Genomic DNA, 144,179 nt, shown 5'->3' with positions numbered 1-144,179 from the left:
AATATCCAGCTTTTATGGCAATGTTAAACACATCAGTACTTCAGCTAAGGTAAATCTGGAGTTTGTGGCAAACCTTCCATTTCTGTGCATGTAGCCCAGTGCATCTGAAATGGTGTATCGTTCCTGACCGCTGGTGGGCAACAACACCTACCTCTCCCACTAACATTTTCACTCTTCACTCAGAAGAATAAGTGAATCTCCTGTGCAAACACCATCTTTGAAAGATGTAAGGAAATCCTCTTTCACGTAACCTGTCCCTTTTCCCTCTGCTCTCTCTGTTCCTCTGGGCAAATTACAGACCTCTTTTGAGAGACTGTGAGCTACCAAAAGTGCCTGTGGGTCTATGGTTCTGGCAGGAAGACAAAACCTGAGCTGTGCCCCTGCCTGGGTGGATGTGCCATTGCATCAGAAGTGACAGAGATCACACCAAAATCTCTCTCATCTGGACAGAAGATGCCAAACAATAGGAGCTCCCCACTCCTCATCCTGGAACACCACCTCAAATGTCCTGTCCTTCCTCCTAGTAAGGGAACTTTTTAATGGGATTTGATGAGCTTTTGATCAGGTTCATTTCAGTTTCTGGGCCTACCTAGTCTCAGAAATGCTAAATACTGGGCTCACTTACAAAAGTCAAGATGCCTTTTCCCTGGGAGCTGGACTAAAATCTTCAGCTATTTCACATAGGGAAGTGAACTGACCATCAAGAAGAAATGCTGGAATTACTGCCACCAGAGACTTAAATTAAGACTGCCAATACCATAAAAAACCCAAGGTGTTGTCTGGTCCCTCCAAGTGAAATAATAGCAGAAGCTGTAAGAAAACATGCATTATAAACAAGGGAGAAAACACCATTAAGTACATGGGAACAAACAGGCCCAATCCTCCATCTTACTTCTCTCAGGACACTCACATCCTGATTCAGGAGAAGACCTCTTACCCTCTGGTTTATTGGAATAGCCACTAAGAAAGTATTCCTACCACTCACTCTCAAAACCCTGCCTTTCTTTGTCACCCAGAAAGAGACCGCATTATTGGTTTTTAATCTTTATGGGAATAATTATTTTTTGAAAGGGAATCCAGTGTTCAAGTACAGAAACAAATTAAGGTCAGAAAGAAGCACCTAGCTTCATGTAAGTGTTTAGTCTCTCCTTGTGAAGTGGCTGGTTCTGCATGAATTACCATTAATAATAAAATGTGTGTAAGATACTGACATTCAGTGCGCATGTTCTTAGTTCCCCATTAAGCTGTGTTCCCTAAAAAGGTTTCCAGGTTTATTTAAACATGCAGGAAAGACTTTAATATTAAACAGAAATAAGATGTAATAGAATTATGTCAAAACACCTGAGGGAATTTTGGGTACCTTTAAGGAATGAGCTCTGAAGTGATTCATAGCTAGGGCAAGTGATAATTTAGCTGCTATACAGAGAAGAAGGAAAAAAAAAGGGGGGGGGGGAATGAGTTAATTCTTCCACAGCTATGAAATCCACAGTTATGAAATGCTGTAGTCCATAGACTCATCAGGAGTCTTGCCTCAGTATGGGCGTTATTTTACTTTCTGATGCTGAAAATTAGTGTGGTGATCTTGCTAGCACTTTTGCATGTGCTTAGTGTAAGCACATGACTAGCTCCCTGGGGTCTGGTGGGACTGCTGATGTGGGGGAGTTAACACATAATGTAAGTAATCAGAGGCTTGGATGCTGTTCTACAAATCTTGGAGACAAATGTTTGATTTACTCATAGCCTAAATTACAGATCTCCTTACATCATCTTTGAGCATTTTAGTTTGCAGAATTGCATCAGATCCTGTAATGGGGTAAAAACTTTACCCCTTATAATTTCTGGAAGTTTGAACACAAAACAGACATTCTGATTAGTACCAAAAGGGCCAAAGCATAAGGCACAGAAGTTTGACTGATTTGCATCATAATGCAGCTATAGACTTTATGTAAGATAGTCCTATTTAAATTAATATTTTCTGTGTCAGTTCAGCAGTATCAGCACACTGCTAATGATCTCCATATCCATTAAGATCAGTTCAAATGCACCTCAGTGTAGCTACCTTACTGTATACCCCTGGTGGTATTTTTTTAATCTGATCTGTAGCTTATTATTTTTATTATTCACAAATGTCACAGGCTTTTTCTCTCCCTTTTGGGATTGTTCTTCTCCTATTTTAGGTCTTTCCCTTTCTTTTAATGTTGCTTTGGAAAAGCTCTTGGGATATATAAAGCAAAAAAGACAGATGCCTTCACCTACCAGATTGTTGTGAATAATAATAATCACCTCTTATATATCCCTTTTCATTTTCAAAGCACTTTGCAGCAATTAACTAATTTGTCTTTACAACAACCTCTGATAAATAGGTAGAGGCATTTGCATAGTGGCAATTTATTTATTTATTTATTTGTGTATACATTGTAGTGTTTGTATTTTTGTGTTTGTATACATTGTTTGTTTTTTGTATTTTTTTCCTTCGTATTTTTTTTATTTCTTCTTTTGCTGGGTATTTTTTTTGCCCTTCTTTTTTTCTCAAAGGCAAATTTCTATGGGATTGTTATGCCCATTAGCACTCCTAATCACTGAACCTAATTAGATTCTCATAGAAATGAAAGCGCACAACAGCAACAGATGAACCCAAACCACATTTCTCTGGCAGTCAGGTGTGGCTGGAGAACTGGAAGACTTACCCAAACTACGTTTAAGACATCTGGTTCAGATACCAGCAAGAGAGGTGATGCTGGTGCAATCTATTCCTACTCAAACCACTTGCATGGTCCAACTTGCTGAAGGCATTGACCTACAGAAAATATGAAGTAAGAAATGTGAAAGTCTGCACTTATGGACTAAAATCCCAGAAATGTCAGAAAATATGATGCTGAAACCCCAATCTATGATGGAATTGCAAGCCTATTTGGGTCTGTTGAAAGGTGTACTCAAGCACCGGGTCTTGGTGATTTCTACAGCCCAGTTCACCAAAGAGAAAACTGTTAAATAAGCAGAGTAGGCCAGAAAATTTGATCTCTCTTGTCCCACGTTTTCAGCCTACTGCACACTACATTAAGTCCATAGCTAAAAACATGACACTGTATTTTAGTCTGAAATGTGGATTGCCACAACCTAAGGGTACTGGTGTGTCTGAGGGTGACAGCGGTCTCCTACAGCCTCTCCTCCACAGCCCATCCCTGTGCCACTGCTTCATCCCCTTTTCTTTGCCTCTTCCCATCTCTGAATGACTCTTTTCCACCTTATCTTTTGTTCTCCAGAATGGGGCAGGGGATTGGTACGAATACTAACACCAGACACAGTCGTTGCAGAAAATACCTTCAATGTGTCTTTTACACCTAGCAATGCTAATGGCTTTTGTAGTAACAAAGCTGCAGTGAAGGTTTTACTAGCAAATCCTGACTTACATGAAAAAGAACAAGGAAACCTGCACTGTACTATCTTCATAAAGTGTTAATGCAACAGGGATCCCCCATACTTTGAGATAATTGAACCATAAAATAGTTCAGCTTTATCTATAAACTCTCTAGCGCGATGCTTCGAGTGTGTAACCATTTATATTATTCCCAGAAAATTAGGTCAGCTTTTCACAGAGAAAATGTCAAAATAAAAAAAAAAAAAAAGGAAAGGGAAGGCAGGAGGGGGGGGAAGAAAAAAAGAAAAAAGAAAAGGACTTCCTCTTAAAGAACTTTTCCACCCCAGATAGGAAAATGTCACCATGTCCTCCCAACAGCATCAGCCCTGCTTGCGAGCCAGGAGGGAGCAGGGGCCGAGGAACAGTGGGCAGCATCCGCGCTCGGCTCCTTTGAGCTGGAACACAGCTGTGTTATGGCTGTGTCATCACTGCGAGCGAATTAAAAGAAATGGAAACATTAACTCTGTGGAATCTTTTCAGAAGCTGGTGGTGACTAAACTGGGAGGCGCTAACAAAGGAAAGCTTTCAGCAAGTGTTTGGCATTTGGAGTGCAGCACGCTCTTTCCATTAGGCTGTTGTGAGGGTTAAAATTAATCCACATTGTAAGGGGAGAAGGCCATACAATGGATGTTTATTGTGGAGTAAGGCACCTGCAGATGTGTTGTGTTGTCAGAAGACTTAAATAGTTTGATTCCAAAATTTCACAGCCTATTAAAAGAACTGCAAGACTCTGGCAGGGAATATCCCTGAGATTCTGAGCATCTCTGCAAACCAACTGAAAACACTTGGAAGACAGTGGTAGCCCTGCCAGCAGACTCACAAACGCAGTCACAGGTTTGGTCCAGTATGCAGAAATGCAACTCCTGAACCCCCAGCAGATGCAAGCAGATTGCACCCACAAGCTAGGGAGTGTGAATTCAGCTGGTGATCTGCTCCTTACTGCAGAGGAGCATCACCTAGTTTGGGCTTGAACCCCTGAGCACCTCCCCATTAGAGGGAGAAAGCATAGTCCCAGAGGGAAAGATGTCAGGAATGCAGGATGCTGCAACATTTGGCTACTCAAGACACCACTTCCAATTCCCAAAGCATGGAAAATGTGAGAGATGATGAAAAGGGCAGGAACAAATTTGGAGGGATGCACAGTATGCATTACCTGTATGTGGGACACACACTGTTCCTGTGCATTGCCCGGCTCTTGGCGCTGGGAACAGGCCTTGTAGGGTGGATGGGAAAAGACCACACATAGAGGCAACTTGGGCTATTAGGAACTAGCTGCAAAGTTTTTGTCAACAAAGTTTTTGTGCAAAGGCTGGCCATGCACTCCGGGTTGCAGAGCAAGTATCTGTTCTGATCCTGCATTCCCTGGCTTCTCAAACGTTTTTTTTTCCTCAGGTACTAGGTTGCATTTATGGTTTGTTTTTGCATGACATTCAGACTAGTCTGACTGTCTCTCCTTCCCCCCTGCCAGCACCTCGAAACAGTGGTTGCTGTACAGGCACAACCATCACCTCAGCTCTCAGAGGGAGCGTGCAGCTCCCACCCACAGTTTGCTATGACTGAGCTGAGGCTTTCCGCCTGGCAGCCAACGTGCTCCTGCCTTCTTCCCAGCAGGTCCCTCTTGCTATTTAGTAGCTCTGACAGAACTGGGTATGGTAGCCATGGGATCACCAATGGCTTTGCTGTGCTGGAAAGGAGCTGGCGGTGGACAGAGGCATCGCGTTCAGGCGGCTATCACTGCGAGTTGCTATGGGCACTGATGCAGAGGCAAAATGCAGGCTGAGCCATCGCTTGATTTTCTATTCAAGCAACTCTTGAGTACTAAAGGAATGGCCATCTGCCAGTGTTTATAATAGAAGGTCAGTATACACTGACATTCAGCAAATTGGTATTATATGCATTAGATCTGTGCTTTATGAGGTTTTGCTCCATTTTGGAAACGTGCAAATTGACTGAAATCACGACTAAAAATTTTTGAGTTGCCAATCTACAGCTGCAAGCGCACTGACAGTGCCCCAAATACCCAGGCAAGCAGCAGGGCCAGCTATTTAAAAGACACAGAAAAATTTGAAAATAAGTAAGCATGTCTGCTGCGAAGCTGACACCAGCACCAAACCCGCTGCTCCAGCTCACTACTGTCCCCAGGTGGGGCCCTTCCCTTGGGCAGGAGGTCACACAGTGGGGCTGGGCAGTGTCCCCGACTCAGATGATTGCAACTGTTGCATGATGGCAGCAGGAAGAGAGAACTCCACATGGGGCTCTCTGGAGGGTCCTATGTGAGCTTACCAGGTGTCACATGGAGAGCATGAGGTGTCCACGGCCTCCCATGGTCCCCCAGCCCAGACAGCATGGCAGAGGCTGGCACTGTGGGGCTGTACTTGGGACCTTGTCCTCAGAGGTCTCTCCATGCCCAAAGCATACTGGCCCATTGAGATGTCTGAGCCAGACCAGAAACAGGTATGAAGTCTAAGGTTTTGGAGTAGGTCTGCTTGCTGGAAGTTTTTGACAGCAAATATGCTAAATAAGTTCTTAAAGCCAACATTCTTTTTTTCTTTAAGCAAGTTATTTCCCTCTGCTGTTTCCCCTTGGCTTTGAGTATTTGATGGCTGACTGGAGTGCAGCCGCTGCCCCACCCTGCCTCCAGATCTGCATTGACATTAGTTTAAGGGAAAATAAGTATCCCAAGGCTGGAATAGCAAAGGCTGCTCCTCCAGGACCCCCATGCACGATGTAGTGGTAGTGCCAGCCTCAGACCAAGTCACAGTCCCTCCAGTATCCTATACTTTCCCAGTGCTGTGCAGACCATGGGAAGACAGGAGAAGGAGCTTTCACCTGTTGGCAGAGACAGAAAGTCCACAGTGGCCAACAAAGAGTGAGTTTTTTTCGCAGGCAAGCCGGGCTGAGGCAATGTGGTCCCAGCACAGCAGTTGATGTGATCCCAGCACAGCAGGTGGTTTCCCTGCATCCCATCATCCCTTCCCAGGCAGTGCAGCGGTCTGTGCTGGACACACAGCTTGTGGTACGCATTGTCCCCAGCATGTGGAACAGTGGCTTAGCAATTCAGCTCCAATATTACGCTCGATTAACTTAAAGTCGGGCATGATTACTGATTATCTTTCCTTATTTTGTCTGCATGTGCAAAGTGAGCAGTAAGAAGCAGAGAGGATTCCCTGTTTGCAGCCCGAGTGGGCTTTTGGGACATGACTCTTTCATGGCATGAAAGGGAGCTGGTCAGTGGCACAGAGAATACGGTTCTTTCCTGAAAGCTGCTGCAAAGACAAGAAAGGCACTGAGTGACAGGAGTCAAAAGTTATGTTTGTCTGTCTTTCTCTTTACACACTATGATGAATTGCATATTATTTCCTTCATTAGCTTTAGGCTTCAACCACTTTGCAGCACAGACATGAATAAAAATACCCGAGTGGTTTCAGTCTGGTGATGATTTTATTCATTGGTGCTACATGTCAGAAAGTAGTTGTACTCCACTTCCTCGCTCTGTGAGCTTTTCAAATATTTCACAGGCTGAGTCTTCCATTAGTTATCCTTATACAAAGTCCTCTGTCTCTTCCTCAGAAAAGCAATTGTTTAAGTGGATTAGTAGCTTTTCCTGGAGATATGTAGGGACTGACATAAAAGAGCAACACGGCTGTGACATTCTCATTCTGACCTTAGGTTGCTAAGATCATAGGCTGCTCCAATTATTGTCAAGGGAAATTAATATAGCATTTTATTGCAGCCAACACTCATTGGTCAGTCCGGGGAAAACACTGTGATACAGAATATTCCTCCAAAAACAGAGAAACAAACCCTGATGAAAATGTTACATCTTAGTGGGTTTACTCTGCCAAGTCTTCTATTCTCTATAGAAATAATTTTGTGTGCTGTTTCATATCATTGTGACTTCATATTAATTAAGTGCCCTGCTTCACTCTGGGTCTCTGAAAGAAAAGTGTAATAGAAGACGACGCAGCCCCTCTCTCAAAGAGCTTGCATCTGTAATAGGGCAAACACATTTAGCAGACAAACTAAAAAATAAAATATGAGCATTCAAAGGTGAGAGAAGATAAAGATATTGGCTTGGACGCTCTTCAGCTTCTCTGTGCTGCTTGTAGTGGCATCAGTAACATTTTTACATCCTCTTTAATACATCCTTCAGCTTCAAGACAAAAGATGGACTAAAGACTGAGGCTGCTGGTTAGTAATGGAAAGGTAAAGACCAGTTGTTATTCCCAAATCTGATGTTTCGCTCTGCAGTCATTCCGAAGGTTGTATGGGATTGTTAAAAACATGTCAGGGATTTTAACTCCCCTTTTCCCTCATTGCTAGTGAGATGTCATCCAGGGAAGAGCTTGTGCAGACACCAGCACCTCTGCAGTATTTGGTGCTTTATGCTGGGTGGAAATAATGGTGCTGCAGAAGGAGTGGCTGTGGGGGAGGTGGCTGGGGCTGAACTGTGAAAACACCAGCAGGGAATCAGACAAACAAGCAATGTCTGTGGAAGTTGATATCGTAGGCATTGCGATGAGTAGCCTCAGTACATATTTGTAAAGATTTCACGTGTCGCACAAATGTTTGATATTCCTGATATATTTCAATTTAGAAATTTAATTTAAGAAGTCATTAGTATTTATTAAAAATTCATAGGGTGGCTACTTCTCATTGCTAATGTTGGACATTTAACATCTAGTATTAAAGTAGTGACATGAAAATATCTCTCCATTTGGATTTTGAATGTAAGGCATGTATTCACTCTTATCTCCTTTGCTGCATTTATTTCTGGTATGGCCCAGCCCTCACCATGCACAGATGTTCCTTAACCCAGGGCCCATTTGCGTTTCAGCAGGATCTTCAGAGATCAGCAGATTGCATTTCATTTTCTCATGATTTCCCCCCCCTTCTGCTCTTCTTCCTGCATCTGTGTGTCACTGTTTGCTTCCTGCTGCCCTTTCAGCTCATGCCTCTGTCCTGCAGCTGAGATTTGAGCACAGCAGTGCTGACTGTGCCATGTCTCAGGGCACAGGGTAATATTTGCAAGGACCCTAGTTCACATGGAACATCTCACTGCTTTTCTCCTCTTTGTGTAGCCATAATTTGAAAACAAAACAACAGAGCCCAAACAAACAAACAAAACCCAACAACAAAATAACCCCACCTATTTGTAGGTGAAAACACAATCTCTCCCCAGGGCCAAGGGGAAAGAATAACTGGTTCATGGTCAGCCTCAGCAGATGCTTGTGTCCTATAGATAAAACCACAACAATTTGCAGCCAGCAACAAAGGACAACCTGAGGATCCTGAGCATACATATGTGCCCTCTGTCAAGGTGCAGCAAAGGAAAAAGGGTGCTTTGAGTTAAACAGACTAGTTTCCCAGGCTCTTGATCAAGGTTTGCACCTGTGATGAAGCAGTAGCCCTCCCTTTTCCGTGCTCCTTATTGGGCTAAGTGCACAGAATTGCTGGTGAGGCTCCTGTCATGCCGGTCTCTTATTTTGAATGTTTTCTCTCCTAACATCACGCCTGGCATGCTCAGCCAGCTCTGGGGACCTTGAGCCCTCCTGGGGCCACTGCCTAATGTGCTGCATTTAAGAGAGGTTGCAGAGGTGAAGCAGAACTGTGAAAATAAGCAACCATCACTCTGCTTGATGGAAACTCTGATGTCCCCTTTGTTTCCCTAGTAGCTTGGTTCGCGATGTGCTTGTACACGGTGTGACCCGTGCTCTCCTGGGGGTTCCATGTGCCATTTTACTCCAGTGGTCACCTTGCTGCTGTGCCAAAACCCTCCCTGTTACCTACTGCACTCATGTTCCTCCTAATGGTTTGGATATGTCCCTTAGACTTTTGTGGTGCTTTTTTGAGTAGAATGGGCTGTGCTGGGGTTTCATCCACATGAAAGTCATAGAAAAGTCTGAGTTGGAAGGGACCTTCAAAGATCATCTAGTCCAATCCCCCTGCAATGAACAGGGACATCTACAACTAGATCAGGTCACTCAGAGCCTGCCCAGCCTGGCCTTGAAAGTTTCCAGAGATGGGGCATCTACCACCTCTCTGGGCAACCACCCTCATTGAAAAGCATTTCTTCCTCATGTCTAGCCTAAGAGACACGTAACTTCCCCATACATCTCGGGATGGATCCAAGTGTGTGTTGAAGTATATATTCAGATGCATGGAGCTGGCACTCTCTTTTATCACAATTAATTGCATTAGTGATGCCAGACTCTGAATCTGTGGGGATTAAAATGGCATTAATATTGCAGGGGCTTCATTGTGTCCTTGGTTTTTAAGCAGAACTTCCCATTTATTGCAATAGGGACTTTTATGGGTGGCACCACACTGCCCATGGAAATTAATCTTGTATTCTTTTAAGTTTCCTGGACTGCAAGGGGAGGATGGAGTGTCACCTCTCCTGGTTGTTTGTGACACATGATTGCGTCCCTCACACAGGCATTGGCAGGTTGCGTGGTACCGAAAGCAGGGAAGCCTAGCAGGATCTGCATAGCTCAGTGCTTATCAGGAATATACACTGGCAGCCATACTGTAGGGCAGCAGCAGAAAAACAAAGCAACAATCAAGGGAGCCCTTTGTGATGGATTAAAAGGGTTTAGAAATGTCTGAGCCATGCAGTTTTCCAGCATTGACACTGCCAATGACTTCTTGACTGAAAACTAGAAAATGTGCTTACTGAGTGCACAGCCTGAGTTTTGCTTGTTTTCCCAAAGCCTGCCTTTTGTTAACAGCCTTTTATCTGAACAAAGTTTAGACACAGTCACTTCATAAAGTGACCCTTTCTTGAAATAAATCAGGTTAATAATATTAGAGCACCACTGCCTGTGAACTGAGTGAAAGGCCTGCATGTTTCTCTATTATTGGGGCATAATTTTCTTTTACAATCCACACTACAGCTCTTTTATCCTCTCTGTGGCTCTTCTTTGTGTGCCCTGCACTGACTCTGCAGGCTTTGCTCCCTGGCATGGAGGAGTGATGGGGGAGACAAGGGACCCGGAGCAGCGACAGTCATCCAGGGGGACCCCCTGTTCCCACCACTTCTTCTTTCGATTGCTGGAAAAACTCATGCATTTGGTCAGTGTTGAGGGCTTAAAACCACCCTCGTCATCATCCTGAAATTTTCTTCAGCCTGAGCTGACATCACCGAGGTATCTTTAGCATCTTAGGAGGGGTGACTCTTAGGAGCATCTTACGAGCAGCATGACTCACCACTGATACGACATGGTTCTCCCCTATCCTTCCCTGAGGGGGACATCAATCAAGACACTCTTCCCCACATCTCCCCTGGCTGACACAGCAGGGAAAGGGGGCCCAAGGGTGCGTGTTCAGGGCTTGGACCTCAAAGAAACAGCTCTCAGTGGCTGTCACTTGGGGGAATGCAGCCAGCGACAGTGTCCCTGCAAAGAGAGAGGTCCTTGAGCCCCAGGCCACCAACGACCCTTAACAGGATCCAGGACCATATTCAGAAGCCCTCTACAGTGTCTCTATATGCATTCAGATTTTGCAGTTCCTGTGGTGTTTCATTTCAAGAGACCTATGGGTGACCCAGGGTATCTGTTCCTCAGGATTTTCTGCAAAATTAAGGGACATAAATGGTTGTGACACTTGTGATGAATGGTCTGAATATGGTCTGTGCCCTTAAACTTGACTCAGCATTTAGTTAGGAGCTAGAGGAATGAATAGAGAAACAGGCGGTTTGTGCTTGCAGTGACCCGTGCTGCTGAGCTGGTCAGCTGCTGTGCTACAGACGTATTTTTGGCTTTTCCAGGGAAGCTCTTTTGTTATCACATCAAACTCTTCACTCAGCTGGCAGAAGGCATTTGAGCAGCTGTGAGTCTGGAAGAATCCAGCATCCAAGAGATGACTGCAAATTTGCTGTTTTTCTATATTTTCTTCCCGTTCTTGAAAGATATGTACGTTTTTTAAAGCATATATTTAATATGCATTTCTAAAATACGTCAATTAGATAGTGTTAACAAGAATACTGGCTATAAACTGACAAAATCATAAATCCTCCCAGCAGAGATTCTAATTCATATAGCAGAACTTCTTCTAAGAGAGAGACATTTCATTGCAACAGGAAAAAAAAAAAAAGCTGGGGCTCCAGGTGGCATAGTTGGAAGCAAAACCAGGTAAAGTAAATTTTCTCCTTTTACTGTAAGCCTTGCAAAATAGAACTTGCATTCAGAACAACCTGGTTAGGCAAGTTATATTCTAGTTGGTTAGGCATGCAAAGTGGAGTCTATATATAAACAGATTGCCTTGATTATTTTCAATTTCAATTTCTATCAGAGTTGCTATGGTGTTCTTGGATAATGTGGACAAAATAATGGTTCATTTCCTTGGGAGCCTAAAGCACCAAGAGTGAAGAAGACATGACTTCATTTACCTCTGAGATGGGCAGAGCTGGCTTGTTTAACTTACTGCCTTGGGAGCAATAGCTAGGTGGAATAGAAAGAAATGGGTCTGTCATTGGAAATTAATAGAAGGGTGATAAGTTCATATTAATCCCTATATGTTTTCTTCCAGGGTTTGACCCAGAACAGTTTCAAAATAAAAAAGAATCCTTCAATTATGCTTGTGTAAATCTTCCATAACACCACCTAAATCAGTGGGGATTGATCTGCAGCAATGCTTGTGCACCTCAAATCAGATGCCAGATGTCAGTGAAAGCTACCTTGCATGTCTTGAGGGCACTTGGGAATAAGTTACACTTACATAAACCTTGATCCCCTCTTTCCAAATCCTTAAGCCTTCTGACTTGGGGTTTGAAATGCTGGGAGAGAAAACAAATGGCTGTGTCCCAGCTTTTAATGAATCAGTTCTTCCAAGGACAAGCTGTAAACTGAGAGTTCAATGCATGAATTAATAATTCTCCATACCTTGCATCCCAGTCCCATTGAATGGCTAGGAGACACCGGTGTCCAGAGGAATTGTCTGGAAGCTGCAGAGATACGTGCAATAAGGCCTTTAGCCTATATATTGCCCCCAGACACCTTTGTCCACCATGTGGTAAGCACAGATTCCTAGACGGTATTACACCCATGGTTACCTCAATGTGCATTGACAAAAATTATCTGATGGGAGGATAGATACAGCAGAGTAAAAAGAGATAGGAATGTAACGTAATGCTCTCTATACAAATGTCTCTTCTTGTATTTTGGATTCAATGAGGATGTTCTATTTGCAATATCACATTATTATTCCAACATCCACCCTTATGGGTTTAGAACAAGGTTGTTTCCTGGTGTCTGGAAAACAGTATTGTTCCACAAATCTGCACCTATTCCCAGCTAACATTCCCTTGCTGAACTATAAAACACAAAGACACAATATTGGTTACTGGATTACAAGCTTTTCCAGATTCCTAATGGGAATAAAAGAAATTTTCTGTTCTCTGTCTTACAATCAAAAGGCAATAAGGTAAAGTGTATCCTGGACATGGAGATGTTGTCTGTGAAGATGGCAGGTTTCGGGTTATCCCTGAAGTCCTGAGGTCTGACCATCACAGCTGAGAAGCTGCCTGTACAGGTTCTGTGCAAGTCAGATGGGTTAACAGGAGATTCATTTGACTTTTCTTGTCAAAGGGTGATGCTTCAGTGGAGTAAAGCTGCTGGAGGCCTTAGGAGCAGCCACAGGTTAGTACCTGAGGGACATGGCTTGTGATCTCTCATGGTACCAGGGTGGTGGATGTGGTCTGTGCTGGGGGGCGCAGGTGGGCAGAGCTGTGAGCCAGGCTGGGGAGCTGCCAGCAGTGATGGAGAGACAGTGCTTCTGCTGCCCTGAGGTTTCCTTCCCACTGGAAGCAAGCATCACCAATGAGAGATAACATCTCATTGCACCAGGGAAGATTCAGATTGGCTATTAGGAAAAATTGATTCATGGAAAGGGATGTAAAGCATTGGAACAAGCTGCTCAGGGAAGTGGTTGAGTCACCATCCCTGGAGGTGTTTAAAGGATGCGCAGATGAGGTTCTCAGGGACATGGTTTAATGCTAGAGTTAGGTTATGGTTGAACTCAATGATCCTGAGGATCTCTTCCAATGTAAATGATTCTATGATTCTATGATTCCCAGACTGGAGATCTGGGAAATGCTCCTGGATCCCAGAGTGCTGTGGGATTCAGCTTAATCATGGCTGTGAGGGACTGAATTCAATGACCTGACTGATGCCTTCTGCTCCTGTGTCCCTCCATGTACTTCGATCTTTTTTCAAAGGTCAAAGAGATTCCTGATGTTTTATCTGGCTTAAGGCTTGCCCAGGATTCTTGCAGCCAAATCTTTCTCTCAGTTGGGTACATCTAAGTGAAAAAGTATTTCGTAAGACTTAAAACGTAGATCTTTGTGGCAAAAGGTATTGTGAACTGCAAGTCACCCACACAGTTATGAAAGTGTGGGTCTCGCTACTGTCCTGTTGCCCCTGCTGTCACACCCAGTTAATACAACTTGTGATCTTTTTACTTTAATGAAGGGTCCTCCCTCACCCATGAGGAAACAAAACAAAACAAAACAATATGGAAAAAGAAGATTTCGCTTCCACACCTAGGTAGAGGTGCATTCATACACACATATTTATGGAAACATACTATTTTCTTACCCTCTTTTGCAGCAGCTATGCAGGAGCTATGCACTTATCTTTGCCCAGAAGTGGTTTTGAAACCAAACCAGGCTCACGGTTTAAGACAGCAATCAGCACTAAGTCAAAGTATGTAATGTGAGATTCAAGCAAGTCAAATCCCCCCATGTAGGTCCCTTGGCTTTACCATTAAGTAGCTGTTTCCCATACCACTGAACTCATCATCTTCTAGGTACTCAGGCTACTACCAATATATGTTCTTACATGAATGAGCAAATCATTGCACAATCACATGCAAACTTTATATATGCCTATCTCTTCCATTGAATAATGAGGGGAAAGGCATCCACTGCTGTTGGGCATAACAGATTGGTTTTAGGTGTTTAAACACATGATGAGCATTTGAAAGCTTATTCTTAATGATTAGATAATTCCAGTGTTTTCAATCACTGTTCCAGTCTTCATCTCAGCCCCAAACTCTTAAGAACCTTGCCCTTGTCCAGGGACATCTGGGGAATGTCAGCCTAAAATATGAACGCAGGTGCAATGTAGAAACAGCTGAAAGGACATCACTTATTGCAATAACTGCATGTACAAGAGCCTGGGAAGAAAAAACACTACGTATGATTACTTCTTTAAGCCAGATCAAATCTTAAGTGTGCAAGAGTAATGTCTGTAATTGCTATCAACTTTTGGGAAATCTTCCTAGGAATCAGTTGTTGGGGAAAAATTCTGGATTTTTTTTCCTGGGATACTTATTCCTATTCATTTTGACAGTTTCAAAAATCACAGTATGCTTATTTGGATGACATTAGGTGGGACACTTAAGGAAGTTTCCCTTCTTACTGCCCCTGGGACTACCAAAAAAGTTTATAAACTCAGGGACTCATGACATTTCCAAGAGGTAAGGATGTATTTAAGATTCTGAGACTGTCTGTGTGGATGTGTGGTTTTTTAATAGCTTTGTAGTGCACTTTGTAGTACAATTCCTTTGGCAATATTCCCCACAGGGCCTTCAAAACAAGGTCCCCACCTGCTCTTCATGCTGTCACTGGTCTGTATGTGTTTCTAGATAGTGCAGCTTCTGCATTTTTGTTATATGATCCAGAAAAAAATCTGCATTATTGAATGCCAAGATAAGGGCACATATATACATACATACTGGAGGCTCTTTTTTTCTGTCCCATATCTGAGTTTGCACCTTGAAACCCTTGAGTAAGCCCTACACAACCTAAAAGGAGAGAACAGTGGGGTCTGAGGAATTCAGCTCCTGTGTGACAGGTGAAGTGGCTTTATAGAGACTGTAAAAATTAGTTCACTTCTTTCTATTTCTGTCTAATCTTTTATCACCCATCCACACAAATTAATAGAGAGGGGACACAGGCGTACACAAATATCTAAGCACCTGTTGGCAGAGACAGTCCTACTTCCACTGACATCTCCTATTAATGTCCTTATCAACTGAAGTGGGCATAAATGCATGAAATCACCTGCAGTAACTAACTGAAAAGCAACAGAAAATTTTAAAATATCCAAATTCCTTCAGGTCCTCTTGGATGCAAAATCTGGCAAAGGAATAGAATAGAAGCCCATGTCTGTTTTTCTTTCCTGACGTGCGCTCATAGGCTTCAGCTAAGTGAGAACTGTTTAAAGGTATTGGTTCAGGGAGCAAGGCATTCCCTGGACATCAGAAGACGTATGCTCCACTCGGGAGGACTATGCTCTTTGCTGGACATAACACATGAGGGAATGTTACTTTTTCGGACGAAGAAAGCAAACCAGCCGCTTTGGAAGAGCAGAGCCACGTTGCTCTGCTGCAGGATGGCTTCTGCTGACACAACTCAGTCTGAATGCAGCGGTCCCCATTTAACGCACTTGTATTAACCCTTGCACAGGCACTACTGTCACTGCCTGCAAAGGCACCTGTGCTGCTTTCCTTTACTTCACACAGGGGCTGAGGATAACCTAAGCACAGATTACACATGTGAGGAGCTAATTTTGCTGCCTCTCTCTGGTTTATTTCACCACATGGCAGCTGCAGAAATGAGGGTGGGTATCTGAAGTGCAGTGGTGCTCAGCGTTAAGTTCTCACTCCTGTGTGGATCTGCAATCAGCGCAGAGAGCCCAGCTCAGTAATCTGCTTGTAAAGGCTGCCTCTCCACCTTCCCTTTCCCAATCCAGGAGCCTATTAAATTAATGAGACAGAAGTCAGCGCAACAGCAGTCAACATGTTATTGGTGTACAGCACTGGTGCTGTTACAATGTGCCTGTTTTTTCTCCTGGGACGTTTAATTTCCGCTTCTCAAATGAGCTGCAAAGCTGTGAAGCCTGGCAGTGTTCTTTCTAGACACTCTGTGATGCAGATAATGAGGGTACTGATAGGTGCCTAGGAGACTGTGATGGCTCTAAGCACAGCTCTGGTCTGATAATGCTTTATGCCAGTAGTGTCACAGCGGAACCACTATCATCCCTCAAGGAATGGTTCATCTTTATGTGTAATACAGCAGCTGTCACCTAAATGGCTAATGGGGAAGCAAAGTAGAACCTTAGTGCTAGTAATCTTTGTCACTTAATAATTTTAAAGGTATCAGACTTCAGTAGCTCCTGCAAGTTCCAATAAAAAGTGTGCTTGCTGTTTTTTATTTATTTTGTTTGCCGTGGATTAAATGTAAATTGAGAAATCCGTGATGCAGCTCCGTGTAGATCTAATTTAGTATAATTTGAATAGCCAAGTAATTAAAATGTATTATAGGTATAAGATGCTGGGATGGTGAAGTGTCTGCATTTAAGAGGAAGATTTATTGGGCTCACTGCATCCACAGTGAACCTTCTACAACTGCATTAGCCAACATCTGTCAGAAAATGTCGAGATGTGGGGCATAAGACATCCTCACGGAGTGTATGTTTGCATGTATTTGAACAACAGGCTAAGAATATAGAGCAACATTTCCAAAATAAGCTGCTCATGAAAAAGGCACATACCTCTGTGTGCCATATTTGGTTAAATTAGTAGGTTGCACTAAGTGTACGTGTGTGTACAAAATACACACATGTCTACAAGCACATGTGCAAGGTATCGTAGGTGAACAGGCAAAATTTGTGCTGTACATGCATGCAGGGAGAGAAGGGAAACATGCAAATATGCATATGCACTTCTGTAGGCTTTTTCCCAATTAATGCTGGTTTCCCACAGTGCTTGAACTGCAGTTGTGTTCAATTTATGAAGGCAGGTAATGATAATAATTAGTAGGGCAGTTGACACACATGATGTGAGTATTGACATTGTGCTATTAGTGTATCCTGGAAGATTATTTTGTTTGTTTTTGCTTAAGTGCTCAAGATTAGAGCCAGTGATTTAGTAGGCTAGGGCACTGGCTTCTCAAGAGGAGCCAAGCTCATTTCAATCACACCTTCAGACAGACTGATAATCTTTGGGGAGTTAACACACTTAGGCTGGCGAAGGTTAAGAGGAGAGCAATGCTGGGATGTGTATGTCCAGTAATTGTCCGGGAGATGAGTTACAGATCCAGACAGCCCACAATTCAATCTGCCCTGGTGCTCCAAAGGCTGAGAGGATAAATCAAAGGGCATTTCTCTGAATTTGAGAAAGGGAAAAGGGGCTACAGATCCATTTTCTCAGCACCAGTGAAGTAGCTACAGTAACGTCAGGAAAAGTGAGTGATTGCAGAGGGATCATTACAACACAGATTGCTGTGACCTAAGCTGAATAGTTAAGGGGATGTTGCAGGCAGAAAACATCAGCAATTTGGGGAACTGTGGCAAGTGGTGAGCTGAATTTCCTTCCTGCCAGGCCACTCGCCTGCATTTGTCTGACATAGAGGGCCCATGGATCAGGTACTGGCAGCCACCAGCCTGCTCTGAACTGCCCCTTTTGCATGGGCTGGGCACGGGGTGACACCGGCCACATGGATGTGGCTGAGGAACACGAGCATGCAAGGCAGGGGTTGGCTTCTTGCTGCTTGTTCATACAGTGTTGGCAGCAAGGAGGACCTTGGACCATGGCTGGTCTCTCAGGAATGTTCTAGGACATGCAGGCATCCAGAGCAGTGGTGATGCAGAACACAGCAAGTGAGAAATTACTGGCTACCATCTAGATGAGGGAGATGGTGGGCAATTTCAGAGAGGACAGGGGAAACAGGCAGTTCAGTGGCACACAAAATCCAGTTTTAACAAATGCAAAACAATATACTTTAAAGGAAATATTCGAACTACTCGTGTGCATTGCTGGGTTTTAAATTAACTTTGATAAGCAAGGAAAAATATCTGACTGCTGTTTTGGGGAGAGTCTGAGGAATGGGGGCAATGCAAATCTGTGCTCAAGGTGTAAAGCACAAAAGACAGAAAGAAACAGTCATTCAGACCTTACAATATAACTGTGGTTTTTTTGGACTCCCCTGATTACTGCCACCTTTCCTCCAGACTAGGAGATGTTTAAAATTGCAATATTGTATGGTAAAATTATTGAAGATATGTAATCGAAATATGTAATTAAAATATTTAATTAAAAGTAAAAAGTGCACCTAGAGTTTTCAAGAGAAAGATGATTGCCATGGTTATGATTATTACCTTATAGAGAAAATGAGCACAAGAAGAGGGCATGTTCACAGAACAAAGCAGCTGAAAAAAGTGCTGTTGTTAACACTTCTCCATAAATTACAAACATGAGTATGCTTGGTATTGTAAAAAGACCCTATGATTACAAAAGATAGAGATAAGGCCTTTTCTTTTCCCACAATGTAACAAGTTCTTCAAGTTCTCTTCCCCAGGACCTCTCTGAAGGAAGGATGTACGAGACCTGAGTGAGTGGGTGGAAATTGAGAACATCCATGGGGTTCCCATCTAAGGTAGAAGGATATTCCTGAGGGACATCTGCACTTGTGCTTTGAGTGACACTACTTCAGTAGTGCTCAGAAAGACATTTCAGCAGTAGATCCTGCAGCTGTCCACTACAGTGCTTCACACAGCTTCCAGTAAAACTGCAAGTGCTGTTGGGAAGGAAACGTGGCCTGGAGGTGCCAGGGCCATTATTCAATATAATGATGATTTTTCTTCACTTTTGTCACAGTTATGAGGGACCTTGCCGAGGCTCATCACCTCCCAGACCATGAGCTTCAAAGCCCTCCTTGCAGCCCAGTGCAGGACACATGCCTTTTTACATGTCCTTGACATTGGTGTTGGGACGTCTCTTCATATCTCTCTTAACAAAGATAGATGTCCTGGCAAACAGAGAAACTTGGAAGACAGCAGTGTGCCTGGCAGAGGTGACCTCTAGACAGAGCTTTCTAAAATGGGGGTGACACTGGTGTCATTAATGGATCACATCCTCCTTAGATGAGAAATATCCCACCCAGCTTGTAAATCCAGCTGGAGATCACCTTATGGCATCCCTCCTCAGATGGACCACCTGATCCATATGCTATAAAGGGCTACTGGCCACATGTCATCTCTCCATACACTGCGGCTGGGTGGTTCAGGGATTTTTGTGCCATATCTGTTCTCCCAGGCCTGCTATTCCCCTCCTCTATTGCTTCTTTCTTGAAAAGAGTGAGTTTGCAGCCTCTGGGGAGTTGCCAGACCTATTTCTCACATTTGGCAGATAGGAGGATGCTTAAATCGGATACCGCAGTATGCGTTTGTATTTCTTATTACACTGGAGATATGAATTTATATTTCCAAAACCACAGGGTAACTATGTGCCTGGGGTGTATCTTCAGAAATGTGAATCATCACGGTCCTCGCTCTTGGATGTTTTTGTCTTCCCGTTGCAGGCAGCAGAGGAAGCTGGGCTTTTCCCAGCTGGACAGCCAGCACATCTGGGTTTCAGCCCAGTCCATCCCAGCTTCTCTTTTTCAGCATCTTTGAAGCAGAGATGATAAGACTTTCTGCCCTTCTAAAATACATGGATAATAACAGATTTGAAAGGAAAATGAGTGTTTTTTATTAGTTTGACTGATTTAACTGGAAAGAGTTTCATGCACAGAGCCTTTCTTCAGGCTGGATGTGGAAAGCCATTTGCAGCCTCTGCTTCAAACTTGAGGAAAAGATTGTGCTCCTGAAGTCTTGTTCACTTTTTCCAACTGCATCGGCTGCCCTAATAAGAGATACTGTCCCTCTCAATGAACATTGCCTCACTTATATCCTTTGTCTATCGTAGCTACACCAGCACTTCTGCAACAGGAATTAGTGGAGATCTATCAGAGTTAAGAGCTATCGATGGAATAGTGGAGAAATGCACATGCAAAGCTCTCAATTAAGAACAGCGGAAAAATAATTCAAAGGAATACATTTCCCTCTCCTCTGTTTCTCTGCATGTAAATCCTGGGTATTCACTGGAACATCATTAATCATGCTGAATTGTTGTGGTATGCATACATATGTAAAGCATAAACTTCTGACGAGTTCTCCTGTAATTTAGCATTAATTAACGTCCACTTAGTATAAAATGTGACATCATATTTTTGGTCAGCACTTCATTTTTAATGTAAACTATAAACATAGTGCACAGAAAAAAATGGAGGATATGATTTTTCTGCAGTATCTCTTTGACATGTTTACATAAAATATAAAGCTAATATATCATTGGGCATCAATGTTTTTTTTCAACTGTGTGTGCTGTGCAATGCATACAGATCTGTAATACTTGTAGATCTTCTATTTCCATAGCAGAGTAAACTTTGTGAGAAATTGTTACCTGCATTTCAATAAAGTATATTTAAAATGCTTTCATTGCACCAGATATCAGCTGGTGCACCTCTTATTAGTATAAATGGCATAGATTAGTGTCAGGCATTTTCAACAGTGAAAAAATTACAGAAGCCTGCATGGCTCATTAGGCTCTTGTTGCATGTTAAAGAGGGCCAGACCTTATTAATAAGAAGAAAAGGGGGGAAAAAAGAGAGTATAATTGGAAAAGTATAAAATAGCTTTAAAAAAAAGAAAGCTTTCTGGTTTGGAGAAAAATAAAAGCATCCATTAACCACTTCCAGTCTCTGAGCACTTTCTAAAGTTGCCTCAGTTTTGTTTCTATAGGACATATATATTACATATAAATATTTTGAGCAGAGAAAAACCACCCACAATCACACTGCACCAGCAAGGAGGATTTTTTTATTATTATATATGTTACAATGTTTATGTGGGACACATCCTGCTTCAGGATAGCATCACTGTTTAAGTTAGGACATGCACCCATATTTGAGTTGAAGCTCTTGCTTATATCCCACTGAACACAATTTAACCATTTATTCCCAGTTAAGCACCTGGTGTAAGCACATCCCGAGGAGAAGAATAGATTTAAAATTCATTTGAGAGCTGAAGGTAATTGGGGCCTCAATCACACAGGTCCTGTACCTGCAGAGACTGACACATCAGCACTGTGCACACTGTTGGTCTTATCAGCTTCTTGTGGGCTGTGTGTGAGGAAAATACAGGTGTGTGCAGAAAGGCATCATCGTGGGGCAGATGCTGTAGTGCTTGCTGGCAGTGGGCAAGGGGCAGCTCTTGCTCACATTTATACTTTCTTTGCCTGTGATTTGCTTGAGTGCCAAAGATGGTCTTGCTGCTGGTGTTGGTGTTCAGGAAGGGGTGAAGGGGATAATGGAATTGTTCCTCACAGAAACAGTAGTCAAAAGCTTGCTCTCCTTGAGGCAGCAAAGGACACCTTGCCTCCTCTCCGATGCAACAAAATTCAGTCTTGCTCTTGATGCTGAGAGGCCTTGAGCATGTTGTACTTCTTCTTATGTTGTAAGCAGTTGGCATTGCAGGACCAACATGGCAGGGTCCAGTCACCTGCTGGTGTTGCATGAGCAGAGAGAGATTTTCTGTTTCTTTAGGTTTGTATATCTGTGTTTGATTTGTTTTTCCAAGCCAGTTTGCTATTTATTGTCATGGCTGCCAGAACACACATACTTATGTCAGGTTTGTCCTAAGGAGGGAGTATGTGGCAGCCACCATTTTGGCAGAAAGTAGATAAAGATAAATGAGTCTGAAAATAATAGTTCTAAGCAAATTAAGCTAAATATGCAATTTCTCTGATCTTTCTTCTCCGGGACTCACATGGTCCATGATGCGAGCACAAAGGGGAATATGTGCACTTTGGCCAAAGAGCTCCAGGTTTCCAGACACTGCATTAGTGGGGTGGTGCTGCTTCCAATTTGAATCTTAAATCAGTGCTAAGTTAGTGAGCTGCTTCCAATGCCAAGCACCACAGATCAGCGTATTGAGTTTTTTGCAATTTTTCCCCTGTGTGATTAGCATTTTACTTGAGTCTGAGACATTAATCAATAAAAGCAATACCCTGTAAACAGAGTAAAATGAAAAAGCAAGTGCTGCATTTTAATAATATAAATAGAAGACTGTGTGGTATGAGGGGCCAAGGCAGAGCCTGCAAACTGAATATTATCAAAGGTAAAAGAATTGAAGGCAAAGGAAATTTTCAAGGCTGATTGCACACAGATGAAAAAAAAAGAGAGATAAAATATTGAATGCTGGTTACTGTGGGGGATGTGTCTGAAATATTTTATTTCACTGTGTTTTAAACATTTTGTCCTTGCTGCTGCCAATTTTAAGTGCAGAGAAGAAAAGAGAGGGGAGGCGGAGCCCAATCCCTGGACTCAAGTAGAACAACACAGAAAAAACATTTCAAACATTGCTGTTAAAGCAGACCAAGTTATTAGTAACAAGTCCACTTCACAGTTTTTGTTCTTTAAAGAACACTGCCACAGTGATTACTTTAAAAAAATAATTTAAAGTTTATCTCATTGTAATAGCCAGCTGCTGTTCAGTGCTCGTCATCTACAGAACTCAGATGCTCTGGAAAACTGGCAAGTCTTGTCTTTCAGACAGAAAGGGCCAAGACCACATCCCGACACCAGGAGGTCAGGGAGGTAGCCAGGATGAAAGCTGCCATCACCCGCTGGCTCCTTTCGCACTGCGTCCAACAGGCCACACTGCCACCAGGCAAAGCCATTCCATGTATTTCCTGACAGAGAACCCAAAAATCAGTGGCAGACCATCGACATAGCATGGGTGGGTGGCTCAGCTGCCAGGCCCCAAGCTGATGGAGCATGGGGAGGCTGCGCTGGCTCTCAGGATGGCTTGTGGATCCCCAGATGGTCTCCTGGCAAGCAGGGATCTGCCCCATGGTGGGACACCCCCTCAGAGTAGCATCCTTAAACATTTAAAATCACGATACCATGTGGTAGTACAATTGCACCGCCCATAGCCAAGGCATATGGCTTCACCAAGGAGTTTTATTTTTCTTCTCAGTGGCTGCTGACTTGAGGCACAGCATTTCTCACTGAGCAGAAGTTAGCATTAACCTCGTTGTTTACTCCCTTATTTTTGTCCTCTTGCCTTCTTTTCCTCCTGCTCCCACATCCTTCATATTCTCAGTGATGTTGCCACAAATTGGGGAACAGCTTTTGCTCATGAACTGCTTTATTAACTAGCTGCTTCTGGAGCTGCAGCAATTAACAGGGTGAGTACCAAACATTTGTCTTCCGTAGGAACTACACAAAGACTCACCAGTCAGTTATGCTTTTTCATTGCAGCAAAAGACTGGGTTTTGATTTAAGATGAGATTTAGAATAAAAAAGGCAAGAGCAGAAAATCCTGAACTGCAGAAAGGCCCTAAGAGTCCTCTCTTAAAAGGAAAAGGTGCCTGAATTTGCCTCTGCTGCAGCCTCTGGAAGGTCCTGCCCCAATGTTGCTGAAGGCGGTTGCTACCTACCTTGCTTCTCTTCTCCTTGCATGGAGTTTGGGATCATAATCCTTTCCATCACAGGTTTAGAAGTGCTTGTTTCCATATGAGATAACCTAAACAGTTTTTAACTGTTTCTAATCTGTAGATTAGTAAAATTTTTCTAGTGGAGCTCAGGTCTCTTCTACAGAAAACTAAAGTTCCCAAGCAGCAGTTTGTCTACTTTTGTGGACCTTTCAGGAGCAACATGTGAACCCCAAGAAGTTTGCAGAAGATGATGTAAAAAAACCACCAAGCTTCAGATATAGCAATGGAAAAAGCTGGTTTCTGAAAAGCTCCTGGGTTACTCTGTGGTTTACTAAATGGAAAAGTATGACTGCCTGTTGATTCCTCTCTTGGAAACATGAGGAAGCAACCACGGGACTTGAGATGACTTGCTGATGGGCTTCCTTCCTCCTCCTTGCTCTATGTTTTGCCTCAAGTTTTGTCAGTGCTTTATAAAATGTTTGTGCTGCTTATTACTTAAGCATGACCAAAATATTTGCTACTATACAAAAATATTAATAAAATTATATTGTAGGCAATGCCTTGCCTACAAAAAAAGACAAGCCATTAGTTTGACCCTACAATGCGGGTGTAAGGATGCAGCTGCAATGTTCAGGCTGTGGGACTGAGGTAAGAAATAATAGCAGAACAGATGTGTTTCCCTGCACAGCGAGGAATAAAAAGAAACATCTGGCCCTTGGCCCCTAAAGGGTATTTCTCACAGAGAAGAGTAAATTAAGGGTGCATTGAAGATGCAGGGACTCAGCTAAAGGGAACTGCTGCCTTAGTAACCACCTCTAACCTAGCTTTTGGCTTCTGGTGCGTAATGCCATTTAAAATATAGGGCAAAAATAACTCTTATACGATACATGCAACCACATACAGACATCAAAGTATCCACAAAATATATGTTGCTATTTTGTCCAAACAAATAAGTAAACAAACAAAGAAAATATTTTTAAACGCTGAACATACACCAGTTATATTGCTACAGGATAAAACATGGGCTTTTTAAAAAAATCTATTGAGTCATAAATCTCTGTATTTCCCTTTGTGTTTGATCTCATATATTACATGGAGTTTCTAAAATGATAACAAGGCATACATTAAAAATATTTCTCTTATTGTTACATTTCAAGCACGTTTACTGTTAGCTGCTTAGCTTCATTATGTATCATAGTCTGAATCTACAAATCAAGTATAATTAGACTTAGAGAACTGATTGGATTTCTAATTAAGCTACATTGGAAACAACAATGCACAATCAGTAAATATTCTGACTAGGTACATTTTAAAGAGCAACTCTTGGGCTTTTTGCTGATGACTAGACACCAGTGTCATTAAATTTGTTGGTGGCAAGCAAATTTTAAAGCTAAAATAGAGGCAATTAGTAAAGATCTTGAAATATTTAATCACGTTTGTCCAATTAGTGTGCAATTAGGCAATGGTGTGGCGTGGGACAAACATTCTGCTTCAGTGTTTGGTAGAGAAGGATCCCTTTGAAATTTTGCTATTTAGTTTATTGATATATAAAAAGGAAGTTATGGTTGTAATTTCCAATTTAAAAAAATACTGTGCAGATGGTCTGACTATATATTTAACAATGTTAAACAAAACTAAACAAGGGAAGCATGTTACCTGAAATTACACAGCTGTGATCAGTGAATAAGCTCCAGATATTAGATTACAGCTGTGGGCATCTTGATCACAGAAAGTGCCAGGTAGTTATGCTGGTAAAATCGAAGCTATGTATAAGATGGCCTGTCACATCTCGAGATGACACGATTATTTTGTCCTTGACTGAAAATACACCTATTCTTCAAGCTTCGCCTGGTTGTTTTGCATTCCTTTCATGAAGACTTACGTTGGCAAGATCACTGTGGAAAGTCAAGTGGTAGCGTTTCATGAAAAAGCCACTTAAGTATTATCTTGACTTCTCTTCAACTTGGGGATCTGACTCCCTTTTTGGCAAATATTAGGCTCTCTTTTAAAAATTATCATGATAGTTATTAGTTGATTTGCAAAACTTCAATGTTTTGGCCAGCATGTTGGAAGTGTCTGCCGCCACGTATTTGAACGTGCAACACTGCACTGAAAGTGTCATCATATTGGTATTTTATTGAAACAGTTTGCTCTATGTGACCAGGTGCACATAGTCAAGGAAACAGAGCCAGGGAACATCCCCAGGTGCTGGAGCTCAATTTTCTGGATTGTTAAATTGTTAGAGTGGTCTCTGCCATGGTTTTGGCTTGGGTCAAGTACGAGTTGACCCAGCCATCCCTGGATACAGTGCAGGTGTGTTAACTCTGGCCAGGGACTATTCCCAACAGGCATTTTGGGAGGGAAGGAGGATTAGGAGAACGGATGTGGGCCATCTTGTGCCAGCTGGCCTCCATGTCAAAGCACATTTAACCTTCTACTGTCAATAGTGTCCATGGGTTCCCAAGGAGTGAATCCAAGGGAAGGTGTCCAGCAGGGCTAGCTAGGGATGACATGGACACTAGCCTGAACCTCTGACTTCTCCACTGCAGGGACCACTTCTTGTTCAATATGGACTAAGAAACAAGAAGAGACTCTTCCCTCAGTGATCATAAAAGAAAGAGATTTGGCTTAGCTGTTTTTTGGATTTCATTTCCAGAGAATTATTTTTTTTTCAGAGAGAAGAATGATAGGTGATCAAATTTTAAAATGTCTAATGCTAAAATGCTATCATTTCTACAATGCTGTTGAGCTATTGTGGGTTTAAACGTTGTCAGCTTTACTTTCATGTCTCAGAAATTTTTGTTCATTTTCAGTATTGAAAAAAAGCTGAAAAAAGCAAATGATGCTTCCTAACAATGTTACGTTGGTTGGTTGTTGGTTTTCTTCGATAGGTACAAACTTGGAAATTCTAAGTAGAGAGTTTTGGTTTGCAATCAGGTTGGTATCTGTAAGAATTTTATGAACGTGGTTGCATTCCTTTCTTGAGCAACATTAAATCAAAACAAAATATTTTTGAACTGAAAAGATAAATTATGCTGAGAGGAATATTGTATGGGGGGGGGAAGTGAGACAGGTAAAAATGCAGATAATAGATAATCACACAAACATTAATTTATTCCTTGACCATAGGCAAAATTCACCTGGATTGAAGGGTAGATTTTGACCCCTTGGTATTCAAAGGTTAAAAGCAAAGTTTTTCAGGTTCACTATTTTCCACATCTCAGGAAGAGTTGGCATCAAGTTTTCCTGAGTGGTTTCTCTTGGGCAGAAGAGAAGCCAGGTCCCTCCTGGGAGGCTGGGACTCCACCAACCCTCCCAAGCAACACAGGCATTGCTTTAAACCCCCTGCAAACCTGACTGCGGGGGAGAGATTTTGAGCCGTGTTGTGAAGAGAACCTTGCATTACACGAACCACTCAAGCTTTTAATTATGATTATGTTGCAAATAAGAATAATTGATAATAATAACAACATTTGTTGCTGTTGTTTTTACAAATACGTACATGATGTCCTTCATAGCATTTTTTTGTTACACTCGTGTTTATAGATATGCTCTGATTCACATAAGAGTCAAATTTCTGTGGGTGTAAAAAATCAGAGCTGCAGGTCTTCAATACCTTAGCAAATTGGCTGCCAAATCCTGTATGGAAACAAGATGTGAAAGCAGTATTTCATGGCCTCTGCCTCACCACATCTTTGTTCAAATAAGAGATCAGGAAACCAAATCAATAGGCTGAATGCCAGAAGATTGAATAGCCAGCTGCAGAGGCAGAGAAGATGTACCTCTTACAGGTAATGCCTTGTGAAAATCACACGGGCCCCTGTAGGGGTTAATCAAACATTTACTGCTCTGACTTATAATGTTCTTTAGTCCCCAGAAGAAAACAGTACCTTTCAGTACTTTTAATCATCTACGAAAAAAGAAAGAACCTGCATGTCTGGTTGCAGAAAGTTAGCAAGCCTAGATTTAAGTTGCACTTCAGTGTGAGTGCTTGTGTGTTTATATCCTGGATTGTGTGCTGAACCTTTACAAACTGGGACGTCAACCCTTAGGCATATATGGTCATATACATATATTTGTACACATATACATGAGTATCCATATAGATGTATACATACATTGTACATGTATAGGAATTGTAGGCTTCAAAAAGAAAAGGAATGTTTGGGAAATTCAGAAAAAGAAACTCCTGTATATTTGATAATGGAAACAAAATCAGCACTTCAATACCTATTCATACACCGCTGTCTGGGTGGATGTGCAGACCTGCAGGTTCTCTGTAGTTGCTGAATTCCTCCCAGTGTTGTCTTTATCAAAGAGGTAAATGTAGATTTGAAAAAATTGCTTTGATGTGCTAGACATCACAGAACAGCAGCTTCATTCATTGCAGAGAGAGTCCATTATTTAAGTCTCTCAGGCAACTGTACAGATTCCCCATAAAGGGAAAAATAATGGGACTGTGAAAATAAAACTCCCAACAATGTGCATTCTGCTGGTTTCTGGAGTCTTTCCCTCCAGTTTTCATGTGTGAAACGATATTAGGCTTGGGCTCATGGACCAACAGTCTCAGACAGGGAGTCACTTGTGACCAAACCAACATGTGTGTTCCTGCCAGAATCTTCTGTCCCTGGCGAGGGCGAAGGGAGGCATCAGTGAGAAGCACAGAAGGCTCATAATTTGCCTTTTGTGCTTGAGACATCTCCTTGGCTCACCTTAGCTTTTGCTCCAGCGCTTGCCGCACGTCTCAGGGCTGGTGGGGTGGGCCACAGACCCGCTGCATCCCAGAGGAATGGGGCAGCTCTGACATAATGCTACAGGGGCACGGTGGGCTGAGCTGGGCTCCTCCCCAGGGCAACATCCCCCATGGAGACATTCATGTATGGGGATGGGAAAGGCAGGCAGGAGCTGGGGGATAAGGGAAGGGGAAATTGAGCCCCATCACCCCAGGAAGTGACAGGACTACCTGCAGACCGGCCAGGTCATGCACCATCCCAGCACTTTCCTATGACAGCAGAGAGGACACAGTTTCCCCACCTCCCCTGCGTACCGTCGTACACAATGTGAATGTGTAGAAAGGGTCTGTGAAATTAATTATACTGTGAGTGCTTGGTAACCAAATGAATTGTAAATTGTACGTTATTAAAACAGCATCAGAGCACCGACTGATCTATTATTCTTTAGGGAAATGTATGAAGATAAGAGCTTTATATGCTTTAGGGGTCTTTTCAGACACCACACAGCCAGCTTTGTAAGAAAAAATGTGGCAATATTTTGTTACAGTCTGAGTAGCAACTGACAGAATACTGTATTGTCTATTTTTATTACATTGTCTTGTTTTAATATATATGAGACAGTATACACTACCAGTGACATAGGTATACCAAGTCACCTTGTGTTTATCCCATTTTCAGATGATATTTGGGATTAATCACCCTCTTTTCTGTGTCCAAAAAATCTGTAGGTGAAGAAAATTAGATAAATTTTAAGAAGCACGCCCTTTTGCATAAATCACATAACTAGCAAAGATGCACAGCTATTGTTCACCAAATCATTTTGCCTGCATATTGCTCCTTGCTGCCTGCCTGTGTTTTAGCTTTGGACAAGTGTAAGAGGTCTTTCTGGGGAGCTGTAGGTTCAAAAAAAGCCTGATAAATAATAGCTGGGAAGAAAAAGACTGTGGTTTTATGCATGCATACATGTTTTTCTCTCTTTTTTCCACAATACGGGCCCTGTTTCACATCCCTCCCATGCAGCATCTGATATCCAGGAGACCTGGTTCTCATATGTGCACTGGCACCTTCTGGGATGCTACAGTCCAAAACCACATGCCCTCCCTCCTAAGGATGTTAGTTTTCTGTATGATTTCTCATAGACAGTGCCCTCAACACATGATGTGATGTTCCTTTTCACCTCTTGCCTCCAGCAGAAAGATGTGTTAAGCAGCAGTGTATATGGGAGAAAGGAAGACTGTTTTTTAAAATGTGCCTATTGAAGAAATGGATGTGGTGGCTACTCCAGTGTAGGTTTTCCCAGAAGGTCTCCTTTATTTTCCCTTCTTGAAGAAAGATACACGAGAATCTGTCCTATCCGTGCATTTGCTTGCCAGTGAAGAGGAGAAAAAGCTGGAGAAACATCCTCCTTCCTCTGGCTGGAGACACATCTCCTGACTAAACTGCTTGAGGTAGAGGCACACACTGGTTTCTACAGCCACCACATCAGAGGTCCCATACCAATGGGCAAACTTCGGAAGTTATTATACAATAGCATAACCCCAAGTGTTTATTTTCTGGTGCAGAGGACCAGCAGCAGCCAGTTGCATCCTCTTCCCTTCAGAGAAGGCTTATCAGAAAAAAAAGTTTTCCTGCAACTGCAAGACCTAGATTGGCATTCAGCAAAATTCACAACTCAAGTAGCCAAAGAAATTATTGCAATTTGAGTGAAAACTCACTCAAAGTAGTTTAAAAGCATTTCAGGACTTGGTCTCCCCTCTATTCAGGAGCTGGAGACAATGAAATTTCCCTGGCTAAGATATTTCCATAACAAAGTAGGGCACCTTTTCTTGCTTTCCAATTTTTCAAAATTAAGAGGATATTATTTATATTTTAGAGAATCTGCCATATTCAGAACAACTCTCGTAACTCTGTTTAATAGTATAAAATACGGTGCTGCCTTTCTCGTCGTTCATCAACCCTGCAGAAGTCACTAGCATCTTACAGATGCTGGGCAGCCCTTTGCCAGGAGGTGCACCGCGTCCTGCAATTCAAAAGAGGGCAGCATATTACTTAGGCTGCTTGAAAAGAAGGAGACCGACTCCAAGAGCGTGGAAGAATGTCAGCAAGTGAAAATCACTAGTCACAAAACAGACGCATCGTGTTCTGAAAGATTACATTTAATGGAAGAAATGCTATGTTCCTAGAACTTGTTGTTTACCAAAAATAAAATTTAAAAGGTCTTAACTGATTGACAATATTCATGAACACACCCCACCTATGTTCAAGAAATTCTTCGCACAGGCTATCGTGCAAACAGTGTTGCCTCTGCAGCACATTGCAATGACTTTGCCACCAACTTTTGAACCGTGAGAGCCAACTAATAATAGACTGAGGCATTGTGGATAAATACCATCTATGAATAAAGTGTTAAACTGTGTCTGAAGTAATCAAAGAACTCACTGCTCTCTTATCAAAGTTCTGATTCAACAAAATTCTTCAAAATGTGCCTAAAATGCTACCAGGCTCTTTGTTGGGGTTTTTTTGTTCGTTTGTTTGTTTTTTTGTTTTGTTTTGTTTTGTTTTGTTTTGTTTTAATTAGTTAAGTATCTGGCAAAGCTCATCTAAAGCAAAGAGTTAAGAGTTTTGTGATGTGACCCTAAAAGATGCGTCTTCCCGTGTAAAATAATCAAGCGTGCAAAGAAAGATCAAAATGCGACTGCTCCTTCTAAACCAGAAGCCTAGGCCTTTGTGACCATGAGTAGGCTCCTTTCTGCTGACCATGACTTACCTTCTGTTTGTGAAGAGCCTATCCAATCTTTGCACTGCTTGGACAGCAGCACAGCATTGACTTTCATGGGGAAATTCTGAGGAACAAGATATGCATAAAGTGCACACTGGATCATACAAAAATTAGAGGGCACCCAGGGGTAATACAATACTTTTTAGTTTAGCCACTACTCAACGTTTGGTGCAATGTTACCCTCTTGAAATAAGCATACTGTCAGCACTGTCTCTGGCGTGTTCAGCCAGGTTGCATGAGTCACTGAGGAGCCTAGGACAGGGCAAATACCCATTTTCATTTGCTGTTTGCATCTAACAAATAACAGATGTTGCAGTACCAAAGACGCACACCTGATGTGACTAACAAGGGCTTTCTAAAATATTTGTCCTCAGATGACAACCACCCTGCTATTAAGCATTTACTTAATGAAATCTGTACACAGGGAAATGCTGAAGTTGTGGCAATTCTGCTTAAGAAGGGGCAAGCTGCTTGAAATAAAGGTTTCTTCTGTGATCTTGGGTTAAATCTGCATACCTTGAAGGATGCAGCCCCAAGGATACTTGAGGATATTTGCTTCCCACCCACCTTAAATACCCACTAGAGGATCCCTGAAGGAGCCTGTTGAACCCATGACATGGTGACACTGTCCCCACAGCCCCTGCTACGTGGGTGTCCCTGCAGTTCCTGAGATGCGACAGCTGAACCCTTTCGCATCGGCTAGTGGGAATCTGGCACGGCATCTCCAAGCGAACCTGCCAGGAAGCAGGGTCAGCCCTTTGTAAATAAACCCTACCTGATCTGAGTAACATAAATGGACGCCTGGAAGATTAATTCAGCCCCTGTAATAATGCAACTACTGTTTGCACATACCGGTGGCATGCAATAGTTTCTTATTAAAATACTCAGGATACACATTAAGACCTCACTAAACAAAGTAGGGCTTAAGGACAGGAGGAGAGAGAGAGTGCAAAATTTCCTTGCTTACAATTTGCACTCTCTCATCAGATTTGATATAAAGCTACGAGCAACATTATAAATGGACCAACGAGTTGTCTAATTGTCTAGAACATCCTCATGTAATTAATATTGTCTCTTAATTTCTGTTTTGTAACCTCCATAGCTGTCTTCAGTGAATCATAGCATATATCACTACTCGGAGAGCATATCAGGGTGTGATTTTTCCCTTTGTTTCCCACTTTCCCACAATGGAAACAGGCAAATTTCAGCAAGGTATGTACCTACTGCATTAATCCTTTCTAATGTGATTCCAGTCAGCCCTTTAAAAGCAGAATCCAGAAGATTATTTTTACTGTTTCCATTCTCTGTTGTGGCATATAGTTTTCTTGCTGAAAGGATATCCATCTAATGCTATACACACACAGATGAATATATGTTCAAATTACAGATACATATCAATATAACACACATCACAGACTGGAAATACATTATTAAAATCAACTGCATTACAGAGAACAGATGCATAGACAAAACTGCTGACGTACTTGACTCTCCCTATCCCAAGGTGCCTTAACATTCACCAAAAGCCTACTATCACTTCATAATGCAGTCCTAAGATACCCAGTCTGATTTCTCTCTTTGACTGATGGAAATCAACAGCGAAGTTGTCTGTAGAGGAGTGGAGGCTGGGAGATAATTGTGACGCAGTGGGTTATTTATCTGGAGATGTGTATCTGCTCACCAAATTTTTAGGATATGTATTTTCTGGAGCTCTTTTCTAGTAGAGACTTAGAAAGTGAGAAACAACAAAACTGGTTTAAAGCACCAGGTAAATCATACCAGCTCATTGTGAAACCTATCACCGCACATGATTGTTATGATAATAAACACGGGTGAGCTCTGGTTATTACATGCACAGCCCTGTACTAACTGCTCCCTACCGCTCGCCTGTTCTCTCACTTTAGCAACACCCCACACACCTGTTCAAATAATATTACTATTACCTTGTGTTGACACCACATCCACCCTTTCCTTTCATATAATAAGAGCTCCTGGTGAACTGTAAATGGAAAGCTTGCGGTAGCAGAAGCCAATTGTTTACCTGTCTCCAGTTTGTTGCCACAGATACTTGGTCGGGAGAAGGAAACAAAGATCAGTTTGACATCCTTGTTAAGCAGGATTTGCCCCCCACCTTACCCACAAAAGGTTACGAGTTGCTATTCAAGACTGAGCTCCACAGGTGTGCCATCACACCTGTCTGAAAGAAAACAAAATACAGTTTGTTTCAATATGGCTCAGCAAAATAAAGAAGACCTTGCCCTGCAACACGGACACTACCATTTGTTTTAATATTTCAATGAATCCAAGCAAATACAGACTGATATCTCTGTTTACATTTACCATTCAAGCTAAACACGATGAATCACCCCTGGGAATCAATGTCAGTGAGCATCCGACCCTGCCATGCCTGCTAAACTCATGGCCAAACACATGGCAAAACTCAGCTCAAAGACCACCTTGTGAAAGGAAAGAGTATTTTATAACTTTCTGCATGTTTACGCCAGACCTTAGTCCCAAAAACACTGAGAAGAACAGGAGACTGAGTCCAAAGCCAGCTGGGGACAGGTTTGGCCTCACGATTTATTTCCTTCACTGTTTAGCCCTGCCAGAGCCATGGCTGCTACGGAGTCACAAGTAACTCTTTGCATAGAAAATTGTAATGGATTTAGAATAGGGGAAAGGTAGAAGCCATGAGCCCTGGCACCTCTATTTGACACCATTCTGTTTGGTCACAGGCTGTGCCCAGCCTCTTGAGCTGGTGACATCAGGTGTGGAGTAAGTTAAAAACCTAGATTGCAACTGAAGTCTGGATGAACCAGAACAGATTCTATCTGTGCAGAGCAGGATTTTGTCTCTACAGAGCAGAGCAATACAGAGCCCTAAATGTATCCATTCTTTCATATGAATTTGCCATTTGACATGTGCTGAAGGTGATGGAAAGACTTTGGTGGGCATTTGATCAAGAGCTGAGTCACTGGAATTTCCAGTGCTTTAGATAGATGCATTTTTCACCAAAAAAAAAAAGGCTAACAAGAACGATTTGCTCATTTTCGAGCTATAGCAGTGCTCTATTTCTATTGCTTTATATTCTTATTGAAAGCCTGATCCATAGCTGCCTCCATTATGGTTTAAACAGCATTGTTTGTAGTCAGCAGTAAGAAGGCATCCCTGCATTTAGAATAGGAAGTGTGGTAGATGCACAGCACCAGCTGGTTTGGAAAGAGTTTGTATACTGGGCTGCAACTTATGCAAAGAAATGTCCTTGAGGCAAGGAGCATATTTTATTTATTGTTTTATTTATTGCCTATGTCAAGTAAATGGAGTCCCAAATTATGAAGATGCAAAACACAGTGTGGGTATTTATCAGCACTGAATGTTTTTATGTGCTCCAAAACAACCTGGAGTTTCCCAGCTGACTGTGAGCAGCTTGTTGGTTTTGAAGATCCAGCACCTTTGGAACTGAAGGGACATGCTGAATTTTAAGCAGTTGGAAAGAGAATTAATTGCATGGACAGCAACATTCCGCCCCCCCCCCCCCCTTTTTTTTTTTTGTATGCTCATCAATAGCAAATGATGAAGCCTCTGGGGGATATTAACACAGGTAAACTAAACACAGGAGTGGGACTGTTTGAACAAGGTGAGACAAAAGCCTTCACACTACAAGCAAATTACTTTGATAGCAATTTTTGTTATGTTTCCACCTCTATTGTTGCAAATGTCTGCATTTAAATAAGAACTTTATCTTTCTCATTCCAGGTTCCTCTCCTTCATTAGCCCAAACTCAGGTCACAGGCCCTCTTATCTCGTGGGCTGCTCCTGCAAGGGCCTGGATGCTCACTGGGTTCCCCTTGCAGCTTTCTGCCAATGTGAGGATATAACTTTTGCTTGCTCCCCTGCCCTTTGAGAATAGAAAAGGATTCGTCCTGGCTAATAGCTGCAGAAGCATGAAGTCATCTGTGTGCATGTCTTCACTTCCACATGCCCTGCACCGTCCCATCTGCCCCTGGCTGCCCTCTCTGCCTGGAATGGAGCCTGCATAGTCTAAACTCTGAAAATACCCTGCTGGCACTTGAAGCCCTAGGGCAGCTCGCAAACCTGTGCTTGTATATTAGGTCCTGCTTACCTGGTGAGCCTGTCCTGTACACGACCAAGAAACTGCTTCCTCCTTAAAGCCAGAGAAGGCAATGCCGTTTTGTACCATTGCTCCCCCAACACTGCGATGTTCCTGCAGGGATCCCCCATGCTCTGGACGTACACAGCAAAAGTCAGAGGAAAATGCTTGGCCCACGGCGCCCTGTCCTCCTGCCCCTCTGAGGCCAGGCGCTGCTGCTCTCTCAGACCCTCCCGAGGAGTCATTACATGTGCTGCAGCCCACACATACCCCCAATTCTGGCCCTATATGTTTTCAGGGCTGATGGAGAAGGCAGAGGGGTGCAGAGGAAGAAATCCTGAAAATCTGATCCAAAATGGATGTATGTGTTTCAGTCTCATTCATTTGAGCTGTTCTTTCCCGTTTCCACATTTTCCTGGGGATCTTTACAACCTGCTGAAAAGGCTGAGCAATATTAATTTTGCAATATTCCAAACAAGATATAGATGATACTAGACTGCTACAAATATAGACACCAGCATCTCTGAATGAGGAGATACACTGTTGAATAAATAATACATATTAAAAAATGTCTGAATAGGAACTTACAGGATAAACTGTAACAGCTTCAAAGGAGCCATTGATCTATGGAGTACATAATATGCATGTTAAAATTGGTTGGAATATTTATTTACAAGACACACAGCTCAGAAGAAGCCATTATGGTCCTTAAGTAAATTATACATGTTGCAAAAAATCGTCAAAGTGCTCCTTTTACCAGAAATGAGTGTATCCTGTCAGTTGATATACACATTATCTTGGGGGGAGGAGGGGGGTGGAAGGCAAACAAACCCAAGCCTAAAAGAAGGTTAAAACAGAAAAGAAAAAAAAAAAAAGAAAGAAAATAAAAAACAAAACAAGCCTTGTACCACGTGAAAGCGTGTTCCATGCCCATCAAAGGAAGAAAAGCCCAAGCTGCCCTGCCCCGCGTCTCGCTCTGCACTGCCATCACACTTGAGGCGGGGAGGGCTGCACACCCATGGCTCTTGCAGAGTCTGCGTCCCAACGTCCTGGGCACCAGCTCTTCTCCCTACAGGCCAAGAAATGACAAGTGGGGACTAATTCATTCTGGTCATCACCGTGTCCTCTACTTTGAAATAAGCTGCCAGAAGAGTGCTCTGCTTTCCCTGCCTGTGTCTCTCTGATTCTCTCTAATTCCAGGGACAGACACAATATCGCAGCCCACTGACACTCTCTTCACCTTGGTGTACAGGGAGCTGCTTTTTCTGGTCCTCAACTGTGTCAGTGCAGCCAAGCAGAGGCTACAAATGGCCATGCCTTCCCTCACATACTTTCAAGGGGGCAAAAGTGGGGAGAAGCTTTTCCTTGCAATAGTTAGTGTGCCCAGCAGCCAGGTCCATCGCTCACCAGCACCTCTCTGATGACTTCAGCTTTGTGTCTGTGCCCAAACATGGTGCTTGGCAGGGTTTGCACCGCTCCTTCCCCAATGCTCTGTGGGTGACACGGCTCTTCTCCGGCAGATGTTTTGCTCAGGAGGGGGTGTGCAAACTTACAAAAATCCCCCTCTTGTCCACGTTGCTGTGATCACTATACCATAGCCTGGCCCCTACAAATTTTTTTTCCAGGCCATGAAAGGGGAAAAGGGTTTTTGTCAAGGAGGCATGGCCAGGACATAGCGGTTGAGACCAGCCCTGGCCCGTGAAATGCCGTCACTTGACTGGCAGCTGCCCACAGCAAGCTCTAAGTGCTGTGCAGCCCTGGGATGCCTGGTCCCCAGCTCAGTTCAGATGCGCTCCAAGGGCTGGTGTGTGCATGCCTGCTTTGGGCATTTGGGAAAGCAGGCTCTCCTGGTAGGCACAGCAGGCAAGTTCTCTCATACAGTAAAGGATGGATTTTCTAATGCAAGAGAGCAAGCAGTTGTACAGGGGGAATATATTTAGCCTGTGTTTTCAGATCACATGTTCTAGGACTGAAGAGCAAAACATTTTCAATACTGTTTTAGAAGCACACTATTTAGTATTTCAAGGCTTACTATTGGAAAAGCCAGTAAACTGCATTGCATCTGAAACAATTACTTGAATGGCTTGTACCATGGTTTCTTCTTTTCACTGCAAAGGTTTTACAGAAATGTGACTTCTCCAGCTACAAAAGCACTGAAAATACAAATAACAGTAAAGTGCTGCTCTGCATTTGCATAAACCTGTTTATCCTATACATGGTTTATTCATTAACTTGCAGAACAACCTGCAGGACAGCTATGGTGTTCCTTATGACTGCTTCGCTTGTGGCTGAAAATGCAACAACTGCTTAAAAGCAACACTACATGGTTTAGAAAGTGAAAATACATATTCCTGTGTGAAACTGCAGGAAAAATGTAGCTATCACGGCAAGAGCTGGAATTTGGCTTTTACATGGAATGAACATCTCCCATCATTTGGAAATTTCAGAGGTGAGTCTCAGCATCTGCAAGGACCAGGACCACTGCACCACAGCTCAGCAAAATGCACATGCAGCATTAGAAGTATCCATTGCTGTTCTCTGCAGACAGCATTCGAGTTAGAGACGGAGAAGACCTAAGTCCCTCCTCTATTCTTTCTTGAGACCATTTTCTAGTTCTTTGCAATTCAGTGTCCCAAGAGATTCCTTGTAGCCTCTACTAACAATCTATTTCCCGATCAGGTCCTCCTTAGGCAGGCTTTCACTCCGGCTTTCCCTATGTTTCCTTGCTGGCCCAAAACTTAGACTCAATAAAATGAAGTAAAAAACAAATGCATTTTGCCTGTTTCACACCCCTGCTTCTATAAAGATGAGTACCTGTTGCTACCAGTACATAACAAGTGGACATCTGGAAGCTTGTTTGACAGCTGGTGACTTGCTCAAGGTCACAAAAGAACCTCAGTAGCAGAGCTGGGAACAGAATTTGGTATCCTAATTCCTAATCTGGCAGCCTCACCACAACTCTCATCACGCAATCAAATAGCTCCTTTTAAGGAATGCTTTTGTGACTAAGAGAAAATCCAAGGCATTAGAAGAGAGTCCCTTTAATTTGCCTTTGTTCAAACATTTACGCCTTTTGCTATATGGAGAACATGATTTAAACAAGATATGAGATTAAAGTATGATGAAAGACTCCTAAAATCTTTGAAAACCAAAAATAAATACAGCTGTATTTAGGACTGTACTAATTCCAGCCATTAGGAAGCCAGCGATTAGATATTCCTTGCTTACAGCTTCATACAGCATAAGGAATAAATCAAGACCAGCATCTACTATGTTCTGATAGAGCCTTTTTGAGTATTATATGCAGGCTTCCACATTTGTCAAGAATACTATATAACAGGAAAATATTTCATAGCTCTTTAATGAGACTTCGTTTCCTAAAGGTTCTAACTTGTTGCAGTGTAACAATTTTTTAGAAAGCAAAACCAAATCCTCAGGCCACTAAACTCAAGAGGAGATCACCCCAGTCTGAAACAATCCAGGTACGCTCTCCCTTAGAGTAGTTCAGCAATTTATCAGTTCTCCCAGGATATATCAGCTTTGATATGGAACCCTACAAGCAGTTTCATATTTTAGGACTGCACCTTTTGCTTGGTGTTCTGAGTAACAGAATACCGCAATTTGGTGAGAGTGGATAGAAACAAATGAGGGTATTGAGAACTAATGTTACTGAAAAACTGTGTACAAAATAAACTTAGCTGGACAAGCTAAAGTAAGCAGGAGACTACAAATATTAATAGGATAAACAAAGAAAATCAATGTAAATTTAAACCATTTCTTTGGAGAAATGCTTTGCTTTTTTTAAGCACAATGTAAGAATTTCCGTACTGCAGCAAAAATATCCTATTGATAGCATTCTTACTGTTACTGAGTTAGTTTGAGACACACGATGAGAGATTCACGACTTAATTTTACAAGAACTTGTATTTTGCTCATTAAACTACTATTATATCATCCAAGCAGGGGGGAAACACAGAGACCCACATCCCATCCCTTGAGTGAAGGTTCAGCCTGAGAAATGCCCCTGCCTTCAATGCAGCTGCAGTGACGGGAGGCCTTATGTTTGCAGATGTGTTAGCCACTTTTTGATTTGATGTTTACACAATTATTTTGATTAAGAAAATGTTCATCTTGTTGACACTACCACTGTAGTCAATATCTAATGACCCCAGTACTCAATTTCTTTATAAATATTTAACTTAACAGTAGCTGTCCCTTGGGTTATAGTACTTCTGACACTTGCATAGTCTGAAACAAACCCTCTTTTTTTCAGTCAAACAGACCCATGTTACACACACAGTTGGCTAACTATTTACAAAGCACCCAATTAAATCCTACTTAATTCTCCCACATCGAAAATCCTGTTTCACTAGCATGCAGGCTACTGATCCTACAAAATAAGCATCTTTCACTGAGCCTGGACATGAGTTTACAGTCTACAAGACTTCACTGGAGAAATGCCTGCTGTAAAACAAATTCACCCATCAAATGGTATGTACAAAAAAAAAAAGTGAAGAGAATGTGCAAATTCAGAGGATTGAAGAAATAAGCTGAAGAATCACAGTTAAAGACAGGTAAATCTAGTTTAATGTTCACATGTAGTAGTTACACATCACAGAGATTAAACAGGATTTTAACTGTTAACATAGCTGCAGCAAAATGAAAGTCATTTTGTACTAGAAAAATAATCCTGATGCAGTTATCCGATTTTTGGTCTACTTAAGTTCATTTAAAGATTAATTTACATCACTGATCATAATGACTTTGCCCATGTGCCTTTCCGCACTTCTGGATTAATACTCTTTGGATGAAGGAAACAGCAACTGGTTTTGTTAATGATTTACCCTTTGGTTGCAAGCAGAGAACTGTTTTCACTTTTTAAGCGATTAATAGGCTGTAGAAATACAAGTTTTTAATAAACCCTTTTAGTGCTAAATGAAGTTCTAGAACAAATTTCCTGATCTGATGCAACAGCAGATTTTTTTAAAAAGCCGATTAAAGATCTACAGCATTGCCCCCCTAACGCAAAAACTAGATAGAATTTTTCTATTATTGATAAAAAAACACTACATCTTACTGCTAGTTTATAGAATGCACTAAAAACCCCTGTGCCTAAATGACAAAAGTGTAGTCTCAAAATGTATAATACACTTACAAACATTTTAAGTCTAGATTGGGGAAAACACATTTGTATGGACTCCAAACAAGTTTAATTGCAATTAGACATCTCATGCAATCATGCAGGACCACTAGTTATAGTCATAAGTTCCGTGTCTAAAGAACATTTGGGGACAAAAAAGCCCTAAACATTAAAGATATTTCCATATTAGCAGCTCCATACTTGAGCCGTGGTTTTCTAAAGTGATATTCTCACAGATTTAAAAAAAACCATACACACCTTTATAATATTTACAAAAAATATTTAATTAAAAATATTTTATCATTACAGTAGTCTATTAAAGCATATACTTTTCTCACACTTATAGAACATCTCTATATATACACAGTATGAAATGTCACTCATTTATCTATACAATATGTAACACTCCTGCAGGGAGAAGAAAGTTCCCTGGGCCCCAATAAAATCCATCTATTTTAAACAATAGATGTCAAATATATCTACAAATGCTCTGGGAGATTAGTAAAGCTTCAAGATTCAGCTGCTCGGTCCCTTAAGAGTTACAACAATGCTTCTAAAGTCTGATTTAGGCTCGGTTATCTCTATCCCGGGGAAGAGTCGCAACTTTTCTTGCTCGAATCCGACAACCTCCTGCCACCGCGGGAGACACCACTCGCCTCTGGTCGGAAACGAAGAGAAGAGACGGGGAGAGCGGGGTGGGGGGGGGCTGCGGCTACGAACGTGCAAAACGGTGAAAAGTCTTGCTCTGCCGGGATGAAGCATGGGAACTGCTTGGGGGGGGGCATGGATGGCTCCTTCCTCCGGTGCGGCGGGGCCGGGCCGGGCCCCCCCCGCCGCCGCCCGCCCCCCGCGGTGCCTCTGCGCGGCGCCGCCGCACACCTGTGGGAGAGGAATGAATAGAGGGGGTGTGTGAACCGCTCCGCTCCAGACCGACTGGCGCCACCAACACAACACAAGACATGCTTGATCAACAACCCAAAACAAACCAGGTCAAACAACAACCGCAGCTCCCAGGCTGGGCCAGGCGGAGGGATGCGCAGCTGCACGCCGCAGCCAGAAGCGCTTCGAGGGGAGGGAGGGGGGGGCTATATTAAAACAAAACAAAACCAACCCGGTAATTAAAAAAAAAAAAAATAAATAAAACTACCACCCGGTAATTAAAAATAAAACCCAAAAGCCTCCTGAAAATATTTCTCGCCGAGCTCAGGTCCTCTTTCGGCAGGCTTCCCTGCGGAAGGTGGTGCGGCCCCGTCGGTCCCGGGCGCCGCGCCCCTCTGCCCCCCGCCCGCAGATGCCCGGCACTCACCTGGGGAGCGGCAGTCAGCGGCAGAGGATGCTGTCCCCCGGCTTGTTAACAGAGCCAGCCTGCACAGCAAAGAAACGCGACAAGTTAGAGGTGGGGGTTTAAAAAAAAAAAAGAGATCTCACCCCTCTCCCCGAATCTCCCCTCCGCATAGAGGGCACTGCCACAGCCCTGCCGGGGAGCGCTCACGGAGCCCCCCGCTGCAGCCAGTGCGTAAAGCCCGGGACGGCAGAGCAGAAGGGGCCGTGGCAACGCTCCCGGCGGGTGGGCACCCAGCGCCGGGCCCGGCACGCCCGGGGGGCTGCTGGGGCATGCCGCTCCTCTCGCCTCGCCTGCAAGCGCCGCCGAGCTGCCACGGACGGTCCCGCGCAGGGAAGTCGCTCCTTATTCTCCCCCGCAAAACGGCTCCGCCGAGGGCATTAAACGTGTACAGCTCCCAAACCCGCTCATACTCGCTACACTCCGCGGAAGGCCGGGAAGCGCAGGAGCACCGCGTCTGCTCCAGTGTGTGCAAACACACTGATTACAGCTACTCCCTCGAGAGACTGTAATTACACGGTGAACACCATGCCGGTCCCTGCGTGCACCGAGGGGATGCAGGCACTCACCGCGCACTGCCGGGGCCTTTCTGTGCCCGTCCACCCCGTCCCCTCCGGAGGCTGCTGCCTCTCGGCAAAGCCACGGGGCTGGCAACGGTGAAGCATCACCGGGGCGCGCTCCCACGGCGGCCGGCGGTGACCGCTGGGTCATGCCGGTACCGTGCTCCCCGCTCCGCACCCCGAACTGCGGGCTGGCGTGGAACGCACCTCTTACCGGGTCGGTGTTGAGGGCTGTCAGCGGGGTCCTGGGGGTTCCCGCGGGACAGCTGCCCGGGTGCAGGGCGGGCGGCTGCTGCTGCTGCCGGAGCAGCGCCGGGTGCGTCTCCAGAGCCAGCTGCAGGTCGAGGATGTAGTCGATTACATGCTGCAGGATCTCCACTTTGCTCACCCTCTTGTTGGGCGGGATGGTAGGCACCAGCTTCCTCAGCCGGCTGTAACAGTCATTCATATCGCACTGCAAGCACAGCGCCGCCGGCTCCTCGCCCGACGGCAGGCCCCCCTTGCAGCCGCTGTGCTCGGCCAGGCACCGTAGGGCCGGGTGTCCCCCGCCGCCACCCGCCACGCCGGGCTGCGCCTTGCGGCTGGGGTGCCGGACGGGACTCACGGCTTTCATAGTGTCGCAGGGAGGGAGGCAGACCTCCCTCTCCACCACTGCTGCCGCCTCCTGCGACCTCGGGCAGCCGGGAAGGGCCGCAGCCTCCCTGCCGTTGCCGGTGAAGGTGCTCGCAGGGCCGCGCGACACCAGCAGCGGCGCCGCCAAAAAAAAAAATAAATAAACCTCCCTCTCCTCCCGGCTAACAGCTCTAACCGCGGCCGCCCACAAGCGCTGCTGCCCGCACCGCCCGCTATATAGCGCGGGGTGCGGGCGGGGCGCGGCGGGCGGTGCCGGGGGGAGGCGGGGGCGCCGCCGCGGCGGGGCAAGGCGAGAGCGGCGCGGGGAGCAGGGGGGGCGCCGCGGTGGTGCGTCGCAGCCAATCAGAACGCCGCATCCCCCCATGGAACGCGGTGCCGGCCAATGGCATCGGGGCAGGGGGGGTGGGGTGGTGGCGCTTCTGGAGGGGGCGGGCGGCTGGTGCTGACCCCCGGGGTAGGAGGCGCTGGCGGCGGCGGAGGAGGAAGAGGGGGAAGACGTCCGGGGGAGAAAGGACTGCGGGAATGCGGGAGGGACACGCTGCCCGGCGGCTCCCGGCGGCGCCCCGGCGGTCCGGCGCGTAGCTCCACGGGGGCGAGCGCAGCCCCGAGCGACCGGCGCCGCTCCCCGCCGCCCGCCCGGAGGATGGCGGCTGCCCCCTCCGCCCCGGCAGGGCTGGCGTCTCCTAGGGTCCTGAAACGCGTTTTTATCTTGTCGGTGTCGGAGACCCAGCGCGGCTTTACACATATCTTGAGGGACTTCGGGACGCCGGTTTAAAGGCAGGGAAAATCCCAAGCAAAACTTGAGGGGGAGGGAGGGAGAGAGAGGGGAAGAAAGGGAAGGAGGCGGGTTTAGGGACTTCAAGCAAAGCAATGCCTGGGAACATTAAATTAGAGCACATAACTATTAAAAATGCATGGAGATGGAGTATTTAAAATTCCTCCATGACATATAATATTAATCTGTTTTATGTAAAATTCATACCTGTAACTTAATTTGGTCCATTAATGCACCAGATCACGTATTAGTAGATGTACCATGTTTTAAATATGATGCTGGAAATGTCCAGAGTTATGTACTTTGAGACAGAGCATTAAAATTAACAGACACATACTCCTGAGTCCTGCTTAAGTCATCTTGTAGCAGACTGTAACCTTTTAATTTAATAATGCAGTGTTCAAACTTTGTTAATTCCTGCTAAGGATTAAGAGCCACTGCTTACTTGAATGGGATGCTGGTGCAAGAAACTGAGCGCCTGATCCTACAGATGCCGCAGAGTTTTGAGCTCTCTGTGAGTGAAGTAGAGCTGACTGCTTGGGTGAAGGGCTGCAGAAAGGAGTAAAGGCTGCAGGATCTGCCCCAAAGCTTGTAAGTCAAACCCAACATAAGGGAAGAAATCCATAATGGTGATTAATAATTGCATGTCCCCTCAATGCTTAGTCAGAACGGGTGATATATAAAAGGTACAGTGGGAAGCTGTCAAACCCAGAACTTGAATGAGCGGTGAGACTGGATCATCCGAAGTGTATAATGAAGTACGCTTTCATTCTTTCTCACCCTTTAAAAACATACATTTTGAGGCTCTGCTTACAAATACAGTTTTTGTTTTCCTTATTTTGTCCCACATTACCAATGTCATCCATGGCAGTTGGGCTCCTTCAACACAAAATCTAAGTGTGTGGTGTAAATCATTGTCTGACTGAGGTCTAGATTCGTATGCTATATCATGATGATGTGATTGGAAGATGTATTTCCATTAGCTATGGGCTGGATGATCTCTGTTCTGCTGCAGTCATTGCTTTTATTCTGTGAAGCTCTGCTCCCTGCAGACTCTGAGTCTCATGAGGTAGAAATATATATGGGCCTTGAAGCATACATTATGGTTACACTTTGTTTCCCAGAGTCCTGGCAGTATGGACAGACTTGATGTGCTATCTAAAAAAAAAAGATATTTGTAAATTATGGTGAGAATTCAGGCTCAAATCTTGCTGGTCCCATTTAATTAAAATCTGCTTGAAATTAGATACAGTGTAATATTTGGTTGTTCTATTTGTACTAAATCCCCTCTGGGAGATTGTCTGATCTCACTGGAAATCTCTGGGAAACCCTAGTATGTAACTGGTTCCCCTTTAGCTCTCCCAAAGCTAATTTGGACAGATTATTTCTGTACACACACACACACGCGCGCACACACACTGTGACAGCACTATACCAAGTCCACAGAGACCACATTGGCTCTTGAAGATGACTCAGTATTTCTGGAAACCTGTGAAGCACCACGATATGCTGCAGACCTCTTTTTTCCATTGGGCTCCTTCCACAGCAGAGGGTACAAAGGGAAATCCAAGGGTCTGTAAGGGTTGTTGAAGTTGCAAGAGGACTGTGTGAGTTCACATAGCCAACATATCACAGTGGAGATATGTGGGAGATGGAAAAACAGCCCTCCCCTCCAATTATCACATAAATATTCAGGGGATTTCCTCTAGTAATTCCCTTTGATACTCATGAAGTTGATACATGCTAGTCTGACATGCTCGGCTGAACAATAGGCACCAATTCCCTGTTAACAACTGGTCTGGTTTTGCTCTCCTTAAAGTCAATGGGAGTTTTGTCATTGACTTTAAGTGGGAGCAGGTTGGGTTGGCTGCTTTTTCAAAATTTAGATTGGATGTGCACCAGATGCTAAGTAAATTGCTCTAGAAACGCCTTGGAAACCCCAGAATGTTAGCAGTGGAGGTAGGCATAGTGAAACTCTTCATCCCTGAAGATGTACACGAGGGACAGTGGCTACTGTTCATGCTTTTGTCCTATTAACACTGATGTTTTTCATTACATGAGTCTATAGGGATTAATGCTCCTGTTTTTCTCCAGACTGAGTTTGGATTTTTAGAATAAATTCTGTACATCTTTAAACATGTGGTCCCTTCCTGGCTGGCTGAAGGAGTTCATCTGTCTTGGCTGGTTTTTTCTGTGCTCTCTTGCCACATCCAGAGGCAAGATTCATTGCCATTGTAACCAACTCTTGCAATATTATCACAGGATCCTTGATAATGCTTGAATGGACCAGTTTGGTCCATTAAAAGAGAATTGATGAGTTCAGATCACATCATAGGTGTCCTCTGGAGCTTAAAAAAGTTTCTTTTTGTTCAAAACCAAAGTAAAGCAAGTTAGAAATGAAAACATAATGACTGGTCTTGTATCACTTTTGTCATGAGGATAATCCAATTGAATTTACTGAGAATGAGTAATGTAGGCCGAATTTGTCAGTACAGGTCTGAGTATATGAATATGCCATTTATGACAGCTGAAAAAAAAACCACCTGAGACATTGACACTGTCTCTGGGTCATGGCACCAGGGAAGGGGGACAGTCCTTCCAAGTGCAGAACATGGGACATTTCCTCCGAGAGCACTGTGGATCCACAGATGTTTGTGCATGATACGATGCCGTTGAACGAACTGGTGCATTGGATAGTACTACATTACCTAAAATAGTCTCAGGACAGATAAAATTTGAAGGGAACACATTTACATATGCAGAGCGAAGCAAGTGATCAACGTGGTTTCTTGCACAAGGTTACTTGCTATACCTACCTTAAGAGGGCATGAAATCCACACAAATGCACAATGCATTTTTGTTCTTAAGCAGGTTATGAAACAGTGGTTGAGTCAAGTGTCCCTGTTTTGGGGCTTCGGGCACACTGTATCAGAGCAGTGCAGTAAAATCCCAAGCTTCCCTTTGCTTGAGGCTGATAACTGGTGTGACAAGTTTCATCCCGGTGGGCACACAGATATGTGATACTGAGATCCCCCTACTCACCATTCCTGTTGACTTCAGCAGGCAGCCAGAAGACTCAGGATCTCAGAGGAGCTGCTCAACACCTAGAAGGGCTGATCATTAAAAAAGCATTATAAATCTCTGAATGGTTTATGGTTTATGAGGGAAATAGCAATTGATTCCTCAGTGGTGCCATTACTCTCCACTATTGCTATCATTCAAATGGCAATAATGTTGGTTATTTACCTTCAATTAAAATATCTAGTTAGTTGTGATGTCATTTAAAATAGCACTATAATGTGTTCAGTGCTCCCTTATCAAACACCATAGATAAACTCCTCTTGGCAACAGGGAATAGTGATATGAAATGAAAAATTGGGTGGGGGAGTGAGACTGAGGAAAGAATATCTAAGTGTTTTACTGGATTATTATTCCTGTGTGCTTATGTCCCCTTGGACACCAGGCTGGAGGTGAGACTGGAGGTTCCTTTGCAGTGACACCCCGTGGGTCCTCAGAATGGCTCAGGGAAGATTCATCAGGCATTTGGGGAGCACAGAGAAGTCAACTCACTCTGCAGACTACCAACAGACAGAAATCCGTTGGTCTTCTGGTACCCCTCCTCACCAAGGACAATTAATCATCAGAGCTCTTCCAAACTCTTCTTAACAAACCTTTTCCCCAAATAGCACAAGTCATCTTCAGTACTGTTCTCCCAAATTTCCTCAAATCCAAAATCTAACTAGACCTCACTTCACTTAAGGTGGTAGGTTGTTTTTTTTTCTCATTTTCTGGTTGTGGTCATGACAGAATTTTCTGTTTAATGAGAAAACCTAAAAGATTCTCAAGACTTTCGCCCCCCACCCCCATTGTCCCCTGTGCATGAAGTTTAATATAAAATAAAAATGTTTGTTGATCGCTCACAACAGCTCTTCACAGACAAAAGGTTGGGTTTTTTTTGCATGTTCGCATAGTTGTCCATGTTAAAGCATCCTTCTAATGATGGGAGCATACTCCTCCTCATTTCTTTACACTTTCCTTCAGCTTTGTATGCTACAAAAAGTCACGTGACAATAATCATTTTGGAGAGATGAGAAACAGATTTAAAAAAACCCTTCTCCATGGCTTCATGCCTATGAAAGCTCTTTTTTTACACAAACATGGAAATAAATACATAAAGAAATATTTTACCTCAATTAGTGGAGAGAAACTAAAAACCACTGTAATGAGGTTAGTATCGGGAAGAGCTTTTCTTGCTGCGCTGCCTCCAGCGTGGCTGTGTTGTAGAAATTTGTGCAAACCCACCTCCTCCCTTTGAGGAGCTGCAGCAGCAAGCAACATCGGTATGTCACTGACAGATGCCCTGGCATTTTGCTCATGGTTGTATGTCGGCTGAAGGGTAATGTCATTTAAGAAGGTTGATTTGTTCAGGTGACCAGAAACACGGGATTTGGTGGGTAATGTGGGTTTTCTGCATTGACTAAAGCGAGCTTGGGGCAAGAAAGATAACTCATGTTGACAACCTTCTGCAGTGTGGTCCAAATATAAGCAATCAAGATGCTTTATTCTGGGGAAGGGGAAAATAATTTAGGAGTCTTCGGTGCAGCTTCCTGAGGAACACTACATTAAACTGAGTTACATAGTAACAGATTGAATTTGGAGTCTTAACTTTAACTTTAATTTTATTTTGTGTAGATTTAGATCAGATTTATGTGCAATGTCATGCCCTTTGTTTGTAGACAGAAATCCTCAGCTAATCTGCCTGAAAACTGATGGCATGATATAGTCTCAAATTATTTTCATGTTTGTTATGAGTTTGCATTAAGAGCTCTGTAATCACACAAATAATACAGCCTACAGGGACAATGAGCAAATCGACCTAAATTAAATAAGTATCTGGATGCGTACATGCTCATCTGCATATGTTATCATTATACCAATGATACTGGTATTTATTTTCAGGGGACCCAAAGAGCTTAATCAGCAAAAGCGGTCTAAGTTCATGCCACAAAAAAACCCCTGCAGAAACAACAGCAATACTTCACACTAATACAGAATTTTAAATTTTGAAAGCTAATATTAACACAGTTGTTATTTGTTCTCCACTAATGTTTTAAGGAATTCTTCAAAATATTTGGGGTTTATATTATCTTTTTTTTTCTTTAATTAAAAGGAGAAATCACCTCCCTTTCCCTGACTGTGACGACAGCCTTTGCCACAGCAGAAGGACATCCCAGGTAGGCAGAGAGACCTTTGCTTTCTCTGTGTTGATGCAAATGCACTGATGTTTTCTGTGACTGCAGTCAATGGGTTGTCAAAGTACTTTTACCGGTCAGTGCCACTTTCAGGTATCACCCGCTTGCCAAATATTCATTTACAATTCTGCATTTTGCTTCATGCTAGTTACAACCTGACCAATATATAAAGCACTACAGAAAATGCTCTTGGTTGATTTGGTTCAAGTCCCATTGGTGTCATCTCTGGGAAGAGAAGTTAGAAAGAACTTGAAATTCAAGTCTGGTGGTTGCGAGGCGGGGGGAAAGCTTTTCAATGTATCTTCAAATCCCCTGACCGCAGTTGTTTATGGGCCACGCCACGTGCTTCCAATGCACGCCAAATTCTTTGTAACCTCATTATTATCTATTTATTTACCTGTTATAGAGTTCCTGTTGCCATAACATGTGAGGACCTACCAAGCATTTAGTAACAGAAGCAAAAGGCTCTTCCTCGTTCTTCTCTTCCATCCTGCAGAAAAAACAGTAGAAAAGTAGGAGATTATTTATAGGATCATAGCTCTGTTTTAATTTGCTTAAGTACTTGTGTGTGTTTGAAAAAGTATTCTGCTAAAAAGATGAGTTTGTATTAATTTGTGGTAGGATGCTTTCTGTGATCATTCTTTATAGCCTGCCTCGCTTTTGAGAAAGTTGTCACTTAGGAAAACAAGAGCCCTTGGCTTTTGTTGACATAAATCAGCTCTTGCAGGATTTCATGTTTAGAGAGCAAGAAAAAAGCAAAGACAGGTAATGTCTCCCTTAGGCAGATAGGGTCACACACGGGTTTTAATTGCAGCAATAGTATATACTAAAATGATCTTATGTATTTGTTAGAACAACAGGAATGTCTGATGAAAACCACTGTGTAGCACTGTGAATTTAAATCAAGATATACATTGCAGAGTGCAAATGGCTGGAGATGCAGAAAAAAAGAAAGATGGATGTAAGGAGAATATTGGACAATGATCCATGAACTGCAATTCTTCACAGTTAAATATATTCTGTGACTTACTAGTTTTCCCTTATAAGAAATGGGAATGGATGTTATTTTCCATTTTAGACTAATTGTATAGCAATTACTCATGTTTTTGCTTCTTGTGCAGGGGGCAAACTATGCAAAATTATTTTAAAGATATATTCAAAATTGCTGTTAAAAATGCTTCAACGTGCAAATTTTCTTACAGTTTTGACTTTGTTTTCTTAAAGCTAAATGATGTGCATATATAAGAATATTTTGGGTAATCACACAGCTTATGCTAAGTAACTATTTCAAGTTGTCTTCAATACCAATATGTTTCCACGTACTTACCTTGAAGTGTTAATGACATTTATTTTGGTCTTTTTTTTTCATTTTACTAACATGCTCTTTCAACAGTTTAAAGCACTGATGTATTTTACTCAAGCAAATCTCTTAATTTACCTCAATGGAGAAATTGACTTGAAAAGCAGCACAAATCCTTGCTTATGTAGAAAGTTTGTCTTGAAGTTAATGAGCTTATTTGCCCAAGTCAGGATGTGGGTATAAGGACTGCTCAAGTGAGCAGAAGTTTCACAACTTGATGCGAAGTCATTGGCTTATTTCAGACCAGCCTCTTGAAACAGTTACTCTACATCAAACTCCTGACAATTGATTCTTTTTTTTAATGTGAAAATGCAAATGCAAATGAGTAAGAAAAATTGAAGAGTTTAATTAAAAGACATTGTGGTTAGTGGTGATGGTTATCCAAAGTAAATTTTTGGTTCCCACTGGTCTGTATCCAGTGTCCATTGCAGTCTTCTTACACTGGGAGTAAGAGGCTCCTTGTAGACAAAAAGAGCTTTCTTTTGCCTCCAGGAACTCCTTAACACAGTGGATCAATCTTCCTTGCAGTATGATTATTATAAATACATCAATAGCATATTATGTATTTGTGATCTTAGCATGAGGTATGATTTATTTACAACCTTGCATCTCAGCTGCTTTTTTTCCTTTCCTCTCTGTCCTCTCTGTATCTTCTGAATGGTTTTACACCTGAAGCATCAGGATTCTCCATGGTGTTTAATGTTTTAGTAAGGTGGCTGTCTCTCCTTTCACTCTTTGGGCTACTGTTTCATCCTGATGTGCTGAGAGAAGCATGCTTTTACTTCTGCACCTGACAAAAGGTTCTCCATGAAGCGTGTGAGCAAGCAAGCAGGGATGAGTGTGTGTGTGCGTGTCATCCCTCTTCTGTTGCTGGAAGTCCTGGTTGCTTCAGACAGGAACTAAGGTATTTACAGTCCATTAAAAGCTATGCCAGATGAAACTTAAATTGGCATTGCATAAACAGAACACACAATGGGCAGGCACTGGATAAAACATTTATTTTCAGTTGTTATTGATGACCTTTCAGAAGCTGCTCGTGGCTCTACTTTGGCCTGTCACTTGTGAGCTAAAGGGTCATCAATAACTTATGGAAATAAATGTCTTATTGATAGTCTGGCTACTGCAAGCCCAGTATATTGTCTCACATATAGACATGCATGCACATAAAATACAAATCACAGAGAAACCACTTTTGATCTTAGCCCTTGTCCTTTTATTTTTAGAAAAATGGGGCTTTCTAGATTTTCTGTTTCCTTTATCTTCCTTCCTCCCTCCTTCCCCCTTCCCTTCCCTTCCCTTCCCTTCCCTTCCCTTCCCTTCCCTTCCCTCTTCTTTCTCTTCTTTCTCTCTCTCTATCTCACTTCATTCCTTTCTCTTTCTTTCTCCTTTCCTTTCCTTTCCTTTCCTTTCCTTTCCTTTCCTTTCCTTTCCTTTCCTTTCCTTTCCTTTCCTTTCCTTTCCTTTCCTTTCTCTTTTTCTTTTATCTTCCTTTTCTTTCTCTTATTTCATAAAGATATATCTCTAATTTATTTATAAGGGTAAGTCTCTAGAACAAGGTAGCATTACTGAGCCGGTTTACCAGTTCCTCTATACACATGAGTACATTCATAATTGATGAAATGGTCTATAGTGTTGTGGTTAGAATAAACTTAAGGTCAGATCTCTGGGAGAGCAAATCTCACCATTATTCCTGATGAGAAATAAATACGTGCAGGAACTAAAAAGTGCAGGACTGAAAGGGAATAAAACTGAATGTATAAGGGCATTTTGAACAATTCATTCCACAGTGAAAGTGCTTTTTCTTAGTTTTTCTTCATTGCCTTGATCTTCCTAAAACTATTGTTGGGGCAGGTTAATGACTGACCTTTGAGGGAACCACATACCAGTCTTTGTTCCCTAGCAGTCAGGATCTTGCAGAGGCTTGAAACCTTTGAGGGAGAGAATAGGATTAAACTGCTGTATGAAGTCCAGTGCAGGTGATGATCAATGGGAGCCGAGGAGCAAGTTTCTCAGGATGCTCTCTCCCATCCCCCACCAGCTGGAATTTGTTTCCTTCACTGCAAAGTTACCTGATAGAGACAACTGACTCTCATTGATTGTTCTCAGATTAATTTCCCTTAAGCAGTCATCAAAAGCATGCAGCGTTAAAATCCCGGTAAGATTTTAAAGGTTGCAAGTCATTAGATTTGAAGATCATATTGAACAGTTAAAATCAGAAAGACTTAACTGGAACCTCACACTAAAATCTTAATTACATAAAGTCAGTTTACTTGCCATCTTCGAATTTCTAAAGTGTCCAGCAAATTACAGAAAGATGAGTGTTTGATCCTGCAACTGTCTGTGTACTGGCTGACCTCAGATAACTCGGTGTTTGCAGAGTGCCTGTCCCAATGCCTAGCTGGGTGCCTGTGAATGATCCTAACCTGTTACACAGACTGCAAGATCCCTTTGCATGCAGACTTTTGTGGGGCGGGGGGGGGGGGGGGGGGGGTAGCTTTCACCTTCCCACAAACTGAACCTACATTGCTTCAACTGATTTAAAAATCCACCCTCAGTGCTAGAGTTGAGCCGCCAGTGGGATGTGTGGGTCCCCTTCCCGTTCTCCCTCCTCCCCAGCCCTCTGACCCATGGCTGGCCCAGAGAAGCCTGCACCCTGTCCTGTCCTGTCCTCGCAGGGGGCTTTGCCCACCCCAGCCCTGCATCGAGGCGCTGCCACCCCCCACGAGCCTCTTCTTACCCTGCCGTTCTTTCTGCTTCAGTTGGCTGAGTCTTGGCTGTGACAAGGTTCAGATAAAGGGTTCGCAAGCTCACAGGTGACATTTCAGCAACAGTTTCTGCTGCCTTTGAAAGCTTCTGTATGACTGAAAACAGTTGTAATTATTCCTAAAGGTTTGGGACCCAACCTCCTTTTCTTCCCTGAGAACTTATGCACCAAACCAGGAGAATTAAAGTAAGCATAATTATAATGAGAACCATTGGAAGCGTCTCACCTGCCTGGCCACAGCTACTCAGCAAATGCCCCGTGAAGTAAAACACAAAACTGTGTAATTAACGTAAGTTGTTCGAAGATTTTACTGATAGGGGAACCTAATGTGGCATCTCCTCCTCAGCCTGGAAGAGCTCCCATGCATGCAGGCTCTGAGGCCCACAGCTAGAGGTGCTGTGTGACGAAGATGAAATAAAATATAGAGGAGCTGTAGTTTCTGACTGACAGACGAGAGGCCATTTCATCCACTGCAAAAAAGCCTACATTCTGCAAAAGTTTACTGTCATTAGCGAGAGAAGTTTCTGTTTAAACCCAACCTGCATCTCCTGCTGGGTCACAAAACAGGTACACAGGCTTTTGCTGAGTGGCCTTTGTCCTGAACCCACTGAAATCAATGTAAAGAGTGCATCTGTGTAAATAACAACCTACATTAAGGAACAATCTGATTTTCCCATTCTGAGCCCAAGTGACTGAATTAGGTGTGTACTCTCTCATGTAGAACTGCAGTAAGAAAGCAATGAATAATTTCATATGTGAAGTAAACTGTTCATTGCAAGCTTGAGAGAATATTTTACTGGGATCGGCTAAACACATATAATCAGGTATTCTGCAGTGTGGGAATCCTGTTGCTGAAAGCAGTGGGAAACTTTGTGGCTGAATGAGGAAAGTTGGGGAGCCTTGGCAGGGATTGTAAACCTCACTTGGATGCAGTGAAAAGCCCCTCGTTCCTCCAGGAAAGAACTTTTTTTTTTTTTTCTAAAGTGCCTGCGAATGAATTGAGGATGGAAACACAGACATCTCCATCCGAACAATGGGGAGCTGGCACAGCCCGAGCGACCTACCGGGCCCCCCATGCTTAGCGGGGGCCAAGCGGCGGGGGCCGTGCTGGCACCCCCGGCGGAAGCGCCATTTTCCCGCCACCACCGCCAGTCGCAGCGGCAACAACGCGCTCGGGCGAACACTCTCCCGGCTGCGAGCAGCTTGTGTCCCACCGTCCCACCCCCGCGCCCACGCGTGGCAGTGGGGTGCGCACGACTGCTCACGGGCTCCCACCCCCTTCCTCTCCCGCCTTTCGTTCTCCCAGCTGATGCCTTTGGCCCGGGCGGCCCAGACTGGCCGGCGCCGGGCGCGTGACATCACCCATTCACACTGCGGCCCCAGCTGGCGCCGCCGGGGCGGTCGCCGTGGCAACGCGGACGCCAATCTCCGGGCAATGACTTCCAGCTGCCCGCCCGCGAGAGCGCGCGCGCGCCCTCGCCCGTTCCCCTCACCCGCGTTCCCGCCGCCCTCGCCCGCGTTCCCGCCGCCCTCGCCCGCGTTCCCGCCGCCCTTGCCCGCGGGGGCCGTTTCTCGGCACGGGGGCAGCCCCCGCGTGCCGCTGTGGTGACCACAGAATCACAGAATGTTAGGGATTGGAAGGGACCTCGAAAGATCATCTAGTCCAATCCCCCTGCCGGAGCAGGAACACCTAGACACCTAGATGAGGTTGCACAGGAAGGTGTCGAGGCAGGTCTTGAACGTCTCCAGAGCAGGAGACTCCATAACCCCCCTGGGCAGCCTGTTCCAGTGTTCTGTCACCCTTCCTGAGAAGAAGTTTCTTCTCATATTCAAGTGGAACTTCCTGTGCTTCAGTTTGGACCTGTTGCTCCTTGTCTTATCATTGGTTTTCACCGAGAAGAGCCTGGCTCCATCCTTCTGACACTCACCCTTTATATATTTATAAAAATTAATGAGGTCACCCCTCAGTCTCCTCGAAGCTAAAGAGACTCAGTTCCCTCAGCCTTTCCTCATAAGGGAGATGCTCCACTCCCTTAATCATCTTTGTTGGCCTGCGTTGGACTGTCTCAAGCCGTTCCCTGTCCTTCTTGAACTGAGGGGCCCAGAACTGGACACAATATTCCAGGTGCGGTCTCATCAGGGCAGAGTAGAGGGGGAGGAGAACCTCTTTCCACCCGCTAACCACACCCCGCCTCACACCCCTGCTGTCATTTTGTCTGCTGCCCACGCCTGGGGTAGAGCCCCGGCCTGAGCACCACCAGGAGTGCTCTGGGGTAAAACCGCCCCAGTGGTGGTGCTGGGGGGGAGGTTCTGGGAAGCACGGGTGGCCAAAACGAGCGGCTGGTATTCACCGGCGTGCAGGGGTTTGGGTGGCAGCCCTTATGCCGTGGGAAAGAAGGGCCCCAGGAGCCCATGACTGCCTACTTCAAGCGGTGTTGAACCCAAAGGCTCAGGAAAGGGGGTGTTTTTAGCTGGGAAGTGCTGTGCTGTAAGGCAGGGAGTGGATGCTGGTCTGCAGCTGGTAGCTGTGTCCGGTGGGTCCCTGTTAATAGGCTGCCTCAGGACTTCCCCTGGGGAATGGTAAGGCAGGCCTGCCTGCTCTGTACCCTTCTGTGGGGCTGCCCAGTGCACTGTGTAGCAGAGCTTGGCCTGGCACACCCCTGGTCCAACATCTGTAGGACTGGGTGGTTGAAGAAGTTGGTGGCTTGCAGGTGACAGCCGTTGTATTTAATAAATATCCATGGACCTTTCTGTACAAGTGCTTCCATTCTTTATGCTTTGGTGTCTATGGCATCTGGTGCCAATGAGTTCCACAGTTTCGTTGGCTGTTATATGAACAAGAAGTCATTTCAATTGCTCTAAAAATTTGTCAGCTGATCATTATAACTGGCACCTTCTAATTTTTGTGTTAAAAAGAGAGTGAATAACTTCTGTATTCACCTTTGTGACATGACTACTGATTTTGCTGATCTCTACCGTATTCTCCTGAGTTGCCTTTTTTTTTGGTGCTGGAGAAAATATGTTCATTTAATCTGTGTCTCATGGAACACATTCTGACATTGATCATTCTGGTGACATCCTTTTGGAGACGGTGGGAGAAGGATTGCATGGAGACTGCTCTGTGCTGAGTACTTTTGAAAACTGTTTTCTCTTTATCTGATGAAGCATGAACCATTTTTGCCCAAGTAGTGTGGTCAAGTACACAAAAATCTGACACTGAATGTTTTGAATGCTTGAAAGCTATAGGCTTCCTAAACTCACTTGAGAAACTTTAAATGCTCCCGTATCTCTGTGAAAGACTTAGGTCTGATGTCAAACTTTGCAAAGATCCCTTTTTATTGATCAAATAGATATGTTTCTGTGTTTAGTGTCTATAAGGAAAACTTTTAAAGTCTGAGTTGACAGAAACTTGAAATAGCATTAGGAGACAATGAACTTACAGTATAGCACTAAAAAATCTTGTGATCTTGTGACTTTTGAAGCCAGTCCTGTGACTTTTTTTTTTTAACGTGATTCAGAGATTTCTCATGTTTCAGTTTGATATTGCTGCAGTCTGGCCCTGTGTGAATTTCCGAAGTCCCAAAGGGGCACTGAGTCAAAATGAGGAATCAGAAGTGAGAGCTTCCTCGTTTTCTGTACAGCCCTCTGGCAGGTAGCTTGTAACACTCCCTTTGAGAATGAATAGTTACTACCTATTGCCTTGCAGCTTGTTGATTCACAGTTTCTAGATGAAACCATGTGTAAATATTAGCCTGTGTAATTTGTAGTGATATTAAACAAAGTGATGAGAATCCTACTTAAGAAAAAAAATTGATAGCTTTCCATATGTTTCCGAAAAGCTTAACACTGGTACTCGTTAGCACAGTGTAGGAACAGCACAGTTCTGACTCAATTTATCCATAAAAATGAAAACTTAGTGAAACATTAATTTTCCAAAATTACAGAATGTTTTAATGTGATTGTAATTGTCCCTTTGTGCTTTTAATTTATTAACATTGTTATAGCAAATTATAACTCATTGTAACCAGATGCTTTAGATATGAAAGAACCAGGCTGGTGTACTGGCATCTTGATATGAAGATGATCTCTGTATAATTCAATCATAGTATAACCGTTCTGATTTACTTGGAGTAACTTATGCTAATTTGGAGGCTTCTTTTGCATCCGTATTGGGATGCTTTTATGGCTCTGGCTCAGTCTTCTGCATCTCCACAACTCACGTTTTCACCTATGTTGTCTTAGGGAGCTGCACCTAGCCTAAGGAGAGTGGGAGAGCTGGACCTTGTACACAGGAGGCACAGCAAACTAGTGTAAGTGATGCTGAGGAGGCGAGCCCTGTGGAAACTCTGACGTGAACAGAAGAGTATGCTGCAATTATGTCTGATTAGTTCATCAGGAGCCAGTGTGAGTCTGGAACATCCAGCACTTGAGTATGAGCCTGGATGTAGTCCAGCTGCCTTTTTGCCCTGTGGAACCAAAGCATTAAGTCTTGCTGAACCAGATTTGTGCCTGTTCAGGTGTGTCTACACTGTGTTCCTGTTATCAGGAGTGTTGAGGAACCCAGCACAGCCGGTGCCCACACAGAGGCCTGACCCCGCAGTAGCATGGTTGGTGCTGAACTGGAGGCACTGATTCAGCCTGAATCCTACAGCACCATTTGGAGCCTGCATGCTTTCTTCCATATTGCACAGAAATGAGCTCATCTACAGTCTTGGGTCCAGACTGGATTTGTGCATTGCCCAAGCAAGGGCTCAGACTGAGTTCAGTCTGGGGTTAATAGCACCAACTCCATCCCAGAGCCTCTCAAATCCATCTGGACTTTGCTGCTCTAGCTCTCCTGGGAGTACAGCATAGGGATAAACTGGGCAGGCTCAACGGGATGCATTCACATGCCATACTGCATGAAAGTACTTGTATGGCTGTGAGTCTGCAGTGGTCTGGGATGCAGCCTGAGCTAATGAACTCAATCAGACCCAAATTGGCTCTGCATGGAGCTCAGCCTGGTGCCTCTGTTGCTTTGGCATTCTTGATCTGCAACTCATCACCTGTGGTATATCTGCAGATTAACTTTGTCTGGTGTTGTATGTGTAGATGCATAAGTGAAAATGTGATTGGGCAGAAAATATCACTAAAAGCATTAAAGCAAATCTTATAGAGAGAGCCTCAGTAGCACAAGAGAATTGCGTTTAACACTAGGTCCATACCCCAACATTTCGCTGTTAATTTTTCTTACGGGTAAGGGAGCAGGACCATGGGAACATGAGATTTACTATAGGAAAAAGTGACTGTAGTATTAAACTTCAACTATGCTTATGTGTTCCTTCTTTCAGTGTTTGTCATAGTTAGATATTTGTGTTCTCTTCCATTGCATGCTACAGTTCTGATCTAGCAAAACGTTTAAATTATGTTCTGTAGAGCTTTACTGGATCAGGGCCATTGTCAGTACTTCCAAAAAGTAAAGCCTAAAACATTCTCTGAAATCTTTGGCTAGAGATTGTCCAGCATTATTCCTTACCCATAAGGATCTTATCTGGACTCTCCCGTAGGAACTGAAATACCAAATGTCATGTATGCAGCCTTGGCAGTCAGTTTCGGACTTGGAGGACTTCTTTTGGTGAAATAGTGAGAGCAAACATGCCTGTGAGACATGTTTGAAGCTTTTTATGCTTTTCTCATCCATTTGAAATACAAACAAACAATTCCAATTTTCCAAAACAGGACTAGTCATATATTGTAATATACATGATATATTGTGATACTGTGAAATATAGTCTTCAATTGCCTCTATAGAAGGTGCTTTATCAAAGAAGGAAAGAATCCCTTAGTGTAAAAATAAAATCATTATATTGAAAGCTTTTCATGTGTTAGAAACTATTGATTTGTAAACAGCAGCTAGTAATTTGGGATGGTTGTACTTAGTGCAACAAGCCTAAAACTCTTGTATTTGGCCCCACATAGTCTATGCGAATGCTGTTTTGTGATGTGGTCTTAGAGAGAAGGCAGTGCTGGAGAGAATCTATGAAATGGTCAGGATTGTAGATTTCTCTATTGTTGATTGTGAGAAAGGAGAAGAAAGGAGGCCCAAGGCTGAGAGTTTTATTCCAGGCTTTAAACTGGGATAAGAAATGAAAAATAGCACGTTTTTAGTATGTCATTGCAACCCTAGAATTGCCCAGTGAATGGACTTGGTCATGGGAGGGTTCATTTAACTTTATGAACTGCATTAACTGTGTGAAAAAATGGGTTTAGGCAGTGTGGGCATGTATGTATACATAAAATATCCCTCCCTCACTTGATTACAAATAAAGTCATTAAAAGGAATTAATTTGTGGAACAGTTCCATTAATAAATAGTGTACATTTTCCTGGAATGAACAGCAACAGGAAACTAAGCATTATAACCTTGAAATTCCAATCTATTTATTGAACACACATAATTTTCATGTTCCTTTTTACTAAAAGGAATTGAAAGGTGGGCTTTCCACCTAAGTAAAGCTGGTATGTTAATGTCAGCAGGTTGAGATGACACATAATGGCTATAGAGCTCCCTTTTCATGTCCTACCTACTGTCTTTCTTATAAGATTCACACAGACCTCCTTTTCCCCAGGTTGTGAACAACCCTGCAGATATAGTTTATCAGCAGTCAAAACTAGTGATAGTTTCTGTCTTCACAAATTATGGAAAATGGCTACCAATGTTAATAGGGCTCTTCAGAGGAAGAGCTAAGACACTTTCTTTAACCGAGCCTTTGGATGTTTCACCACTCCTGACATTCTTCCTTTCCAGTTACCGTACCATGGGCATGTTACATATCTGTCTGGGACCTTCAGCTCTGGAGCACAATCAGCTGGAGGTTCCCCCAGCAATCAAATCTCATCCAGGATGTTCACAATTGGAGCACTACCAGCTTGAGGTTCCCTCTGGTGATGGATTCCTGTCCAGGACTGTCAGCAACTGAAGCACTACCGTCTGGAAGTTTCCCACCTTGGTGGCTGAGGGGTCAATGGCAATAAGAAAGTACTGGCCAAGGTTGAGGAGAAAGGAGATTGCTTCCTGTAACCTGCCCAGTCAGTCAGTCCTAGAGGAGGGATGCCACCATTCAGTTCAATGCATTCTGAGTTAGAAACTCAGTCCTGCAAAATCCGTTTCTTCTTCTTCTGGTCTGTCATGACATATGGTATCCTCAAATGCTTCATTGAAGCACAAATCAATAAAACTTATCAGTGTCCTACATAAAATAGGGGCAGGGGAAGGCCAGGCCAGCTGCCCCCCAGACACCTGCCTGACTCTGCCCAGCAGTACCCATGACAGCCTCTGGTCACTGATCCCTGTGACAGATTGCCAAAATCTTGTTTCACCTGAGAGAAAATTGAGTGGTTGGTGAAGCCAGCTGATGGGAAGGAACTCCATGTAACACCAGGGCAGTAACTAACTTGGTTACCCTTCAGGCCCGTGAGAAAGTGTAGCCTCTGCAGCAGAGCCCAGCTAGTAACTATGGTCCTCTCAAGAAAGCCATAACTACTCCTGCCAATGGGGTCCTTAAATGCTGAGATCATTAGCAGTGTTGCTATTTGAGAGAGGAACAAATAATTTTTTCACAATACAGCTGTATTTTATTCAGTAGAGGTTGCTTTGTTTGTCTTGTTTTTTAAAAACATTTCTGTTCTCCCTTTGGGGTATAAGGGAGAGTCTCTTTTAAGCCCTCAGGGATTTAATAGCATATATACAGACTTCTTTTGTTGTTGTTTGGCCAACCCATGTTGCACTATTGTTTCCTAAGAACCACCATTTCCAGTGCAGGTTTAAAATACTAAAGTGAAAACCAGGTACCTGGTGACCTTAACATACGATAAATGCTGTGCTGGATTTCATGTCTTCTCCAATGTACTCTTCTTTTCCCTCACCCTCCAGTCCATTTCTCTTTTTCTGTGGGGACACATTCGTAAGGGTGGTTAGGACAGATGGTTTGAGATTAATAACCTTTGAGGAAGTAGGTCTACCCATAGTGTTTAAACTGATTTATCCTTAAAGATGTCCTTGCACACAAGTCAACTTGTAAGAGCAGAGCCTTCGTGTGAAACCTGCTCTGGATTTTCATCAAGTTCACAGAATCACAGAAGGGTTGGTGTTGGAAGGGACCTATGGAGATCATCTAGTACGACCCACCTGCTAAAGCAGGTTCACCCAGAGCAGATTGCACAGGAATGTGTCCAGGCTAGTCTTGAATGTCTCCAGAGAAGGAGACTCCACAACCTCTCTGGGCAGCCTGTTCCAGTGTTAAGTTTTATTTTTCTAGCTATTAGACTAAAAACTGTATTTAACATTTTAGAGATGTTTGTTTGATTTGGCCACTGTTTCTATAGAAAATCAGCAGTTATCCTTCTCTGTCTTACTTTCAGATGTGTCAGCTGTGATTCTAGATTGACTAACAGATAAGTCTACATGATACAGAGGTACCTGATCAGAATTATGAACTCTCAGAAAAAGGTAAGACTAAGCATGATGTGTTCCAGGAGGTATCTCAGCCTTTACTGTCGATTTTGTGCTGACTTCTCCAAGCTCATTTGTTCTTAAGACTGGAACAAGAACAGATAATTATTTTCATTCCTCAGAGTTGTAATTAATCTTGATCTGTTGAAGTTTTTCTGTCACCCAGGCTGCCCTCTTAAAATACCTTATTTGATAATGGAAAGACCATTCTTTGCTGCTATGATTTTTTATTTCCTAAGAACTTGACAGAATTGTTACTTCAGTTGATGGTAAAATTCTGGTTGAGGTCATTTAGATAAGACAAGCTTAGAACTGTGCTTTTGTCTGAAAGATCTTGCTCTTCTTACAGTCTTCTTAGGAGCCAATTAACTGCACTCTGCAACTGCAAAGACAGAACTTGGAATTAGTGTGTGTCTGCACATACATAAATATTCTTCTGAAGGGCTCTTGTCAGCTGGCATAATAGCAAATACCAGTGCACAAACTAAAGGAAATAACTCCAGCTCTTATGATACCCTTGCATACCTCTTTGTTATGTGCTATGAGGATAGGGTGCTGTTTTTTTTAAAAAAATATTTGCATGTAAGACTGTAAATTCAGAAGAAGGATTTGTATAGTAAACACTAGATTTAAATACTTAGAACTGCACATAATACTGCCAGTAATGCATGGATTAAGCTACTGACAGTCTGCAGAACTCTGGCTTGCTCTACCTGGTGCAGGTCTTAATTGTCTCAGTGCATTAATCACTAATAGCAATATGGGAAATACCTACCAGCCTGAAATCAGCAATGTTGTTTCATTGAGAGAATCATCTCAGCTTTTTATGGTGGTTATAAATCTACTACGTGTATATGTATATATGATGCTATAGCTCCTGATTTTTATACAGATATATTACCTATTTTGGACTCTAGATTGTTTTGTATCATTCAGCTTAGGGAACTGTTGCTTATATACATGCATTTGTGGAGGGGAAGCAGTCAGGTGCTCAACAGTTATGAGCATAGAGTCTAAAATGAGTCACACTGGAATTTGACTATTTCTTATATTAACTTGTCAAAACATTGGATTGTAATAAAAAGCTTGCAGGAATACTTTCTACACATGTAGAATGTGCTTTCCCTTTTGTTAATTTTCAAATAAGTGGAAGAAAAAAAGATGGACACAGTCATCTTTATTTTTTGTTTAGATCAGAAAATGTAATAATTTGTTCAAACATTTTAATAGAGCTATTATTCTTCTGTTTTTAAATAAAATTTTCAAGTGAATTAACTGCTTGTGACAAATTCTTTTTCAACAGTTGTGGAGAATTAAGTCCTTTTTTAACAAATCATGTAACAGTGTCAGTCAAAGATTTCTTTGTTATCTTAAGGCATCACAGCTTTCTTTTGGAGTGACCATTCCTAAAAGAAGGAGGAAAGTAGTAATTGCAGAACAGTGTTGTGTTTGTTTGTTTTTGTTTTCCTTTTCTTTCTGACATCAGTAATCCTCTGCTAGGATGATTGATGCTTCTTTGCTTTGAACTAAGCTGAGATTGCTGGCTCACTTCTTGTCCCTGAAGAGCATGACGGGAAGAACTTTTGACCTGGAATACATTGTGAAGCAATGATCTTGAAATCAAGGACCAATAGTGAGATGCCATTCTGCTGGGTTTTTTTTTTTTACTACAATTGGAATCTAAAATATTAAATAAACAGGATTCTCCACTTCTTCTCCTGCGCTTGTCATTAACAGTGTACAAAGGTTTAGCACAATCTTGTTTAATAATGGGAATAGAAAAAGGAAGAAATAGCTACACACTCATTAGAAACAAAATCAATTATTACTTTTAAAAACTACCTGCTTTCAATTAAGCAGGAAATTATCTAACCGATTACTTAATTTGCTCTGGCTGGCAGTCTCTCAACTGCTTTATGCTGAGTGGAGCATGAAATTAAATATGTAACAACTATCCTAATGGTTATGTTTTTAGAAATCCAGCATTTAGAAATGGTATTTTGCATAGTATCAAAAGAAATAATGACATAAAAATAAATTATTGCTGCTTCAATGCATTTGATATTTAAAAGAAAGAAATTACTTCATATTTTATTCTCTTGTTCTGATTAATAACAAAACAATCTTTGGTTTGACTGATGCAGATCTGTACTTGAGAACTGGGTTTTTTTGTTTAGGTGGTTGTTTCCCTCCCCCTCTCCCCCCACTTTCAGATTGTGTATAATGGGTGAAAGTGTCGGTGTTAATCTCTTGCTGCTTCAAGTGTTAAGCTCCACCCTATGAGCATCTATTTTGTGTCCAGTATGTCTTTTGGTACAATTATTGTAGGAATCTTCAAGAGATTTTTAATTTTTCTGTTTTATGCTATTTGCTGGATCTTTCTCAGGGTACATTTTCTGTATCTCAGCTGGAACTCATGCTTTTCTTACTGCTTAAGAGAGATTTTCAGAGTCATGTGGCAGGTCATTACCTGTTTTTCAGAGGCATCACATTGAAGTTCAGTACTGGCTCAAATATATGCCTTTAAAAAATTTGGAACCTGGTGCAGAATGCTTCTGATTGTGCATTAGGAGAGAGGTCAAGCCAATGATCCAAGGTTAAATTGCTTGAGTCATCCAGTTTGTGTGTATCAGCATCATGCCACCAGCCCTTTGCCCTACCCCAAAATTTCACAAGCATTTACAGTGGCAGAATTATGCACAAATTTACACAATGTAAACTTGGCTATGCTGCCATCCAGGAAAATAAACTTTGATTTGTACATAATGCCTTTTATTTGATTAACTTGGTGACACAAATCCATAGACTTCACTGTATTTATCACTGTGTAGACTTCACTGTATTTATCACTTTCAGTTTTATTTAGATTTAACAACAGAGAAATAATTTGTACTATGATGCTAAGTTAGAATGAGTATTTTTTAACTCCACAACCATATCAAACAGCTATATGGATCAAAGAAGTCTTCCTTTTTTAACAAGTTAATAAAAAAACCCTAATGCCATAATTATGATTTGAGATGCCATAACTCATCACATTCCCCAATACCCAGATATGGACTATTTTTTTCTTTAGTTGGATTTTAATGCTCTCGGACTTCCAAAGAAAGTATGTGTCATTTTGTAGATTCTTTAATGAAGACATTTCTGTTCTCTACAAACTTGTGAATTTCAGCCACCTAAGCAGTAAAATTGTTGGTCTTTGCCTTGAGTCTTGACTCAGACATTCATTGTCTGTCACAACTTTTGAAAATGCTTTGAAATTTGGTAGAAAGTGTTAATTTTTCCAGAAAGTAATCCCACCCTTATATTGCAGAAGCAATGGCTGTGGTAGTAACCTTCTCCATCTTATTAAAATTACTTGGTATTGTTGGCCATTAGTCCGCCAAGCCATTTTGATTTATTTCTTGAGTGGGGATCAACTTGTTAATTGTCCCAAATCAACAATAAAAATAAGCTCCAATTAACTTGGATGAGAACTGAAAACAAATGTCTGACTTTTCATTTATGTTTAGACCTCTTTACCCCTCCTGGCATGTAATTTAGAAAGTGTTTCCAAATCTTCAAGAATATAAAAAGATTTTTATGTTACAGTAACACACTTAATGAAGAAAATGGCAAAAAGGAAACAACTCGAGGAAATGAGCTCAGACGTTCAAAGTACTTAGAACAGCATCCCTATATGTCACCCCATTTTTCTCAAACTTCTGCTGTCACAGTCTTGAGGAAAAGTCAGCTTTCCTATTTCCCTCCATTGGCATCAATTTTTTGTCATGGCAGCCTGCAACCAGAGTCACTGAGCTGAAAAACCGCCTGCTCCCTCTCAGTGATGCCTTCCATCGAAGCTGATGGTGTCCTGTCAGCAGCTTAGCCAGACAGAACTGCCGGCGCCATCTTCATTAGGGTAAAAGCTAATATAAACAAATAAAGGCGTTAGAGTAGATAACAGAGTGAGAGTATCACTGAAAAATGTTTTGCAGAGTCAGTCGCTATGCCTTTAGTTTTAAAAATATATAAATGTTATATGAATCTCAAATCCTCTTTTATTTACATAAAATATTTATACATCAAGCAAGACAATTTCACAACTTTAAAATGTATTTTCCTGTTAGATTAATCTTTTCATATGCTAGCCACATTAGAAGTAAACATTTTCATAGTCTCCACTACATGAATGTGGCTAAAAGCTTCCTTGTTATTTTATAGTTACAGCATTTCAAATGTATCCATTTTTGGCGTGGTTAGGCAGCCTGCCAGTTTTACCACTAAATTATAGCAGAGAAAACACTCAGTAGAATTTGATTAGATTTCTTCCTTCGCTTCAAGAGTAAGGCAAAGCAAATTTATGTTCAAAATGCAAGCTGTGTTCTGAAGAATTTAATACATATAGATCCATATTGTAGTGTTAAAAATGCATGCAAGTTTTGTAGTCGAAAATACATCTTGTTTATTGTGCTGTTGTATTTTGTTCTGTTTTGTCACTATCATCTGTAGAATGATAGAAAAGCGTCAGACTATACCAAAGTTAAGGTTTCAATTTCAGAGAATTAGTGATGAATATGTCTTAATCTTTGCTATTGATAAGCAGCTATATTAACAAGGTACCTGTTGAGACTGGTCTCATCCCAATCAGTTGCAAGCATTTACCTGAAGGATCTAATTTAAAAGTGTGTTAACTGTAGGCTGTACTTTTAAGGAGAAAGGCTGCATCTAACCAACCTCAGAGTATATGGTGAGTCCAAGCCACAAGACTGATTTGTCCCAATTAAGGACCTAGTTGGAGCACAGTGCGGTGCCCCTCTGGCCAGGAAGGTGAGGTTTCTTTCTTGTAGTGATTGGGACAGAATGGGAGAAGAGATCACGTGTGACTGATTTTGACTCAACAGAGAGTTGGAAGAATGGATAAGATAGCATCTGAAACTGTGAGTTAGGAACCGTTCCCAAGCATACAGACCACTGTCCAAAGATCTTCAGTGGGCTGAACTAGCCCTCTGTCAGTCGTTTCCCATGGACTACAAGAGGACTTATCAGATTTACCTTCTAACACTTATTCTCTCTCAGCTTACTTGAATTCCTAGTTTGGCTCGTTTGTGAATTATGAATGCTAGTGACCAAAACCCCCTCAAGAGAGGTTTCTGAAAGACCATACTCAATGGTTTATGATCACCATCTATTACATGTTTGATAGATGTCTGCATAAACAATTCACTCATGAGTGTGTGTGATCGTTGTAATGACATGAAAACAAACTTGTTTATATTACAGTTGCTACTCAGTAGCATTGTTTTCATAATATATTTATATCCTTTAAGGACAGGAGAGACCATTGTAAATTACTATTAAGTAACCTAAACTAAGAAAATTTAGCTATCAGTCTCTGCAGAAAACCATTCTGATGGTCAGTTGAGTCAAAGTATGTATTTCACAAAAAATATAGTGCAAAAGCTATGATGGATATAACTGCTAATTTAATCCCCATTTGAAGAGGTGAGCACAATAGCTGGGTTGGAGTCTCTTGTGCTCTGTAAATCTTTTATAGGATCAGAAGGGTTCAGAATCTGGCATTGTAAGTCCGGCACATTTCACAAGTGATCCTTAAAAATATGCACTTGCTGCTGCTTGCAATGTGTGCTTTTATATTAAAGTGAACTGAAACATTTATTCAAAGTTCCATTTCCTACTGCCAAGCAAAGGAACTGAGTAACTTTAATGAATATAATGTTTTAATTGTCTACTATATATAGATATGACATTAAACAGATCTTTAAAATCTTATGTGTGAGAACGTATCTAATAATTAACAAAATTTAATAAATGTGCCTATGATGTATATGATTCAATTAATTAGGGAAAAAACATTCTGTAAAACATAAGCAGTTGATGTAAAGATGTTTCATCAGCATTAGTTGTCTGTCAGGTTAAAAGAAACTAGTGTAGGAGGAGGAGAGGTCCCACTTTATATTTTTTAATAAACCTCATGAAAATCTTTGGATTTTGAAATGTAAAAAGATTTAAAAATTTGTTATAGCAAATGTTCACCAAGACATCAAGTGGCTATGAAAATGGTAAAAACAGTGAGTCAGTAAGCCACACCAGCCTAATTATACTGAGTAGAGAGGTAGTGTATATAGCAGAGTGTGGATTACTTATTCATTCTTTGTAAACAGCTTTCATAATAATGGATCAATTCAAAGCCTGTTGGCATCACTCTGCACTCCTACTATCATCATCAACTTCCATTCCAACTCAGAGCCTGGTCCAAAGCCTACTGAAGTTGATGAAAATGTTGTTACAGCTGAGGTGGTGTAAGGACATAACACGCTGTTCTGAAATGAAATATATTACCTCTTTTTACAACCTCTTTCTTGATTCTTCTGCTAATTTTGACAGCACCCCGCTCTTGGGAGAACTTTCATTGAGCAAATGTTGATTTTAGATCTAACTTTCTCAATGCAGGTTATTCTACTGAATGTTCAAAATGTGTCCTGCATGTGACTAAGAAAAATATGACATTGTCAGAAGAAGGAGCACAAAAAGTGTTGTGTGTGCTTATAGATAATTGCATTTAAGTAGGGCAGCAGAACATTCATTTGACTTATGATTTGTGTACAAATAAAAGATGTAATTGATTTAATTTATATCACCATGGATCATTGGTAAATGTGACCTGAAAGGATCTATATTTTGGTCTGAAGCTCAATGTGATCTTATTGCCTTTAAAGAGAATAATAGTAGTCAACGTCTTATAGCCTTTGGGGGTTGAGGTACTCTCTGTCCCCTTAAGACTGGAGTTTTTCAGGCATTTATTGACACTGATATTCACATTGAAATAAACAGGGTTGTTCATGGGATGGAAGTTGCAATTTCTTCTACCTATAAGAATTTTTACAAAGACACAAGGACATAATTTATTGATCCATTTAAAAAATGTCAGTGCCTCACAAGCCTTATGATATGGGCAGCCCAAATATACAGGAAAGAGAAAAAATGAAATGGAAAAGTAATCCCTTTTTGCTTTTTCTGTGAGACTGATGTAAAATGACACTGCAAGAGAGTGCAGGTTTACTCACTGAAGATGCAGTCAAGATAAATGATCTTCAGATTGCTTATTAGTGTAGTTGTATGTCATATTTCAGAGTGGGTGAACTCAGTAGGTATGAAGGAAAGTATGTTGCTTAGATATGTCCTGATCAATAGTCATGTTCCCAGAAATTTTGATATTCAAGAAAGATTAAATAATTTTTGTCCCTAGGATGCTGTATCATACAAATGCCGCTTCCCTTCTTCAGTCAAACCAATTTCCAATACAGTCTTTCTCTGGAAAAAAATTAAAACCTAAAGGTTGTGTTCTCAGTCTTATATTAATTCCATGCACAAACTCTCTGATCATCCTCTGCTAACATACAGACTTAAGACTGGAAGCATACAAGCTATAAATACTATGTTTACTCTAAAGAAGAAATATGAAATGCAGTCACCAGACGAAATGTTTATTTTCTCTCTGTTTCCATGCATTTCTTCATCCTTTTGTGACCTCAGTATGGCAATATCTAAATAGTTTGTTTTACAATATAAGACATGCTGTGTGAAGAGGCAGGAACAGGCACCTTCACACCACGCTAGAATCTTGACTGGTTGATCATCTCTGGCTACTTATGGTTAAGCAATAAAGAGAGCAGTAGAGGGTATTTCCTGGGGATTAATAACTGATAGGGAGGAGTTAATGGCCTGAGGTGCAGCTGAGGGCCATTAACCCCAGCTGGTCATCAATCCTCATTAAAAACCTCTACAACTCACTTCACCAAACACAGTGAAGGGCAAATGAATATTTTTAAGCACCTTTGTGATTCTCCTCTCTGTTGTCTCCTTAAGTTAGTTCTGTTTTAATTCCCTATTACTTCCTGGGGTAGACAGTGCTTTTTCTCAGTGCAGCAGTTCTAGTCAGTCAAGGGTGTATCTGACCAATAGTTGGGCAAAAGCTGTGGAGTTCAGACCTTTGTGCACAAATGGGAGTCCTCACTACTACAACAGCAGAATAACAGGAATTTTAGATACATGGAAAAAAGACAAAAAAGGTAAGTAATAATTTTCATGACATATTGGTTTGCAAAACCTGAATTTGTTTTTTAATAATGTAGTGTAACATTTTATTTTGTAACAAATAAGATATTTAAAGTAAGGGCCCCTAGTCCTTCTAGTTTTGAAGCTGTTAAGCTTTCTCTTATTGTGTTTCTAAAAGTTGTTCCTTTATACTTGGTAGTGTTTTATATATAAACCACTTCCTAATTTTGCAATCTATATATATAGACTCAAAAAGATAAGCGTTGCAAATATTTGTTTCATGTTAGCTGAGAAGTACTGGAATATGTGTCTTTTATAACTGATTTGGGGTTTACTTAGGTTTTGAAATGTGTATGAATTTGTGCCATGCTAGATATTTCTAGAAAGCTAATCTTCTTGTGAGGGAGACATTATATTTGTGAGCATGGTATTTAGCATATAGTAATTCTGTAGATGTTACTCTTGGTTATTCTAAATTCAGATTGTAGTAGTGAAATATGAAGCTATGACAATATTTCTGAAATTATTTTTTTGGAAACTGATGAAATCCCAAAGTATCTTTTCCAGGCCCTAGCCCTGTTTCTGATGATAACTATATAATACCTCAGTAATATCAGAGGGCTCAGTTGTCTGAACTCAAGGAGAGCTGATTGTCTATGTTCATTGCAAATATCTGAAAAATCAGCAGAAAGCTTTCTGCAGCCCTTGAAACTTTGTACAGATGCTATCAAATGTGATGGGCAGAGTTCTAGGTACAGGAGGCAGATAGCAGGATGAAAGGGTGTAATGTGGTAGCAACACGGTGAAATCAATGAAGACTTTTCTCTTTGCTTATAGTGAAAGTAGAATTAGTGTCTAAGCCTTCATTTAGAAATATATGGTTTTGTCCTGTACCTGCTGATGAACTCTGGACCTTGTGCATGGGCTAATAAAACCAGAAACCCTGATATTCTGGGCATACACAAATACCTGGGGGATGAGTGACTTGAATGTCTGAAACAGTGAGAGCACAGGGCACTCCAGCTTAAGAAATGCTCTTTGTGTTAAGCCTTTTCCTGATACTGTAAAAAACCAAAAAGAGCTGCATTTGCAATGAAGAATGAGTATCTAGTGAAGAATACTGTTGTGGTCCACCACCTTGAAAAGCTCATCTGAATCCATTATCTGGAAAGGGGACAGTGCATTTCCATGTGTCACAAAGAACTCAGATATGCAAGTGTTGGGAGCTGTGTGGGAGAGAATGAATCAAAGCAACAGTTCTTTGAATGTAGTTATAAAATGTATGTCTCAATACGGCTTTGTCTCTTATTCAGAAGGCTCAAGGCAAATAAATATGGTGACTGTAGTAAGTTTCCTCTGCATGGTTTAAAAAGACACCTTGATGTGTTGCAGGATTTCTCTGTAACTATTCATATGAGTTCAGACAGGCATGCACAGGCTTATTTGCAGAACCATTCTGCTGAAACAGATAGGGACCAATGGAGACTCATGTTCTGTGTAAAATCTGAAAATGTTAGTTGGACCCTTAAATGCTGTATTATAACAGCTGAAGAGAAAGTCTCCTATATTAACTCTCTGCATCTGGGACTTGAGGAGGATTCTTAACCAGCCCAAGAATATTTTAAAAGGAAGTTCAGAGGAAAAATATCTTTTGTAGAAGACACTCAAAGAGGAGCTCTCTTCTTGTACAGTCAAAATTAGTTCACTGTCTACAGTTTTGCTTATAGGAGGCTTCTTAATGCGAATTTACTATAAAGCATGACTCAGATGCTCTTATTAATCTTTGAGGTTGCATATTAGATGCCTTTGCTAGAATGCCAGTCCCCAGTCCTGTACTCTGCTGCTGTGGCTCTAAGTCTTGTATTTTTAATTCCAAATATCAACAGAGTAGAATCCTATTTATAGAGTATGCCAGTTACTGAAACCAACAAACTTGCTTTAGACATATGTTTTGAGACTAACTCGTTTGTATCTCTTTTTGTGCAAACCTAGTGCTGTGTAAGGCAAAATATCTACATTACTCTGACTTCTGTGTACCTTACAAAATCTTCTACTCTGTGTTTCAGATGCTGCTTCCTGGAAATCTGTAGTGGAGAATCAAGCACAGTGCAGTAGAAGCTGCATTTGAATCATAGAACTATCAGGCCAGTACACAGAATCATGTGTTTGGGCATAGGGAATAGCTGAGGAACATGGAAAACAGTAGTGTCTTTTTGAGCATGACTGCTGAGTGAGGATATGCCAGTGAACTGAAGTTGCTTTGGGAACCCAGCTGACAGATGTCAGTGTGGGTTAAGGTAAATAATACAAATTGGAGATGGGAGGTTTCAAGGAGAAGGTGAATGGGAAGACATCGGAATTGTCCTATCATATTGATCAGCAAAGAATTAAATCCTTTTCCTTTCCTTTAAGTCTTTGCTATCCCTGTCCACATCTGCAAGTCATGCGAAAGATTCCAGCTCATGCCTACGTAGCCTTTGCTTCACTTGTAATGTATTGATCCATATCCTAGGAAACTAATTTTCCTTGTTTTGATGTGACTAGACTGTAGCCTTTGGCCTTCTTCATATCCTTCAAAAAGGCCTTCACCTTAGCTGATGTCTCTGCAATTTATTTAGGACCCTACAGTGTCAAATGTTTGGGAGGATTCTGTTAGTGAGTTTCTGTTGTTTTCCTTTTGCTGAATAATATTTTTTCCATTTTCCCCTAAAAGTCTGGCTTGAAGGAGATGGTGTTTTACTTGGCAGATGGCTTAGCGGCTTCTGTGTTTTTCTGGTCAAGGGACCTTACTATGATTAAGTATGAAGTTTCAGTGTTGTGTGTGGTGTGTGTTTTTTTTTTTTTTTTTAATATATCTTGTCTCAGACTGGTCATGAGTTTGCTGCGAAGCATTCTTTAAAAGCAGAAACATTTATTTTTTTTTCACCTTGGGCCCCGAGTTTAAAATGGATGTTCTGAGTTGGCTTATGGATTATCAGTAGCTTATGGTTTCTTCTGTCTTGTTGATCTCTTCCTTTATAGTAATTGTCAGTATATTTTTTTAATTCTACCCTTGTGTCTTCATGCTGAATCATTCTTGCCCTTCATATTCTGGTTATGAAGTGTTGACATTATTATGGATTTTTACTGTATGATTATGTGTGTGTTTAAAATTTTTATTAGCTATAGCTTTCAACTCAGGAAAAGTTGAAGAATTTTGGTAAGATAGTGGTACTCTTGTGCTCTCTTGGCACTGCTATGCAGAAACTCTGAATTGAGTGGAAATACTTGAAGTTTATGCTTTTAAGATCAAGGAGAGAAACACAGTCAATGTCTTTCTCTAGCTAAATGTTTCAACAAGATATTTCAGCAACCTAGACAATATAACTACTTGTAATAATATAAACATTTCAAGTTTCTTGGAGTACATATGGTTCTGCTGTACTTCCTTTTTGTACCTGTGAAGATTTTTTTTTTATCCTATCAAGGACTCTTCAGAGATTAGAATGCTTCCTTCCATTTCCAGCTTCAACAATAATGTAGTGATCTTAGTAAGAATATGATTCACTACCAATTAGTTAAATGGGTGACATGCATTTTCTTTATGATAATCCCCAAATAATGTTTGAATGTTGTTCTTGTTCCTTGTCTCCCAGCTGTGTGTAATAATCAGCCCTATATTTCACAGCTTTGACTGGAACTTGGTTAAATGGAGTATAGGTAGCTTAGCTCAGTTTGTGGTTGTTAGAAAACTCTTTCCTGTTTGCAAAGGTCTGTTTCCTTCTCCTATTCAGCACAGAAGTCAGATGTGCAGAAAATGACATTCTGAGACAAGGTGCTGCTGAGCGTGGATAAATATTTAGAGATAAACAGAAAAAAAAAAACCTGGATGTGGTCAGCAGAATGTCACCTTGTTAAGGCTGGAATGTTTTCTTTTCAACCATGTGGGATTTCAGTTCAGCAGTATATCTGAAATAGGGTTGATATGAACTCTTGCAGTATTAAAGTGAGAATCATCCACCTCTTTCCACCTCTTAGCTCTGCTTTTGAGCTGAGGCTCTTGAAAGCCTTGCATCATCAGTCTTGTGGCACTCTTCTTGTTAGCATTCCAGATTTTGTTGTTCTGCAGCAAACCTGCTAAGCAGAATTCCTTAGGGATGGCAAACTTCTGCAAAGCTATTGGATTGGATAGCTCAACCAGAATTTCCATATTTTCTACTCCCATGCTGGGAACCAAATGAGATTTGTTCTCGCTTAGGCTTGGCCTTGTCTCTATAGATGGAGTTTGGAGGTCCAGGGGTCTTAGAGGCAGGATTTGAGGAATGGCAAACTTGAGAATTGTTCCTAAGGTTGATGATTTTGGGACAGTATGCCTAATGGGGATGATTGAAAGCTGTAGATATTGGGAGCTTATGTAGCTGATCATGAAAACTGAGAATAGTATTTCATATAATACCAGATACCTAAGGCAGGGAAGGAAAATTAATGAGGCTTAATTTCACTGAGACTCTCCAGAGTGCAGGAAGTTTTCACTAGGCAATGTGACTGGATTTTTCTTCAGATTTCTGGTGTGTAGAGAGGCTAATGGTTCCGGATTTTAGTCTCACTCTTACTGAAGTCAGGCATTTCCTACAAACGAGAAACCCTGCTTTTCAGTTATTCTAGACACAACCCAGCATCTGAATGTGTTACACAAGACACTTTTTTCCCCAAGTTTCTGTAGGGATGCAGACTTTTGTAGAAGTGCGGTGCTTTCTTTTTACTTTCATGGGAACTTGGATAAAATTTCATTGTCTCTTTGACATGAAAACAGAGAATGCACCTGGTGTGTGTTGTAGGATACTTCTGTAGGTACCTCTGGGATAAGGTTGCTGTAATGCATTTTAAATAATTACAGCTGTTGGAGATGGGGAATATCTCCTACTGAGAGAAGTGGAGAAACTTCTTGATAAGATTCAATGGTGAATGTAATATTTTTTTTTCATTGAATTTAAAGAAGAGAGCCAGGATTGCTGTATGTATTGTACTATGTAGTTTCAAAAAATGGAAAGAAAAAAATCTCATTCCTTTGCTGTGGGGCTAAGGGAGTAAATGACCTGCAGCTTGAGCTAAGCAAACGGAATGCAATTTGTTGGTGATGGTAGCCAGTAAATAAACAAACAACCAAAAATACAAAAAACCCACAAAACCCACCACACAATAAAACAAACAAACGAAAACTCCCACAAAACAAAAAAAACTCCAAACCCCGTATTTTTCTGTTTTTTGATAAAACCTTATAGTATGCAAATAGTCTGACATTACTGTGTACCTTAAAACATATTTGAGTGCTATAATGCTTCATATAGAATTAGAGGCTCTATTCTAACCTACATCAGCATAAACTGGAAGTTGGTACAAAGACAGGGGAGTTACTGTCATAGGAAACTAGCATGAGATCAAAATGGGCTCCAAAATATTACAAATATTAGAAGACACTCATGTATACTGTTGATTATAATTCCAGTCACTGATTATAAACCTCATGAAATGAATCACCTCATTTATAATGCATACCATGGGACAGCATCTAATTTGGTGACAAGCATAGAGTCTAGCAAAGATTCAATAGAAATATCTGCTTAAATGCCTATGTTGTCATCTAATTACATATGTTTTTCTAAAGCTTTGTTATTTAATATACCTGTTATTATGAAATTGAATTTCACACCTTCAAATATTCCAGTAAATAAATGCCTTTTTCTCTATAAGATGCAAGGTTAGTGCTTGTTTTAAATTGTAACTGGTTTTGTGAGAAAGAAAATCAGAATACGTTATCACTCCTCAGTTTTGAAACGATGAGGTGAGGGCTATCCTTGGAGAGTAATTGATATTCCTATACAGGTTGAAACTGATATTCAAACAGATAAGCAGAATGCCTCTAGTCTGTGCTCTAGCTGCAACAAGTTCTCTTACATGGCCTCCAGTTTCAGAGCAGGATTTTGATCTTTTGGACCTTTCTGCTGCTTTAGTCTGATCATTTCAGATGCCGTAGACCTATATAATTTTTAGCCAAAGAGGTAGGTTATAAAACTATTAAAGTCATGTTAACTTGGATAACACTGTCTACTAAATGATCTTAAGAGCAGGTGTATAAGTAAGGGCTCAATTGTATGTGATTATTTTACTCTGAAAATGTCATCCACGTGTTGGATAACATGCGGCTGAGAAGTAGGCTAAAACTGTGTTCTTTATCTAGCTGAGATTTGTGGCAGTTGCACAGTCTGATGGAGGAACTTGTAACAATCTCTGGTTTCAGTTTACTGTGGCTAGTCAGAAAGCACAGGGAATACTTCACTATCGTTGGGAGATAATATAGTGCTTACTGTTGTCTGAAGTGAAGGTCATAAAAGTATAGTTCTGTTAAAAGTTTCATTCTCAGACTTTTGGAAATTAGTTCTGGACTATAATGTGACCAGATCTGGTATAAAATTCCAACATCTGTGATATGGTATAAAATGGCATATTTTTAATCTCTTGTTTCTATGTGGTTTTGTTCATGGTCAATGGTGGAAGTGGCAATGTGAGGTATCCACTGCTGTTTTGGCTGTAGTTTCAGTGCTAAATGTGACCATGGTGAAGTGAGTAGTAGAGTTCATTCCCTGTTTCCATCAGTGGAGCATTTGCTCCGTTCCAGTCTGTTTTACTCATGAAAGCTCATTACAGACAAAATTATTATAGTGGTGTTACCCAACACGTATTTTGAAGACAATGGGGCTCCAGAGGTGTAACAAACCAATTGTTTCCAACTTGTTGTGAGATGGAGGGAATGCTTTCCCTGAATGGGTGTACAAACCTTGGGACTTGAACAGTGATTGCTAAAACTTGTTCAGGTGGGGGAATCTTATTTTACTGTTTTTGAAGGGTCACTTATTGGATAAAAATTGTGCATGTTCTTGGAAACTGCACATGTTTTACCTTCAAATTGACTGAATACATTTGAGCTCCTTATGCACATATATTTTTCTTTCTTTTTTAAATTTTTTATTATTTTTTTTTTAAATAAAAACTGTATTAAGGCAAATAGTTCTTTCATTAAATCGGTTGGTTGTCTTCTGCACTATTCTGGAATACTCACCCAAAGCCCTGAAATTCTGCACCCACAGCAGGCTTATGCTGCAGTTACAGAACAGATGCAGTACCTTGGAAACAGGGGAGGAAGGCGACCTCCCTTCAGGGGATGTGTGAGAGGCAGATGAGCTTCAAATATGTTTCTGCACAAAGGGGAAGACGACAGTGGAAGCTGTTGGAGAATCTGTTGCATGTGGGATGGAGTCAGTCATCTACTGTAGAGACCTGATGTCTTAGCATGTTTGCTGCTTTACCAGATGTTAAGATCTGGGATGCTGTAGAAAGTCTGAGGCTTGTCTGTCTTTTGGACTGTCACCTCCTTCTGCTTATCCATCTGAGCACAAATGATATTACCAGGGATACTCTGAGCATGCCAAGAATGGCCATCAAGAATGGGGCAAGGGTGGAGTGTATGGGTGTCTTTGTGTTTTTGCCTGTGAAGGTGAGAGGCTTGGGAGGAGTTGATGGATCATGTGAGTCAACACCTGGCTGTTCAGCTGGGGTCTTTGAGAGGGATTTGGCTTTTGTGGCCATGGCAACCTCTGTGGGTTGAAGACTGTTGGGAAAGGATGAGATCCACCTAACTAAGTGGGGCAAGAGCATCTCTGCCAACAGGCTGGAAAACCTGATATAGGGAGCTCTGAACTGAGGAAACAGTGGACAGGGCTGAGAAGCAAATGATGCAGGGTGACAGTTACAAGAGCTATCTCAGGAATGGTTATGCAGGGTGAAAAGAGGAACTAAAACTCTGTGTGGTCATGCAGCTACAACACTCTTGTGATAACTTTAATATGGTGATACAGCTTGCATGATGAGTGCTGCAATGAACAGAGACAGGTTCTTCAGAAAAGACAGGAAGACAAGGATTGAGGGAGCTTTTTTCAAAGTGAACAAGCACTTTGAATACATGAAATTCTTTGTGGGACAGAGCACAGGCAGCACAAGAGCTTGTGCATCATGATAAAGGGATAGGCCAGTATGTGGCACATAATTATAGGAGTTTGTTACAGATCCTCATCTGATGATGAGGAAGCATACAAAGTCTTTAGACAACTTGAGGAAGTCTGGCTCACAGGCTGAAACTCTCTGAAATCTGAAGTGTTGCAATTTTACCCTGGCTAGCAACTAAGCACCACACAGCCGCTAACGCAGTAAGAAAATGCAGAAAAATAAATTAATAGAATCATAGCATACCAGGTTGGGAGGGACCACAAGATCACCTGGTCCAACCTTTCTTGACAAAAACACAGTCTAGATAAGATTGCCCAGCCCTTTGTCCAGCTGAATCTTAAGAGTGACCAATGTTAGAGTATCAACCACTTCCCTTGGGAGATTATTCCAATGGCTAATTTTTTCGTATTGTGAAAAGTTTCCCTCCTGTATCCATTTGGGATCTCTCAAGGGGGAACTTGAACCTGTTACCCTTGTCTTTTCTATGTGCCTTGCTGTAAAAAGAGAGTCTCCATCTTCTTTGTAGCCACCAGTGATCTCAGTATGGCAGCTTCCTAGTCCTTTGATCTTCTTTGTGGCCCCTCTCTGGACCCTCTCCAGCCTGTCCATGTCTCTTTTGTGTAGTGGGGATCAAAACTGAACACGGTATTCCAGGTGTAGCCTGACAAGTGCTGAGTAGAGCGGGATAGTGATTTATTTGTCTCTGCTGCTGAAAGCCCTTGTTAATTCCGCCCAGGATCCTGTTGATCCTGTGAGATTGTTGCTGAATGGGACGTTTGAATTAGTGGCAAGGGGCACAGGTAAGCCCGAGTTATTTGTGCCTCCTGCACTTGTCTTAACTAATGAGGCCTCACAGTCCTCTGTGCTTGATGAAAGGGTTCAAGAAGGACAAAGGGTCCCATCAGGGTGCAAGGACTGTGTAAGAGATTTGTAGAGAAACCCTGATCCATGCAAGTCAATGGGACAGAATGGTCTGCAACCAGGGTTGCTGAGAGAGCTGGTGCATGTCTGTACAAGGCTGCTTTCTGTCATCTTTGAATGGTCATGGAGACTGGGGAAGAGCCACAATGGCTGGACAAAGGTAAACATTGTACTACTGTTCAGAAAAGGTTAAAAGTGCAATATAGGGAACTGTAGGGTCATCAGCCTCTCTTTGCTCTGTGGGAAAAGCATGGAGGGGGTACTCTTGGAGAACGTCTCTGCACAGATGTAAGAGGAAGTGATTAAGAATCATTAGCATGGACTGGCTCTGAGCAAAATATCTTTTCCCTGTGAGAACAGCCAGGAAGTGGAATAGGTTGCTTGGAAATGATCTGGAGACTCCATTCCTGGAGGCTCTCAAGACTCAAGTGGATAAAGCCCTGAGTAAGCTGTTCTGATCCTAGCTGACCTTTTGAGCAGCTGGTTGGACTAGAGGCTTCCTGAGGTCTCTTTCCACTTGAATGAGTCTGTGATTCAATAACTGTAATGCACAAGATGTCAAAGGTGGGCAGATTAATCCTGTTGTTTTGCTGTTTGTATGTATGGTATGACAAAGTGAATAAACAGAGCAAAGGCATTACTCTAATTACATGAAGATGCAAGCCTAATGGTCTGCATCTATATTACTGTTTAAGTTGGGGAGTTTTTCAAGTGTGGTTAGGAAAAGAAAATTGCAGGTGTTCAGAATCTGGGGAACACGTGTCTTGCTCCAGGGTCTTTTATCTAATGCTTTTCTCTGCTTGATATATTTTTTTCCTAGTGCTTGAATGTTTTTATTTAAAGGCCATGGCCCATGATGTGTTAGGGATATAACTGCAAACAGAAAGGTGGCAGATAAATCTATATGGGACTTTTAAATTGAGCAAATGGCATTAATGAACATATGACATGTCCATTTGTCAGAGCTGGGAAGGGGGAAGACAAATGACATATATTTGTAAATTGGAAATTAATGCAGTTATGCAAAACTTCTGTTATGTGGGCTCCAAGGATCTATCTACAGTTGAGTTTTTATACTGTGATTAACATTACACATATGGGAAAAGCAGATAACATGAGATAATATGAGTGTCAGGCATGCAAGCATAGAGGAGTATGCTAGTGGGTTTTCTGGTTCTGTGCTATTTATTCATAGGTCATCTGTATGGAGGATTTACTTCACATTGCAGAAAATGTTTTCTGCATTCAGTGTAGGAGCATTCTCTAACTCTTCTAGGTCATAGCAGTTTTGGACATGGTGCAATGTTGATAATTTGTTACCTAATATGAATCTTGCATGAGAAGGTCAAGTGAAGACAGCTTGAACTGAAACTAGTGTCCCTCTAGTTTCTTATACGAGAGAGAGATGCTTTTTAAAAAGTATAAATGTGGGGACTACAGACCAGCTTTCAGTTTGCATTCCTTGGTGAAGATTCTGATTCTGAAAAGGCTATTCAAATTAGACTAGTACTGTGCAAAAAAAATCCTTTTAAATTAGGATTTACAAATCTGGAGTTCAGTCCTTGCGCTAAATCAGTGAAATGAAGCTGTTTGCAAAGTTACTTTTTTTCCCCTCCCCGCCTCCCCTCCCCTTCTTGGAAAGCTGTGTGTACTGCAGTTAGGTTCTACATGTGTGAACCTAAATACATGATGCAGCAGGGAGCAATGCAAATTTGGAATGCATCAGAGCCACTGTGTTCCTCTGTTGGCCTCAATACTGTTAGAGACTTCTGCTTTCAAAGAACCTGCTCTTGCCCAGAAGCCTGTGACTCCTGAATTCCTTTCAGATAGTAAAGAGCTACTTGAGAGGAACAGATATGCTACCCTTGGACTATTTAATTGATCTATTTTCTTAATGACAGTAAAAGTATAGCAGGCTTACATGGTTGTTCTATGGGATGGAGGGAAAGGGCTCATGTACTCTGGGATTCCATGGCTGCAGCTCTAAGGGAACTCATCCATCATCTCTCCATGTGCAAACACCTTTTGTGGAGTGGTGTCAGTGGGACAGCTGGAAGAGATCCTAGTGTTGCCTAAAATGGGAACTTTCTGAAAGAAGGCATGTGTTTACTGACAGAGGGAACTTTCTGGAAAAGCAAATTGGTTCCAGATTGTTTCAAGGAATGGATAAAGAAAGTTCATGTAAGTTCTTATTTTGACTGTGTATCTGCACAACTAGTGTTGAGTTTCTTGGTAGGTCTGATTGTTGTTACTCCTGAGGATCCTTAACTTCTGTAGCCTGAAGACACCACACTAAGATAAACTGCATTATCCCTTTTTAGAAAGGTAGAACAGGAGTTATGGAAGAAGTTAGTAGTTTGTGCTAGTGTGATGTCTGTGGTCAAAAAGGAAAACTCAGACTCCTAGTTACTGTCTTAACTGTATTTTTTTTTTCTCCTATTTACTTCATCCTTTATTGGCAGAAATGCTCTTTTGTAGCTGTGTAGATGTTTTTCTGATGTTAATTTAGACTCAGAGACATTCTGTGTCAGTAGATTCCCCCCTTCAGGCCGGAGCTACACTGAAGTGTTTTCCATATGGGAACATGAAGTTAGATGAGACAGTAGTAACATAGTTGCTGCCATGGCCCAAGGTTGCCCTATCACCACTTGAATTGTCTTATGGTAATGGTCACAAGGCCGCAAGAGTGGCCTCAGTAACACAAGACCAATAGCTTAAGTCTTTAAGTTACACTATCAAAAGCTTTTATTGCTGCATGCCATTTTGTTATTACGTAGGTATTAACTCAGCAGTTGGGGTGCAAGAGCTGATAGCATCTGAATAAGTAATGCTTAGCTTTCTGCTTGTAGTGTTTGGAATAACTTTCTTTTTTAGCCCTAGAGTTCCTTTGTCTCTCACTCCCTGTGTCTACATCTACTGGTTTTGGGAAAGAGAATGAGGTGGGGTGGAAGGAGAAGAGGAGGGAGAGGGAGAAAAAAAGCAAATGTAATTATCTCTGCTAATAGTCTATCTACTTGTGTGTTATTGAAATGCAACTTGGCTCTCCTGTATCACTGATTTATTCCCAAAGAGAAGTTCCAGTTGTCTAGAAAGCAGACACCTTCAGACGGGCACCATCTGGCCAACTGCTTATTAACTTCCATGGTCTTGTTTGATTCTACCAGTAAAGAGACCAGTCTCAGGGAAAACAAACCAGAAGGATGATGCCGGGGCCTCGAGACCTCTCTTCCCTAAAGAAAGATGAGTTCCATGCAGCTTCTGTAGTGGGGGCCATGTGAAAATAATTAAAATGGTACTGAGGAAAACCAGCTAATTAAAAAGACTGAACAAGGAGTCCTCTGATTCTTTAGATTGGCCAGGCTGTTCCTGTGGGGAGACCGGAAGTCAATTGTGTCTTTACATTGTCATTTCAGCTGTCTTGTTTGGAACCTGTGTGAATGTTCCTTTGAGTCAAAGTACAAGTCAGAGCAGCCATGGTTCCCTCTGCACCCTCAGGCCCATGGGACTTGCTGCTTGGCCCTACTGGCCTGGCTCTCCCTGGTGGCTTTACAACAGCAGAGGTGGACTTCTTTAGATAGAGGCTTTAACGTTAATTTTTTTTACTGCAAATATTGTATGAGGACAGATTAGGTTACCCAAAGTGTTCAGGTTTGAAATCTGTTGTCCCATTGATGCTATGTGTTTGAATGGGAGCATAAAACCAAGTGAACAAAAACCTTTAAGATATTAGACCATAAGGTAATCTAAAATATTTGCTGGCTGGAAGAAGTCTGTTCATTGGTGGGGTATTACATCAGAGACCTATACACAGGGAGCTTCAATTTCTTTGAGAAAATTCTATTGTATAAAATAAAGGAAGAATCTGCTCTACCACTGTGTGATACACTTGTCACTGTAGGGATCTTACTGCATTTTTAAATTGAGGGAGTGTGATTGGCTTTAGGAAGGCAGGAGAGGGTACTTATAAACTCACAAATGACAGTAGAGCATCTCTGAAAACTTTGTTTCTTCAGGATGTTCTGAATGTTTGGACTCTAACAAAATAAAGATCGTTTTTACAGAAAGATGTTTACAATTGAAAAGTAGCACAAGTAACTCTTACATAATCACTGCCTTGCTTTGATTTTTAAAAGGATATTTTTCCTATTATCTGTTGCTAGGTAGCTTCATTGCTAGGCATTGTGGTCCCAGAGTGTTTTTATTTGAAATTCTCTGAAAAAAAATTAAAATCTTCATATCTTTCCAAAACTTTAAATCTGATAGAAAAATGTATGTTCCTTGATTTCTACTCCAGTGTTCAAGTGTTTTGAAGATTGGGGGGAAAAAAAATTAACCGGAAACATTGTCTGTCAACTTGTTACAGTTAGGCTGTAACACAGTGTTCGGCCACAGTTAAATCCTATTGTTCTGTCTGAAAGTTAGGGCTGTGTAGGATTAGTTCTCACCAGCTTGCACTTTGAAATTTGTTCTGAACAAGAAAAACAAAAAAAATAATGTAACAGACTCAGGTACCTTATTTTCTTTTCACTTTTCTTCCCTTTAATTTTCCAGAGGGACTTCTATTTTTTGCTAAGCAAAACACACAGCAGAATTTCTGGTACTGTCTCTCCTGCTGGGGAATGAATGGCACAACTTGTAATCAGTAACATTGTGCACAGATGCTCAGAGATGATAGAAATGGCAAACTGACCACAGAGCAGCTGCATTTTGTGATTCCCCTAATGCATGATACTTGGAAGTTTTGTATTCTCAGTAATTAAACCAGGGAATATTACAAGGAGAAGGTGATGGTTGAAATGGCTATCAGTAAGTTACCTTCAAAAACACGTTGGTATGTAAAATACTTTAATCTGCAGTTTTGATTATTTTTTTTCCCTCTCTTATATGTAGAAACCCTTTAATCTCTTGAAAACAAACAAAAAACCAGAAAAAGTTTGATAGAATTGTCTTCCTATTTATCCTACGCCCTTTGCAAGTTCATTTTTACCATGTTTTATAATTGTGCTCAAGCACAAGTGTTGGCCACGAATGTGCGTTTAAGGAAATATTCCATTTGAAGTCACTAGGAGCTTAGTCTGTGTGAGATCATATGGGATCAAACAACATATTGGAATAATCTCAATTGATGTTTGGTGTTAAACAGTTCTAATAACTAGTGCATAGCAAGAATTTTCTTAGCAAATCTGCACAGATGAGCAAACCAGAATTAGTCAGCATAGCCAGAAGATCCAGTACTGAGCTAATCTTTCCATTCAAGTAAACAGAAAGTACACTTAGCCCACTTCGTTTTTTCTTTTTTCAAGGACTGATGCCAATATACTGTTACATCACTCCCAGAGTATTGCTGGAGTGTCACTGTGGGTTGTGGGGACCAAAGAGAATTGAACAGGTGTTCTGTGGAGAATGTGATGAAAAGGTTTTATTTAAAGGATGATTTCATGAGGGAAAAATGAGAATATCAGTTTGAGTAAGAACGTTATATGCTTGCTTATTTTAACATTTGAGGCAATAATTATATTCTGGAAATCTTCCTCTAAAAGAAGTTGAGACTTATTGAAAGAGAGAGCACGTGTGTTTGCATGCCTGTACAAAAACTTTATTTTTATATAGACACAAATATATCCTGATGTCTCTGTCAGCAAGGCTAATGGTGTTCACCTGCACAGTATTGTTTCAGAGGAGTCTATAACTGAATAGCTAATGAGCACTAGAAAAAAGGCAACTGCTTGTTTGTTTGCTTTTAAATGGCCATGCTTATGTTTTGTCCATAAAACTCTTCAGATGCATTCTTTTTCACCTTCAAATCTGGAACAGCATCTCAGAAAGGTAGTATTTCAAGCAAGAGTAAGTGCAGAATTTCTACTTCTCCTTTCTTTTAAAAACACATTTCAAAGCAGCCTTGACAGAGTAGTTGCTATATATACTAGTGCATGTCTAGATAATCTGCTGTTTGCTTCTACAGAAGTGTTAGAGTGACTTTGTAACTAGAATCAGGCCTGGCAAGGCCTATTACATGTAATTCTGTGGAAGGTCTCTTTCATTGATTTGGTAGTTTGAGGATTGTTAAATTCTTGCCTGATGCTTTCCAATATTAAGGGCTGATCTTAAAAAAAAAAAAAAAAAAAAAAAATCAGAATTCAGACATACAGGTGAGATTTCAAGGTCCTCACTCTGTGTGTATTCCTTCATTCATATTAGACATCAGAATATCTAATGATGGATAACTTTGAAAATTTTACTAGGTCAGAGTCTCTCTCTAATATGTAAAGCTTTAAACTTCTTAGTTAGTTAAATTAATTACTGTATTGCTAATAGACATCGGGACCTTAGCAGTTACCTGTGTAAAAATCCCATGTTTTCTCAGATGCTTGAGCCCACCCAATCAACATCCTGCTTTTCTCCTATCTGACCAGTGAATCACAAGCACTGGGAAGCCCAGTCCCCCATGTTCTAGGCAGTGCACTGGGTCTGCATTGGCTCTGTTCAAGGGTTTAACTGCAAGATAAGATGCAAGTGTTTAAGACCTAAAAGGCAGCTTTCATCTAGTTTCTTAAACAAAGAAAACATTCTGTTAACTCCAACCAAGCCAAACACAAACACTTAACTCTGGCCAGTTTTCATAATCTCAGTTTTAGTGTCGGGGAGGGTTTCCAGTGACTGATCCAAAAAGATAAATGAAGCATATGTGAGATGTCTTAGGCCAATAGGTGTTGCAGCTGCTTTTATAACATGAAGCTGAAGAAAACAATATGCCTCAGACAAATGTATATGAACCAATTGTTCTGACATGAAACTCTGTTTCCAGTCTTCAAATAGCCTGCTTTGGAAGACATCACAAAGCATTGCAGAATGTCTTTGAGTGACAATTATTTAGAGAAGTTACTGCCCTCATAATGTAATTTTCCGATGTCAGTATATAATTAGGCAGAATGAATAAAGAAGAGTTCCCATTGTGAAATACTGGGAAACTGCTGTGTCCCTCCCAGTCCAATGCTGCTGAATAAATCAAATTTAACTTCCAGTTGTGCAACTTCTGGCTTTCTGAGCTTTGAAGCTTGTACCGGGTGTGTTGTACAACTGGTCCAGCTGACTTCTGCTTTTGATCTTCAAGGCTCCCTTGGAAACATTATCTATATGTTTACAATCCATTTTTTTGTTTCTTTTTCCATATTTTGTTAAATCTGAACACTGTGCTTATGAAACATATCACCTTCATAGAGCTGAAAGTTTTCAGCAATAGCAGGATCACAAGCTGCTGAAAGTTCAATTTTTTTGCCACTGTGGCTCAAACCCAATGTCCCACTCCTTGGGGGATGTCAGAGTCTTTGTTGCATCAAGTCCTTTTAGATGATGGAGATTCTTGCTGTTTATATAGTTCAGACTCTTAAAAACAATTAAGCAGCTATCAGATGCTGTTGTAAAAGACTGATTCTACGCTGTGGAGTCAGTATGTTCTGTAGGTGAAAATGTGAACTGCAGTTTGGCAATGCCTCTAGTTGCTATTGAGCTGTGCCAGTTTTGAACTATGACCTGTGGTGTAAAGCTTTATATTCCATTGTTGTTTTTTTTTTTTCTGAGAGGTAAAGTTTACCCAGTGCTCATGGATTTATTTAAACATCCTTAAGAACACTCCTGTTTACTGTCTATACTTGGCAGAGTTTGTGCAACAAGTCCCTCTGCAGATACAGGCATTTGCTGATTACAGATCTTAGCAGCAGTTTTAGTAATACACTTCAGGATGGAAAGGTGATATTTGGAATTAATTGCTCTTTTGCTAGATGGGTAAGCGTGTCAAATACTACTTTGCAGGAGATGAAAATGTTCCCATAATTGCTCTCTGTGATAGAAGTAAATTTCTGTTCTTTACAAGAATTGACTTAACTGGAGGAAAACTATCAGTTCAGCCTACAGTTTACTGAATGCCTTGTGGAAAAGGACCCTACCAGAAGAACAAACCTTAAACACGAGATCCATTTGTAACTGGATGGTCAGAGGATGCCTGAGAGCACTGCTCTGGCAGTTGCAGGTTCTTAGTGCCTCTGACCAACCCACAAATGGCAGATGAGAAGCTTGTTTATCAGTCAGCAGTGGTCCATTGTATTCATGCCTTTCTACAGAGAGAAAGCCAAATAATTAAATAACCACAGAACTCTGGTGCTTTACAAAGCTTTGTGAACAAGGTTCTGTTATCTCTGTGTTAGATGTGGCAGTGACAATGGTAGCCTAAGCAACAGTCCTGAACTATCTTACAAAGAAGCAGCAATCCAGTTACTGGTAGAGCACCATGTGGACAGGCAGTGTGAGCTCTTAGGACTGGTTTTGTAGTGCCTGTGCATGGTGTTCTGTTGCAATAGGGCTTTTGTTGTCAGCCCCTCAGCTACCTGGTTTTAAGCTCGCTTAGATGTAAACACCTTTTGCTGTAACGTAGAGCCACCTGGAGATGTGGCAGTCCTGTGACTTCAGCTGTTTAAAGGTTTGTGAATGTTCATCAGGAAGGCTCCTAGTCTGGTCAGGGGACAGATCATACTCTCCAGGTACCTGTGCATGTCCCCTTCCCCCAACTGAAATATTTTTATTTTAGGGTGAGATGAATCACTGTCTGGAGATGCTTCTCTCTCTGAGGCAGCCTAGATGTCTAGTTTAGATTAGATGCCTGACTTTTAGACAGCTAAAGATACTGACATGAATGAAATTCTCTGGACTACTTCCTATTTGTATTTGGAGAGTATACCTGCACACCACAGGGGATCTTGTTCCTGCAAGATTGTGATAAATAAGAAATGAGGGACTGATCTCTTTCTTTTGGATAAAACCTAGAATCAAGGTGGAAAAAAAATGTGTATTTATAACCCTTTCTTCTAGACCAGGCTTCCATTTTTAGTTTCCAAATCTCTGCCTTTGTGTTGGGAGGGGATCACATGCCTGCAGCTGCATAGTTACGGAGATGCTGCAAATAGATTGCATGGTATCCTCCATGTAGCATGCCTGATTTAATTGATCTTTTGAGGTAAAGTCTCAACATTTTGTCGAATACATAGTGTTTTTTTCTTAAATGTTAAAAAAAACTATGCAAGGTATTAAGATTTAGAAGAAGTCTCTGTACACTTAAAACTAACTGGAATGTACCTCGGAGATAACTGCCTTGTATGAACAGAGCAACACTCTAACCTACAAATAGACACAATGTGTGTAAATTCTGATCCTAAAATTAAGTTTACTGAGTTTAAGTAACTTGCATTGGAAGGATGTATGCTGTGGTTGATGTGCAAGAGCTGTTGTGCTCTCCATCTTTCTTGTTTACTGGGATGATGTTGCAAAGAACAAGCACTTATTATAGTGTCAAACATTACTTTCAGTTCTGCTTGATCTTTTGTCAATGGTAGGATTTGCCTTCTGATTAATCAAACATGAAAAAAGACTAAACTTAAAGGACTGCATTGATTCCCTGGGGGAGGAGCCTAATTAGAGCAGAATTTAACTCAGCTCAGTGGTTTGAAAACAAATTATCCATGTAGAATATCAGAGCTTAAAATGCACACTGATAAAACGTCAACAAATATGAGAAGCCCTGCAAATGCAGTCCACAAGATTGCTTTTGCCAAGCGCAGCTTTTGAAGCTCCTTTTTCTCTGCAGAAATGCCAGTCTACAATCTTTCCTTTGTAGATATAAAAGGGTATGAGCACTGCAAGACTTGAGTATGTTTTGGTGTGTTTGGTATGTGTGTATCTACAATCAGCTGTCCTGATTCAAAGCAATGTGTTGTATTCAATGTTTTGAAGTAATACATGACAGTGATCTCAAGGAGACCTCTTAAATGGTGTCTTACACTTGCATAACTGGAGTAGGATTAGACCCCTGGAGTTATTAGCATAATACACAAACATATTAAACTACATGCCTATATATGCTTATTTCCGAAATATTTGCATACCATCTTGTGTTGTCCCACCAGCCTCAGACAAGGTAGTTTAACAAATGAAAATTAACTTGTTTCATAGTCTTCTATTTCATGAGTGGTTGTAAAATGAGGTCTGCGTACTCCAAAATGTACTTAGAGCAACAACTGTCTCAGCAAAAATGTTGGAATTTTGCTAGGGCTTTTTTTTTTTAATCTACCAACAACACAAACAAAAAATAGCCAGAAAAACCAAACCCTGAGGGGTTGTTTATCTTTTATCTTATGGATGCAGAAAGGGAAATATCAGGTCTGCTCTGCTCTTACTGATGTTTCAGAAACTCAGGGGTTGGACTTGCATTTCTCAGAGAGTCTAGAAGAGTTTTGTATTTGAGAAAGAGAAAATAGTTGGCTGGAGGGCTGAGTTCTAGTGGTCAGTTCCACAGTGAGGAAGAACCTCTGTGTTGGTTTTGTAGATTTCTTCATGCCTCTCAGAACTGCTCCACATGGTTTTGAGGATGTGTAGTAGAACAGCAGATATCTTCTCTCTGTCACATTCTTTAGGGGTTTTTAAGAGGTGTCTTGAGTGTCAAATTAATGATTGCAGGGTCTAAAAATAAATGAGCTAAATAACTTAAACACAGCCTCCAAATGGCATTGGCATTGTGAACTTTCAAACTAGAACTACAATCCTGAAAATATTTTGTGAGGATCTACTGGATATTTTTGTGGAATTCCTCAGGATTTATGTGTGGGTGGCAAAACTAATCAATGAAAGGGTTTGTTGGTTTCTGTGTTTGTTGTGTTTTTAAAATTATTTTCCCATAGGCTCCTGTGGTTTGAATAAAACTTTCTGTTCTGCTCACAACCTGACTAGATGCTCTTCCGGAGTTTACTGATGTTTGGAGTTTTGTCAGAGGGAATGATTACCAGTAGAATTTAACATTTAAGACCTTTGAAATGAGACATTGAGTTCCAAAGCTTGTGTGCTAAACATTTGCTGTGAATTCTCTGAAATGTAGGAATCTGAATCTTCTTGTGCAGCAACAGTGGCTGTAGGCCACCTGCTGAAAGGGGTGTGTGTGTAATAGACTGCTAAAACTTTGTTTGCCCTGAATTTTTGTTGTATGTCACCCCAGCATAATGTGATGTTGTATGAAGGTCTGAGCTAACTTCAGAAAAGAGAGCTTGAGTGCTGCAAGTAGTAGAGCTGCATTAATACAGTGGTGTGCTCAGGCTAGTTAATCCAGATAACGACAGGCCACTTATAATGTCACCATTGTGCAAATTCCTCAGTGGTACTTCAAGCCACCTGTTGAGAGAGGGACCATGTCTGCCAGGGGATGTCAAGCTGGGAGGCTGCACCAGAGAAGAAGGTGCAGAAGTTTAGGCCTGAAACACTACCAGATAATGGGTCCTGAGCTGTGGAGTAGCTCTGCAGCCTTTATCCTGCTTTCAAACCTGTTGTGCCAAAAGCAGATGGATCAAAGGTCTGTTTGATCACTCAGCCATGCACCTGGGAGATGAGATCAACAGCACTGCAACTTGTTGCTTGTTCCTCAGTGCTGAGCCCATGAGCTGGAAGCCCACTGCATGGATCTTTCTCTATGGGTTCAACTCTGAGAACGTGTTTGGTAGCAAAGTGAGTAGAATAATGGCAGATACCCTGGCACCATATGCCTGCAAAAACATTGGCTTCAAGGCCAGCAGGAGGCACTGAAAACCTGTAGAACATATCTTTGTTCTTGCCCTTTTTATTTTTAATATTTCCTCCTCGGTGGCAAGATGTATGTAAGTCTTGTTCTTTTAACCAGGTCTTCATAATAATATATTTCAGAATCTTAGTAAAACTCAGGATAGGAAGAAGTATAAAGTTCAGTATGAAAAAAATTAGATTCCCAAGACACTTAAGCACCTTTTTTACTGAAAATATGTGGTTCTGCAGTAAAGCAACCCACACACGTGCTTGCACCATCAGACTGGGTGCACAAGCATAAAAGCTGTATTAATGTTTATGCAGACCCCATACATCATGTATTGAGGGAGTCTTTTGAATTAATGGAAAGTTCATTATAATATAAAGTTGAAAAAAAAAAAAGACTTGTGGCTTCAGATAGGATACTGTATAAATTTGGAACTGTGAAAACAATGCTATAACTGTAGATCCTCTTTTTTCCTACTTTTTTTTTTTTTTTCTTCCCCCAAGCTCATCTGTGATAGGAAGAGGATTGGCTGCCAGTAAGCACAGGGCTAACAACTGTCCTCAAGGTGTTTGTGGCAGAGGTTAAACCAAAGGATAAAAGGCACAAATTCCTTAAGAAATAAAAGTTATTTGTTAGAGAGTTGATGAACTTCTAACATGCTAGTATATTTGAACAAGGGTAAGGCTATTCTCACAGAAGTTGCATAGATTTTAAAGAGGTCATTAGAATACTGTCACTGCTGTGTAAGGGAAACTATAGTGTTTTACCCAGGTGTTTCTTCAGTTAGCATGTATCTTTGGAAGAAGCTAAGCATATGGTTTTGGAGACCTACTCTTGATTTAGCCTTCTATTAACAAAGAATCCTCTGCATCCTTCTGAAGTAGAGGTGTTACACTGATGAAGTTAGCAGATTTGTGCTGTAGTTCCTTGTTCTGTTTTACCTGGCATAATTTAATGCAACTGCTGAAAAGGTCATTCCTATTGTAATCTCTTTGCTTATTTCTGCCTCTCCCTTGTGCCAACTCTGCATTTTGTGCTTTCTGGGTGAAACTGAGGTAGTTTGCTGCCAGGTTAGTTTCCTAACCTGCGGAAACAAAACAAACAAAAAAATTGGTTTCAGCTTATTCATTTCTTTGGCTTAGTTCCTCACACAAATGATAGTACTGATGTGATGGAGACAGTGGGAATGAATGGCTATAATATAGAGGAGGAAGATGGGACTGGCCCCTCTAATCAGCAGCACCAAACTATGACAGATTAAATGGATTATGGAATTATGGTGTGAAACATAACAAGCAGGAAGCTAACAGCTGACACTAGACAAACTCAGATGTGCAAAAGGTACTCATGTGGCTGATGAAGATAAAGAATCCTTTGCTATCTGACACTTTCAGTTGGAAAACTTTATTTCAAAGGAAGATAATTTTGTAAGTCTTGCAGAGCATGTGGCATGTCTTTTCTGACAGTTTGCACTGAATTCAGAAATCAGAAGCACTATTAATATTCATACAGTGAGGGTAGCTGCTTAGAAATGTAAGGATACTATACAGAGAGCCAGGAGGGATGGTGGGGATGAGAAGAAAAAAAAAAAAAAGGGTCTTGAATCCTCATGCTGTGAAGATCTTAGCCTGCAGAGGACCAGGCTGTTGCTTCAGCAGTTTAGATTCACATACTTCCTAACTCAGTCAAGGAGCATTTTTCCAGGTTTGCACCTAGCTTTCTTGCTTCCTTACTTTGAACCTTATCCCTGTCACAAACTAAGACTGTCTTGTGGGGTTTTTGGCAGGCTGGTTCAGTGCAGGCTGCATTGAAATTATGGAAAGAGAGATTTGTTTCTCTGCAGTGTTTTTCTTTTGCTATAATAGGAAACAAAGTGCATGAGTGCTGACAATTGGAAGAGGTCAGATAAAATCTCCTATCTTTATTTTAACCATGTATCCCTTTGCTGAAGTCGAATTGGATGAGACTGACTTCTTTCTGAAGAACAGTTGACAGATGACCAACACTTTATTGAAGAGCTCTGATGAAGACTACTTTCATCAAACCTATTGTTTTCCAGCATGGTTAGACCTCTATAAATATCAAAGCTGTTAGGTTAATCTTCATATAATAATATAGTGTTTACATTTTGCACTGCACCTGTATCAGACTTGAGGCATAAAAGTAGTGTGACAACAGACAGACTGTTCTAAGGGCTTGTTAGTTTTACATCTGTGACTTTAAATGCCCTGTAGTCTTTTGGGAACTGTATTCTGTGGATTTAAAAAAAAAAAAACTATCCATATCTTAAGGGCCAAATTTTGGACTCTGATGTTGCTATTAAAACATCTGTTGGTTTAAGTGAGGCTATGATTTCCCTAAGACTTATCAAACAATGGAAGTTGCAACAGGCACAGGTAACTAGAGCCTTTTTTTTAAACTCTTGCTATGATTTAACTTCTGTAAGAGTATACCTTTTAACATCAGTAGTTGCTTGGTATATTTTCTTCCAAGTCAGGGAAGATGCTTATAAGCAACTCTTAAACTTTGATTTGCTTTTAGGGTATGACAGATAGTGCCTTGATGAAACCTGGTCGCTGAGCTCAGAGGGCACTTTGCCAGCATAGCATAACTATTTTTATAGCTATCTGTGTTTCTAACATGACTCAGTATCAGCAATGGCAACTCTAGACTAGAAAAACGTGCAGATGCATGTTTTCTCTGTTGGCTTTTTTGTTGAGGTCCCTGAAGTCAGCTTTAACTTCAAATACATTTTGTCACTAATGCTCTCATTGAGTCTAACAGAAACCTTAATGTCTCTTTGAGAAATGTGATTGTATATCTTTGAATTTTAGTGAACAAGGTATCTTTCAAATTATTTTTTTACAGAATCCGTACCTTCAAATACAACTGCAGAGAGAGGCAGTACAAAGAGATGGGAGAGTAGGAGCCCCACAGTATATGTGCGCAGTGGTCCACGATAAAAATCATGTTAACATCTTTAGGCACCCTGAAAGGAAATAGTGAAGAAAGCATGTTTAGGTGCATTGCTTGCAGGTTGCTGCTTCTGTGAGAAAGGTAAGACAAAGTTAGCATGCTGTTTACCATCCAGGCAGGACAAGGTTGGAGAGAAATAATTATTTTGGAATTGTTATTACTACTCAGTTTGAGGCTGTGGTGGCAGGTTGCAGCATGCTGTGATTTGGCTTTTGGTTTCCTTTTCTCTCTGTTTGCCTGGGAGATATTTCAGTGTTGAAGGACCTATTCCAGTAGCATGAGAAACCCCTGGATGCTTTGCAGGGATGCTTTCTGGGAGTTGGAAATAGCCAGTTAAATGACAAGTGTATGGTTAAAAAAAATTGCTGGGATTGAGTGGATAGCTATCAAGACCCTTGGCCTAAAAATAAGCATGTACTGAAGGAAGTGGCTAACCTGGTTTTGCAAAATGGGTTGAATCCACTGTGCTGATAGAAAGGTTGGAAGTTTATCACCTGGGTAAAATGAGTCTGGTGGTAGATTCCTGAAGCTGTTTTCTTGGGAAGATTGTAGGGACAAAGAGAATCTGAATCCAGAGGACGTACCTGTCCGGAGGCTGGAATGCAGTGGAACATAGTAAGACATAGAGAAGCCTTCATTCCTGTGTGGAAATACATTGCATTTTTCACTAGGGAACTCAATCGGGTCTGTGTCTGTAGATATTCATACTGTTAATAGAAGCTAATTTTAAGGGGTCAGGATTGTCAGTATCCTGACCAAGTAAGCTTTCAAAACCAACCAACTAACAAAAAAACAATCAACCACCACACACACCAAAACAAACACCTTAATCTTGCTTAGATGAGCATGGTTTGGCTTTTCTTTGTGTTTTTTTGGAGAACCTAATTATTTAGAGGTTTTAGTTTTTGCACATATGCCTGTTCTATACTCTCTGTGCCTCTTTAAGAGTAATTCAATGTTTAAGTTTTCAGAGCTTGCTTATAAGCTGTTTTAACAATGGTAGTGCTTTTTAGTAAATTCTCTCTGCTTACATATTGACTAAGGTTTTCCTGAGTGAATCTTAGCTGTGTAGCCCTGATATGAAAAGCTGCTCTTCCACTTTCATGTCTGTGTTTATGACAGATAAGATTAAACAGAAATTCTATGTCAGCAGTCCAAGTCTGAACTCTGAAATGGTCATACTGAGAATACCTATGCCAACATTCCTGAACACTGGATGTCCCGGGTCTTAGTTTCATCTTTCCTGTAGTTTATGATCTGTGTGCTTCAGCTGATTCTGGAGAAGAGATTAATCAGCAAAGACCCATATTGTGTGTTGAGCTTGAGGAATCTGATTTGTGCTCATACCTAGTATTTCTTTGCCTCCTCATCTTCTACAGACTGGTTCCAGTCAAGCAGAGCTGGCTGTTGCTGGTGTCTATAGACGAGATATTTACACGCTGTTAAAAATGAACAAAAACTTAGGGCACTTGCAAGTACTTAATGTGTGTGGTATGCAAGCAACAGATCATTCTGTTTGCCAAGGATTTTGGTGCTGAAAGCTGTTATGATTTGATTTATATGTGAATGTTCAAGTTGAACAGTATAGTTTGGTATGTTCTTGGTAGAGTAGCTATCATTTTTTTTTTTTAATAACAAGTAATATGAACTTGAAACATGACTTCAATCTATTTGTTTTCTATCTGAAACTATTGGTGGAAGTGGTAACACAGTATTCTCCTGGAAGGACGTGTGCAATCTGAATTCAGTTACTCCAGTTAAACAGCAGATTGTGACTGGTGTGCCTGCAGCAAAGCTCAAATTGCATTTTCTCTGTTGTGCCAGATAGTGTCCAGTCCTTCTAAAAGGAGTTAAATTGTGAACAGGCATATTGGTAAGTGGTTTTGTGTCAGTTTTTGGTGCTGTGGCATAGCATTGTGCCCTGATGACTGGAGCTTAGCTCTTGGCAACGGAGGTGGTTTGTCTCCAGAATCAAGTGCTCGGACATCCTGGAGCTTGCTGAAGTGTCTCCCCATCTGCACAACTGCCACTGCCAGAATGCTCTCTGTTTTCAGATTTAAACTGATTCACTTTCCTTAATTGAAAGTAATTAATATTTCTAATTGTATGTTGTGTCTCTGCACATGTAATGGAAAAATGCTAGTACAGACATGATAACTAAAAAGAGCCTACATATTAATAGAGAACAGAAACTGCCTATTAAGGAAGGTAATTAAAACCCTTTGGAAATTATTAATAGATATTACATATTTTTCAGAGATCCAATATTTTTTTTGCTTCCCTAAAAAAGATGCATAAATGGTCAAATTACTTTTTGTTTGAGAAATGAATAGTCAAGACCTTCTTACCTTAGGAGTAGCCTGTTCAGTGTGTGCTGTGACTTTATGGAGAGCTCTTACATTTGTGTTAATTTTGGAAACCTGTCCATGTAGGTAGGTACTGTAAGCCACCACCAGCTGGAAACAAAAAAAAAAAAATCTCAAACCCTAAAAATCAGATCCAAATCCATAATTGAAGGTAGAGGAATGTGGGTTCTGTGAGCACATGCCCAAGTGGGGTTCTCCTAGTCACTCTCTGTTCAAGCATTACGAAGTATTGTTCTGCTTGTGCTGGAAAACCAGCCCAGTGAGTGTGTAGAATTGCTAGGGACATTCTGGATTAACTAGAATTTGTAAGCCTCTAAAATATGGTTTAGCCAGACTAAATACATTCAGCTGTGATGAGACAGGTGGAGTCACTTCAGTTTGCTAGGGGCAGACTAATGATTTCAGCTGTCTTGGTTGCAAACTACAATGACAAACTTTGTCAGGAGCAACATTGAGTAAATTTTATTACCTGCATTTTTGGACAGAGAGAGAGAAAGGAAGTTAGTAGATTGTCATCCTAGAATCTGTTGAATTGTTGGCCAGGTTTCTTCAACCCTTAGCAAATTTGTGAAATTTGGCCTCAGTTGATGCAGAGGAGGTGAGCCTAAGTGGCCCAGGCCTCAGCCCCTCCTTTTAATCCCTGTCTCTGAACTGTGTCAGGATGCTCTGCAGAGCAGGTGTGGCTGGAAGCACGGAAGTACTGTGACCAGGAGGCTGGAGTAAAGAGTCCATCACACATTTTAAGTTCCCAGGTAATAGATGGCATAAAATTTCACAGGTCCTGTGTGGACCAGGAAAAAACTATGTGGTTTGTAGATTGTACCCAAAAGGAAGAAACTTCTTCACATGGAGAAAATAAGACTGTAGGAAATGTCCATGGGTCATATCAATGGTCTGAGTCGAGTGTTGTATGTTTGAGAGCAATAGAAAGCAATGCTATTCAGGAAGAATGTGAACCTGGCTGCTTTCTGATGCCATTCCTTTCATAATACGTCAACATCTGAAACTGTTGTATTAGACTGAATCCTTCTCTAGTCCTTTAAGTATTTTACTTTAGACTTGTTGACCAATTTATTTTTTTTAATACATACTGACTTTATATTATTTCTAAAATGAAAAAGTAAACATAGCAGAATTGAGAATATCCTTTAAAGCATGTTTGTTCCATAATTTGCCTGATTTCAAGACCATAGTAATACATTTTGCAAAATCCTCATTAGAACACATCAGTTCAGATTATGGTTGTTCAACTGAATTGCAAAAATAAATGTTGTTCTTGAATGTGCATAATTTGTCATTCGATGTGCTTTCTGAATTGATCCTAATGAAATGTTGAGCTTTACTGACATGCTTTCTTTTTAGATGTGGTGCATCGAGTCTAGAGATTAAGCACTTTAATAAAAAGTGCTCCCCTCTGAAACCCACGCAAAAAAAACCAAACCAACAAAAACAAGCAAACAAAACAAACAGAAAAGCACAAAAAACATTTGTGGGACAACTTGGATGTTTTTCATAAGGGCAAAAGCAAATTGATCACCTTGGAGTCATTTTATTACAACTAATAATTTAAAAAGCATGGCCAAAATATTATATGAAACATCAATGTGTCTGCTACTGATGAAGAAATTGGCATATGTGTATCTATGAGGTGGTCAGCTAGTGATACAAATTCCTTCTCTCTACTCCCAGAGCTACCGTGTGCCACTCTTCCTCTATACAAAGACAATTTGCTTTTCATGTAGCAATGAAGAACAATGTTTAAACAGACAAAGGCATTTCTAGTGTATTATTGTACTTTCTTTTGAGTAGACGTAGATGCTGGGAAAAATGGTAATTCACAGTGTGAATGCTTCTCACCAGCAACGTGGGTTAGAAGTGAGCATGTACAATCTATGTTGCATAAGGTACAATGGTGAACATTGTGAGAGGGAGAAAAGCCCAAATTATAGCTCGTATTGATGGCCAAGAAACTAGATTTTGTATTTATTTTTTTTTTAAGACTAGGACAACCCAAACAAAATCCAGAATATTGTCCTTCAAGTTATGTGGCTGGATTTAGTAACAATATGTTCATTTTTAGTGTTTGCAAATTCATATAAAAATATGTAGCTATATTGCTAAAACACCTGTGTTCCTGTGTTTTTTCTTGCAAACTGGTATAAGGCACAGGTGGCTTCTCATTAACTTATTTCACACAAATATAAATATGCTGCACAGTTTCTTTTGCTGCAACTATATAATCCATGAAACATGACTGCTACTGATTTAATGTGATCAGTGTTGTGAGGGGAACATTCTGAGCCCTTTGTGAATGGCTCCATTCTGAGGGGATTTACACCCCATGTAAATCTGATTTAAATGGGAGAGTGGTGGAATGTGGCTCTCCTATTTAACCTATGCAAAAATCTATATTCTCCCACCTAGGTTTCTCACTGTGTGATGGGATACTCAGCTGGTACGTGGTGGGGGAGGGGAAGAACACAAGTCCAATAAGGACAGAGAAAGTAGGTATGGGACTATCTCAAACAGGCAAGTTATACATTTTGATTCAATATTCTGATATTCTTATCAAGGCTTTCCAGAATGTGACACTGACTCAAACTGCAAACAATACGGAGAAAACAGCAAACATGTATCAATGTCTTCAGTGTTCTGCAACCATTTCCTTTTTAAAAGGACCAATGTTACAGCTGAAATAAAAATCTGGAAGAAAAACAGTGAGTCATCTTAACATGTAAAAGCAAATGTGTGTTTAAAAATTATTTTAGTAGTTGAAAGATATTTTTCTGTTTAAATATATTGAACTATAGCCAGATTTATTCAATTAAGATAATACACTTCAAGGTTAACTACCATTTGCTGTTCACTTAGGCAAGCTATTGTACAGTTATGTAAATTTCATGAACAGAGACATGACTTGAGTGTCTTAATTACAAGCAAAAAGTGTCATTTAAATATGAATAAGTGAATAGTTGCTTGTATTTCCTGTTCACATTCTGCTGTCATCTTTAAGACCAAGAGCTAACTAGCCATCTATATTGTGCTTTCAGTTTTTCCTTCTGTCTCTAAAAGGAAAAAAAAAAACCACATCAAAAAACCCCAGAAACAGCAAAGCCTGTCATATAAATGCATGTAGATGATGCAAGAATGTCCTACTCTTCCAGTTGTTATTAGTACAGTGAATTTTAATTTACCCAGATAACAGTGAATAGCGGTAAATATGCAGTATTTTTATGTGGATTTCTCTGCATTTCAATATGATCTCTATATTTAAATTGTACCATCTATAATTTCTGTGTAAGTTCCTCCACTAGTAACTTTCTGACAAGTCTGCCTGGGGCTTATTTTGTGCACTTCTGTTTTCAGTGCTAAGAGCTATTATGAATGCCTCTCATTTATATACTCATAGTTGTGTTCAAAATAGTCTGTTTCCTTATTAATTTATAGTTAGTCTAAATTAAACTTTATGTAACAAAAGGTTTGGTAGCAGTATCCCATCATCATCTTTAGGACCGAATTCCCTGTGTTTGTATCTTGTTGAAAGTTTGGGATTTTTTTCCCATTGTTTTGAATTGTTTGTCTCTCCAAAAATGCCCTAGAAAGAAATCTGTTGTTAATCACATATCAACGAGGGAGGGATGATTAGTTAATAAAAACCATGCCTTGTTTCTGTGGACCAAATGGCTAACTCTGGTTCTCAGTACGTACAGAGTCTCTTGAAAGACCGTTCCCAGTGATGTAGCTGCCGCTCTCCCTGAGGAATGACAAGTTCACTATTCACTCTGTGCTTGCATCACCCTTTCCAACATGTTCCCACTGATACATTAAAGGAATTAATTGCTCATAATGATCTCACCATCTGTTAACAGAGGTTCATACCTACAGGCTGGTGGCATGTGGTGGTCCTATTCAGAAATCAATAGGCGATGCTGGGGGAACGCTTTCCCACATTGCCTTCCATTGCGCGCTGAAAAGGGGAGGAGAGCTCAGTGTTGGCCATCTGCTCTGTGTCTTTCTGTGTGCAAGACCTTGATGCCGTCCAGCCCAGCTCTGATCTGACTCCAGTCTGATTGGAATGTGGCTGATCTGAGAGCCTCTCAAAGCTGTGAAAGTGAGTCAAAAGGAGATCCCCATTGTCCAGCTTGGCCTGAAAGAAAATGATCACTTTAAAATTCATAACTCCCAGGTGCCTGCCATCTATTCATGGGAAAAACTCTCTGAACTTCTCTTCATTAAAAAGAGAGGGAGTCCAGCTAAAAAGAGAGAAAAGGAAGTAGTTTGTGGGAAATGTTCAAGGGATTTCAGACTAAACAAATGAGGAATTTGGAATTTTTACTCGTATTAAAGGAACTGTGTAAGGAAAGGGAAGCATTTGTAAAAGCAGGGCCTCTGCATCAGGGGCCCTTCCCTGGGGTCCTTTAGCAAAATAAAAAGCCTTTTTTTTTTTTTTTTTTCCCTCCCTTTTCCTCTTTCTTACCTGTATGAATGAGGGTAGGAACAGGACACGAATTAGGCTGTCTCTGCTTTCTGTGTTAGATTAGAATGCATTCAGTCTGCCCTCCTCTCCCTCTCTTCCATGTATTTTATTGTTTAGGCTGCATATAAAGCTGACCTGATAACAAATGTAAACTGAAGCTGAATATCCTCATGGAGAATTAGACCTTTGAGGGGGTGGAAGGGCTATTCTATCAGCTTGCTGCCTAAACTTTCCCTGCCCCTGTGTCTAGTAATCTGAGGATTTGCCATATCACAGGAGGGATTTTGGTTTCCTGCCCCTCCCCCACTTTCTCCATCTTCTACCTCTTCTGAATGTGAGGTAGTGCCAAATCCTTCCTTATTCCTTGAGCACATTACATGTGCTTCCCAATTCTGTGCTTTTTTGCAGGGCCTCACAACATCTTGAGTGGATTTATGCTTGTTCCTACGATGTGAAATGTATTTTTCCTCTGCTACTGTTTATGTGGCTAGAGGTAAGGAGGACCACAAGGATCATGTAGTAGGTTTTAAGGCAAGAATGGACTATTTTGACCACTTGTAGTCCAACTGCCTATGCAACAAGGACTGTTGAATCATCCCTGATAGTTCCAGTTCAGAGCCTATAATTGTAGGCTAACTACTGAATTTCTTTCAGAAGCATCCAATTTCAATTCAGTGATTTCCAGGGAATTTGCCCATTGGTAAACTGTATTAAGTAATTATCTGTGACCTCCTTCTAGTCTACAGGACCCGTTTCAAGTCTTATCCTCCCCTTTGTTGACTACTGGGGTTAGACATGAATTTGATGCCTGATAGCACGAAGTAGGCCACCCAGTGTGTCTGATAGCTGTCAGGATGTAGTCACTTATCTCCCGCCAAAAGTGTTTGTGTAGTTTTTAACATGACGCTGGCCTGCCTCCCCTGTTCCAGGAGCCTGTTACTTTATGATGCACCAGTATCCTTCATTTTCCCCTCTTATATCATTTGGTAAGAAGAGTAGTGGTGTACAGCATCTTTGTTTGTTTGTTCGTTTTCATTCAAAGTGGTTATGAAACTTTGCAATGGGACATTGTTCTGTTCATCTCAGCTTTCCTTTTAGATGTCTGTGAGACAGAGCCAGCTGCCTCTGATCACTGTTTGTTGTTTTTGTCGTGTTTTTGTTTGTTTGTTTATTGAACACTGTAGGAGGATTGGTAAGCGTTTGTCGGGGCTCTTCCATGGGAATTGCTGAGGAAGTAGGCAGCCATCACCAAACAACTGAGAAGCAAGGTCTCAGCAGACAAGAACATTTGTCTTGTAACTTCATGATAACATGCTGCGTCTCTTTTCTCTACTTCTAATCTCTTCTCTATCTCTTCCTTAGTATTGTCGTCACTTTCAGTGATATTATTTGTCTCTTCTCCATCTTCAGTGTCATTTGATATATATCAATCAGGTGAAGCACTCTTCTCACCATAACCATGGTTGGCATTTACATAGTAACTTCTGGACACAGCTGAGCAGCACCTGACCTTGGCTTACCTTGTGGTGTTGGAAGGTTACCTTGCAATTCACACTTAGTGGTCTGCTTTAAAAACAAACAAATCCCCAAAACCTCCAACACAAACATTCAGACTTTGCTTGCTAAGTTGGCTATTTTATATCTCGTACTGATTTCTTTAGTTTTGTCACCACTTTTTACTCTTGAATGGCTGTGTCTCTTCTAATATTTCATTCTATCTCTTAGGAAAGTCTTCTGTAGTTTGTACTGCAATATGTGGTGTTTAATATAGCTATCCAAATTACAACCATAGATTTTTTTGAGATAGGTGGTAGGGTATTTTTTTGTGTGTGTTTTGTGGGGTGTGTGTGGTGTGGGTTATTTTTTTGTTTGTTTCTGTTTATCTGCATTAGAAGTTTTGTTTCCAGCTAATCTCTCCTGTCAGAAATTCATGAGTGGAGTGGTTAGTATCAGAGCTAACTGAGCAGAAAACTTTAGTGATCTAAGTAAACCAGAAGATTTTCATTTCAAATAATTGGAAACGGTGTAAAATTGAGCACATTATTTCTTATTATTTCTTTACCTTCAAGACCAATGAGAAGTGGGAGCTTTTAGTGCTTTACATAGTGTATGACCACTGTGTATAAGTGGTGCCTGCCCAACAGTTTATAGTCGGAATCAACACGACAGATCAAATCAACAAGACAGATGATCAGTGTTTGGAAGAGGTATGGTGGCTTTTAGGCAGAGTGTTCAAACTCATCTTGGGTAATGTATACCAAACCTACAAAAACAAACAAACAAAAAAACCCCAGTTCTCTGATGCTGGGTAGTCCAATTGAGTTAGCGCAAAGCTGTGTGTGAATTGTTGTTTGAAAAGTGATACAATAAAGATCTACATGAGAGAGAGCGCATGTTAAAACACCGCTTTCAAAGCAACAAGAGGAAACTATGGTTCCTGTAGGGAGGACTTTGACAGGAAGAGCGCATGATGATCAGAGATGAAGAGGAGAAAGTGAGGGGGTTATAATATCAAGGCTATGGTTCTATGCTAATGATTTTTTTGTTTGTTTTTTTCAGAACCAGGTACACTGTAGAGATTGTGCAACATGCTACTGCTCAGCTTTATTGCAGAAGTTGCTTTCTCTCTATGCAATTGAAGTTTTTGCACTCTGATTCTTCAGGAAAAATCTGTTAACATAATCTGTATTGGATTTTGTTGTTGTTGTTCTAGTGTTTTAAAATTTGCGAAGCGTTTTTTAAAATTATTTTTGTCTGATTAGTTTTTTTTTAAAAATAATATTAACAGAATCCTACCGATGTTATAGCTAGGTAAACACCTGAATCAGCACAGTTGACGGATAGCAGCCCCCAACAGGAGTACAAACCTCAAAAGTAAAGGACATGCAAACTTAAAGCAGACCTGTCTTTGGTGGAATAGTAATGTGCAGTCACAGCTAAAGATCATGCATCCATTAAGGAATGTAGAGGCACATTCTCTTAGTTCCAGTAACTTAAGTTTCTGCTTATATGCTTCTTTTGTGTGGTGCTTTTTTTTTGTCGGGGGGGGGGGGGGCAAGCGCATCAGTAATAAATTTGAGGAGGCTTTTGAGTGACGTAGATTTTCTGTGAGGCACATTATATCATCCTAATTATTTTTTCAAAGTAAATACTTTTTTTAAGAGGCAGAATAATCCTGTGATTGTGACATAGAAATTGATATATGAATGTGCCATACCAGTATTTTCACATAAAATCTTATGTATGTTTAAAGGAGAAGACATGGGTAGATCTCCCAGGAACGTGACTTCCAGAATCTGAGACACCTACCACTTTGAGAAAATGCCATGTGGTGATGCTTTATTGTCAGTAAACACTGTATAAGTTGCCTTGAAGAATCTGCTTGCTGTTTTCTCTGCAGTGCCCGTGAGGTTCTTGTTCTTCTCTCTCTCTTTCTCTCTCTTGTTTATAGAACCTCTACAAGGCACTCAGGCACAGTTCTCAAGTGTAGAATGGCATGTAAGGATAAGCACTTATGGGGCTTTTTCAAGGACGCTGGAGTGGTTTAAGCGTTGTTGAATTCCCTTTGACTGTGGACTCTTGCTTGTAAAGCCAGCAAGAATGCTACCTGCAAATTTAGGTCTCCACCTCACGGCTCTGAATACGTTGACCTTCTGTATCAAATTCTTTCAGCTGGGTAGGATGGAGAGAGCACAATAACGTAAGCATCCATGGTCAGGATACTGGCTTAAGATACGTGAATTGTCATCTTTGGTGCCCTCCATTACCCCAGGAAAGTAATCAAACCTACAACTTTTTTCCCGTTTTGTGGTACATTGCCTGTTAGTAGTACAAGATATAACAGCTCCAACAAGAGCACTTGAAAGGGAGATACTTGTTGGTTAGGTGCTTTCATTGCTGTGAACCAACTAGGCTGGAGATTTAGACTTGGATATCTGCCACAGGTGTGTTTCCTAATTGCTAGTGTCTCATGAGATCAGGGTGCGAGAGAAGATCATTGACTAGGAAGGGCATCTGGATGTGTGATACCTTCCAAGTTGACTGCATTTGGTTGGATGAAAATGTGAATTTAGTACGAAAATTTCGCACAAGCTCTGTTCCAAGTCAGTTCACAGTAACACTTTGTGTATGTAACACATAACTTGAGTGCGAACAGCAGTCAGGCTTCAATTCCTTTCCATTCTTCTCTTCTTAGCTATGCACTTTGAATAGCAGAGAGGGGGAAAATGATGAAAATGTGCTGCTCGGTATTTGATATTTCAAAGGCTGTTAACTTACTCAAAACAAATTTCTTTTGGAGCATACAAAGGCCATTTCATTTCAGCTTTAAATCTCTGCCATGTTCATTGCTGGTTCTCATTTTGGCTTATTTTTATGATGTATCTGAGAGCAACTGCTACCTTTCCTCTCTTTCCCCTGCACTTGAACTGTCAGCACTCAGGTGACAGAGCCCAAGCTTTTGGCTTTAAAATAAAAAGGAAAAAAATTAATGTTTTAGATATGGGAAAATTTGTAGTAATTCAAATGTGTTATTAATTTACAAATGTTAGAATTTTTTTACATTAATTTCCATGGATTTTGGTATCTGAGGGTGGTTTTTGCATATGTTTTTAATTCTGGATGTATACAGCAAATGACCACTATTGCTTTTATCTGAAATACTGCACTTCATTGGCAGGTGTCAGTAACTTAGTTAAAAGACTGAGGTGTTTGTGATGACAAGATTATCATAACAGTTTGCTAGGTTAGTTGAAAGTCACAATTACTATTTGGGAAAAGGGAGGCTGCAGGATTAATTGTTTTGAAGAGAATTCTTACAGCAACTAAACAAGGTTTAAAAATGTTTGAGGCTTTTTTTTTCCTCAAACCAAATCTGTGGGAGGAAATGAATTTATAAACTTGTGTATAATATTGTTGTGGAAGTGAAGTGTAAAACATAAATATGTAAATAAAATGTTGAATTTTGCATTATTTTATATAGATGTATTTATTTCAAGAATATTCTTAAGGAAATATTTTTAATCTGTTTTCATCACATTCAAAAACAGCTTGCCTGGTTCTGCTTGCAGCTGAAAGGAAACTTTTTCTCTAGTCTACCATCTGTAGTGGTTCTACCTAAATTCAGCTTGAAAGGTCAAAGTTTTAGTGAGATTTTTGATAGATGAAAACAAGATTACAAAATCATGTCCCTCATGACTTCTACTGGAAATGAAGGTGGTGACTGTACTCATGCATTAGAAGAATTATGATTGTCATCTAAACCTCAAAACTGTGGCTCAGATGGTGCCCTCAAACTTCCCTTGGCATTTTGGAGAACTTGCTCAATTGTTCTGTGCTTCTGTTCCCCTCTTGTAAAACCAAGTTAATTGCATTTGTTCAGCTTACATGAGTATAGAAAGTTTGGATGTTGTCATGCTGGGAGCTCTATAAACTTTTGAGAGTGGTTGTTTCTCTGTTGCAGAGTTCTGACATATGAGTGTCTGAATGTCCATCTTGCTTGCTGCTTGGTCTCCAGCAGTGACCAGCTGCAGATGTTCAGGGAGGGGCAGATATGCAGTGATACTTTTCCAGAATATTCCCTTATCCCTGAGTGATTTAATGATCTTGGATAGTCCTGGGCTACCAGTGGTTTAATAGGCCTTGCTGAAGTTTTCTTCCAGAGGCAGCATCAAGTTATGTGTTGGTATTAATCCTTTAATTTTTGGCAAAAGTGTGAAGGAGTCATTCCAGGTGGCAAAAATATGGAAGATGATTAGGCCTCAATAGGTATTTGTGCGTGGTGTTTGCTGGTGCATTGGTTGTAGCTGATTATAATTCAAGTTATTTAACTTTTCATGTCCCTGTTTCTATGCAGCTTGTATTGTGGTAATTCTCGACGTTAATCAAACATATAGTCAGATTTATGGTCTTTTTGTGCCACAGAAGACCCCAGTCCCATTGAGTGATACCTTTTGGTTTGTGCTTGTCTGTGTGCAGAGCATGTGTGGCGGCAGCTTTTGCTGGATTGCTGCTGCTCACCTTCTGTGGGCAGACAAAAAATGCTGAAGGCTATGTTTTACTTTCAACAATTTACTGTTATTTAACAGTTTGATGTAGTGCAGTGTAGGAAGCAATTTGCGCCAAGCGTGAAGGTGAAACTAATCTGTTTTCTACTTCTCTTCAAATCCTAGAGTACAGATAAAGTATCTGAATCCCAAGTTTCTGGTCAGGCCTTTGCCAGATACGTGGAAACATGAAGAAAGTTACAACTAGAAGCTCAAAAGTTCTAGAGTCTTTAGGACACAGTAATTTCCAAACAGTTATTTGATAGGGTCTGCTTTTTTTTTTTTTTTTTCCCCCAAAATGTAGAAGATCTGTAAACTTGCCATCATCATACTTTGATTGTGGGTGGTGCAGGAACCACCTCTTTCTGGGAAAGCTTGTTGTTGGATAGAGAATATTGTTGTCCAACCGAGGCATTTTGTCCTGCATGGAGTACCGGTAGATCATGTTACTTGTTTTTGGAAATGAGTACTAAGATGAAGAGGTAACCAGGGTAAACCAGGAATATGCAAATATGCTTGTGAAGTGTTTAGAAAGGGATGAACTGGATTTCATGCAGCTTACTTGGTTGAATGGGTTAAAGAAGTAGAATAGCTTGTGTGGGGAGGACACTACATGCTGAGTCAAGTGGCAATTTGGAAGGAAGTGAGAAAACAATTATGGAAGCAGCGTACCAGAAGGATACAGTTGGTGGGACACAGATAAAATGTGGAAATAGGTATGTTTCAGGTGCATTAGATGTCTAGAATTAAGACTACTATTTTGATCTGATCAGAATTGCGATGAAATGCTTGGGAGGTGCTGTCTGTCACTGCCTTCTTACCCTTCCTCCACTAGACTGATATGGCATGATTCACTGCCTGGCTGGGGCTGAGTGAAAGCATAGACAAAGAAAAGTAAAAATACACTATAAACTTTCAGATATGCTTCCTTGTATAGGCCGTTTTCTGGTGTGTAACATTAGTGTGATTGCATCCACTGATTTTAGGGGATATAAACACTGACAGAAAGTGTTTCTGCTTCACTTTATTTGGAAACTAACAAAACCTTGAAGTGAAGCCTAGCAGCAAGGCTGCTTCCCTCAGCTGTGTAGAATAGACTTAGTAAATCAGGAAGGTAAGTATGCTATCGTGTGTGAGCAAAATTATAATAAATTAATCTATAGTATTTCTCACTTAGAAAGCAGGGAATTATTTTCACTAAGATTTGTAATACTAAAAGAAAAACAATAATTTGACTTGATGTTTCTGGGGGAAAGGTACAGGAGAGAAAACCCTTTAGCCTGTTATAATGAATGCTTTACTTCTTTCTAGTATGATATTTTAGCATAACAATCATAAAAATGAGCACTGTAATTGTCTGTCTTGAATGCACACTGTTTTCTTAAAAATGCAAGATTAATTTTATATTATAACTTATTGATATGGTCCTTCTTGCATATGGAGTTCCTAAATGTTATAAAGATACTCAAAAATTTCCATACCTTATTCCACTTGCTTACACTATATATTTGTGCAATATAGCATATAAATAACTTTAAAAACCCCAACCAAACCAAAAAGCCTTGCAACTGAAAAATCCCAGTTATTTTCACTTTTGGAGGTTTTTCAGAGACAAGAGTCAGGAAACGAAGTGCACTGCAGTATTTTGACTCCAATAATAGGTGTGCTGAATCTCCAATGTTATGTTTTAGACACTGAGATGCTACTGCGTCAGACATTTCTTCAGAATCTCATTCTGTCTCTGATTATCAAGCTGTAATGATCACCGCAACAACCAGCTAGTCCTGCAACAAAAAGAATTAAAGAAGTGTCCTACCTTTAGACTGTACTTTCAGCACAGATAGCTGTTTGTTGTGGTGGTGGTTTTGTGTTTGTTTGTATGTTGTTTTGTCTGTTTTTTTGTGGCATGTTCTAGCGTTCAGTCAGTCTGGGTTATTTTGATTTGCTAGGAGGAACAAATTCTGAAGTCAAGTAATGTCCTCTTGCTAGCTTCCTTTCTAGTGATCTGTTATTCTGTGTGTGTGCTAATTAGCTGGCAAGACTAAAATGCGCTGAAATACCTTAGTCTGCTTTATAAAACATAGTTTATAAATGGGTTCATTTTGGAGTGGATCTGAGAGGGTACCAGTCGCAAATCAGGATATTTGCTGGTTGCTAAATGCATTTCAGTTTTGAGTCTAACTTGTGGATATGTTGTTCTTCAGTGATTTAGAATTTCTTTAAATCATATGTATTGTTACTTCAAATGGACAAACAACACACCCCTCCCCATGCTTGTTGTTCTCTTTGGTCGAGAAACCATGTTTTAAAAATGTTTTTCCAGGAGATATTATTTGCCTTTGTAAGAATTAATGTATAATTTTTAGTTCTATATTTACTGGCGTGTACTTAGTGTTGTATTGCTCTACTGAGCAGTGACTGTATTTTAGTATCAAAACCTTTTAGCATAAAAACTTGTTTTCAATAGTTTCTTTTGGAGTCAACATTCTGCCTTTATATCATACATGGAAGGTGAGGAAATACCAAGTAACCTGTTTCAAATGTGTGTTTTCAATTTAAATGCAGTCTGGAATTGCCTGTATTTTCAAAGATGACAAGGAAATAATCATCAATGCTTTAGCTATGATGCGAGGCAACATCTGTACCAGCCATAGTGTGTGTGTGTGTGTTGTGTGTGGGTTTTTTTGTGGTGTGGTGTGTGGTGTGTTGTTTTTTTTTCAATTAGCACTCCCTTAGAAAACCCATGCTTCCAGCTTTTGTCAGTCTGCTGTAGGAGAAGAGCAAATAGATTGGAAATTCTCTGCAGCTCAGGCTCCTGGGAAAATGTAACAGGTGTTACAGCTCAGCTGGGTATGAGCTTTATGAAAAAGACCCTCTCAGACTTTACCCATAGAATTCCCTTTCCTAGCCAGAGCTTCAAGTAGGAAGAAACTAATGACTTCATTACCATCTCAATTCTGGGAAATGCTTGGTCCAGACCTGAATCATTAAAGGAAAGGTATAGCACTCTGTGTGACCTTACAAGATCAAAATGTTATTTAGAGCAATTCCATTAGTCAGGGCTATAAACCTGAAAGAACACACCCTTTTGCGTTGGCTTTTAAGCCATAAAATGTGTGTGTATGTCATGAGGAGGGGGGCAGGAGGTGGAGGCCAGGGAGGTAGAGAGAAAAAACATATTCTGCACTTGTGCAGCACAATTTCCTAGGCTTTCTTTGAAAAGTCTCTACTTCCAGCACTTCTTCCCTTTGTCCCATGTTGTGACATGTTTAATGGCTCTTGTTGTTCTCGCTCTTCTAAGGGTTTCTAATTGAGGATGATACTGAAGCCAAGAATGATGTCAAAACTTCAAGCCATACAAAATCAAATGTATTTCTTTAATGCTGTAGTAATTAAAAGCAACTTGATCTTAATTTATAGTATCTTTTGCTAGCTTAAAAAAAAAAAGTGCAGCACGACATAGAGAAGTCTGACTTTGGGGTTATTTTATTTTTCTCCATTACTATTTTTGCAGTTATAAGGAAAAGAAACCTTGCTTGATGAAACTATATTCTTGGTAGCTATCTGGAATGCCTTTACATAATGGTAATGCTGGATGTGAAACCCTGGCCCAACAGTCTTTGACTAGAAGAACGAAATTTTCACCTTTTGGGTAATTTTAATGGACTTGGTCAATAAGCTGCCATTAAGTCTTTGCCTGTACAAACATACCTCCACAGGTAAGGATAGACCATATTTCTTTATGTTAGCTTATGACTGACTGCTTTAGGAAAAGATTTGCCGAGAAGGAATAGAGGCATGTTGAGGTGTTTGGTAGATGGTTTGAAGCAACTGTGTGCAATATCTGAATCTCATGCTCAGAAAGAAAATGTATATAACTTGTACACCAAGCTGGTAACGTGAGTCAGCTGGCCTTGTGCTAATGGGCATGTGAAGAATGCTTGTTTTAGTGGACACGTGTCTATATTGGTATTTCTTGAACGTGAGGTTTTTAGGGGGCAAGACTTGCCTGTACAGTGGAGGACAACTCTCTGGTGGTTTCACAGCTTAACTTCATCCAGAAGCATTTCTCTGAGGTTGCTCCAGTGGTTACCAATGCAGTCTGGTCTCTTCCTCAAAGTACTTTTGCCTGACAGCAATCCATTTCTACAGTGAAATTTTTATAATGTGTTATCACAGTTGTTTTAATTTAACTCTCCTTTCTTGAACAGGTAAAATTGGAGATTGGAAAGCTGGAGCTTGAGACTGGCTTTTGAGGTGAGGTCTTACTCTTTTTTTTTTTTCCCCTTCTTAATACATTGTAGGATGCTTTCTTTTTTCTTGCTGACTAGTGACATTGGTTGTTCATTTTCATCCACTGATCACCTGGTTTTCCTAGGTTGTCTCTGTCCTTTTCTGGTGATTAAATCCATCTCAAGAATAGCATTAGTCCTTAAATGTAAGACCTTGCATTTCATACTGTTGAGTTTCACTTCTATTTTATTCCTTTAATCCTCAGCGGATCCCATTTAGTTGACCCAAATGATCACATGAGCAATGCAACAGACACCTCCTAGTTCCCACGAGCGTACCACTTACGGCATTTTTGTAGCCTCAGGTTTATTAATTCTTTAGGCAGTTAAGTTGGCAAACACCGTACACTTACTAAAGACAATTTTGACAATATAAGGAAATGGTTCTTTGAGCCTGAGGCTTCTAGAACAGGTCTCAGCAGTACTGTGTTACACAGGTTGGGTTAAACTGAGGTATAGTTGTGTTAGCAAGACATTGTTTTCTGAGCTGTTACCTGCTATGATCCTGCATTTTGATGCTCAGCTATAGCCTTAGTGTGTATGTCTTTTTAATTTGTCTTTGCTTACAAGCCCCTCTCATTCTGTGTTTTATCTGTTGGATTATTGTGGTGGGTGGCAGGCTGCTGTGTTGAGTTCTGAGAGAAGGATGAGAAGGCCTAAGAACTAACATCTATCATCTCCCTGAAATATGCTGATGTGACAGCTTCTTGGACTGAAAATGCACGCTTCTGGTAGAAGTCTTCTGACAGGAGAAGCAAGCAGTTTGTCACTTAAAACCAGCACAAAACAAAACTGCCTCAGAATATTGTTCTGTGTTATTGTTTTATGAAGAAAGTAGGTGGGTTATTGTTCACAAATGCTGACTGGACTGTATTCTGTTGTTTGCAAGCCAGAACAAAAATTCTTTTGCTTAGTTTAGCCCCTAAAACTCAGAAGTACACTTAGAAAACTTACATTGCAAAGATTTGCTGTTCAGAGCACTGCTGAAACAAAATATTCAAGGTGAAAGAGAATTAGAAAACTGCCAATATCCATTTAGAAGAAAAATACTAGTTGAACCTTAATTATGGAACATCTTTTGGCACCTCTGTGCAAGTTTGTACTTCACAGTGCCCTTTATCCAGGCACCTGGGAGGACTGTTCTAACAGGAATTACTTAACTCTCTCTGTGGCAGAACAGTTCTTCAGGCAGTTGAAGCCCATATGCTCTCATCCAGGTGTTTTCCAGTAGATGAGTTTTGTGGACCTAAATAAAAGTAAATTGCTCCTCTGGAGCTTTGTCGTGGTTGTATGTTTTGAATGGATCCATTTGATGCAGACTTGTTGTGTTGGGTCCATTTTGCAGACTATGTGCCTTACAGGTGAAGTTGAAATTTTATTTTTTTTTGATGTTGGTGTGAGTTTTGCCATGATGACTGCAGACCTAATACTAGCAGAAAAGAAAGCTGACATCAATAGTTTTTCTGGGTGGGTGATAGCTGAGGTTGATTAAAAAAAAAAAATCTTCAATAATTCTGATCTGTATTCTAGAAAATTGATTACTTTGTGAGAACCTTATCAAAATTGCATCTTCTAATTTAAACAACATGATGTAATCTCTCAGAAGTGATTGGGATGTTCACTGCCTTGTCTTTGTGTTTGAACTATTTCTGAAACTATTTTCTGACTCCTTTATGGAGTCTGCTCCCTGACCCATGTACAGTGCTTAGAGGCTGTGTGCTCACCTATCCTTGCAAGGCCTGATGAAGTGAAACTATTCAGTAGCTGCTCAATTACTTTGCACGGAAGCAATGAACAAGATAAGCTGTTTGCTAGTTGTCATCTTGGATTTGATTATGACTCTTGACACAACTTTTCTTCTGATATTGAAGAATGTATTTCTAATTTGCTTGTTCTGCTTGTTTGCAGCTCACACGTTCTTCTTCGTGTGGTTTCTCACAGATGGGGTGAAAGCACCATTCTCTTGTTCTAGGTGTTGCTTGTTAAAAATATTGGTACAGCATGTCTTAGACTGTATCACTACTTGAAGGGTTTAGAAAATCTGCATAAAAGGCCAGTGTTAGAGTGCTTTGAAGGATTTGTTTTGCATTCCAGTATTGGTTTAAAGTTCAGGACTTGACTAATAGCTTCTATTTTACTTGTAAAAAGATTACAAAGCCTTTTCTTTAGCAGTGTATTGTGACATGTGATTTAAACAAACAATACCCCCTAAACAACAAACAAAAAACCAACCCTGGCTAGGAGAGTCTAAGTATTGACAGTGGTGTGTGTTTTGTGTTGGTTTTGTGTGTGGGTTTTTTTGTTGTTGTTTTTTTCTAATCAGGAAAAATTTGTGTCTGTGTGCAGGATCATTAAAGTAGCCATTTTCCCTTCACCTGATGGTGCTTGCACTTTGTATTTCCTGACACCAGAAGTTCATTGTATTTAATAAGCAACTTCCTATTGCATTAGCAAATTTATATCTGGTTGGAAAGGTACCTGATTCTATTACTATATTTGTCTTCACGGCTATGATGCAAAACATAATTTGCTTATAGCTTTGTAAATATGGCTAATGCAATGATATGTACATCATATTAACCACAAAAAGGTTTTGCTTTGTGCAGGGCACTTCTGAATTTATGAATGAACAGAGAAAATGAACAGAGAGAGGAGACAGCTGCTGCTTTTATAAGCCTGGTGAAGTCTCAAAACTTTACAGAGGCTTTAGAAGGAAAATTAGAGGAAAGGGTGTGTGCGTGTGAGGGGGAGAGGGGTGGTACCTACATTTTTCATGTGAGCAGGATTTTGAAGAGGTATCTGCCCTTTGCAAAAATCAGAACATGCATGAGACTATAGGATGTCCACCTGACATCTAACTCTGTTACAGTTTAGCAACATCTAAGTAGAAACTTGTAGCATTATAAAAATCTGATTTGAAACTTTAGTAAGAGCTGGGGAGGAACTACTGAGTGAAAGATTAGAATGGAATTTTATCACCTGAATTTTACCAGTTTCCAAGAAGCCCCAACCAACAACTCACCTTTCTGAATTCTATTACTCTATGTCTGTTTTAGAGGTGTTCAAAGGATGTGTGAATGGTTTTACTGACTTACCTATTTTCAAACAAGAAGTCTGCAGCAGAAAGGGAAATTAAGTCAGGAGTTGAGAGCTTGGTCCCTGATACACTTACAAGAAATTCCCTTGTGGGAAGTGCCATATAGAAATACTCTTGCTCCAAAGAACATACAGACTAGATGTGAGGGAAAGGGGGTGAAATCCCTTGCCCAAAGAAAAATCAGGGGAGAGTTTGGGGATTTTATTTTAATTTTATTTTATTTTTTTTAAAGAAACAAACAAAAAAACCTCCAAGGAAACAGAAAAGAAAACAGGATACTGGTGTGTACATCAGAACATAGTCTTCTGGTGTTAAATACATGTTAGCAGGGAGTATTGCAATATAGTAGTCTGGCAATAGGAGGATGGAAAGGGCTGAAGGCCTTCCTTGGGAAGGCCATCGCACTGCCTTCTGCTTCTTTTAGCTCTTCCTGTAGCTGACCTTGCTGTCACTGCAGAGCTGCATGTTACTCAGTACTGACAGCAAGGAGGCCACTCTGTGGAACTCAACCATGCTGATTTCCAAGTGGCATCTCCCATTTTGACACAGGCAGGAGATGTGTGCATCTCTTGTCACCTCACCTGCAGCTTTGGATGGCACTCAGGGCATACATGGCTGTTTCTAAATGTCAAATGCAGGAAACAAAGCAGACCAAACTATATGAAATGCTGTTAGCCCTTGCTATTGACACATTATGGTGGGGATAACTTGTGGCTTCCCCAGTGTATGCAAAGACCACAGAAGTGCTGATAAATGGTTTGCTATGTGTTTTGCCACCACAAATTAGCACATTGATGAGGCATCCTGCAAAAGCAGCGTTTGCCTTTCTGAAGATGTGCAAGTATATTTACCAGTGAATACTAATGAAGTGTGCTTCTGACGGAAATGAAGCCTCAAGTGTGTGTAATTATGTCCCCTTCCTTCCATGATAGCTGCCAAGAGTGTGATAATAAGAGTCCATCACCTATAACTGCAATAGGGATTTTTGTCTGTTATCTGCTATTTGCTCTGTATATTAGGAACCCTCTCTGTAAAAGATGATAGATGTCAGGCCTAAATTAAAAAATGCATCCATGTTGTTTTCAGAAAAGTGTGATTTTTAAAGACGCTAAGTCCTACTGGGTGTGTCACGCCACACTGAGCGTCTGGCATCAAGAATGTCTAATAATTTCATCTGAGAGCTTTAAATACTTTCCAAAGTCTATTGTTAACTTCGTTCTTAATTAGGATCTATGCAATACTATCATAGTCTGTTTGATTAAAACTGGGACTGCAGAAGAACTGTATGATAGGGTTACTTGTCCTCTCTGGAAATTTAATGCCTGTTTAAGGTGTCAGGATAAAGAGCTTGAAACCTAATTGAAGGCAGTCATGTTTGATAGCTTTGATTGTAGTTTCCTTGTTTCATCACGTTTCACAGAATAGCCTAACTCTCTAGAATACTGAAATCCTGTAAGATGTCAGGTTGCAAGTGTACAACATTCTGAGTCAGAAAATAAAGAACTACATGGGAAAGCACATGATGCCAGGTTTCAGAATTTTTCCAAATATCTGTGTTTGGCTGCAAAACTGATGCTCTGAAAAGAAATGAGCCCCAGAAATGGAGTAATGTTCTCTGATGCTTTGTTAGCAAGTAGATATTATATCAAGGGTATAGCCATGCAGTACAGGTCAATGATCTCTATGAAAGAACCACGCAGATAGTCTTTCTTTCCTGATGAGGACAGTTGGTTTTGTGTTGTGTTTGTGTTTTGGTTTTTTTGTTGTTGGTTGGTTGGTTTTTGTGTGTGTTGTTTGTTTGTTTTTATGTGTGTGTGGTTTTTTTTGTTTGTTTTTTTTTGTGGTTTTTTTTTTTTTGGTGGTGGTTGTAGTTGTGTGGTTTTTTTTCTGTGTGTTTTTTTTTGTGTGTGTGTGTGTGTTTGGTATGTAGTGGGTTTTGTGTTGTGTTTCTTTTATTATTTTCCTGTGGGAGATGATCTTTCCTTTGATAGTGGGAGAAAGCAGGTGATAGTCTTGAAAATCAGACAACTTTAAACCTGTTGATTCACTTTTAAGCCATGCATACCAGTGTGTGTTCAGCATCAGTGTTTATCTAAATGTGGTTGTGTTCAAATATCTTGTTAAAGGTTTTCTTCTCTTCTGTTTATGTTAAACTGCCACTTATTATAGCTTTTAGGTCAACCTGAGCATCTGGGAAGGACTATCTCTGGATGTGAAGAGAGGTGGAGGATGGAATATATAATTGCTTGAGAAACATCTCACTACTGCTGGGGAGGCTGGTCTCGGTCTGCAGCTGGATTGAGTAGGAAGCCTGGTGGGCACAAAGAGGGTAATATGAAAAGACTGTGATGCTGACTGCCAGAGCTACTACAGAAGCATCTGTTGTTAGAACCAATGGCCTTGCTTTTTGACCAGTAATCATAGTTTCTGTACATGTGTAGCCATGGGTTACAGCACATCCCATGGAAGAGTACTCTGCTGTATTTATAAGAATACTCTGCTGTGTCCAGAATAGGACACCCAGCCAGGATGATGATACTGAGTTATTCTTTAAGGAACTAAGTGAAGCCTCAAAGTCATCTGCCTTTGTTCTTGTGAGGGACTTCAACTTGCCAGCTGTCAACTGGGAATATCACACAACTGGCATCAACAGGTCCAGAAGATACCTAAAGGACGAGGACTTCTTGGTGCAGGTACTAAGCGAACTGACCAGTAAAGGTGCTTTTCTACATTTGATTCTCAGTAACAGAGAGGGTTTTGTTGGAGAAGTGATGACTGGTGGCTCCCTTGGCCACAGTGACCATGAAGCAGTCAGGTTTGAAATCTTTACTAATAGGAAGAAAACTGCCGGTAAGATCTTAGCTCTCCTCATACCTAGTGTTGACTTCAGGCTGCTCAGATAATTCCTTAGTAAGATTCCCTGGGAAGAAGCTTTTGAAGGCGTTGGGGTCCATCAGTGTAGGTCATTTTTTAAGTATTATCTGCTAAAAGCACAGGACCAGGCAATTCCAAAATGCCAAAAATCTAGCAGGCAAGGCAAAAAGCCGGCTTGGTTGAGCAGGGATCTTACTGAAACACAGTGAAAAAAGAAATTACATGGGCAGTGGAAGCAAGGTCAGGCAACACGGAAGGACTGCAGAGATGCTGCTCACCATCTTAGGGAGGAAGTTCATGCTGCCAAAGCTCAATTAGAACTGAAGCTGGTCAGTACTGTGAAGGACAATAAAAAAAGACTTTTTGAAATGTGTTAATGGCAAAAGGCAAACTAGAAATAACATTGGCCCATTACTTGATGAGCATGGTCACCTTAGTAACAGGGACACAGGCAAAGCTGAGATGTTTAATGCTTTCTTTGCCTCAGTCTTCAACATTGATGATGGACTTGAGGGCCCCCATAACCCTCGGTTAGAAAACCATGGCTGAAAGAATTATAAACTCCCAACCAATCTGGAACTTGCTACTCCAGCCAGATCCCTACAAGTTGATGGGGTCTTGATGGGATTCATCCAAGGATGTTTAAAGAGCTGGCTGATGTTGTAGTGAGACCTCTCTCCATGATTTTTCAATGCTCTTGGAAATCTGGAGAGATCACAGAAAACTGAAATCTGGCAAATGTTTTCCCAATTTACAGGAAGGGCAACAGGGATGACCTTGGCAACTTCAGACCCATCAACCTCACTTCTGTTCCTTTTAAAATCATGCAGAAGGCTGTTCTGGGATTTATTCAAAAACATCTGAACAACAGCTCAGTCATTGGTCCCAGCCAGCACAGGTTCATGAGGGGAAAGTCTTACTTGTCAAACTTAATTTCATGCTATGACAAGGTTACCCACCTAGTTGACCAAGAGAAGCCTGTTTACATAATCATTTTAGATTTCAGTAAAGCCTTTGATATTGTCTCCCACAGTATCCTCCTGGACAAGATGTCCAACATACAGCTGGATAAACACACAACACAGTGGATGATCAATTGGCTGACAGGCCAGGCTCAAAGGGTTCTAGTAAATGGGGTCATGTTGGGCTGGTGACTTGGTTTGTTCATCCTGGAGGAGAGTGAGGGGAGACCTCATGGTGGCTACAGCTTCCTGACAAGGGGAGGTGGAGGAGCAGGTGCTGATCTCTTCTCTCTGGTGACCAGTGACAGAATCCAAGGAAACGGCAGGAAGATGTGCTGGGGAGGTTTAGGTTGGACATGAGGAAAAGGTTCTTCACCCAGAGGGGGTGGAGCACTGGAGCAGGCTCCCCAGGGTGGTGTCACAGCCCCAAGCCTGACAGTGTTCAAGAAGAGACTGGATAATGCCCTCAGACACATGGTGTGAACTGTGGGGTTGTCCTGTGCAGGGACAAGAGTTGGACTCCATGATCCTTGTGAGTCCCTTCCAGCTCAGGACGTTCTATGATTTGGTGCAAGAGGCAAAGAATTCATGTTTTGCCTGGAACTGGACACCAACAAATACAACAAAGACTTTATTAATGACCAGGTGGACAGTGAGCTGCTAACGCCTTGAACTAAAAGTAGCAAGAGCCATCAGAAACAGAGCTGGGAAGAAATGGGAACTGAGAACAAACGATGAGAGGTGAGTTTTTAGCTTCCTCCTTTTTGGGCTTGTGGTGATTTACCAGTTTGGGAACCAAAAGCTCAGTTATTCAGCTGATAAATACTGGAAGAATTAACTGGTTTCTAAGCTATTGTAAAAAAATTAATAATACTTGTAAGGTTGTTGGGTTTTATTTTTTGTTTGTGTTTTTTTTAAATTTTTATTTAATATGGAAAACTCATGTCATCATCAAATTCTGATGCTCGGGTGTATTAGAATTAGGTATTGGTGCACAATAGATACCAACTGTTAATGACATGCATTTATTGCTTCCCTCCCCTTTTTCACATGGCAATAGGTTGATGAAACATGAATGAGACAGAGCTGAGTTCACATACCTGCCCTGTCCAAGGAACTGCAGTGTCTGCAGCTGATGAAGAGCATAATTGAAAAAACAATAGCTTGAGTTCATTTTTACTGCTTAGTACAGGCAACACAATGTATATAAATGTGAATTATGTTTCTACATTCTGGTATTATTCTTGGAATAAAACAAATACAGAAAATTAGGGATTAAATATAATTGTGAAACTTGCTGCTGGAATCTAATGCATGCAGCAAAAATTTTTAAACTCTAAGACAGAGTAAAGAGTTTGGAGCTTGTTATACACCCTCTTCAAAGTGTAAGTAGGGAGAACATAGATGGCAATTCAATCTAATCCAATGTTGTTTTTTCTTGTTGTTCTATTGATTGCAAGGGAGGCAGGGAAATAATTTACTTTTTGGTAAACAAAGAAGAAAACTTTTCCCCAAGACCTAGTGAATATGTCTGTATTTTTGTTAATGATATATGATTCTTAGTTTTCCTTACACCAGTCCACCTTCCTGCTGAGTGAAGCTATACTTGTGCAGATGAAGGCAAGGCTTGGTCTTGCCCACATCTTGTTTGACCTCTCCAACTAGAAGTGAAGTGAGTTTAAAGTCTGCTGTATACCTTCGTCTTTATGGGGTGAATTTCACTTTATGTACTCAAGCACAAAGATGATGCTTATGAATGCATGCCTACCATTTTGATGACTTGATTTTCTATTGGGCTTACCTCATATTTACATGTATAAGGATTCCTGGTAGTTTCAGGAGATTTCTGTGAAGTCTTTCTGGTGGTTAGATCTCCTGCTTGGTGCTCTGCAGCCCAGTAATGAAACATGGCAATTACTTTCTCCCAGAGTAAAATGGGCAAACAATATCTTGTAATTGTCCTCCCTCTAGAAACTGGAATCTTTACTCAAATGCAATCCTGAATGTTAATAAGAAATGGAAAATATCGAGAGCATTTAGTCCATTTCTCATATTGTATATGACAGAGATGTAGTGAATCTCGCTTGGTGGTTCAACCATCAGTTAGGTCCTGATAATAACAGAAAATGCAATGAGAATGCTGATCCATTGCTCTGCAAGGAAACAGATGGAAAATAGATAGAAACTGGTAACAGAACTAACACAGACTCTGTTGTTCTGGCTGGTGATAATCCGGTAATCCTTGTTCAATTTCCTTCCAGTACAATTAACTATTTTTGTTTGTTTTTGTTATGAGAAAGTGTGTTGTGATAACTTTCTTTAGCAGCTCAAAATGTAACACCAAGCTCCCTGCTGGCATGACTTCAAAAGCAGAGTTGTGCCAGCAGATAATTTGGCCTAGATTATTTTTAAGAAGGTTGTCAGTCTTGTTTTTCTCTATTATGTGTTTACTGTGGTAATATCAAACATTTATTCTACTGATTATAGCTTTAACTCTAAACAGGCTCAGTGGAGTAATCTCTTGACCAGTGCAGAGACAGAGACAGTCCCCCTCGTAGAGCTGTTTGAAAATGAGAATGATTCCTCTTGTGAAAACTTTTGTTTAAACTGTATTACTAGAAATTTCAGAGCTGTTGGTCTTCCATGCAAGTATTATACTTTTTGCCCTTGCTGAAATACTTGGTGTAATTACCTCGTCACAAACCTCAGACTGAAATCCATGGCTATTCTCTTCTCTTTTTTATTTTTTGACATAATTCTGCTCACTCACCTGTATACATATGCAAGTGTGAGTATGCAGTCAAATACTCCTCTTAGCTTCAGCAGGGTCAAAGAGGAAACATTAATGTCCCATTAGCTGCAGGGTTCACACAGTGGGTCTATAAAGAAAACTGGCTTTGGGTTCCAGAACACATTGGGATAAAAACCTAACAAAAATGTAGGTGCTTCTTACATCACTCACTAACTTGCTGATGTATTTGTGTCTCTGTTCCTTCCCCCTTGCCTACAACCTCTTACATCTCCTTGGAACACAGACTCCTCTCCCCTGTAGGAAGTCTCATTCATTCATGTTTTGAAGGAATTTCTTAATTCTCTTTCAGCAAGATTACCGCCATCCGTGCCTCTTTTCCTTCCCTCTGTCTTTGCCAGAGAGAGAGAGAGGAGCAGGGCCTGCCCAGATGGTTGAGGACCAAAAAGAAGGAAAATTTTCTCATGCTTTTAAAAAGACCACTTTCTTTCCTGCCTAATATTTAGCTCCTTCAAATGCAAATGGAGAGGTTTCACTCCAAGGTTAGCATAACAATTATGGGAAAGCTTTAAATCTGAAGCATTTGTTTACACGATGAAAGGAGTCCACAGTCCAAAAGCTCTGAGGCCAGGGCTTTTCAGTAGCTATTTTCTGACTAAGTAGTGAACTGCAAGTCAATTTTAGACCACAAAGAAAACCAATTTATATCAGTGTGTAAGCTAATTTTGGAGGGAGTTCTACATTATGAATGATTTTTTTTTTTCTTTAAAGTGACTGTTACTGAAATAAACTCCTGATTTCTCCCTCCCCCAACCCTTTGCATCTTGCTATTTAATGAGCCCCCAAATGTCATGGATGCTAATGACCATTCCCCAGTGCCCTTAGAAGAAGGGATATGCAGGATTTAGGGAACCAGTTTCATTAATGCCCAGGTGGGTGGTTGTCCAAAAACTTTGACTGATGCTCAGAAGTGAATTCCAGGTGTGCAGGAGTCCTGTCAAATATGTATTTTCTGATCCTGGTTTCTGTTTAACTTGCTGCCCCAGTTGCTCACACTCTGAGTCTAAACTCTTCTTGGTGACCTTTTTTTATTGGTAAAATGCTCTGCAGTGACAACTCCTGGGATACACTCATTCCATGGAAGCTGCAAGACACTTCTGTTGTGAGCAGATCAATATTTCTCTATTGCTATGCTTTTAGTATGCCACTTTCCTGAAATAATATTAATGCTGTATAATACTACTTGACAACTAGGTGTTTCAATTTCTTTTGTTGGTTACAACCTTCCCTAAAAAGCCTTTTATTACTGTTGGAATTAACTTTCAGCAGCTTCAAAGTACCTGTAAATCCCTTGGGCATTTTAATGAATTTCTGCTTTATAAGGTTGGTATACCAGCAATGTGATGCTATTGTTTCTCATCTCAGACAAGATTGCAGTCAGATTATAGGCATCAGAGGTAACTTTGGCCAGTGATAGTAAGGGAGTAGTATATTTTGTGCCAAGGCAGTGTCATCAGCTAAAACCAAACAAGGCCTCATGTTTTTGATATACACTGCTTGCTGTAAACTCTTGTCCTGGGTTCATTCATGCGAATGGGGAAAGGGTTTCTGCTGGTCCTGAGTGTCTGGGGGAATTAGCCTCTTTATTCTGGGAGAAGTTTTCTTTGTGGGAAGCCTCAAAAAAGGTTTTCAGAATGTGGCTGTTTCCCAAGCAAGATGCCTGCTTTCTCTCACAAGAAACTTTGTACAAATGCCACAAAATCCAGCAGAAATCTTCTTGGTGCCATAAGCTATATATTGAGGAGCAAACACTTGTTGGTTTATTCTTTCCAACCTTTCAGGAGGAGAGAAAACAGAGAACCCTGGAAAACATAGCTGAAGGCCCTCAATAGGCTATCCAATCCATCTCCCCATCCTCAGGCAACATCACCTGTATGTCTTTCTTGACATCTGAACCCACTGAATAGTCTGACTGTGGAATCTTGCTCCTAAATGATCATCTGACTTCTTCACTTCTGTGGAAAAAAAACATATGAAATAAGTGGTTGCCTTGATTGTTAACTAGAATTAATGCAACTGTACGCAGCTTGTATTTGTTCAGTTCATGCATTACTTTGGAAACATTGTTTGAAACTGCATGAAATACAACAAGACTGATCAATAGGAACAAAGTGAAAGAAACAAATGCAAAGAAGCAAACAGGCTTGAGTGAACCTCAGTGGAACCTCCCACTGAGAAAAACCTGCGAAGTATGGAATGAGTACAAGTGTGTGAGAAACCTTGTTTGTTGTGAGGCCATTTCTGTGGGGTTCAGTCTCTGTACTTTAATGAATCTGCTGATTCACTGAGTGGGTATGTTGTTTAGTAGGGGAGTGTGCATTTGGCTTCTAAAACCTCTTTAGGTTGATTGAAAAACTGTGGTGATGCATTTTAGTGTTGGTGATAGCTGAAACTTGGTATTAGAATAACTGTTACTGGATTAATAGCTACCAGATTGTTGTCCAGAAAGTTGTTTATTATTTTTCAGGTAGACTGACAGTGAAGATTTTTTTTTCCTAATATCCGGGCATTGGAACAGGCTGCTAAGGGAAGTGGTGGAGTCGCCATCCCTGGAGGAGTTTAAAAGGCATTTAGATGAGGTCCTTAGGGACATGGTTTAGTACTAGAGTTAGGTTATGGTTGGACTCAATGATTCTGAGGGTCCCTTCCAACTGAAATGACTTTATGATTCTACGATTTTAGGTAGCTGTAACTGTCATTGCCTTCTGTTCATCCTTTGGAGTTGGTTGACTTCTAGGTGAATGGGCTTACTTTCTCTTCTCATTCCCATTATCATGAGATCATATTAATATGTGTCAAGGAATGCCTGGGCTCTAGAGTAGTAAAGGTCCAGCTCTATAGTTAGAGCATTGTAATCCAGCTATATATCTTTGTAATTGTTTTAGCAGCACAACTGGTGCATAATATCCAAGCAATGTAAGTATGATGTATTGCCTGTGGCACTGTTAGATCTGTTTTCTTTTTTTAATGAGTAAATTGTTTTGGTTCATCCTATCAAGCAACGAATGGGTCCAGCTCAGCTGCTGGCCTCGGAATTTATAGCTCCAACAGGCATTCTGTTTTTTTCTTGTACCTTGACGCCCCTGAAGTTTATTCTGTCCACTGTGTGAGCTGGCCATATGCAAATGAACTAAAATCTGGAAATAATAAGTCTTCATTAATATAGTCCCATGCTGAAGCTTTTTTTTAAGGATTTTCTTAAAGTCCAATGGGGAAAAAGTAAACTTTAAAAAACAAACAACTCACCAAAACAAAAGCAAACAAACCCCAAAGAAATGTGTGCAATCTTATAATGTTCTGATAATCAAATAAATGATTTTATATAATCGTTATATCATACACTGCACATAACTTGCACTCTGAGTGATTGGATTAAACAAACAATTTTCGCAGATAACAGCTAATAATATAAATTACCCTGACTTGTTTGTAGAAGAGTCACTGTCTTTTCCCTTGCTCTTCATCCCTTGATGCATTTATTGGATATCTAAACTCCTAATACAGCTGAGTTAATGCATTAACTCCATTATGGAAAATACTCACTACTTTGGTCCCTGATTAGAGTGCTTGGAATACATTTATGATATAAATGGCATAAATCATGCAAGAGGTGTACTAGGGTCTGAAACTCCCTTAGTATCGCTTATCCCCCTTGTTGCTGTAAGACAGATCCTCTTTCCTTTTAATGTGTTTAGTATGCTGTTTCCCTGAAAATAAGACAGGGACTTATATTATTTTTTTGCTCCAAAACATGCTTACTTTTTAATGTGTTTAGCTGCCTGGGCACTATATAAATTGACATTTTAAAAAATGAACTGTAACTAGGGCTTATTTTTGGAGTAGGGCTTATTTCAAGCATCCTCAAATCCTGAAAAATTGTGCTGAGGTTTATTTTCAGGAAAACAGGTGAGTTCTTCTCTTGATCTTCTCCAAGGTCTGCAGATTGTAATGACCTGTCGGAGTAATTTTAACTTGTTATTGTGGCAATTTCTACTGTGAAGAGTTAGTACATGTGCTAGCCTATTGTAGACCTGGAGGTTATATATATTTTCTGTAAGTTTTATTTTGATCTGCCCACTGACAGCTTAGAAAACAACAACCAAAAAAACCCATAAACAAAACCAAAGAAAACCAACCAACCAAAACCCCCCAAAACAAAACAAAGCCACAAACAAACAAAAGCCCAACAACAGCAACCAAAATTACCCTCAAAGTCAGGGGTTGCTAACTCACTGAGTGTATTTTAAAGAAATGCTTACAAACGCGAAAGTAGCCTTCGTGTCATTGTAATGCTCAAAGCTTGGTCTTTTAGACCTTTCTTTGTAGCAATCTATAGGTTATACAGCTATTTTTTAACCTCTTAACCTTTTAACCTTCTGTCTTGGAAAGTAAGACTGCTATGAAAGCCTTAGCTTGAAAGTGGCTAAAGTAAGCCCATTTGTACTGATTTAATACAGGTTCTGTATGTTAATTCTCTAGCAATGTAATCAAGAAAGCACTGGCGTTCAGAACCAGCAAGTACCTAATACTTACTTCACCCCCTGACCATAATGAATGTAAAATGCTGGTAGTAATGGATTGAAATGAAAAACTCCTTCATCTTGACATACAAGAGATTTGCAATCACATTTTGATTCTCAGAGTGCTGCTTGATTGGGGATTAATACGTGGGTAGATTGACCTCTTCTGCAGGAGCGGTGTTTTTTGTACTAACTGTGTGAAAAACAAATTTCAAACAGATGGCCTGTTGCACTTTTCTTGCAATTCATATTATCACCCCTTTGGTTTCTTGAAAGTAATACCTGCTCTGAAATCTTCAGGGTTTTTCTTGCTTTTCATGTATTGTAGGGAGGTGGGTGAATTTTATGATCAACAGAAAGATCAGCTTCCTTTTGTTCCCTTTGCTGTCATCAAATATGACATCCCCTGACTGAGTTGGTTAATTTTAAGATTGATGATTCACACTTTTCAAAGCAAAATGAAGCTACTGCTGTATTTTTCAACTAAACTGTTTCTACCTGAGAAATAACTTATGCTGTATGCATTGTATGCAAAAATGGCAAACCAACTTCTGTTCAGATTAGATTTCTATCCATTTACTTGTTTTTGATTCATCAACTACTTTTAATTTCTGATATTGGTTTTACAGTGAGAATATTGCTTGGCCTATATCTTCCAGAATTGTCTAAACAATAGTAATGTGAGCTTGTATACTCTAACATTTGCCCGTGAGATAAAAATATGAGCCATAATCGTATCTCACCCTGATTTATGAAATGAAAATTTTAAAATGTGCATGTTCTTGGCCTGCTCAGGTGCTGCTTTTGTCTTCGTGCTCACTACTGAGTAAACAATCACCCAACTGGAGGAAAACAAAACAAAACAAAAAAAACCAAAACAAAACAAAAGAAAAAACCAAAAACCACACAAGCAAAAACAAAAGAGAGCAACAGAAGCTCAGACGTTTGTTTTGGCTGCATTTAGGAATTCCACAGCAGACTTTTGAATTTACACTTCTGCAGTCTTAGGCAAAGTATAAATATGTTCCAGGAGATAGAAATCCCAGGTTATTTTTCACCAGTTGAGGATCACAAATGAAGTGGAAAATGGGCTTTCTCATTGCCTTACATCTTCCTGATGTTTTGTTGATCACGAGGAAGTGATGCTCACTGTTATACTACATTATGCCATGTTTTATGTTATTTTCATATTTCTTGATTTTAGAGTTCTTAATTCTGGAAAATTGTGTGGGTAAAGAAGTGAGCGTGTTATACTTTGAAAACCAGCTGTTGTATGTTTAAGGTTATAAGTGGTCATTTCTGGCTTTAGGGCTACCTTGTGCAGTGCAAAATTATTTTAATGTGTTCAAGAATCTGGGTCATAAACTATAAACTGGGAGAGGGAAGAGGAGCTTTCAGTGTCCTACTTGTTTTGCAATAGGTGGGCTTTGTCAAACTGGTCCTGAAGGTGTTTTCATAATGTAGGGAAACCTTTCCCAAAATCTGCTGTTGCAGACAAACCCTATCTGGAGTAATGAAAAATTAAGGTTTGATTTGTGTTTGTAGAAATGACAAACATAATCAGCTACTTCTTTTCTATTTTTTCTTGTGTCAAAATAATGGGAAATGGCTCTGTGCTCCCTTGTGGATGGATGAAAATGATATAGACCTCTTTGGCACACTGTAGTATTTGGATTACTTTTCCTCTTACACCAGCAAATACTGCCATGATATAATGTCAGCCAGTGCTTATTTTGTTAACAGGTAAGTACTGTTTAGGAGGATCTAGTAGTGGTCCATTTTGAAGGCTCTCTGAGACTCCATTTATTCTGTGTGTGATTGTGAAGTGTGAGGTCACAATAGCAATATTTGACCTTTGTTTGTCTTTAATGTGTTCCTGTAATTATCTGTGATTCCTTTAATGATAGGCACATTATTTCTTTTAATTTAGGACATGTAATGTTAAAATGACTTGCCGTTTGTAGCAACTCTGGTGTAGTGATTAAAAACCACGTTCTGCAGTGTGCCACGTCTCCTGGCACAGAGAGATCAGAAGGTTGCTGGATCGAAGCCATTGAGTGGCATAACAGGTTTGTCTTAGTGTGGATAGTGCAAAGAAACTGTCTGGAGCACTGCGGTTGTACCAGTCCTTGCACTGGATCTACTGCTCCATGCCAGAGGCTGTTCCCAGGCTGGAAGCAGAGGAATGATGGTGCTGGCTTTCGAGACTTGTGCAGAGTGCAGGTAGATGTGACAGGAGATCTCTGAACCCCATGCCAAGAAGACGTGGGTTCTGATGGCTCGTCTAAATTTGTCTCTTTCCTATTACAGGAAGTACTGAGAACAGATTGTCAATTTATGATCTCTGACATACTACTATCAGTATTAAATAGGGTAGTCAATTTTGCTCAGTAGCCTTAAAGGCTTTAAGAGATGTCTATTACAAAATTTGTAGGTGAATGAGTGCTGTTCTATGGTAAAGCTTTGGGTTTTTTCAAATACTTTCAAACTAAGGGGTTTTCAGAGAGCCATGAATAGTGATTACACATAATCCTTCTACATCCTGTCAGTTAGTTAATGCTACAGGAAATATTAATCCCTCATCATTTCCCATCTTTTAACATACACAGACAGTAGCCTGATTCCCCCAAATCCTGCACCTGTTAAGATGAAAAAAGCTTCATCAACTGACTTAAATAGCAAAATATATTCCATGAGTAGCAGACAAATTGAATTCTAATTAGGGAAGATTTGGGTGACAAACTCTATGTTAAGTGTTTTTCAAGTATACAGGAAATGTTGTTATAGCACATAGAACACAGCATGACTGATGATAGTGCACTTAAAAAAAAGAATACTAATAACACAAAATATGAAATGCATCAGTGAGGAAACATCTACCACTGAAGAGGATTTATCTTCTCTTGCAGTGACCTTTCATTGCTGATCTGGCCAAATCTATAGTATTGTGAAACTTGCCATTTTTGAGGCATTTGAGATGCCCAGTAATAAAATATAGAAATGAGATAACATACATTAATTTTGGTACAACAAATATACCTCTTTGCTTCAAATCTTTGTTTTGTAGTAGATAATAAAAAGAAAGCAACCAAAAGACATAAGCCTCCAAAATTGACGCACTAATGTGCTGACTAGCTCTTATAATTGTAAATCTATACTATGAACGCTTCTGCACTGGGTCCATTGTTATTGGGCTTTTATGTATGATGTGAATGGCTATTGCCATATGTAACTGTTTACTCAGAGTTGCATTGCTTTCATTCAAGATATATATTATTTTGGCCAGTTTTGTGATGAAAAGTTGCTTCTCATTGTGGATGATGTGTAGGTTGGCTAAGAAAAGCCCTGTGTAATGAAGAACAAATATTTGCTTCTCCCTGAGCAGCATAGATCTCTTACTACTAAAATCCAGGAGGGAAGGAGATTCTGTGATACAGTACAGATTTAATTCCCTGCCTTGTTCCAAAACAGGTTGATAACATATCTGTGGAGACCCAGGACAGTACCCTGCCTTGACTTGAGAGATGAGAGCCTGTGCAGACTAGCCTCCCATGTTTGCTTAAAGTGAGGCAATATGAGTGTTCATGCTACATATTGAAGTCCACTAATAAATGATCTGTTAAAGCTGCTGAATGTTTATGTTCCAAAGTAGTCAACACAGCTAGTTCATGAATGAGTTGTGATAGTGGAAATAAACATTTATATGTTCTAAATTTTTTTGATAACTCATGAAAATGGACAATGACATCATGCAGGCAAAATACAGGTGATAACATCAGGGAATTGGACACTGCAACTGGTAGATTGTCCATGTGTTGAGTGCTGTTCTGAGAGAATTCTACCTTTTAATCATGATGTCTGAGTTTATCTGCAAGATTTTTTTTTAATTTTCAAAAAAAATAAAAAAGGTTTTGGATGAATTAATCATGGCAGGTTTTTAGCATTCTGTAACAACACGCTACCATCTATTGTGACTGACTTAGAGTTATCAGAGTGTGGTGCTAGTGCTAAATTGCTGTCTGCTCAGAATGATTGTATAGTACGTAAATGAGGGAAGAGTAAGTGAAGTACAGCTACTTTAGGAGATAAACCCTTGCATACCAAGCAAGCTATCCAAGAACACTCTCCTTGCATCAGCTCTCTGTTTCTTCAGATCATACATTCAAACATCTTTGTGAAGCACTGGGCTGTATTGTTAATCCTTGTCTGTGCTCAAATATTCCTTTGTTTTTATTAAATATGGTTGTTGCTACTTGTATTTTTTTTTAATCTTCTCAATGTTTTGTGGACTGACTTCCCCTCTGTAGCATCTTATATTGTGAGAAATTTCAGTATTTTTGTCTCTTATCTCTGGAGGGTAAAAGGTAAGAGATTGAGGGATTCAGCCTTGAAGGTGGATTCCTCCTCTGAAGACAACTCAGTCACACTAAGATTTCAAATGGGGGAGTGGGATTCTTGGTTCCCTGAGTGTAACTTAGCAATATATGAATATTATTTATTCTGGTGAGAGAAGTGGCTTTCAGTACCGTGGAGCACAACGTGTTTTGTTTGTTTGTTTGTTTTTGGCAAAGATTCCCAAATATGTATTTAAAAAAAAATCAAGGAAAAAAAAAAGCCCCCTCCCCAACAGAAAGTATGATGGAGTGGTGTGGTATGGTGTTTTTGTTTTGTTTGTTTGTTGGTTTTTTGTGTGTTTTTTTTTTTTTTTAAGTTATGCATATTTGGGCTGTACTAAATATAAGGCTAAGGAAAGAAAGGAGAGCAATACCCATATTCGTGCAATGTGGATTCCCACGATGGTATTCAAAGCAGTGTAAGGATCTTCCCCTGTTCTTGTTTGGTACTGTTATTGTTTTTTAAAGGTGAATCTGGCAGGTTGTCTGCATTCCGAGTGAAAGAGAGCCCCTGGAGACAAGTGGCTTGTTTTGAGAATGGAACTCCATGAAAGAGCTAGTTCCTTTCATAGCACTGCGTCTTGCCTGCAGCTTACTTCTCTAAATAGGAACTTCTGTATCTCAAAAAAAATAAAATAAAAATTAAAAAAAATGCTCCCACAGCAGGGTGGGAAGCTTGTTCCCTGGTCCCATCCTGGTGAGATGTTTTGATTCCTATCTCCTTCTCTCTGCCCTTTTTCCCCACTCTTTTTGAAAGGAACCTTTTACTTTCTGCTTGCATAGCAACATCTCTGATTCTTGGCCTTTCTCACTGAACTGGGACTTTGGTTTCATCCTGTCAGCAGGTAAATGGCCTTAAACCCTTCATGGTTTTGTTAGAGTAAAGTGGATCTGAAAAGCATTACATATGTTCCAAGTTGAGAGGCAGCTCTTTTGCTGTGTTCAAGTGGGTCTTTCCCCTCCCCCCCTTCTATTAAAGGGCTCAGCCACAATGAAGCTTTAATCAGCTTCATTGATTTAAAGCTAATTTGCACTTGGCTTCAAGGCTAAGGTCTGTAGCACAAGCTGAAGACCTTTAAATCAGAAGTTGGAATGAAAAGGCTTAGGTATATCATATTGTCTGCTGTGCAAAAGAATAGCAGCTTCTCAAGACTGCAAATTAACTATAAGAAAAAGCACAAAGCAGTGTTTTATTCTGCATTAATGTAACCTCAGCTTGCTGAGTTACACAAGCCTTGCTATCAACGTTTCTGCTTCATCATGTAAATTAATAGAGTCAGCTGAATATGTTTTAGCTCAGTGATGTTTTCAGCACTCCAATTCTGGTTGGTTTCAGTTGGATTTAACCTAATTGCCAAACCGATTCCAATCAGTTAATAACTTTTAACATTTATTTTTCCCAAAGGGAAAAACTTGTCTTGTCTGTATTCTGCAATTAAGCAGGTGATGAAATATTCAGTGTATGCCTCCACTCTGACTTAAATTCTTTTGTTAACTTTATCAGATAAACTATAAAATATTAACCAGCCTACTGTCTAAGCATGTGTGAGCTGTATACTGCTTATCAGATACTTTGAGGTACTTATAATTTTTAACATTGACTATGTCATGTGGGAGACTGCATTATCCTCTGTTTTCAGAGTCAATGCTTTTGATGGGGCTTGATGTACCAGAATGTGTTTCCAATTTCTTTACAGGATGATCAGAACACACAGGAAAGTGTCATTACTGCAAGTCTTTATTAACATTTAAACAGGTGGAGCAGAAATAACATTTTTCCTTAATTTGTCATTTACCTGTTTTTTTCTGGTCATGCTGGGCTATAGCTTACAGTGTTGCTTGCTGGAATTTTGTAGCCAGTTGCAAGGCTGAGACAGTCTAAGTTATATGTGAATATTGCTTATACCTACTACATGTAGATAGTTGCAAACTTGGCAGCTAGATTAAAGCATGACTATGTAGATTCTTGTTTGGGAGTAATGTTTGAAAAGACCTTATTTTGCATCTATATATCAACTTTTTTTAAGCCTGAGTCATGCAAAAATGTAAGCAGGATAAACTAGTGTTTGTGGATGCTTGCTGTTGCTGGTTTTGTTGCATCTATTAAAAAAGAGAACACAATTTTCTGAATGGTTGTGACCTCTTCTGTGTGCACAGTTTTGAAACAAGTCATGAGCTCACTGCAGTGACAGAGGAATGCATTCATTTAAAAAGTGACTCTTTCTTTTTTCAGATCTGTGAAGTGAGTGCAAGCCTGAGCCATGACAATGGAGTCAAAGCAGTATTTAACTTGTTAGCTTCTCCATACAAATGAATTCATATATTTACTTGCTCTTACCAATTTTATTTAAAACAAACAAACTTCTAAGCTTTATAACCAGAATCTGAGTGTTGATATCTAAAGCACAATAAATTATCAGAATTTAAAAGCTGGTGGGCACAGATAAAAAGAAGAAAAAAATGGAACGTGTGGAACGCTACGGGAGTGTTTGCTGCCTGCTTAGGTATCTACAGCGAGGAGGCGTAGCATTCCTCACCTACCCTACACATTTGCTTGTGGCTGATGGAGCCACAGGCCTCTTGGAATTTTTCTTACCTGACATGTGAAGCTCTGTATGCCAACTCATGTGACCAGAAAATGTCTTTCTCTGTCCTGTTCTTTCCTCCCTGTTCTGTAGAGAAATTTACACCAAATTATGTGATACAAAAGGACTTTCTGCCCTGGTGAGGCCGCATCTGAAGCACTGTGTCCAGTTCTGGGCTACCCAGAAATTACTGGAGGGAGCCCAGTGGAGGGCTACAAAGATGATGAGGGGCCTAGAACACCTTTCTTGAGGAGAGACTGAGAGAGCTGGGTTTCTTCAGCCTGAAGAAGAGAAGGGTGAGAGGGAGTTGCATCAATGCTTATAAATATCTCAAAAGTGGGTGTCAAGAGGATGGGACCAGATTCCTTTCAGTGGTACCCAACAATAGGATGAGTGGCAATGGGCACAGACTGAAGCACAGGAGGTTCTATCTGAATATGAGGAGAAACTTCTTTACTTTGAGGGTGCCAGAGCCCTGGAACAGGCTGCCCAGAGAGGTTGTGGAGTCTCCTTCTCTGGAGACATTCAAAACCCACCTGGACACATCCCTGTGTGATCTGCTCTGGGCGAACCTGCTTTAGCAGGTGGGTTGGGCTAAATAATCTCCAGAGGTCCCTTCCAACCCCAACCATTCTGTGGTTCTGTGACTTCAGCCAGAAAGAATTTGCTTTTTGTGAAGGCTCCCTGCCCCTGCAGGGTGCTGTTAGAAGGCTTGTGTTCCCTGGTATGGTGTGTTACTCTCACTGGAAACCTCCTGACAAACATGACTGCTCTGTGAGCCTCTCAGCTGCATCCAGATGCCCAGTTTTGCAGCATGGCATTGTGCCGCGAGGAGCTGCTGGAGGTAAAGCAGTGAGGTCTGCGATGGAGATAAGAGTCTCTCATATGTAAAGAGTGAAACTAGAGAGGTCTGTGTCTAGAATATGTGATACTGTGGATATCTAAAAAGCTTTTCACTGCCAGAAATTTGAGACGACAATTGTGCAAGGAATAACAGGGGTCTGAGTGACAAGCATTTCTTTCCAGGCAAGCGGTAATAGACACTCCATCCCAGATTACGTTTGTTTAAAATATGGATGTGAGTTAGATTTAGTGAGGTATTCCGAGGTTGTCTTCATCTGCAGGTGAAGGGCAGTCCGTGTACCCTTGTGTTTGACAGTCTCGCCTATATGATCTTCTGTCCCCAGGTTGTATGATAAAAATAAGTTTTCTTAATAAAAAATGGCTGTTTTCACAATCTATAAATTGTTTTGTGAACAAGCTTATTGGATAGGCTTTTCAAATTGAAAGTTTTTGAGTGTGAGGGGGAGATTTTTGAACTGTCATCTCACATTGACATTTTCATAACAGAAAGTTCCAGCTTTAGTTATAGAAACATAACCTCAATGGAGGTTAAAAAAGAGTTAAAATGGTCAAAACCAAAAGAAAATGTATTGATCTATTGATTTATTATTTAGGATTTTACATGATTCTGACTTCTTTGATTTTGACTTTTATCTTTACTGAAGTCAGGAGCACTTATTCTCAAGTTATCCTAGCACAGCTTCTTGATGTGACTCATTTGCTAGAGAGATAATACAAGCCAAAGCAGTTAGAATTATGCTGCAAATGCATATGGAGTTCATTCTTTTTTCTCACAGCAAACTGCAAGGTTATGTAAGACAATATATGTAATAATAAGGGAGAACTGAGACAAGACTGCCTCAGAAGAGCAGAGCAGACCACCAAGAAGGTCAACAACCTTGAATGGGCTTTTTACAAATATCCCAAGTGTTCTTATCTGAAGTCCCACTACAAATATTCCAGTTAAGATACTTTCTTGTTGTGTTTTTGTTGTTTGGTGTTTTGTGGTTGGTTGGTTTGTGTGATTTTTTTTTTTTTTGGGTTTTTAAGAATATGCTACAGAGCCAGTTGTTCCATTTGCAAGATAACTAATGTGACATGGACATATTAAATTCTGTATTGATTACCATAAGACAACAAACATATCAATGGAAAGGCATGGCATTGCAACAGCAGTTAAAAAATGTGAATTCATTCAGGAGTTCTCTGGCATGGTACATGCCAATACATTACCAGAAAACCTTTTTGCTTTTGAACTTGGATAAAGGACCAAATGGTGCAAACAAATGCATATTTAATTGGCGTCAATGCTTCCTCTAGTGTGTCCTCTAGGAGCAAAGTAACTCACATGTGATTAGTGGCTTGTCTTAAACTTAATGTGTGCTAGACTTCTGTGGAAGTCTGTAAAATTACGTTTGGTGCAAATTCAGTGATTTGTCTCCTTTATAAAATACTCAAAACACTTCCCCCAAAAAATCTAAGATACTTTGTGGTAATTATTAAAAGCTGAGGAGGAATAAGTACTCTGAAAAGACTTTGCTTTAGTTAGCTGATTAGTATCCTGGGGTACTGTTGATTTGGTTTGTGATGTTCAACAATGTGTATATGTCCCCTTACATTTGTGAATTTTGCCCCAGCTGTAATGATATCACAACATAAGTTAAGAGAAAGGCAGACTGACTTCTAAATTTGATGTTAAAGCTGTTTTTCAGGAAGGTTATATCAACTCTTGGTTATGTTTGACTACCACTGCCTATGAACTTGTAGGGAAGGCTATAGGAAATGCCTTTCTCTTTGGAAGAAGGAAGCTAGCATTATTTGGGAAGGTCTCATAACTTGGATGTGTATAACTTGTTATGGCTTTTGATTGCAGTGAACAGTGCTCACAATTAAGACCAGGAGTATTTATAAACCTGTGTCACTTAGCAGCTGTGACATACTTTTCCAGTAGGATGAAGGAGCTGTAACCAACAGAGGACAAATTTCAGGACACATATTATTTTTGCTCTGTTCTTGCAGTAAATAATTACTTCCTTTATTTTAACATGTACCAAATGCAAATAATAAAATCAGGTGCTTTAAAACTGTCCTCAATGTTTAACTTAGTCTGGAGAACCTTATCTTCTTCTGTAGCCAATGAACAAACTTACAGGTTACATCAGGACACCTGAGTTAATCATAGAGTCCAACTCCCTGCTCCTCACAGGACTACCTGAAGCTAAACCATATGACTTCAGAGCATCATCCAGATGCTCCTTGAACTCTGACAGGCTTGAGACTGTGACCATTTCCCCAGGGAGCTTGTTCCTGTGACTGACCACCCTCCAACTAAGGAACCTTCTCCTAATGTCTAATCTGAACTTCCCCTGATGCAGCTTTTTTCCATTTTCTTGTGTCCCATTGCTGGTCACCAGAGAGAAATGCTACGTTTCTGCTTATCATTTCTCTCTAGAGCCTGAAGGGACCACATCTTTCCCTCCTCTTCTCACTGTAGCTGGACTGCAAAGAAAATACAATCCAGGGGCTGGTGGCAGTGAGTATCTCAGTGTAGCCTCGCAGGCTGTGGAAGATGTGTGAAGGAAGCACTGCAAGGCTGAATCTCTTACTAAAATACTGGGTGCAAGACCAGAGCTAAGTGAAAATTAGGACACTGTACTTAATTATACAAAATATTGTAATGGATGCTGGTCTAGACTTATCTCGTTTTAAGCATTATTGGAGTTTATGTCTGAAGTACAAAGTAGTTACCAAATGACCCTGTCATTTCTCCTTTAAGACCAATTCTAAGATCAAATCACATGTGCATGGCAGTTTCCAGAGAAATATCTTGTGATGACTTCCTGGATTAGTAAAAGTGATTGTTTCTTGTTCCTGGTGTGAAATGAGTGGGTGAACTACCACACTGCCAACATATTATTGCTCTTACCATTTAGCCAGATTACTATGACTGAAGTGATGTGTATCTTAATTAAAGACAGAATAAGTCCTCTCATCATTAAGGACTTGAAACAAAGCCACTGAAGTTAATGAGAGAAATTCCTATTTGCTACAGTGTTTGTTGGCAAAGGCAGGGAATCCTTAGCTCTGATTTGCAAGCTCCCCACTCTAACATGGGAATCTGCCTATTAACAAACTGGTTTTTAATAAGTCACCCATTTTGCAAGGAGTGGAGGTTTTTGGCACTGATGTAGGACAGAGTAGAAGACCTGTGCAACAGCGTGGCATTCCTTGGCTCTGAGTGCAACAGAACTTGTTCTGTATTAGTCACACATAGGCAGCCCAATGTACTTCATGCTTATTGATTCACCTTGTTGATAACTGCAGCATGCTGCTAACAAATGAACCTGCTAAAAACTAATCCACCTATTCTGTAACTGCATAGATACACTAATTGGTGTCAATTAAGTTCAAAGGGCACAGAAAGGCAATTTGAATTTCCTGGAATGTTCATGATCTTTAATATGTGTAAAGGGATGATAATCTCCTAAACTTCAGCTTTTTTTGTAAGATCTACCTTCACTAAATCTTTCCCACTTTCTTTTTTTTTCACTTTGTATGACAGAATTACAGGGGATAGGAGGGGGAGTGGGAAAAGAACATCAGACTTTTAATTTTATTAATTTCCCTTTTACCAGACTGTTTTGATGCATGCAGCAAGCAGTATGCTGTTGATCAGTGTTGCTTTTCATTGGAAATACTATGCACATTTTTTAAAGAACCAGGGGCCACACTTTCTCAGGTATGCTCAAAGCTTAAGGACCTTGAAGAGGAGATTCAAACTCAAGGCATTCCAGCCACAGCTGCTCAGTCCCACCCCCAAACCAGAGCCTCTTGCCCTGCCAGTTCTGCTGATACAACCATTTGTAGGGCCATGCACTGTTAATCTGTTCAGTGAGCTGGTTTAAGTAGTTCTCTGAAAGTGTTTATTTTTAACCCTGATCTGACTTGCAGCGCATGTCTACAAATCATTTGTCAGCACAATGGATGGACAATAACCACTGCTTCAGGGGGCCCAAGACTTCCAGAGTGAAGAACACAGAGCAATTGGGTGTTTAAATATTAATGTTTTCAAAAGATCTGCACCTTGATGTCTGTCTGTCTTTGTACTCTGAAGGAGTGAGAGTAGTTACAAAAGTTCTTAGTTAATACAGCCAAGGTCTACTGAAGAATAAGATTTGGAGGAAATAATGGCACTAATGTTTACCTGGTTCTTTTCTCCTCCAAATGACTTAACAAGTGGGACCTGCATAATGATTTGCAATGTGTGAGAGAAATGCTATTTCACTTGCACTCCAAGTAAGAAAAACAAGAGAAATGAAGTTATTTGCACACTGCTAGAAGGGAATCTGTAGGGTTTCACTCATAGTTTTCTAATGTAGCTGTGCAGCAAATATTCCAGTAGAATCTACCTAACCATGAATGGCAAGTGCCATTTCAGATGTTCAAGGGTATCTGAACCATCTGCATGGGACTCTGAATAGAACACTGGATGTATGGGATAGACATCCTGTCTGGGAGAGGTAGGTAAAAGCCATGTAAGATACTGTATGACACCTAAATATAGCATTTTGTATGACATCTAAAATAAGCACTAGACACCTTTGCTTTAAGCAGTTGAGATGCACCCTGTGTAACTTGTGCTTAGAATATGAGAGACCTCTAAATCCCATTAGGTGATCACAAGACAAAGTGATTTCTGTCAGGTTCGCACTTTGTTCATACTGTTGATTTGTGTCAGAAGAGGGATCAGGAAATGCTCAGATGAACCATAGTTCCTTGGCCCACATACCAGGAAGCCAAACAGGTGGTTCCTGCTTTGTGAAACTCATAGTGAAATAGAAAGGCCAGAAAAGGAGTGGAAAAGATATGAAGGTGGCCAAACAGTGAGTGAACAATTAAACCATGGCAGAGCTTAAGTCCCTGGGTTTTGAATCTGCCGGTCCACCTATAAGATAGGAAGTTCTTAAGCTTTTGTACTGAACACTAGAAATACTATGCTGCCTGGTATGCCAGTGCATCTGGATCTGAAGCTGCACAGATGTCTGCAGCACATGTACTACACGCGATACATCTTGAACATGTCAGATTTTTTGGGCACATGAAGCATGTGTATGGCTGGTTCACATGTTCAGTTTGTTGCACAGCTACTGTGGAGTTGAAAACCAAATGCATAGTGGTGGTCTGTTGGAGTCATCTGGTCAATTAAGTGTAAAAGATGTGTCTAGGGAAAAGGGACCTTAAGAAAATGAGGGTAATTTTACTGACCTTCTTTGTAAAGCATTTACTCTTATTCCTAAAATTCTGAAAGGCTCTTTCATGCCTCGTTTTTCTCTCTTCATAAAATGGGGACATATTTCTCAGTCTTAAAAATGTAATGGAGGAAAGCTTTATTAGCCAGTGTTCATAGAGAAGGTTGTGTTCTCGGAAGAAAGGTGTCAAGTATTCATGATACTGCAAGATTGTGAAACATGATCTGTTGTGAAGTTCTACAGACCAAATTCAATTCTAGAATAATTGTCTTCCCGATGAAACGCTGCAAGTTATGAATTATTACGGAGATAGTCTGTAGATTATCAATTCCATTAAGTGAATCTTCTTTTCATAGCATGTGTTATGTTTGTCAGTAAGAGGAACAAAACATTTTGAAGATTTAAAGATAACTGCTCTTCTGACATCAAGATATGCCCATGTGTGAAAGCAAATATACATGCTGAGTAAACATACAGAAGCTGTAAAGGCAGTATGCATACCTTCTAACACCGTTTTACCAAATTCTGTATGAATGGTGCAGTACCTGCATATACAGAGAAGATTATTATTATTTTTTAAACAAATTCTGTCACCTGATTATCAGGTCAGCTACTAAGCAGCTTTGATAACTCCCACTGCAAGTCACCACTAGATTGTTCCATGCCGCTTCCAACTATTTTGTTGTTTTATTCTTGTGTAGTGTGTTATGGTTTAAATATCAGAAATTTATTTGAAAATGATATGCCTTATACTGAGAAGATAGGAAAGAAGTTATTTGTGCATGGTTATTATTTTTACTACCAACTAGTGAAATTAATGTCTCTTGCTGTGGCTGCTACCTTATTCAGGCCATGCAAAAGGAGAATGGGAGGAAAGCATGGAATTTGATGAGGAGCACTGGCTTCTGTACTTTGATGGGGGCTGATCTGTCTGATTATTGGGAACTGCACTGCTGATTACTTGCTCACATGCTCTCTTTTTCTCAGCAGATACCACTGAATCATGTGCAATTTGTGACAGTAAATTAGAGGTGATAGAAACCCTTTGCATCTAGTGCTCTCAGAATTTGGAGAAATTAATTCAAATTTAATGGAATGATGATTCCATCCCTTAAACCCTGACATATTTCTTTTCTGTTTATTTGTTCTGCAGTTTGTCTTTACCATGTGGTTAATTTTTCTGACTGGTAGATAACAAGATAGGACAAGACTTATCAAATGCAACTATTAGTATGATTTCAAATGATGTGGATTACTTTCCTGTTTAAAAAAGATGAATGAACAAATACCTGATCCTATTTATTTTATGGTCTCTCTTACATGGTTGTGGTCCAAATAAGGACACGGACAGCTCAAGAAAGGCAGCTTTCCTATGAGAGCATTTGGCTATTCTTAGTTTAATAAGTCCTGCTGGTTTTGGTATGCCAGCATCTGTTTTGATAACAGCCATCTTGTACAGCAGAAGCATTGCTGTTTTGTAGGAACCTAGGGCATGCCAGACCACTAACTGTAGCTTAATGCATATTGCAAACTGCTGGAAACCTGAAGGGTTCCAAATTCAGTCTGAGGAAAATGTTCTAATGATGGTAAATTGCTCACCCTTAATTTGCTTCAAGTGTGTCAGCTGTAAAACTGGGAAGAAAAGGCCACTCTGAAAAAGAGTTTCTGTATCTGAGGGTGAGAATTATCTTGCTTAAACATTTTATATGAAACAACTAACTTTTGTTGTTGTTTTAAACTTTTTAGAAGCATTTCCCAGGTGTGACAGGAAAATGATAATGTGGCTTTTGAAACAATGAAAGTAGTAAAAGAGTGAATAAAAATAAAGGATAGCTTATGCTGGAAAAAGTGGTGAAACAGACTTTGCCTTGGCTTTTGAGCATGGAGGATAGAAAAGGACAAAACACAGTGACATGTGCTTGTGTGCTACTTGCAGCTCACACACCCAATGTTGCTCACATGGAAATTTAAGGACACTAGCGTGGCTGCATCAGACTCCTAGCACTGGGAGACTGGTTACTGCCAAGCAGAATGCCTCAGACTCATTGCAGGGCTGTGCATTGGAATAGTGTTAAAAACTGAGCTGCTGTTGCATATATTTTATTGGATCAAAGCCCTTAGATTGAAACATGGAGGAACCATATGCCACATAGGGAATTTTTAAACCCATATGTAAACCCACCTGTGTTTCTGGCATGGAAAAATCTCTAGGGGAGGGCTCTTATTTGATGCTTTTTAAAAAACTGTGAAATATGTTGCTGGTGGAGCCTGTGAGCGCTGGGAATTTATTGAGGTCATCTGCGTCTTCTGCACTTGTCATAGACATCAGGTTGTCAGCCCTGTTATGGACCTATACTTGCAAAAGGGACAAACCAGAGTAATCCATGTTTTTTGCCTTTTTCATTTCAACTGCAGATTTTACCATTAATTCAAAAAGGCTGAATGAGTTTTAGTATAAGTGTTTGATGACTGGTTCAATAAAATGCCTCAAATACTTCAAAATAAATGTTTGGGTTTTTTGTGACAAAACAAACCCCTGAAGGACTGTGGTATACATCAACCCACTTTTAAACTCTATGAAATGCTTTGAAACATCCTACTAGTTGTTTGTGTGTGTGTGGTTTTTTTTTTAATAGTATCTTTGACACCAGATATTCCTGACAGCAACTTATTAGATGAATTAGTTTTGTTTTGCCAAACGTGTTTGAGATACTGGGCTTGACTTAGCTGGGTGGTAGAGGTCACCCACTGTTGAGTGCTATGGACTGAAAATGCCTGGAGAGGTTATGCTGTTACCATCATATTACATATTAAATCTATTAAATATACCATATATCATTGCGCCAGCAACAGAAGTTTAACAAAACCCGTAAGTGTCTTTTAGAATGTTGCCAATGTGGTGAAAGACTGGGATTGGTTTCTCTGATTTGGTATGTGCAGTGGACTCAAAATATTCGTCTTCAGCCTGTTGTATGGTAACTTAATAACACACTATTTTGAAGAGGGAGAGATGCTGTGCATCTTGTGGTACTGCTAATGGATTTGAAGAGGATGCTAATGCATTGTACCAGAAAGTGAATTGAGCTCTCGTGTGTAAAGGGGATTGGAAAATATAATTATGGAAAAGGAACAGTCACAGGCTTGAAGAAGTTTCATTGATGTGTGACTGCTACAAACAACACTTTGTTGATGAGAAAGATGACTTTGATGGATGCATGCTGCAGTAGTAATCTTCCCTATGAAGTAACATGGAATGAATTACAAAAATAGCTGGTTTGTGAACTATGAAGGAAAAAATAAAGTCTTATATTGACAAAAACTCATGCAGCTTTTAATTTGAAATAACAGTTGTCTACAGAAGGCTAAGCTTTCACATCAAGAACTGCGTGAAGGCTTTGAGAGAGAAAAATACAGATAGATACTGTCAACCCAAATAAAAACTAGGTCCACCCGTTACACACACCAAGGCAACTAAGAAGTTAAATAATTCATGGTCTCCAGCTGAGTATGCGAGAAGGATCAGAGCATTTTTGAATATCATTCTCTAGTTCAGAAGAATGAATGGCATGTTGTTATGAATTGTGAATGTATTGATTTGAATGTCATAAATCAACCTCCTTGAGCTGCTGAGTGCTGATGACCCTAAATATTAGCTGTTATCACACTTGCTTATCTATTTTGTTATACAAATTTGGTGTGCTCATTCCCATGTGTGGTAGTTGCAGTTCTGGCCTTCCTCAAACCAGCTAATGCTAATTAGGGCATCTTCATGTGAACAGGTTTCTCTTGTTGTGACCAGTGTCTTGGTACAGGAACTGTATAAAGACTGAACCTCCAGATTCCTTGGGATACCAGAATACCTGAGTCCTCTCAGATGGAGTTGGAACAACGTTAACAAATGTTTGAAATTGGAAGCCATTGAGATGTTGGACATGCCTACAGCCCTTTTCAGGGGCTTGTGGCAGAAGCCAAGAACTTGTTGGATGGTTACTCCCTTTTCCCTGGTGAGAGGAACTAATGCCTGTACCAGTGCATGGTCCTGTGCGTGAAGCAGCGCTTCTGACTTGGCATTTGCTACATTTAGCAATGTAGACAGAAATGTCATATACCACAGCATACTTCCAGTTTTGAAGCCAATTTTTACTACTGAGAGTAGCTGTGCTATCACATAGTCCTTTCTATGGTAGGAATATTTGGCTTCTAAAACCGGTACCTTAGGTGATGTATGGCCCCAAATACTTTCTTAAGAGAAGGAGCATTTGACCATCAAAATACTAAACTACTTTAGCAATATCATAAGACATGGAACCTGCCTGTAGAAAAGAACTGTGCTTAAACAGGGGCAGAATTGAACACGATAAAATGAGCTTACTGTCCTTATCTCTCTTTTTTTCAGCATATACCAGTAGATGTGAATTTCACTAAAAATTTTATGTGGAGAAGTGCATTTCCATACCAAAACATAGTTCTTTTTCCATTGATAGAAAACAGTTTGTGTCTCTTAGAGTATCCAATGTAAGTAGTATGAAAGACAATATGATCCCACTGCTTATTTTGGGAAGCCTGGTGTAACCATTCACACTAGGGACAGAGTCAGCAGCAACACTGACTGTTTCAATCCTGGTATTACACCATGTTCCATGTGATAGAAGTATCTGAAGACAGTCAGATTCAAAAGCTAAGAACAACACTGTAAATGGCATCTCTGCTAAATTTGGGTAGGCTGTTCACTTGGAATGTTTTGGACTTACACAGATATTTGAATATCAGAGTTTCTTTTTGTTTGTTGACTGTTCCAAAATTTGGAGAGGGAATATTATTTTAGGATGGATTGAAGAGATTTTGTGGTTTTCAGTTTAACTTTAACATGGCTGAAACTCTCGTGTTTTGAACATGATTCTTTGACTCACTGGAAATAAAACTTTCTATTTAGTTTTCAATACATTTTAAGAGTTTATCAAAGACTAAAACCAATGTAAAACAATTTTTGATTGGTTTTAGCTTTTATGACTTTTTTTTTAGATTTTGAAAAACAAAAGTATGCTGTTGAAATTTGGGCTACAGCAAGAAATTTAACAAGCTTTTTCAATTTGGAGTGTTATCACTGAAAATACTGGTACTTGCTTGTGTGTAATTCCACTAGTAAAGTACAAAAGCATGAAAGTTGTTTCAACTTGCACCAAAATGTGCCAGAAAACTCCCCTGTTACAGTAGCCCTAGCTTGCTCACACCATTATTTGTTCTACCTTTCCTATTCTTTTGTCCCTCATGTTCCCTCTTTTAGACACCAAAACTATGTTTACAGGCAACAGTGTAGTGTGAGAGCCTGATAGTAACCACCACACATGCAGCAGCTCAATTACCTAAAATACGCAAAGCCTGTTAGGTGCGGTGTCTCTTGTTTAAAAACTCATGCACCAGTAAAATGCATTTAATTGTGCTTTATGTAAAAATGTAATCTGAGGTTGGTTTTGGGAAGTGAACCACAATTACTGCTGGTTATAATATGACTCATTAGTTTAGGAAGATTTAATTATTAATATCAGAGATCAGATTTGATTGCTTGACCAAGCTACTGACTGAAACTTTTGAAGTTCCACATGTTGTATAGTGAAAAGTATGAATGAAGTACTTTATTCATGAAAGCAATTGTAGATATTTTTGCTCATTCCTTGTGTTGCTTAAAAAAAGTAACTATAGATTTCCAAGACATTCTTAAAGTACACTTGTTCTTGTGGAGGCAGGAATACTTTTGCTATAATATGCAAATAGGTGAAGATTTCAGGGGGAATGTTTCAAGCAGAAACATCTGTCTTCTTTCATTTCCCATTTCTCTGTCAGACATGGATAATGTTCAACACAGAAAAGCACATATTTAAAGAAATTAGATTGTAGAATTTTTCATAATGGAGGAAGCATAAATACATGCAACCTTGTGTTTTCTTCTTCCAGAGTACTTGCTTAATTAAATCTCTATGATTCAGTAGTTATGAGGTAATTATAAATTTAGCACATATATAACAAAATGCAATGTGCAAGAAAACATAATCTGAAAAATAGTCCATTTATATTCACCAGTAATGTTGATATAAAAATCACTTTGCTACTTTGTTTTTTTTGTCCAAGTAATTCCTTTTTTTGAATCTTTGCTCTGTCTCTTCTTTTCCTATTGTATCCTCTGTAAGGTCTTTGCGTTTCTTTCCAAGGTGTTTTGGGCTTCTGCGTTTTACATGATGTCAATTAAAAAAATAAATAAATAAATTAAAAGTCGAGCAAGCCAACTTGTCAGCTGTTAGTGTGCTGGTGTCCTAACCTTTCCCCTGATATTTACTAGAATTATCTGCTAGTTCCTCTCTTTCTGTATCACTTGGTTCTTGTTTCTTTTGTTTAT

The 144,179-nt window shown here is 40.5% G+C and overlaps 1 protein-coding gene and 2 long non-coding RNA genes across 12 annotated transcripts; 1 reads left to right on the top strand and 2 right to left on the bottom strand.

Moving 5' to 3' along the window:
* Nucleotides 1–39,927: 39,927 nt before the first annotated feature.
* Nucleotides 39,928–43,247, bottom strand: ID4 (inhibitor of DNA binding 4). Of its 2 annotated transcripts, none has more exons than XM_065832536.2 (3): nt 42,613–43,247; nt 41,810–41,868; nt 39,928–41,382 (listed from the first exon to the last, which is right to left on the bottom strand). In XM_065832536.2, exons 1-2 carry the CDS (start codon nt 43,016–43,018, stop codon nt 41,855–41,857), a joined length of 420 nt encoding a protein of 139 aa, XP_065688608.1. In that variant the 5' UTR covers nt 43,019–43,247; the 3' UTR covers nt 39,928–41,382; nt 41,810–41,854. The 2 variants fall into 2 exon arrangements, with proteins under 2 accessions (XP_065688608.1, XP_065688607.1); XM_065832535.2 differs by having other exon boundaries at nt 42,620–43,247.
* A 221-nt stretch (nt 43,248–43,468) lies between these two features.
* Nucleotides 43,469–118,123, top strand: LOC136098826 (uncharacterized). Of its 9 annotated transcripts, none has more exons than XR_011737590.1 (9): nt 43,469–43,815; nt 44,239–44,404; nt 48,984–49,047; nt 49,472–49,577; nt 57,432–61,676; nt 109,678–109,882; nt 110,375–110,420; nt 115,722–116,245; nt 118,034–118,123. It is a non-coding gene; the product is annotated as an uncharacterized lncRNA (long non-coding RNA). The 9 variants fall into 9 exon arrangements; XR_011737593.1 differs by lacking the exon at nt 118,034–118,123 and having other exon boundaries at nt 57,432–60,177; nt 61,589–61,676; nt 115,722–117,948; XR_011737591.1 differs by lacking the exon at nt 118,034–118,123 and having other exon boundaries at nt 57,432–60,218; nt 61,589–61,676; nt 115,722–117,948.
* LOC139827221 (uncharacterized) lies at nt 49,481–53,272 on the bottom strand. The gene is made up of 3 exons (XR_011737597.1): nt 53,163–53,272; nt 52,290–52,353; nt 49,481–49,555 (listed from the first exon to the last, which is right to left on the bottom strand). It is a non-coding gene; the product is annotated as an uncharacterized lncRNA (long non-coding RNA).
* Nucleotides 118,124–144,179: the final 26,056 nt, after the last annotated feature.

Source organism: Patagioenas fasciata, chromosome 2 (assembly GCF_037038585.1).
Source record: "Patagioenas fasciata isolate bPatFas1 chromosome 2, bPatFas1.hap1, whole genome shotgun sequence".
NCBI classification, from domain to species: Eukaryota; Metazoa; Chordata; class Aves; order Columbiformes; family Columbidae; genus Patagioenas; species Patagioenas fasciata.
This window is presented reverse-complemented; position numbering and strand designations above follow the sequence as displayed.

Excerpts from the sequence above, each read along its gene's own strand:
- ID4 (XM_065832535.2), bottom strand. The coding sequence starts at position 43,018 with ATGAAAGCCGTGAGTCCCGTCCGGCACCCCAGCCGCAAGGCGCAGCCC. Across the intron at positions 41,869-42,619 it reads CAGCCCTCAACACCGACCCG|GCTGGCTCTGTTAACAAGCC; the intron begins GTAAGAGGTGCG and ends TTTGCTGTGCAG.